This window comes from Myripristis murdjan, chromosome 16 (genome assembly GCF_902150065.1).
Source record: "Myripristis murdjan chromosome 16, fMyrMur1.1, whole genome shotgun sequence".
Taxonomy (NCBI): Eukaryota; Metazoa; Chordata; class Actinopteri; order Holocentriformes; family Holocentridae; genus Myripristis; species Myripristis murdjan.
Window position 1 is genome coordinate 32,011,982 of NC_043995.1, and position 144,179 is coordinate 32,156,160.

Here is a 144,179-nt window from a genome sequence, read left to right on the forward strand (position 1 = left end):
AAACCTGGAAAACATGCCCTCGACCAGCATGTCAGCAACAGTCTCTGCTTCCTGATCTGATATGGCGTACGCCTCAGGCCATTTTTTAAAGTAATCCATAGCGACCAGAACGTAACGGTTTCCTTTGTCTGTGCGCGGGAACGGACCCATTATGTCCACCGCTACTCTCTCCATCGGGGCCCCTACTGCAAGCTGCTAGAGCTGGGTGCGGGACTGATCTGGGGGACCTTTGTGCGCTGTGCAGAGGTCACAGCGGTGACAAAAGTCCTCAACATCCCTCCTGAGCTGACCCCAGTAGAAACTTTGCCGGAGCCGACGAAGGGTTTTGGAGACTCTAAAATGTCCCGATCCTGTCGTTCCGTGACAGGCTTTTAGCACTGGCTCTCTTAGGGCCCTGGGGACCACCACCTGCCACTTGTCCTCTCCTGTAGCTGGTTCCTTCCAGGCTCTCTGTAGCACTCCATCCTTTACTCGGAGCGCGGCAAACTTTCCAAACAGTCCTTTAGTGGCAGGTGAGCACCCAGCACTCCACTCACTGTCGCACTGGTTGGAGGTCAGCATCCTGCTCCTGCTGCACTCTCCATTCGGCTGCGTCGACGACCTGTGCTGCCCTGCAGGCAGGCCCATCTCCGCTGTGCATGAGGTCCCGCTCCTCCTCTCGGACCCCCCTTTTTCCTCAGTATCGGTAGCCGTCAGGAGCACAGGGGCACCGAGACATGGCATTAGGGTTAGCGTGGTGAGTCCCAGCCCTATACTCAACTCTGAAAGCATATGGTGCCAGTTCCTCCGGCCAGCGTGCTATCTGCCCCTCCAGGTCCTTGAAAGACATTAACCACTGGAGGGCTGCGTGGTCAGTTTGGGGCAGGCCGCACAGGTAATACTTGAAATAACTTATCACTCTCACAATGGCTAGGAGCTCTCTGCGTGTCACACAGTAGCGCCGTTCAGCTTTGTTGAAGGTTCTGCTGAAGTACGCCACCACTTTCTCCCCCTCTGGCCCCACCTGGCTCAACATGGCTCCCATCCCAACGTCGTTGGCATGTGTGATGCTGATGAATTGCAGGTTGTGGCTCAGGGGGGTGAGGATGGGAGACTCTGTGAGCAGGCTTTCAGTTGTCTCAAGAAAGCCCTGACAGTTTGAAGTCCAGGCAAAGTCACTGTCTTTCTACTGCAAGCGGAACAGGGGTGCAGCAATACATGAGAAGCCGCGTACAAACCGCCCGTAGTAGGAGGCCAGTCCGATGAAGCTCTTCAGTTCTCTCAGGTTGGTGGGGGTTGGCCAGTCCTTCACTGCCTGCACTCTCTCTTCCAGCTTGCTGATGCCCTCACCTCCGATCTTGTGCCCCAAGAACTCCAGCCCTGCGTTCCAAATCGCATACTTATACTTTTTACTTTTGGTATGTACTGCAGCTGCCCTTACAAAGTATGTAGTTTAGTATGAAATATGCATGCTAATTCTTTTTTTCCCCTACTAAATAGTATGGTAGTATGTGTATTGGAACGCAGAGCACCTCTCTTCTCATGAAGCAGCACTTATCGGGGTGGAACTTCAGACCCACTGCTGCTATCCCTGCCACAGCTCCTTCTGCTGTGCGGGGTCCAAATTGTGGCAGCTGCGCTTCCATACCTCTCTAACTACTTCCAGTCTGTCTCCGCCACCCACCATGGGTTGCTGGTCCAGGGCAGGAGAGCATACAAACTCTGGGGAATGGGGGATGGGGAACTGCGGTGCAGGGGGGGTGGCCTGGGGCTGGGGGTGTGACACATGATGCTCCTCTGTCACTCTCAAACTTGTATGGGGTGTAACTGTGGGGCCCCCAGGAAAGGCTAGTGTGTTCTTCCCCAGGTCTAACACACACCGTGCAGCATGCAGGAAGTCCAGGCCCAATATGCAGGGATCCTGCACTGCTGCAACACACATCCTTAAAGTTAACTGACAGTCCCCTCACCTGTATGGTCACTACCCTACACTACTCTTCCAAGCATAGGGGCCAACGCACCAGTCACTGTTCGCAGCTTCACCACAGTAGGCTCCAACTGCATCCCTGCTGGCACCATGTCGGGTCTCACCAGTGTTGCAGTGGAGCCAGTGTCGACCAGGGCTGAGCATGAAGCCCCCGCCAGGGTGATAGGGACGTGGCAAAAGAAGCTGCTCTGTAGTCTGGTGGTACGGCAGCGGATACTTCTGTATCTTTTGCCTGACGGCAGCAGGGTAAACAGGCTGTGGCTGGGGTGGGTGTTGTCTTTTAGGATCCTTTTGGCTCTGCGCAGGCACCTCACCTCCCCGATATCACTGATGCTTGGTAGATGGGTGCCAATGATGTTTTGGGCAGTTTTAATCACTCGTTGCAGAGTCTTCCTGTCCTGGGCCGTGCACATCCCATGCCAGTTTGTGATGTTTCCAGTCAGGATGCTTTCAATCGCTCCTTTGTAGAAGCTGACAAGAACTTGGCGTGGGAATTTTGCTTTCTTAAGTTTCCTTAAGAAATACAGCCGTTTCTGGGCTTTTTTAACCAGGGCAGAGATACGTTAAGTCCATGTTAGGTTCTCTGTTATGTTGATTCCCAGGAACTTAAAACTGCTCACTTGCTCCACCTCAGCTCCATTGATGTAGACAGGGTTGTGTCTTTGCCTCTTTTTTTCGAAAATCAACTATCAGCTCTTTGGTTTTGCTGACGCTGAGCAGAAGGTTGTTGTCTGTGCACCATTTTGCAAGATGGTTGATTTCCTCCCGATATGAAAACTCATCATTGTTGGAAATCCGGCCGATGATGGTGGTGTCATCTGCGAACTTCACAATAGAGTTCTCTCCATGTCGGGGGTTGCAGTCGTGGGTGTACAGCGTGAACAGGAGGGGGCTGAGCACACAGCCCTGGGGCGCTCCGGTGTTGAGCACTAGAGTGAAGGAGGAGAGACTGCCAATCCGAACTGACTGGGGTCTGTTTGTGAGGAAGTCCAGTATCCAGTTGCAGAGAGTGGTACTGATGCCCAGTGTTCAGTTTTCCAATCAGCTTCATGGGGGAGATTGTGTTGAAAGCTGAGCTAAAGTCAACAAACAGCATTCTGATGTAGGTGCTGCTTTTCTCCAGGTGAGTGAAGACTGAGTGGAGAGCAGTGGATATGGCATCCTCTGTGGATCTGTTGGTTCTGAATGCAAACTGCTGAGGGTCCAGACCCAGACTGGCAGGGATGTTGTTCTTTATGTGCTGGAGAACCAGTTTCTCAAAGCACTTCATCAGGATGGGGGTGAGTGCCACAGGGCGGTAGTCATTTAGATTAGACACTGCAGACTTTTTAGGCACAGGGATGATGGTGGCTGTCTTGAAGCAGGCGGGAACACTCTCCTGTGACAGTGATATGTTGAAAATGTCGGTAATGACATCTACTAGCTGGTTGGCACATGTTTTTAGTACACGGCCAGGGATGTTGTCAGGCCCAGCAGCTTTACTCATATTCACTTTCAGCAGGACTTTCCTCACATCCACTGTGGATACTGACAGTGGCCGGTCCTCTGGAGGCGGAGTAGACTTTACAGCTGATTCCTTGTTGACGAGGTCAAAGCGAGCATAAAATGTGTTTAGCTCGTCTGGTAACGTGGCCTCACACATGATGGGAGCGCTCCTGCTTTTGTAGCCTGTCACATTTTTGACCACCTGCCACAAGTCTTTGCTGTTGTTGGTGTTGAGGTCTCTCTCCAGTCTCTGCTGATGCCTTCGCTTTGCCTCCTTGATGCCAGCTTTCAGTTTTGCTCTGGCAGTGTTGTAGGCTTCTTTGTCACCTGACTTGAAGGCAGCTTTTTTGGCTCTACATAGAGCTCTCACCTCTCCATTCATCCAGGCTTTCTCATTAGGGAATGATTTAACTGTCCTTGTTTTTACCACATCATCAGCACATTTGCTGATGTATGATGTCACTGATGATGCGTATTCTTCAAGGTCAATATGGTTCTCCTGGGTAGCAGCATCTTTGAACATCTGCCAGTCCGTGCATTCAAAACAGTCCTGTAGAGCCGCTGCAGCTTCATCTGTCCACACTTTAACTGTTTTTACAGTTGGTTTGACCCTTTTTGTCAGCTGGATGTAGGTAGGCAGGAGAAGCAGGGAGATGTGGTCTGACTGGCCAAAATGAGGACGAGAGAGGGCTCTGTAGCTGCCAGGAACATTGGTGTAGACATGGTCCAGTGTGTTGTTTCCTCTGGTGGGGATGTGGACGTGCTGGTGGAATCTTGGCAGAACAGTTCTGAGGTCTGTTTGATTAAAATCCCCAGCAACAATAATAACAGCATCTGGCTGTTTTGCCATCTGGCTGCTGATGACCTCATACAATTCCTGGAGTGCATTTTTTGAATTTGCATCCGGTGGAATGTAAACAGCAGCAACAAACACACTGGTGAATTCTCTAGGCAGGTAATATGGCCGACATCTCAGCAGTAAAAATTCAATGTCAGGTGAACATTTTCCATCCACTCTGACTGCACCTGTGCACCAAGCATCATTGATGTACACACAGAGCCCGCATGGCTGAGATGAGATGCATGGCTCACCATGGCAACGGCGGCGCACATGCACCAATTAGATGGCTCACCAAACCCTACACTCTTCCATGAGTGGGGTCAAAAATGACCCCAATTGAAATTAATGGGTTTTACACTGTAAACTTCAAAAATGTCTTTCATTTTGGTTAAAGATAATGATTTTGATTGTATTTTAGTCAGCAAAAGAATTATTTCATGTTTGATGTCCATTTATCACTTTTAATAAACATTTTATCAAAAAACATATTTTAAATAGGTCAAAAAAAAGTAAACATCCCAAAATTATCCCTATTAGAAACAATGTGTTTAACGCAATATTTCTTCATTTTGGTTTTAAAATAATGATTCTTATTATAGTTTGGTCAACACAAGAATAATTTCATGTTTTACATGTTCATTAATCACAGGGCTACTCAACCCACGGCCCAGGGGCCACATGCAGCCCGTATGTCATTTTTATGCGGCCCGCCACTATCATATAATAAAAATATTATGATTCTATCTAATCTTTTTGGGAATAAAGCCTCATTTTGTTGTAACGTGATCATTTCATAATTAATCATTGCATTACAATCTTTTATTCAGTGAGGTTTGGCCTTGGATGGAAATGTAGCTGTTTTCTGTATGTTTCATTCATTTTTAGACTAGTCATGTAGCCTGTGACAAAATATTGTTTAAACGTCCAAAACAGGACAGACATGTTTAGCTTGTGGCCCTTGGACACAGCTGAATTCTGCTGAGTGGCCCCTGAGCCATCTTAAGTTGAGTAGCCCTGATTTATCACCTTTCATTTGATCAAACTATTGCTATCAATGCAGCTATCAAAACGTCAACATTTATTGTTTGTGTGTCCGTCTGTCTGTCTATTCACATTCACACGTATGTACACACACACGCAGTGCCGGCTTTACCTGTGTTGGCGCTCTAGACAAAATTACTCCCTTGCGCCCTTCCATGCCTACCCCCCCCCCCTGTCTGCTTCTCTCCTGTGTCTGGATTGCAGCTTTTGTCATTCTACACCTTCCCGTTGCTTCAGTGATGTAGGTTGGTAGGCGTGGGTTACCTTCAGTCATCATATATATATTCTGAGGTATAAAAATGATGATAATACTTACATGTATGTTGCTGTGTAAAAATAACCTTCAGGGTGGTGAGACTGCTGGCATTAGATGTGGGGATCAACACTAGATGTATACCTGACATTCACAGTTGATAAAAATCAAAGGTTCCTAGGGTTAACCCTTGAAATTCCATAGAAAATGCTAGGGGTCATTTTTGACCCCACGTATGGAAGAGTGGGGTATTGATACAAAAAATGCAATTACTTAAAAAATAAAACAATTAGATACAAATCCAAATGGCCTCATGTCAAAGATGACCTATTTGAGGAATACATGGAAGATTAAATGATAAAAATTTAAAATGACTAAGATATTGCAAAAAAAAAAAAAAAAAAAAAAAAAAAAAACACCTCCGGGGTCATTTTTGACCCCACGTATGCACCATAATGAAAATGATGATGTTGGCCATCTCCATCAATAGTTAATGCTAAAATAATACTTAAAATGGGGTCATTTGTCTCTGTATGATGTATAGTTAAAAAGTTATGTCGATTTTAGAATTCCGTTTTTCAGTTTTAGGAAATCCAGTGTGGCAGCCAATATAGCCAGAATAAACAGACATTGGACAATATTTCAAGTTGGGCTCTTCAATATTTGTTTACTAGACATCTTGGGGATTGTAAATATACCAAAGTTAATTAAAAAAATATCAATGGGGTACATGGGGGAGGAGTTTCTGTGATCCAATTTTGCTGAATTTTAACTTTTTTTTTTTGTTTATTTGAGTTTTTATGTACAATACATGACCCAATCATGGCAATCCCCATCTTTCTCAATTCCTCATGTCAAGACAAAAAGAAAATGGGGTCAGTTGTCTCTGTGTGATGTATGGTTCAGGAGCTATGTAGGTTTAAAGTTTTCATTTTTCGCAGTCAAAAATCCAGGATGGCCATAAAAGATGGCCCAAAAAATCATACATGGGACAGGAATTTGCGATGTTAACATCAAAAATCATTTACTAGACACCTCAAGGATTACAAAAAGCTAGGTTAGAAAAATATATCTTTCGGGTGCATGGGACCCCCACCTCCCTACCAGATTAATGGCACTACTATCGTTTGTTAAGCAGTGCTATGGATGCTGGGACAAAAGACAGCTTGAATCTGTTAGCCCTGCACCTGCTGGCTCTGTAGCATCTACCTAACGGCAGGAGTTCGTATTCATGATATAAAATGTGTGATGGGTCTTTCAGAAATCTGTGATGAACATTAGGCCCGTTTCCACCAAAAGGTTCCTGGTAGTATTTGGGGGGCAGGAGCTGCTACAGGAACGTCCTCTGGCTCGTCCCTCTCACCTGCCGTGTCTCCACTGAGAGGGCTTTTGTTGCTTTCTGTTGACAGCACTGAGAGGGATTTTGTTGCTTTCTGTTGACAGCACATCGCACCGTGAGTAAATCCAATCAGTGCCAAGTAAACCCCAAGCCGCTGCCCCACCCAGGAGTTTTTCGGGGACACTCAGGGCTTTTTTTTTAGCCCCTGTAAAAGTTCAGGAACCCTCTCCTTCGGGGTGGTTCCGGCGGTGGAGACACGCGACAGCGGCCCCGGCCCTGTAAAATTACCCCGAAGTGCCAGTGGTGGAAACGGGCCTATTGTGTTTCGGTTAGGTGCCTATGTATTTATTTGGCCGTATATGAAGCCGTTGCCATGTTCAGTGATGGGTCATAAGTTGTTGCAGCGATTTTTGGGTTGATACCGCTTGTTACACAGATTTGGTGCCAAATTTAACCGTTTTTGCCCGCTGGAGAATTGACTAAAACGGTGAAAAATCCTCCTAAATACCATTTTAAGACAGCAAGACATCGAGGAACACCACAGGAAAAATCATTCTTTAACTTGGTGTCAAGTACGTTCGACATTAAAGAATTGATTTCTGTAAGAATTGCATTTTTCGGTGATTGGATGGCGAGCGTTCTGTTGTGAAAACGTTTCCACCGGGGACTATTTTCCCTGGCGGAGGAGGAGGAGGAGGGAGCGTTTCAGTGTGAAAAAGTCCTGAAAACACAACAGTGCTGCTGCTTTTAGGAAAACTCATGTGGAGGACTTTATTCCGCTGATGGAAAACTGGAGTGAAGAAAGTGTGAAGGCTCTGAAAGTTCATGTTCATATCGTAGTGGAATGAATGGAAACCAGCGGCTGGAGGAAAGGGAGGAGGAGTGATGTGGCAGCTCTGAAACCCCACTGCTCGCTTTGAGAGGAAATCAGCAGGAACATTTTGCAGATTTTACAGGGACGGTGCGTCGAGGCCTTGCCCTGATGCAGCCTCTCTCACAAACCACTCTCCTTACCGTGCTTACATCCTCCTCGGAGTCGAAACAAAGGCGGCATCATCCCCCGCTCAGACGTGACTCGGAGCGACGGCGCTTTGCATGCAGCCGATAACAACCCAGCTGCAGCACGAGGCTCTGCCCTGCACTGAGCCTCGCCGCCGCAGCTCTCCCATCTGTCGCTTGAAATCCACGCAGCGTCAGCCTCCGACCGCCCGCCCTCTGGAGGCTGACCCTGCGGGGCGGGGGTGGGTGGGGGGTGTTTAGGGTATGGAGGGGGCGTTTCACATCATGGTCAAAGCAAATTAACCCAGCCTTCGTTGCATCGCCTTGTGAGATGCTGTGTTGTCCTCCTCCCCCCTGGATGATCTCTGTGTCTCTATATGATTCTGTGTGTTTTCCCTCGGGTCTCCGGCTGCCTCTCTGCTGCTGCTGCTGCTCTGCGTCTCTGCTTCATGCTCGCATCTGAAAGCATTTGAAACCCCAAGGGGAAAAGCTGTAATGCCGTACTGATTCCTGAGTCCAGTCTCCACACCGACAAGCTCGTCTCGGTTTTGCCTTGGATTCAGACACAACGATTTAGAATGTGTAGGATTTCCCCCCCAAAAAACAAGTATAGTCTTATAAAAAATAATAATCCTCTCCACCATGATTTGTGAGCCACTAGCAGTGTGTGTTGGCTTGTGTGTGTGTGTGTCTGCAGATAAGGCTGCATCTGTCAATCCTGAGAAACTTAAACATTCTTAATCTTTTACTCTTTACTCTTTTTTCTGTCTTCTGATCCCCATCAGCTTCCACAAAGCGGTCACTAATCTTCCTGAGGTCCCACACGAAAACAGCACCAATTAAAAACAAGCAATAATTAAAATGACACGTATCAGTAACACAAAAAGACAAAAGTAAAGCTGAGCAAATAAGAAAAAAAAAACTCTACAAATGAACCTGCAATGACAACAAAAATGAATGTCAAATACACAAAAACAAAAATCTGAGACAGAAAAACCACAATAATATCTATAAGAAAAATAAAAGGAAAATCTGCTTTGAGTCTGTCTGATATGGATGGAGAACGTGTTCCAAAGAGAAGAAGCTCTTATACAGAACAGATTCCATCGCACATGTATTTCCAAATACATGTTGGAATGACATGCACGCTGTGTACTGACTGTTAGGATTTAAATTAGATTAGATTAGATTAGGACTTGTCTCTGCCTCAGTCTGGACTTGGTCATCAGAGCTCTGTCCAGCCGCCTCAAACTCATTCTCACTTTGGAAAGAGACAGAAAATGTCGTTTGCTGCTGTTCTGCAGGGGAAATGGTGTGGATTATGTTGTGTATTTGTGATCTGTGTCACTGTTTGCTGTTCAGTTTTTCCACATTTAAATTCTTAATGCTTTCAACTGCACAAACTAATCCCCAAATTAAGTCAAATTGTACCGGGGTGAAGGGAGACACACAGAAAGTGTCTGGATGGTTTTTGCACTAAGAGTAAGTGGACGTTTCATTTTTGTATTTTGGGTGGACTGTTGCTTTAATTTTTTTTTCTTTTTCTTCAAACAAGGTAAAATAAAAATCTGTTTGTTTCCGGGGCTGATCAACTTGTCATTTCATTGATCCTGGTTTTCTGATTTGTCCTTCTCTGCCCTGTTTCAACACATTTAAACTTGTTCCCAGAAAAAGTCCTGAAACAGGTGAAAGTGCACTGGAAACACGTGGGATTATCTCATCCCATCGGCAGATTTTGTTTAAAGACAAACAGGATTTTATCACTGACGTTGACACTACATGGAGATTTCTTGCAGTGTGGCGGCTCCTTCTGGGACCTGGACTGACTGTGGCTAAGGCGACGTTGCCCACAGCCCTGTTGGGATGTTTTTGAACATTTCTTGAGCTCTTTGTAATCCCGACCATGTGACCTCCACCTCCTGAGGAAAGTGTGAAGCTTGTGCTGATCTGCTCTCTTGTTTGAAGTCTGACGTGACACCTGCAGGTCTGCCTGACATTTACAGAGTCTCACGTCCCTTTGGCCTTGAAACACGGAGTCGACAAGACAAACAGATGAGCCGGAAAGCTTTTTCTTTGAAGACCAAAGGCCGGGAGGGCAGAGAAGAAATCTGCTATCAGCCGGCATTGAGCACAGCACACCGGCTCCTACAGACACGACGCAGGAGACAAACCAGGACTAAGAGACTTGAAGCTCCTCGTGGTGCCACTGAGGCAGCATCTCTGGATCTTTACATAGCACGGATCTGCATCCTCTTTCCAACCTGCACTGAAGTTTGCTCAGGCTCATCTGCTGACAACAGCCGTGTTGGTGTCTTAAAGGAATTTTCCAAAATTGAAATCTCCCTCTCCCGACTTCCCCAGACTGAGACCAGATGTTGGACTCCATTCTCTCCTCTGTACGTCCAGTGGTTCAGTTCCTAATGGTAGCATTTCCTGTTAGCTTAGCATAAAGACTTGAGGTCTATGGGAGTCGTTAGCCTGGCTGTGTCACAGTGGTCTGCACACCGCTGAAGGTAGAGGAGGATCCACCACCAGTGGCGGTTCTGCCCATGTTGCCGCCCTGGGCGAAATTACTGCCTTGCGCCCTTCCTTGTTGCCCCCCCCAAATAAATTCCCTACCTATTCGTGCCCTTAAATGCCGACCGGTGTCGCGCCCACCCTGTCAGGTCTGCCGGATCTGACAGGTGAGCGGCGCACACAGACTGCCATATACCTTTCATTATAAATTAACTTTTGTTCATATGCGGCTACAGCAGCACAACGGACAATGACTGTGCAATGCGGCTATTCCCAATACATGTGTATTTGCTTAGACCCCAATATTAGACGAGGGTGTTTTTTCAGGGCATTTTCAATGGAAAAAATATCGTCTTATACAGGGACGGTTTTTGCTATAGGCAGTGTGGGCAACCGCCCAGGGCGCAATCTACTTGGGAGCGCACGAGAAAAAAAAAATCGCCAGTTTTCTAGACTACCGTATTGACCCGCAGTATGCCGCAGCACCATCAGGCGGCATCACGCGAGCGTGTGGCACCGGCCGGTACCACGCCCACCCGGTCAGGTCTGCTGGATCTGACAGGTGAGCGGCCTGATGCCAGCTGGTGCCGCGGCCGGCTCGCGTGATGCCGCCTGATGGTGCCGCGGGGGTGGGGGGGTTGGAGTAGTAACATGAAAGGGTGCAAGCCAGTAATTTCGCCTAGGGCGGCAACATAGGCAGAACCACCACTGGTCTTATATTCAGATGAATACGGTTATAGAAAACTGCTTTGCAGCGCTGATGATTTTTTTTGTTTGTTTGTTTTGTTTTTTTGTTTTTTGTTTTTTGGCGCTCGTGCCGCCCCCCACGTGACATGAAAAAATGCCGCCCCGGGCGGCTGCCCGGTTTGCCCGTGTCCACCACTAATTACCTTCTCCTCAAATCACTCTGTTTTGTGTTTTTTTTTTTTTTTTTTTATTCACATGTATTTCAAATCCACTGTGAGCACGCCAGCTTACATGTGAGGATGCATTTTGCCTCACTTCACTGAGGAGCAGAACTAAGTTCACAGACAAAAACAGACTGCAGAATGAAGAAAAGGTTGAAAATGGGGAGAAAAAAGAGATTAGAAACCAGAGTACAGCTGCTGACCAAACCTGAGGAGCTCTGGCTTTGTTTGTCGAAATGGGGTTCTGGGAAATGTAGGAAATCAATAACTACAGTACAACTAGTCGAGGCAGGATGAGGGGGAGTGGGTTGAGTAAAAAATAAAAAAAACAAAACAAAACAAAAAAAAACCACACACACACTTCTTGTGCCGTCCCTGGACATTTGGGGTCCTCAGGCAAAAAAAAAAATGAAATTAAATTAAAAAATAAAAATCATTTGGAACAGAACAGATCAGTGTGGGTCCAAAAGAGGAATAACCTGAAAGATTTTATTTCATCCTATGAATCAAATTCACTTCAGTTTGCTCAGAGCCCATCACCCAGGTGTGTGTGTGTGTGTGTGTGTGTGTGTGTGGTGTCTCATTTACCTTACGGAAACATGCAGCAGATTCATTTAAATTCAGTGTGAATTTTTCTCATACATCTGAGTTTCTGCTCCTGGGAGCTCCGTCAGCAAGAAAGAAAAAATAATAAAAAGACTCACTTTTCTTATTTGTCCCAAGAATTTATTACAGCGGATTGACTTTTGCTCTCAAGGGGAATCAGGAGGAAGCATTCAGGTCTCACCACTGCTGGTTACAGATCACTAGTTACTCTATTAGAGATGTAACAAAGTAATGTAACTATTTTAATGACCTCATCAAAGTAATCTAACTTGGTACACTTGATTACTTTTGATTACTTTTCTAACAGATGCTGTAAACTGGACAGTGAAGCTGAACGGCGGCGTGAACCTCAACTCAACACGGGCTGGCAAATGTTTACTCAGAGTTCCTCAATAGAACTTGAATAAAGATTAAAACATTTTGATTTTTTTTTTTTAACAAATCACAAACAGACTGTAGATCAGGCCTGACGCGGTCGGCTGATCTCAGGCCCCGCAGACAGACGCGCTTTGATGTGATTGGCGGACGGGAGAGAGGCGGGGCGAATTCAAACGAGGGAACCAATCAAAGCAGCAGGATTGGAGTGTTATATTCCACATTCTTTTTACCAAAAAGAATAAATTCATAACAAAACCCCCCTTTGTATCACCGGCATTTGGATTAGTTACTGTCATTTAATTAACCCTCTGGTGCATGGCGGTCACTACAGTGGACAGCTGTTTAAAAGTCATTTTCTCCTAAATGCAATGGTTTCTATGGTGGAATTGCATCTCAGCTGTTAGAATGCTCTCTGCTAGGGTTGTCCCGATCCGATCGTGTGATCGGAAATCGGGGCCGATCACATGACTGAAGACTCGATCGGGACTCGGACGTTATGTCCCGATCAGGTATCGGATAAATAATATATATACATATGTATATTTATTGTTATTATTTTTAATCACATTTTCAATATATGGGCTATTAGTGATAAAAAATAAATGAGAATAAAATACCAACGTTTACAGGCCGGGTCTGTCTGTGACAGACACCACTGACCAGCGCATGCGCGGAACACGGCAGCACGCAGCAGTTTGTTTTGAAGCTGAGGTGTGTGATATCAGAGAAACTCTAATACAGTAGACGGGCTCTGGTGATATGCTGCTACTATCACGGACGGAATCGCGGAATTAGCCAAATAAAACGGAAACCGACTCCAAAAGGCAGATAAACTTTCCAGCTACAGCAGCGCACTGACATAGATTGTGAAATAAAGCGAAGAGGTGCCACTCCGCTGTATTTTTCGCTGGCTAACAGCAGCATACTGGCTTAGCTTGTCTATTCAGAGAAGAGGTATCACTTTGGCTTATTTTTCGATCTATGTTATCACATGCATACTACTGCTCATTCATTGGTAGCTGAATTGTTAGGTCTGTTTGATAAGTAATTTACATTGTTAAAACAAATAATAATTTAACATATTGTTACAGCAAAAAGTACTCTGTCAACCCTCAGGTGAAATAATTACTGATACATCCTCCTATCATTTTTGTTCAATCATTAATAACATATCATTTCCTGGTTTTATAGAAGTATCGGATCGGGACTCGGTATCGGCAGATACTCAAAATCAAATGACTCGGACTCGGACTCGGGGGCAAAAAAACGTGATCGGGACATCCCTACTCTCTGCTGCTCCCCTCCATTGAGGTTTATACAGAGACTGTCAGTTCTTGTTACTCAAAACATATTAATACTAGTAGAATGACATGGTAATACCAGTCCTGCATCCTTAAAGAAGTATGGAGACTCACAAAAGTGTTCATGCCCTAAGAAGAGTAAAAACACACAAGAAAAAAATCTGGACTCAGGCTTTCATAATTCATGCATCAAAGGGTTAATTTTTTTTTTTCTCAGTATCTGTAATGGATTACATTTCTGACATGTAACTAGTCACCAGACTGAGGTGTTGCGATGTTTCTCCAGAGATGAAGAAAACCGGATTTCAAGCAAGTTGTTTGTCATGAAGCCAACCAGCCATCATTCTGCAGCTCGTGAGCTCGTCGGCTGGAAAAAGTAATAAAACTGACAGTTTCATTTGGGATTTACCAGTCACACACACACACACACACACACACACACACACACACACCAAAAATGAAGTTTCCCATCCTCACAGTGAAGATCTGAGTGCACACGGCCTGTTTTCTTCTTCTTCACAGCGCTGTCGGATGCTGTGAGGCCTGTGTTGCTAAATAAATTATAGCCTAAGCTTAAAGATTAATTGTCATCTGCATGTGCTTTTTCTCCTGGGTTAACGCCTCATGTATTAATACCTTTATGAAGAAAACTGCTGAAGTTAAAGTCACGCAGAGAAAGAGATTTACAGCTGCAGGAAATCAGTCACCAACGTCAGGCTCATCTGGAGTTCACCTGTGCCCTGTAGACGAGGGACGGGATTACACCCAGGCCTTATGTTATTTAGCCAAAAAATAAAAAATAAAAGAAAGTGCCAAAAATCTGAGGGCGCACGTTCCCCATCAGTTTGAATGGGCACGATGCCACAGCTCTATAACCTTTTTCAATATCGCAGTGAAAAAGGTCACACTCCACCGCTGTGCTGATAATACAGCGGTGGAGTGTGACAAACAGCTTCATCCTGCACCTGCAGCACACACACACACACACACACACACAGTGATGAACTCTTCAATCAGAGGGTGATTTTCCCCTCTCAGGTGTTTGATTTGATGATCGGAGGAGCCTGAGGAGCTGAAAACCACTTAGGAATTAACGAGGAAAAAAGGGAAAAAAAAAACATCTGCCAGGTGAATTTCAGAAGTTTGGTGGAGAATTAAATGAGTATTAAAGATGCCGCTGACTGAAACTGCTGTGCTGCATTTTCCTAAAAAATGTCTCATTCAAACTAATCCTCTCCAGCATGACTGTGAGCCACTAGCAGTGTGTGTTGGTGTGTGTGTGTGTGTGTGTGTGTTGGTGTGTGTGTGTTGTTGTGTCCTGCCCTCTACCTGGGTTTTCTCGTCTTGCTGAGCTTGTGAGTCTTCTGGGCGTCGGCCTTTGGGTAGCAGGTGTGGAGCTCCCAGCCAATCACAGCGCAGCATGGTGCCAGATTGACAGCACCATGTCCAATAGGAAGATACTAAAATTATGGACGAGTAAAAAAGGAAGCGCAGCGAGGAGAAATGGCGCTCGTTCCACAGCGAGAGTGAATCTGGGGTTGTTTTCACCCGCTGAGCACTGAGGGAGAGGAGGAGGACGACCATTTTCTTCTGTCGCCGTCCGAGGAAAAGAAAACGGCAAACCACAGCAGACAAACTCTACTCGTTCTGCCTGTAACGCTTCACTAAACGGCTTTAAAAAATGATTTTCTAAAAGGCCTTTGAGCTGAATAATTCTTTCTTTCCAATTCAAAACGATCTCATGATGTCCTGCCAGGTCCTGACCCACATCACCTGTACGTTTTCTGTGTGAGAGATGGAGGTCGCTGCCCCTGACGCTCTGACGGAGGAGACACACAGCCTTTTTTTTTCTTCTTTTTTTTTTTGACCCACAGCTCAGCTTTTAGAAACTCGTTCAGAAAAACCTTGGCGCTCCGCAGAGACTCACAGCCTCAGACTGAGCCACCTCTGGAGAGACAGGTCAAATCCCACTGGTCCTTTCTGTTTCCCCGAGAGGTCACCTGAGGTCAAACACACACACACACACACACACACACACACATGCGTCCCTCTGGAGGCCTGTTTCACCTCGAAACATCTCGCAGAGAAAAGGCTGTTGTCTCTGCTCTGAGCGATGAAAAGACAAAAGATGGCAAAGGTGTGTGAGGTGAGGGAGGTGAACCGAGCCGTCTCACTACTGCCATCTAGTGAAAGCAATGTAACACACACACACACACACACACTTATTGCGCGGCAGCCTGCTGCCTGCAGAGCAGCTGTGCTGATGAAATAAAAACTCCCGGCAGGCAAATTCAGCAGGAAACAAGAATCCAGCGGTGCATCTCCACTGAACAGGGTCACTTTGAACTCAGCACCAAACACACAGCGCTGACACTGCATATTAACTAGGTTTGGGTTTTGAGGCTGGTAACAACGCCTGTATTTTTGGCAATAGCAACATTTTGCGATATTTTGTGCTACGTATACGTGTTCAGATTTAACCATAAGATTACATCATTTTATTCTTCTTATGGTGGAAAACTCTTTAACACCCACTCGTAAGGAGCTAAAACTCAATTAAAAGCCATATTAATGGATCACCGTCAAAACCCACGCACTCTCCATTAAGACCCACATGGCCCACACTAAAACTCTCCATTAAAACCTGTATTAATCACAACTAAATGTCTCCATTAAAGCCGTTGCTTATGGAATTAAAAGTGATATCTCGGCCTAAGCCCTCTGTTAATACAACACCCACTTGACCTCTCAGCAAATGTTCCTCATTATCTGGCAGAGCAGCGTTCGCCGCCGCCGATGAGGCGAGGGCGGAGCCGCTCTCATCCTGTAACGAGAGACTTGAGCGTCTGCCTCCTCATTCGCTGAGGGAGAAACCGTCCGCGGACTGCGTCAGATTCGATTTTACACCCTTAAAACAGGACGATAAACACATTTCATTTGGTTTACAGTCACTTTTTATCTGCAGAATATGGAGTTCACTCCCCTACAGGCGGATATTAAGCAAATTAAACAGATTTTCTGAAGGGAAAAATGCGTTAAATGATGCTCCTTTGAAAATGTGATGGATTTGTATTGGAGGCGGTAGAGGGTAAACACACCAAACCCTTTTTTTTTGTTATTTTTCTATTTTTTCTTTCTTTTTTCACACATAGTAGATGTTGCTCACATGATGCTAACCTTTTAAATGTGACGAATGCACCGAAAACGATGCTTTTCTCCGAGAGTGAGTGAGTTTTTCTCTGATAACCGCAGACTGCAGATCAGAAAGCGACCCGGCGGCCGAGCCAGCTGCAGGTTTAATAAAGCCTCCAGCCCGGTTTAAGCCGCTGTGACAGCCGCACCATACTGTGGTGAGAAACATCGGACCCCGTGCTGCCGGCCACGACCCCTGGATTAGGGATTACCCACACACACACACACACACACACATGCATACATCACAACACGTGGGATTACGCTTTTGTTGTGCTGTGTTCGCTGCTGCCCAGGAAGAGCTGGAGCCAAATCTGCAGTGGGCTGGCCCATCACACACACACACACACACACACACACACACACACACACACACATAGTTCTTAAACACGTTGTGAAGGCATCAAGTTGCTGTGGTGTGAAGTGTAGAAGAGATCAACCTTCCTGAGCTGAAACTAACTAACTTTAAAGGGAAATGTTAGCCGGGGGGAAGTCAAACTCAATGGCAGGAGGCTAACGGCTAACGGTTAGGTTTTTTTTTTTTTTCAAAATCGGTGAACTGTGCCTCTCATGACTATAGAAGTGCCGGTCACGCTGGTGCTACAAAAAAAGTTCATCTCTAATTTGCTCCAATTCAGAATCATTCAATCTTGTGCCCAAAAAAAAAAAAAATAAAAGTCCAAAAAACCCAAGATGGAGGCAAAAATTATGGCTGTGCCACATCAACTACTTTTACTGAACTGAACGCTGTCTGTGGTAACAACAACAACAACAGCAATAAGAAGAAGAAATTATAGGTTAAAGATCAAAGTAGCTGAATTTTGATTTAAAGTGTGAGCCACTTAGACTCTGAGAAAACTGAAAAAAAAAAAAAGAAAAAAAAAAAAGACGTGGAGTAAGCACGTCGTTTGATGGCTGAGTGGTTCTTATTGTTCTCTCTGATGAATTACATAAATAACGTTCTTACTCCAGGTGTTTGTCTTTCATTGTCATGATGAGAGTTCACACAGCTTGTGGTGTTTTCACTCCGTCAAGCGAACAAAAGTCCTTTTGCCATAAATTCAACAGAAAGCAGGATGAGGAAGAAAATATCACTTCTTTGGTCTGTAGCGGTGGTATTCAACCTGGGGTCCCGGGTCTGCCAGGAGTCCTTGAGGAAGTTCCAGTGGGTACCCAGAAAATATGGGGAATATTTCAATTTGACTATTATTTCGTAGACCAGAAGTTAGCCCAGTGAGAGAGTGTGTGAGGAGGACTGCTCTGTTCATGGGTCAAGTTATTTACTCCCATCTTCAGGGTTAAAATCTTGTATTTTTTCTGTTTTATTTTCTCTGACAGTTTATATTCTGGCAGCAAAGTTCACAGCCTTGTGGTCAGAGCTGCTGGTATGAAAAGTGTCTCCCACTGAGGAAAATTTCTAATTAAAATGATTGTAATAATGTCTGATTAGCCTTTTCTGTGTTTCTGCTGAACCCGGATCATAACACTTCAAACAGAGTAAAAAAAAAAGATGCCACTTTTTTCTCTATAGGCTATAAATATTCATAAATTCACAACACTGATCAGTGTTTGAAACAAATGGGATCATCTCATCCATCCCACTGGCACGTTTTTTTTATTCTTGAAGAAGAAGCAGATTTGAACACTGAAGCCTCCAGTGACTGAGTGTCTTGTTAATCTGGATGGTTTTGCAGCCCAGTACTTTACAGATTATAAACCAGGATATATATTTGTGCAGTTCTCAGTCTACAGTGTGTTACAGAGCTTTGGTTCTCAACCTCTGTGGTGTCGAAGATGTCCAACCTGCTACACATCAGGACCTGAATTTGATAAGCTGTATAGTTTCAGCCTCGTCCATCTGATAAGATTTATTTATTCCAGTCTAGACAGGAGCGAACAGGAGGGGAGAAACCTTGCCTTTGGTTTGTATGCAGCAGAGCCTGCAGCGACGTCCCATCAGGCCCATCTGGTCAGTAAACTTCATTCTGAGGCCATAGAGAGCCCTGTGACCCCCTCCAAATCCATATTTTAATTAATAATCAAGGGACTTTCCAACGTGGCAGGAGGGATGCTCCTCAGTATTAGGAAGGAAAGACACACACACACACACACACACACACACACACACACACTGCTCAGTGCAAAAAAGGGGGAAAAAGGGAAACCAAGAACCGACTCAAACAAGAAGTCAGCAGAAAGAGCAACAAACAGGCTATCACACATTATTACAATCATTTTAATTAGAATTTTTTGTCAGTGGAAGCCAGTTTCTTTGCCAGCAGCTTTGGCTCCAAGGCTGCCTGGCGATAAGAGAAAATAAAAAAGAAAATTGGACTGGCCATGACACCATGCATTTAGTCACAAGATGAAAGCGGAATTGAATTTTTCTTATTATAGAACCCCAACGCAAAAGGGTTGGTAAATTAAAGATTTACTGCGCTGTGCTCGGTTTGAATGAGCTGGTAAAAACCGTGGAGAATCACAAAGGGAAGTCGGATCATGAGGAATAAATGATCAATGAAAGGAATCCGGTTGGAGGATAAATTCTCTCTGCGAGTTCCTCTGCAGGGAAACGCGGCTGCCGCTCGCTCCGCCGCAACACTATACGGGCCATACAGCAGCCTATAGGCTACATCACTGTCAGCATGAACAACTGAGGCTGAGGGGGCTTCATATAGGCGGAGGATCCTCTGTCATCACTTTCTCAGCCAATGGACAACCCGGTGTTGGAGACACTTAACCGGCTCTGTGCTCCAGACCGGAGCAGTGCGCAGCGCGGCGCACGGCGCACGGCTCCGTCCCCGCTCCCGGCGCTCACCTCGCGCGTCGGAAAGTGACTTCTGTGGGAATTTGATCTTTTTCTTTTAACTCAGTGTCTTTTTTTTTTCATCTTGTATCCCGACGAGTAGCTGGGATTATTAACTGGAGCGACTCAGCTGTGTGGATTTGCAGTGGAAATGCCCGGCGACTCGCAGCTGCATCTTGATGGAGCCAGTAAAAGTGAGTGGGCTGTAAATAACAAATATGCAGTATTAGGCTACTGAACCTGTAATGTTTTTGAATGCACTTTTGGAAGCTACAAAACTGAATTACTGGCAATTGGGGAGGGGAGGCTTACGAAATGAACGTTAAGGTGGGTTTCACAGCTGCAGGAATATGGATGTGGAAATTCTTGAGGAGCCGTGAAACTGGCAGCGCGTTTTCCCGTAGAAGCCCAACATCACCGACACCGGGATCAGCCTGATTTTAGAAACTGTGAAACAGGAGGATACAATCATATTATATCTAGGATACTTCATTTCCTAACGCGGATCTCCACATAAAAATGAGGAGACGCACCGGAGAGTCTGCTGGACTGTCCGAACCTGCGCGTCGGGGAAGTGGGAGGTTTTTTTTTGTTGTTGTTTGTTTGTCTATTAGGCCTACAGTATGTAAAACAAATAAATCTTGTTGCAATGGTGTTTTATATTCTTTGCGTTGGCATTTTATCCAATTTCTTGGCACCCCCGTGAAGCAGCTCCTGTAATTTAGCTGTGACAATAAAGCTGTAGGTTAATTTGAAATGTATAAAGGGGGAAAGGTGACTGCATGTGGATTATCATTTGGTTTGGTTTCATTTCCAAGCCTTAAGTTTCCTGATATTTGCCTGAAAAAACAAAACAAACAAACAAACAAACAAACAAACAAATGGATGAGACTGCTGAAGCCACATGAGCAGCAGCTGCTCGGGTGGCAGCGCAGAGAGAAGTGACTTTAAAGCGCCTGTTCTGTCCGCTGGGCGGCACCGGGCGGATTAAAGCTCCGTTTATTTACTACAACGTGAAGCTGCTGGCCGCCTGGTGACGTCACCACGCCTCCGCCGGCTCTCACGTGCGCTGCCTGAAGGTGCGTCCGGTGACGTCAGACAGTGAGGGACGTGTGCAGCCCACTTCATGACGTCACCCTCTCCCTGAGCGCACTAAGGAGACCGGAAGTGTGTGTCATGGCATGGTGCAGCTTGTGATCTGTTGTCTTCTGCATAATTTATCCTGATGTGGTGGAAAAACTAAAGAGACGCAGAGGAGAAAGAGGAGAATGTTTCTCCTAATTTCTCAGAGACTGTTTCCTTTATTTTATTATGTTTTTTGAGAAATATATTTATTGGATTGTTCAGAATTAACACAACATATACACTCATAAAGGTCAACACACACACTGACAAAAAAATGCATTCTTTCTTAACTGTGATGCTGAATAACGTCACATCATCTTTATTACGTTACCACATTCAAATTTTCAAGTTGTTTAATAAATTGTCAGCTTTTTTAAAGGTCTATATTTTCCCCTTGATGGCGTATGTCATTTAAAAAGACTTTTAAACCATTTTTTTTCTGACACCACAGTGTGTAGCCTGAAGTGAGCGTAAGATGGTTGCCTTTTTATTTGCACCTGACTCAGGTGGGAGTACAGCAGCAGTGGCTTTTATTAAGTTTCCTTCAGGATGTGATGAAAGCCAAAGCTGTGAGGCAGGAACAGCGGAACAAAACACTCGCTCCGTCCAGTACAGCTGGTGTCCTTGTGATGCTCGTGTTATTCTGATGATCAGAAAACCTGGAAAAAGGATCATTTCAGTGAAACGTCACAATGCAGCACATCCTCTGCACAGACAGAACACCAGGATACACAAACACACGGCTGAAACCCCAGAAATACAGCGAGAACAATAACAGTCATCAGCAAAGATCAACATCATGACGACTCTATAATAAAAAGGCTTATGTATAAAATAAAAAGGCTTTATTTATTTAACACTATAAGTTTTGGTCTCAGTAGTTGGGCCTAATTTCACTTCTTTAATACAGACAGTTGCAAAATAATAATATTATCATTACGAGACATAATTGATATATGTTTTGACCAAATAAGGTGTAATGTACGCAGGTTTGTGGTGATGTATTTCCCCCCAGTATTTAAACAAACAGATGGATGGAGACTAATACATACCCTCATTCAGTGCAGGGGATAAAAAAATAAATAAATAATAATAAAAAAAAAATAATAATTTTAGCCATTAATGTTAGCTGGGTGCTCGGTCTGTTCATCAAATTATAAGAAGCCACAGCTACAAACCCATAACACTGACTTTGGCGTTCCTTTGCACTTCTCGGTGTAGGAGGTCGGATTTATTCCAGTTCTTACTTAAGTGCAAATCTCTATATGTCGATGACACTGTAATGAGCTACACAGTGACCTTATTGTACTCTGTAGTATCTTTTTCAGTCTCCTTTGCTGTCAAACTGTTCCTATAATATTCCTTATGATCTTGTAATGTAATAATATTCCCTCTTCATTCGGTATTTGTTGGAATGCCAAAGTTCTTTTTAGAATATAACCTCATTGTAGGGAATCGTTGAAACCTCCTAACATCGTGGTATGTTTTTTTCTTTTAGGCTAAAATGTGAAGGCTGCATCACTTCATCCAGTGGCTGAGACCGGCATGCTGACCAACATGGAGGAGGGAGGTGAACCGGCACACTGCACCGTGTGCTGCTGCACCCGGGCCAACAAAATCCTCATGGTGCTCTTCATGGTGCTGCTTATCTTCGCCATCCTGTTTGGGAATTTAGTGACCCTCGCCGTGGTCCTGGGCACCAAGCACTTCCAGACGCCGCAGGGTTACCTGAAGGCGTCGCTGGCCGTTGCCGACCTGGCCGTGGGAATATTCGTGGTGCCGCTGTCTGTCTACGCTGAGGTGTCCCTCATGATGACAGACTCGGCACCGGAGTGGACACTGAACAACTCGCAAACGGCGAGTTTCCACCCGTGCAACATCATCGGCCCTATCTTCGCCGGTTGCACTTTTGTGTCCATCAGCACCATTTTCCTTCTGACCATCGAGCGGAGCATCGCCGTCCTGCGGCCGCTGCACAAGGACTCGGTCATCACACGCAGAAGGACCACTATCCTCATTGTCTTCTCCTGGGTGGGGAGTTTCTTCCTGGCCGTGGCTCCCATGGTTTTCAGCAGCGAGATTGCTCTGGAGTACAACTCCTGCAGCCGGATGTGTAATTACGCCCTAGGGAACATCAGCGAGTTCCCCAGCCAGGCCTGGAACATCCTCCTCCTGTTCCCTGCATTCGACTTCACCCTCCTTGGTGGCACCATGGTGATCAACATCATTTCTCTGTCGACCATCAGGCAGCACTCGAAGCGCAGAAAACACCTGGCGGAGAGCGAGTGCCAAAGTGCCATCAAACCCACGTTCTCCGACATCAAGGCGGCGAAGACCATCGGGACGTTGACGCTGGCCTTCACTGCGTCCTTTACGCCCATCGCCGTGTTCGTGGTGGGGAACGTCTTAGGGAACCACTGGTGCAATTTCTCATTTTTCGCATTTTGGATTTTGGCCACCAACAGTTGCTGGAATGTGATTATTTACAGCGTGAGGGATCAGAAGTTCAGGCTGCGGGCACACAAGCTCTTCATACCCTCCCTGAGAAAGAATGCCACCTAAAAAAAAAGGGTTCTGTTTTACTGAAACACCAGGGAATAAAGACAAAAGACAACATGAACAGGAGCGGATCACGTAGATGTTTGTTTGGTGCACGGACACTTTGCACTCACGTTATCGTCAGTCTCATCGTGAGACTTGTCTGCATGTCCCGTGGATTGCTCTTGTGAAATTATTAATTTTTACATCATTAAAAGCATGAAGCATTTTCATGTCACAGTTAGTGGATATGAAACGTTCCTCTTGTCTTACTCTGTATAAACGTAGGGCTACTTCAGTGTGTGGAACGGTTGTTAACCTTTGCAGGCCCTATTCTTGTCACCCGGGTGTGTTACGCTGATTAAAGAATGATGTGGACAAAATGTGTTTTCTGATTCAAAATACATTTATTGGATAATGCTGTATGAACGGATGGACGGCCACAAACCACAGTTCAGTCACATCAGCAGCTTTTTATAATAAATAACTCACAACTCATAAAGAACACAACTCAACAGAAAAGACTCAATCCTCATCTTTATATAAAAAAAAAAAATTGGTGAGAGACGCTGGGTTGAATATAGAAATATAATTTTTCCAATAAAAACATTACACTTTCCACATTATTGTACACATATACCAGGAATACTGACTGACATCATTAATATCCCTTCATTATTTATCAGCACACAGGACCTGAGGGAACTTTCTTAAACGTAGTTATAAGATGTTTAAATGAGGTCTGACAAATTTTATATTTACATTTAAATAAAAAAAAAAAAAAAAATCTGATGTCAGTTTGTTGATCCAGAATCATTGAACTGATGTTTAAATATATTTATGGATTTTCTATATTTATTTATTTATTTGCTATTTTTTGTGTAAATTGTACTGACATTTTTTCTGATAATTTTTTTTTTTACTGTTTTCCCCCATATTATAAATAAGAAACCTTAGCAAATTCTTTTGATTGAAACTAACAAACACACAGAAAAAGGGGATGAGCAAATTATGAAAGACCTGAGAGTACGCAAGAAATCAGTAAGACGTAGCAAGAAAATTCATAAAAAATGACCAGACAGTTAACAACAAAGTTAAAAAAATTTAACTATGCCAAAAGAATATTACAAAAAAAAAAAAAGAAAAAGAAATTAAGTGGATTTTGTTAAGAGGGTGAAATTATTTTTTTCAAAATAAAAGCCTACACACAGGCTCAGGGGTTATGAAGAAAACATTCAATTAAAAAAAAGAAAAAGAAAAAAACTAACTGTGGGGATTAAAAAAAAAAAAATCATAACAACAATAAAACAACAAATTTGCCACTTGATATGTCACATCACGTCAGTTCCGCCCACATCACTGCTGATTGGCTGAATCAAACCCATGATGCCTCCAGACGACCAACAGGAAGTTGTAGAAAAAAGACTGGAGGGAAACCGGTATTTCACTACATATTATATAATTTTTAAAATAATGAAAGGATGAATGACGTCAGGGGTGAGAGAGGAAGAGAGGAATGAAGAAAAGAGGAGTGATGAAAGAAAGACGCAAGAAAGAGAAAGAATCTGTGAAGAAAACAAATCAGACCTACAGAAACTGAAAATCAAAACATGAGAAGTTTCTGCGACAAAATGTAATTCTGCAGGCTGTATACACACACACACACACACACACACACACACACACACACACACACACACACACACACATCTGCAAACTGATGTGAAAGGGCAAGAGAGTGACTTAATTTCATGCACAAATGATTATTTTTAAATGTTTGAGAAAGAGAGAGAGAGAGAGAGAGAGAGAGAGAGAGAGAGAGAGAGAGACAAGGTGAAAGAGGAAGACGCAGCTGAAGTCACTGAGCATCATTTCATCCATAAAATCAAAAACATGATTTTTCTCCCCTCTGTTTCAGGGCATCGTCCAGCCGCTGGTTTCCATTCATCCCACGACGATATGAACATGAACTTTCAGAGCCTTCACACCTTCTTCACTCCAGTTTTCCATCAGCGGAATAAAGTCCTCCACATGTGTTTTCCTAAAAGCAGCAGCACTGTTGGCTTTTCAGGACTTTTTCACACTGAAACGCTCCCTCCTCCTCTTCCTCCTCCTCCTCCTCCTCCACCAGGGAAAATAGTCCCTAAGCAGGGAAACGTTTTGCTTTCCACAGCCAATCATCAGCTGTGTGGTTTCTGAATGTTGAGGACTTTGTTCGCTGCAGAAGCAGAACATTATAAGGCGGCTGCTTCAACTGACTTACGAGGAGGCAGATGACCTGTGAGTGTGTGTGTGTGTGTGTGTGTGTGTGTGTGTGTGTGGGTGTGCGTCAGTGGGGCCTGACAGAAACCAGAGCACACCTTGACTGGTTTGCAGAGTCCATGATGAAAGAGAAGACGCACCTCAACGCCAAACAATTTACACTGCTGCTGGAACTGCAATGCATAAAAACATACAGTTGGAAATAATAATAATTATGATAAATAAATACATACAGAAATAATACAGAAAGAAAAGAAATAAATAACCAAATAAATAAAACATAAATATAATTTTTATTTAATTTTTCTGTTATTTTCTATTTCTTTAAATCATTTTAGTATTTTCTTTTATGCACTCAAACATATAGTAGAATAAATAATAATAAAAGAAAAAGATATGCAAGTAAATGTATACAAACAATTAGTAGAATATACTACTACTATACCATACCATACCACTTTATTTATATAGCACATCTTAAAACAACAAGTTGAACCAAAGTGCTGTATATCTTAAAAGACAAAACAACATGAGACAAAACAACACAATAACAACAACAACAATCATAATCGTAATCATAAAGAAAATGAAGAACTTTTAATAATTAAATACATAATTAATTACCAATTCATTATTTTTATTGGTTTATTTTTTATTTAATTTATTATTATTATTATTATTATTTTATTATTTTCTATGTGTTTCATATTTAATCTGACTTCTTTCTTCATTCATTCATTCCTTGGCCATGCAGGTGACATGCCGGTGTGACTGACAGCCACTGAACCACAGCTGAGGTGAAAATGTTGATTATCGTCATTATCCATCAGGAAGCCCTGAAGTACAGAAGAGAAAAAGGACAGATGAAGAGCGAGGAGCTGCAGAGGAGATGAAAAACAAAGCTGTGCTCTTCCTGCTCCCGCTGAAAAACGCTTTCCTGCTCGTCTCCACGCTCACCGAGGAACCAGCCGCTGCTCGAGATAAACCAACAGTGATGATGATGATGATGATGATGATGATGATCACACCCTGAGGCTGTTTGGTTTGATGTGTTTGTTTTTGACTCCCTGGGCGCAGCAGGAGGGGCGGGGCCACCTGACACCTCCAGCAGCCAGCGAGTGAGGAGCAACGTTCTGGTTTCCCTGCAGCTACTAACTCCCGCTGAGGCTCCTCTGCTGCTGCTGTGAGTTTACAGTTTTTATTTCTTTCTCAGAATAATGAGAGCTGAATTACAGGTGAAGCACAGACCGACCTGTACGTCCGTTACAAGAAGGAAATGCAGCCGCTTCATTATTTAATCAACCAAAAAAACAGCCTCATCAACAAATCAGTCAGTCTGATTGGAAACTTTTCAATCAGGTCAAGTCGGTTAATTCATACAGATCCTGGTTTAATTAGAGCTTTAATGAAAGCAGCTTCCTGACAAAATGTGGAGCACAAACTCACTCTAAAGTAAGTCGTCAAAGTTTTGAATTATTCAGGGAGAAATTTCATGCATCCGGCAGCCTCATCATGAACAGCAAATCACAAAACAGAGAAAATAATCTCCTCCAGTCAGTTCTCATCACCACACACACACACACAGCCACCGATACACAGCAGGCAGCGAGCATTCATCTGCTTGATGTGACTTTATTATCAAGATCACAGGAGGAGATCAAGGAGGTATGAGATCAAACTTTATTAAAAAACAACAACAACAGACAAACAAAAAAGACTTTCTTACAGTGTGTCTTACAATGTGTAAATACATAAATGAAATTATTTTTAAAATGTCACTATGAGAGTATGTGCTTTCAAATAAATAAATAAATAAATGTAATTTTAAAAAAAATTAAAAAATAAAATAAAAAACAGGCAAATTTATGGACCAAAGTAGCTTTTCAAACTTAAAGTAGATTTTCAAACTTAAAATTAAATTAAATTAAATTAATCAAATATTTAAAAATCAGAAAGAAGAGTATTTTATTTGGGGTTTAAGTCCCTTTAAATGAGTTCATAACTTCCATCAGTCTGAAATGTAATTTGCTTTCACACCACAAAGCTTCATGTCCAAAACTCCTCACACTGAATATTAAGTCCAAAAAACCAACATCCCTGCTCAGACAGGCTGATGAAACTGTTTTGTAAGGTGTACTTCTCTCTCTCTCTCTCTCTCTCTCTCTCTCTGTGTGTGTGTGTGTATGTGTGTGTGTGTGTGCTTCTCTGACATCTTGACGTTGAACAGAGCGCAGAGGCAGACATCACCGCTTTGAACTCTTTGTTTTTTTAACCTCAGGTATGTGCACTGACAGTAGCCTCAGACTCTATTTCACAAATGTCAGGGGAAGTTTTTCATCATTCTGTTTTGTTAAAGCAGGAAGGGCAGGGCTGCCACCAGGGATTTTGGGGCCCGTGAAGCGATACCACTGGGGGCCCCACCCCCCCCAACCCTATAAAACAACAGAGATCGTACATCCAGAGCCCAGTCAGCCTCTTTAAAGCTTTAAAACAGTAGTTCTCTAACCTTTTCTCAAAAATATCCCCCTTTTGAAATATCCTTTTCAGCTTAATCCCCCCAACCAACGCAAAAAAAAAAGCTACAGACAATCAGTGCAGCTCCTTCAGTGTGAAACAACAACCTGATACTGAGCAGATTCTCTTGTTTGTGTTTCTGCTTCTTCTTCTCTTCTCGTTTCCAGCTGTATCGCTGCCACACTTCAACCACTAATTCATTTTCTGGATTTGTTTGGTCTCGTCTTCCCGCTCAGAGCGAACAAACGTCCTCGCTCGACGACCACGGCAGCAGATTTAAACCACAACACACACACATCTGACACCTTATACCACCAAAATATGCTTTATCAAACTTACACTGCAAAAACGCAAAATCTTACCAAGATTATTTGTCTTATTTCAAGTCAAAAATGTCTTATTTCTAGTCAAAATATCTCATTACACTTAAAATAAGACATGATCACCTCAGAAGTAACTTGTTTTTAGACAACTGTCTCTTGTTTCAAGTGAAAATTTGCTTGAAACAAGTGAAAATTTGCTTGTTTCATTGGCAAAATTTGCCAGTGGAAAAAGTGAAAATTCACTTGAAATAAGTGAAAATTAGCTAGAAACAAGAAACAAATTTTGCCAATGAAACAAGCAAATTTTCACTTGTTTCAAGCAAATTTTCACTTGAAACAAGAGACAATTGTCTAAAAACAAGTTACTTCTGAGGTGATCATGTCTTATTTTAAGTGTAATGAGATATTTTGACTAGTAATAAGACATTTTTGCCTTGAAATAAGACAAATAATCTTGGTAAGATTTAGAGTTTTTGCAGTGTACGTTAACATTTTTTCCCAGTTTGCTGGCTCATGGCTCTTCATGTTGAGATGAATCAAGGACAGCTGGACAATTTTTAGATTTTTGAAAACATTTTCTCATCGAAGAAGCTTCTTCAGCTCAAGAAACTTTATTGTCCTCGAGAGCACTTTGGTTCACAGCCATCAGTGAAAAGCATATACCGAACAAAGCAATAAATACAACAAATACCAACACAAATGACATATTTCAAGGGGTCTTTTGCAGCAGGATGACAGCAGGAATAAATGACCTTTGGAACCTATTATCTCTGCATCCTGAGTGAGTCACCACCCTGACGGCACCAACACAAATTCTGACCACGAGGGACAAATCAGCTGATGGACTGGGCTTTTTTCAGGGACCCGACCTTCTACCTTACTGCAGACGATCTTCTGCTTCATAGAAAGTGAGCCGTGCCAGCAGATACAAGAGAAGGTAAGAACGGATCGGATCCACGGATCAACCGCCTGATTGTCCAGGACAACCAGCGGGAAGACAGCGGGGTCCCTCCCAAAATCACATGAATGTTTCAGAAAGCTGTGGAGGTTCTCGAAGACGTTTTCACTCCTCATCCAAGAAGCTTCTCCACTTCTGGAGAACTTGCGGAACTGGAGGAATTCAAAGTGCCATCCACCCTGGAAGCAGCTGCACAAAAACATCACGGGGGGCAAAACGGGAGATTTTGGTTCTGCCTGTTTCTGGTGCGACTGCGGCCTGAACGCGACGGGGCGCTCGGCCCGAACGTGACGGGGCGCTCGGCCCGAACGTGACGGGGCGCTCGGCCGGTCTTACGTTGGAGGTGAATCTGCCGCTAGAACCCTCATGTTTTCCGTGCATGTTGTCCAAACAGAAAAGTGAAAATTATTTACACTGTTTCAGCCAGCACACACACAGCTAAACCAACACCGTGGGGGCTGGACTCTCAAAAAACAAAAATTTAAATTCATTCACTTGTTATTTTCCATCAGTCACCAGGCCGCCTGCCTTCCTGCTTTAACAGATGTTGTCTGTTTTGTTTGATGTTGATGTTGATGTTTGACACGGGGCCGGACACGAGGGTCTCCCAGGAAAATCCGAAACATGATCAGTTTAAAAAAATGCAACAGCAGCATACAATTATTTATGGAAATCGTGTCATTTTGGAATCGGTGGGGAACGACTGTGTTCTTCGAAAACGCTGAAGCCATCACACTTCACCTGCTCAGCGTCTGTTGTAAATATAAAGACCTTCATCAGGCATTAACACTGAGTTTTTTTATTCACTAAATTCAGATGGTTCAGTATGGAAACATTCACACCGTGCTGTCCAAACACAGTCTCTGCTGACTAAACTGAGCTCTTTCCACAGGCAGGTATTAGCCTTCAGTTTAAAAAAAACACCGAAAAACATCTCCTGTGCCTTCTGTTACAATAAAAACATTATTTTCTGGTGTGCAGCATTGATTGACTTTGAAAGCCGTGCAGCAGAGAAAGAACAGGAACAGCTCGCAGCCACAAATATCCTTTGTGTGTGTTTTGTTAAAACATCGCCTTGATTAAGCTTTTTGTTGTCGGGCTTCAGCAAACAGTGTTTTTGCTGTTTGGGTTTCAGCAGAGAGTCTCAATCTGCATCATGTTTATGAAAATTTAAACCTGCAGTGCAGAGGAGCCAGCACACAAACACACACACACACACACACACACACACGCACACACACACACACACAGTAGCAGTATGAGGCTGCTGCCGGCCCGATGGGACCCTGCCAAGCGCTTTTATGGCTCAATCAATCTACTTTATGCCGTTTTCCAAATCGTTGTCCTCCGTCTGCTTGACTGAGCCAGCCTGGAAAAATATGTAAATAAAACCTCGATGCCAAAAGGGACCGAGGCCGGCCGCTGATGTGAATGTGTGCCGTGTCATTACGTTGCGTTTGCTGCATAAGTGAGCCTGATGATTTTGATTTGATGTGATGATTTCATTCTGTCGTGTCCTTCTGTCACGTGGACGGAGCGGGACGGACACACTCTGATCTGGAAACGCTTCCTCCGACTTTTCAGACCACAGAAAGAGCGGACGCTGTGCTCGAAAGGAAAAGGTGACAACACTGTGAACTCCTGTGGAAAATCCATCTGGAAAATCCTCAGTTCCTCTGCGGCTGTGAGGCAACGGAGACGCCAGAGACGCCTCCTCACACTCCGCATTCTGTTCAGCAGGATTTTGAATCTTTAATTTAGTGTGTCACGCACACAAAACTTAAAAAAAAAAAATGTTTCTGTGGCTTCTCCAACAGCAGAAGAAAATATAGCCGACATCACAATTCATTTCTCTGCCCCACAATATCAATACTGCAACGCACTGAATTTTACCGTATCGTCCCGTCTTTCGTGCACTGCAAAAACGCAAAATCTTACCAAGATTATTTGTCTTATTTCAAGTCAAAAATGTCTTATTTCTAGTCAAAATATCTCATTACACTTAAAATAAGACATGATCACCTCAGAAGTAACTTGTTTTTAGACAATTTTCACTTGTTTCAAGTGAAAATTCACTTGAAACAAGTGAAAATTTTCTTGTTTCATTGGCAAAATTTGCCAGTGGAAAAAGTGAAAATTCACTTGAAATAAGTGAAAATTAGCTAGAAACAAGAAACAAATTTTGCCAATGAAACAAGCAAATTTTCACTTGAAACAAGAGACAATTGTCTAAAAACAAGTTCCTTCTGAGGTGATCATGTCTTATTTTAAGTGTAATGAGATATTTTGACTAGAAATAAGACAAATAATCTTGGTAAGATTCCAAAAACCGATCAAATCCAAAAACCGATCAATGACAGTGGCCCAGGGTGACAAAAATCAAAATGATGGCTTATATTTGCATGAAGACAATCGACTGCGATCAGCATGCTGACATTTGGAGCGTTGCAGTGAGTTAAACACACAAACACGTGCCTTCTCGCTCTTCCTCTTGACCTTTGACCCTCTTTATTCTGACCCTCCACATGTGAGGCTCAGTTTCCCATCGAGACGCATTTGAGCAGAAGGTCAGAGGTCACAGGCATCCGGCGGCGGTTTAACCCCCGGCCACATACAACAGCGCTCTCCTGACCCCGTCGTCACATCCGAGAAAAACCACGTCGATGCTCTGAGGGCTCGCGGGGGAAGCTCCTCCCACGCCGTGATGGAGCGACCTTCTCCTGGACGGTTTGACCGGCCGCTTAAAGTCACTCGACATCTTTACTATATGGATATATGTTTTATTTTTGTTTACTTCCGTATGTATTTTATGTCTGTTATATTTTGTTTATCATTCTTTGTTATTTAGGATGATAGTGTGTGACTGTATATGTTACATGTTCTTTAATTTGTTTTGTTTTTTATTAGGTTTTGCTTGCAAATCTTTTAATTGTATTGTATTTTTTATTTGACCCCAGGAAGAATAGTCACTACTGAGGCAGTGACTAATGGGGATCAACAATAAACAATAAACAATAAACTTGACACATCACTTAAGAGACTGTTGGGGCTTTCCTGTTTGCTCTTGGTTCAGTCCCTGCATCCCAGCTCTGCAGCAGAAAGCATCAAGTCATGTCCCGACACTGTTTTTATTCCTATCAAATTCTGCTGACTGAGGTGCCTCCAAAAACAAAGTCAACATAATCAAATTCTCTTGACCGAAACAGAGATTCTCTACGACAAAAAAAAAAAAAAAAAACTTTTCTAGATTAAAGTTTACAAGAAAAAACTTTGATATTCTCTGAGATTAAAGGGGTAAATTTATGAAGAAATTGATGAGACAAAAAATGAAAAATTCTGAGATTACAAAGTCAGAAATTTACAAGAAAAAAATGGGAAAACTTGTCCTCCTCCTGTGGGATCCAGTCAGAAAGAAATCCTGCTGGTCTGAGTCCAGAATCCCAATCTCCTCTGAATTTGAGTTTTTTTTTTTTTCTCATATTTTTGTGACTCTTTGTGACTTTTTAATCTCAGAATTTTGAGGGTTTTTTTTTTTTTTTTTTTTTCGATTTTTTAAAAAGCCCAAACTGTCACACAGCTGCACAGTTTGTGTGTAAATGTGAGTTACTGTAACTTAAATATATAAAATATGTGGCAAAGTCCCTGAATATTTGTTTGTTTGAACTTCATTTCAGATTCACGCCACCAAACGCACTGGGCTGCATTAACGTGTGTGAGTAACTCTAAGTGTAATTATGACTTTTCTCAAACAGAAAAAAAGAGTGCAGGCGAGGACAGAGCTCACGGCGCTGATGGGGCCGTAATGAAAAGCGTAAATAACAGCAGCTGTCAGATGTTGTATCTTAGCAACACAGTGATGTCAGCCGCCTGTCAGAAACCTTCTCACTGTACCTCGAGTGAAAATGCTGATGAAAGCGATGGAATCGGACTTACAACCAAACGTCCCCTGCCACTGAGTCTCTGAGTCTGATCAGATGCATGAAACTGTGTGTGTGTAGATTCAAGACTCAAACTGTGTGTGTGTGTGTGTGTGTTTGCACAAACCCAGAAACATGCACAGGAATTCCTTAGGTCAGATTTATAAAGCCGTCCGTACACGGGCTTCTGTTTTATAAATCTCAGTCCTTGTACAAGTGTTTTGCACGTGCACGAGCCTCGTGCGCACTCCCGCAATCGGCCACAAATGGAGGTCGACACCTAATGATCTCATTTCCATATGAATCCCTGCTGCCGCTCGTTCCGTTTTTCAGACATGGCGACTAAAAGCACAGCGAGCTCGGTTAACAGCGCTGTCATTCCACATTCATCATAATGAATATTAACTGATCACACAAGAGCCAGTACATCAAGCCACCCATCAGTCACATCTGGACTGTGTACGACACACTGCAACACACACATTCTCACTCATAAATATAAAAACCTGCGGCTCGGGTCGGGTGCAGACAAAAATATGAACTCTATCCAAACTCTGATGTGAATTCGGAGGCTTGCAAATCCATAACTGGCAGTCGAATCTCAACCAACAAGACCCGGCCGTAATCTGTTGGAAAATATTCTGAGATGGATCAAATACGGCTCACATCTACAGGAAAATGGTTCAGTGTTGGTGTTGACACTGCACCAAGACGGCGCTGTGTCTTTACACTGAAATGGGAAGTTAATAGTGGAGACAAACACTCAACAACGTGTTATAATAAAGTGCTACTAATTAAACAATAAGCCTCCAGTTCAGACCCGTCATTCAGAAATCCCAGCACCTTCTCTGACAGGTGCATTTTTAATCTATTGAGGAAACTCTGGTGCAGTCAGTCTCCTGCTGCTCACTGGAGCAGCTGAGGGGCTGAGGTCCTGCTCAAGGGCACAAAGGACAGTAGCTATTCACATTCACTTCACCCACCCAGACTAGAAATCCAAATATGTCCGGAGAGTTTTGGTTGATTTGACGAGTAAACGGCGGCTCAGGCGGATGGCGCTGAAGGGTGTTAATCAGATCTGCTCTCGATTTAACAGCCGTCTTTGCAGATTTTTGTCTTAACAGTTGAATAAACAAAGATAGGTAAATGAAGACAAACGAGTTGAGGACTCGCAATGACAACATGAAAGGAGAAGCCGGTCTCCTTGGCAACGGACGAAATCCAATTTATCAGTGGATTTTCTTCATTTCATCATCTTAGGACTTTCCATCAGTCACCAGTCTGGCTGACTTCATCGTCACATGGACAGTGTGTGTGTGTGTGTGTGTGTGTGTGTGTGTGTGTGTGTGTGTGTGTGTGTCACCAGATAGGTCAAACTGCAGTTAAACAACCACCGATTTTAATTCTGACATATTTCACATTTCAAAATAGTCCTCAAACATTTTCCTTCAGTCGATTTATTTAAAAAAACAACAGATTATTGGGTTTTTAAAATCAGGCAAAGAGCCACCTGTTCAACCTTCCGATCTCTGAAGTCTATCAACCGTTCTGATTATTTTCTGAGTGAAAATAATCCCACAACTGGACAATGATTATTCACACGTGGATTCCTGCAGATCACGGCCATGTCAGTTTGTGTTTCTGTCGGAGAAAAAAAAACTCTCAAGAAACAAGAGGCGCTATTCCATCTTTGGTGTCAGCGTGCGTCACTCTGACCTCGACTGATGAATGAAGAAAAGACATTCATTCAAAAGAAAAGACACACTGTGAACTTTCCCTACAAAGTAAAGGTTGAAGAGAGGAAACCACAGGCTGTAATATCAGTCACACCGACCGGCTGTCAGGTAACTCCGAGGGAACTTGCTCTCTGAATCGTTTAAATCCCGTTTTCTGTGTGAGTTGAGGATAAAATGTGAGATAATCCATCGCAGTGAAAATGGAGAAACGTTCTGTTTATCATCGGGGACATAATCCCTCAAAAACACTTCACCGCCACGTCCACAGCCTCTCACTTCTGCATTAATGTTGGACAGATTTGTCACATCATGAATAACACATGAACCTAGCAAAAGCACCCAATATGTATCTTTGTTTTTTACCTACGGCTTTGATTTATCTTATTTTGCATGTGACAGGTGTGCAGGCGAAAACCTCGTTCACGCAGAGGCACTGAGGCGAGCTTTAGGCGAGGCCGCTTTTCATGTTTTATAAAATGTTTCGAGTCCTCCCGCGGTGCTCAGCTGCAATACAAACATGGGCGAATGTGTATTTTAAAAAAAAACATTTAAAAAGTGGGGTTGGTGAAATATCTTTGTGTTACTTCCAGGGTGACTCGTCACCGAGCGGCAGACATGATCCTGCCGGCGTTTACACTCCGTTACACAACACTGAGCTGTGATGGCACAATCTGATTGGCCCAGAGTGCTGATATAACAGTACAACAGCACTCTGACAGCGCCCCCTGCTGTTGGTTTTGCTGTTAGTTGTGGCTCAGGAAGCTGCTCTCCAGGACGTTTTCGGGACAAGAGAGCAGCATGAGCGGAAACCACGGTGGAAACCTCCAGGCGGGCGAGCTCACGGCCGGTTTCCGTTCAGTTCAGCTGCCTGATCTCTGATGGAGGCACTAAAACTGATGACACAAGTAAATCATGATCTTTTGTGTCTGAGTAGCTTTTTTTTGATGAACGTCGTTGTTTATAAAACAAAAAAAAAAAAAAAAAAAGAAAATCAATACCGCGCGAGAGGGAGTGCTGTTACACTGAATATCAACACGACCGACTCACAGCTGTTTAAGTTCATTGCTTCATTGAACTTGGACCGAGGACCTGTCCACGTTTCAGCAGAGGTCAGAGGTCAGAGGTCACAGGCAGCCTGCAGCGGTTTAACCCCTCGACGCCTGGAGTGGCTCTTTCCTGACCCGATCGTCACATCTGAGAAAAACCACGTCGATGCTCTGTGACCTCGCGGGGGAAGTTCCTCCCACGTTGTTTCGGATGAAGCGAGGAGAGCCGCGTCCTCACGGTTTGACTGGCCGGTTAAAGTCACTTGACTTCAGTTCAGAGACACATAATAATAATAACAACAAACTTTTTCTCTGAAAGGATTTTTATTTGGGAACTTCTCAGTCCAGCGTTCTCTGCAGTCTATACGGCACAGATTATGTAAATACGGTACCGGCGGTGAATTCTTTAAGTGTGACTGAGCAGCAGCAGTGAAGACGGCTGGTCTGCGCTGTAACGAGCCGAGTCCCCGAGTCTCGTTGGCTGTGAGCGGACAGATCAGTGTTTTCCTGTCTTGTTGTGGGCGTTTCTGTCAGCTGCACAGGAACACATTCAGCACAGAGACGGGAATCTTCGACTCAGAGATCGGGAGTGGAAAGCTTTAATCTGGATGTAAACGCAGTTACTGAGGAAGCTCTGCAGACAGAAATGTCACAATCACCACATGCAACCCTACTCTCTTTTTTATCTTTTAAGCTAAGAAAAACTACTAGATATTAAAAAAATCAATCAGACATTGATTGAAGGGAATTCAAAAATAAGCGGGTAATTTTCCGAGAAAAAAACTCAGATTTTGCAAGATTAAAGTTGGAAATTAAAGAGAAAAAAACTTGAATATTGTCTGAGGTTAAAGTGGTAAATTTACAAGAAAAAAACTAATGAGATTTCCTAGTTACTAAATCCCATGACGTTCACTGACCAAAAAATAAAAGAAAAACTAGGTTTTTTCTCATAAATTTGTGACTTCATAATCTCATAATTTTAATTTTTTTTCTCATAAATTTTTTGAAATTCTATTTCATTTAATTTAATTTTATTTTTTTATGAATTTAACCACAGTTTATATTTCATAGAATATGACTTTTCCCTACAGTGGCACTAATGCCCCTTTTCCACTAGTACCTACTCAGCTCGACTCGGCTCGACTCTACTCGGTTTAAGAGCTTTTCCATTAGGTGGTAGTACCTGCTAGCAGGTCCCATTTTAGTACCTACTCAGCCGGGGTTCCAAGCGAGCTGAGTCGAGCTGAGTCGAGCTGAAAATGTGACGTAAACGCCGTGCAGGCAACTGATTGGACAGGGAATGACGAGAGCGACTCCTGCCCGAAAACAAAACCCGACATTTAAAAAAAAAAAAAAAAAAACGGCAACAGCGGCTGTGCGCATTGATCGTCAGTGAAGTTTGTCAAAGTCGGAAAATGGCAAGCAAACCGCGACCGCGGTCAAATAAAGACGTGGAGACTTTTCTGAGCTTGGTGGCGGCCCAAAGAATCCAGAGGGAGCTGGACGGTGCGCCGCTTTGCTATGACGACTCCACCCATGGTGAGTTGCTTCTCAATTGTAATGGAAAACCACCTAAACCGTGTCGAGGCGAGTAGAGTCGAGCCGAGTCGAGCCGAGTAGATACTAATGGAAAAGGGCCATAACATGCTGTCATACATGACTGACACAACACGGGGAAATATGCCGCTCCAGCATGTATTGTTGTCCTCTGTGTTCAGAGGTAATAGACGGCTGTGTTGACAAGTGTTTTGCAAGATGTTTCGCTGCTCCATTGGCCTTCCATTTAAATGCAAATTAGCCCAGGTGGTGTTGGTGCAGAGTTAAATTAAGGCGTGGTCGTCCCTCCTGACAGCAGGAGCTCACAGCTGTGATGGAGCGTCGCCCTGCAGACTGCGACTGTACCTCGGCGTTAACATGCAGCCTCCTGTGTCTGTGCCACGAGGTGCATGAAATAAATTCTCAGTATCAGAAGCGGGCCTGCGAAAATCCCGTCGGCGCTCGCTTATCTAACCAATTACACTGACGTCTGTGTCAATGCTCTGTTTGTTGAACCCCCGCGAAAATCCCCCGGCCCTCGTCAGGTGCAGTGTGTTTCAGAAGCTCCAATTATAATCTCTGCCTCTCTAAGCTACTTATCGGAGACTAAAACCTGGAAAACAAGAAGCCTGGAGGCGAGTTTAGGTTGTCGTAGTTGTGGAGGAACAGTTCCAAGTTGGCACGGTAAGAAAGGACGGGGCGAGGGAGTCAGCGGGCCAAAACCCAGAGCGAGCTGCTGGGAAAACCGGCAGCACGGCGTCAGTGTTTGGTGAAACGAGCTGCAGCGATCAATAATGTGCTGATAACGTGATCTGGGCGCCAAAACCGGGAAGATTACATCCATTTCACCAGGAGAGGGTGGTGTGACGCGTGCACACCCTTCTCACGTCTTTGTTACATGGAAATCAGGACAAAAAAATATCACAAAGGACCAGGATGACCAATATATTTATCGCCCCGGACATAAAAGCATCTTTTTCTTATCTTGTTTTTTTTTGGCTCTGTGCTCTGCCATGGCTTGCTGATATTCTGCTAGGATGCAGAAGTCATGACTTCAATCTCTGCATCTCATTGCCCATTTTACTTTTTTTTTAAAAAAAAGATATTACAAGCACAGAAAATACCACAATGGAAAAGTTTCCCAAATCTGAAAAGTCACTGTGAGGAATGGTTCTTCTTTTTTAATCTCCCTCTGTTTAATTGTGTCTTTTAAATCTTGTTTTATGTCTTCTTAAATTTTCTGTAAAGCACTTTGAGTTGCCTTGTGCTTGAAAGGTGCAATTAGAAGTATTTCCGTGTTGGAGCTCTGCCTGCTGGTTGGCTGGTTTACACTCTAACATGCAGCACATCTCATCTCAAAGCTTCTTCTGCAAAGTAACGAGTAACTCCAGCCGTCAGAGAAATGTAGTGCGGGAAAAAGTAGAAGATTTAAGTGTAAGTGTTTGGTCTCCAGGAAACTGACAGTAACTCTCAATTGTACTTAATTACCTCCCACCTCTGGGTTTCGGTCATACTTCAGTGAAAATAAATTTCTGAATTAAAAGTGTCTCCAGCTAATCCTGTTTTCGACAAACTGTGCGGGAAGTCGGCTGTTGCTAATACTTTGTGCCGGTGCGCCGTGAAATGATTTGGATCACCGTCAGAAATGTCATTCTTCCAGAATTTTATTCTTGTGAGGAGAGAAAAGCCTCTGGAAGCAGATTCAGATCATCTTGGGACACGAAATCTTTTGATGGTTTATGCGACGGCCCTCCGTGCTCTGTCAGTCTGTGTGTGTGTGTGTGTGTGTGTGTGTGTGTTTCCCCTGTAGGAGCCTGTAGGCAGACTTGGAGTGACACAGGGAAGTTTCTGACTTCCTGAGTGGGGAAAACTCCTCATGATCCGGCCTCCAACTTGTGATTTCTAGTGGGAAACTTGGAGTTTTCCCAGGCCAAGTCCACAGCCATCTGCACAAATCTAAAAACACATCTTTATTTCTATTTAAGCATTTTCGAAAAACGTTCTCCCAAGTGCATTAGCAAGAAAATTGTGTTGTGAGCTCCAGTGTTTTGATTGGTTCCTGCATCGAGAACCATGGGACAAGAAAGTGATTGGCTCTCAGATGACTGAGTCCGAAGGCTCTGTGCCGAAACGCTCAGAGGTTTTTCTCGTGTGATGTGAAGCCAAATCAACAGGTGAAACGGGAATATTTTGTCCTCCTAGACTTGAAAATGTGAGATGTGCCACCGTTTCACATTTTTTGCCCACTGGACTTTGGTTTGAGCCTTCCCTCCCGGCAGTGTAGCTCTGTGACGTCGAGTCCAGACAAAGTCGGCAACATGGAGACGTTCACCGTCAGCTGAAAATCCCCAGCACTGCAGTCAAGCTGCTTTTTGTGTATTTGAGCCTTCTGGGGTGTGTTCACTGGGTTTTTGCTGCAGTGTTTGAGTTGACTCTAAGATAAAGTCCATCTACCGTCACGTCTTTGTCTCATTTTTCTACATCAAGGAATCTAGTCTGAACTCTAAAAAACTCAGTCGACAACTTTTACCGCCACCACATTTTTACATTTCTACGCCTGGAGAGCGTCTGGTAACCGGTGAACGCCCTCGTCATCATTTTGCGCTCCGGTTTGCGCTGAAAAACTGTTGGCACTGCTGTCCCGGTGCACTTTGGAGCGGTTCATACTGTAAAACCCCTTTTTCTACAAATATCGTCTGACTTTTAGCTCAGTTTTCTGAAGTGCAGCAGCTCCATCTGCATCACGTGCTGTTCCTGCAGAGTGACACAGCACAGCGCCGAGCATCACTTTAAAAACATCCAACAGGCTGGAGAGATCACTGATGTAAAGGAGCCTCTGTTTACAATGTGCAGAGAGAAAGAGCTGCTGATGGGTGAACTTTTCATTTGCAGCCTGTAATCAGCGTTTACACAGTTTCTAGAAAACTGAACATCAGCCCGCGACCTGAACCCTCACAGCAGCCGAGAAAAAAACTACCAAAAACCCCAGAAGGAAAAAACAACAATGGTCTAAAATCGTCTCCATGCAACTTGCAAACTAGTTCGACATACTGTTTTGTAACTGGAAAACAAATGTATTTATTGATGTGCTTGTTTATGGTTTATTTGATAGCGACAGGTACAACAAACTGTGATAAGCTGAAGACAGATGGAAACATCATTGTGTTTCTATCTGATGCTAATTTGAAAATGAGACAGATTTGGATTGATTATAGAGAAAACTAAACTCCAAAAAATACTCCAAAAAGCAAAATTACACATAAAAGCTACTCAATCACAGCAATAAGAGACTCTGTAATTAGCTGTAATCTGCATGGTGGCAGCACTCCATATCACATTAGCTGTTTTTTTTTTGTTTTTTTTTTTTCTGTGTTGTACATTTTCAACTTAAAGCATGGAAATCTCAAGTTTTTTTTCTTGGAATATTAACCCCCACCACAGCTCTACAGTGGCCCTAATGCGCCATCATACCCTGATGATGATGATGATGATGATGATGTGTTGATCTTTAGGAAACAGAAACATGTCTCCTTTTGTTTCTTCAAACCATTTGGCACCATGTTACAGCTCTGCTCTGCTCTGTAGCGCCTCCCTGTGCTCGAGTAGATGCTGTGATTTAAAAAAAAAAAAAAAAAAAAAAAGTAAAAGAAAAACTATTTCTCAGAGTTTTTTCCAAATAAACTTTTGACTTTAAGCTTGTGAATTCTGTTTTTTCTTGGAATATTTCGCTCCTCTCTATAATTTTTTCCCCTGCACTGGCCCTGATGTGCCGTTGCAGCGTGTCGCCCAGTGATTACCAGCTGCACAGTTTTCCGCTCTGTGCCGTGTGATGTGACGCAGCAGCTCCACGTTCAGATCAGAGCCTCTGAACATGAGCGGCGGCTGCTGCTCCACGCGGCTCTGAAGCTGCCTTTGTGTTTTTAATATTAAACAGAGGCTGTGCTGAGCCCGACGTGTTGAATAATAGAGCACAAGCTGGACTGAAAACACGGAGGAGCGCCGGCTTCTCGCAGCGTTTCGATGTCTGAGAGACGGAGCCTCAGACCCATAAAGCCGTTCGGTCTGCAGCCTCGCCGCGGCCGCCGCTGCTGTCCTGCATATTTCATATTTCATTTTGGCTCGTCACCGCTGACAATAAATGATGAAGCTCTGACGGTGATGTGCACCTGCAAAGTGAAAAAAACAACACAAACTGAATTGTGATGTGACTCTCTTCCGCAGTAAACAGATAATCAGTTCAAAAACACGTGTGAAAGGCCAAGTTCACATTTCCAGCTGATTTGAGTCGTGAGTTTCTGTCGACATCAGACACAGATCTGATTTTTTTTTTTCTGAGCCGTGTGGGGAAAAAATCGGACTTTTTACTTTCATATGTCGTCTCAAAGGACCAGATACGACGGCGTATTAGGGCCATGGTAGGAGAAAAAAAAAAATGGAGGAATATTCAGAGGGAAAAAAACTCCAGAAAAGAATTTTCAAGATTGAAGTGGTAAATTTGCAGGAAAAACTCACCCCGTATGTATGAGAAAAAACTCAGAAAATAGTTTTTATCTTACTAAGTTGCAAAGTAGAATTTATTTGAGGTGATCAGCTGCAGGCCTGATACACAGCGAACTGCAGCACATGTGGAAAAAGAGCTAAAGAAAATGAAAGTTTTTTTTTTTTTTTGCATAAATTTTAATAAGCAAGTTAGTTAAATTTAGTTTAACTAACTTGCTTTTTAAAATTAGTTTAATTATTTTACATTATCATTTAACTTTTAGCAATGGCATAGCAATACTTACTAAGTTGCAAATCATATTTATTTTTTTGTTTAATTATTTTTCTATCGCCATAGTGAATCAAGATTTTAAAATAAAACTGAATACGAAAAATAAATTTCAAAATATATTAAAATTAAATGAAATTACATTAGCTCCAGTTTTGTTTCATTGGTTGTGTTTTTTTATTTTACTTTCATTTTTATAATTGTAACCTTATTTTTAAAATTATTTTTATTATTGTTTATTAAAATTTTATAAATTTACTTTATTTTGAGTTCATTATTAAATATTAAGCAATGTATGGGTGTTTTGCTGCCTTGCTAAATAGCACTTTGACAGAGGAAAAGGATCTAATTCACTTCCCACAGCTGTTCTGGGATTTGAACCAGCAACCTTCACGCTGCTTGAGACCAAACAGTCTGAGTGAAGAACACTGAGATTTCAAACTTATAGGAGGACAAGAGAGGAGGAAGATGAGGATGAAGAGAAGAGGAAGATGAGGATGAAGAGAAGAGAAAGATGAGGATGAAGAGAGGAGGAAGAGGAGGATGAAGAGAGGAGGAAGATGAGGATGAAGAGAGGAGGAAGAGGAGGATAAATTCATCACAGACACGAGAAGAAAAAAACAGACAAACTGACACGGTTGTGTTTTCCTTCATTAAACTTTTCGGATGTTTGATGTTTTTATTCTGTTTATTTCATTGGGTATTTGAATGCAGCACGTTGCGTTCGGTGGTTTCCTCGTTGCTGCAGGTTTTCAGTTCGGCTTCAGTTCCCGCCCGACTTGGGACGGGCACCGACACAAACCGGACACACCGAACGTTAAAATCCACAGCGGGACGGCCCGTGGCTCCTGTTGTCACGGTAACAGAGTCTTCAACCTGTTTTCAACTTTAATATCTTTAATCTTTAATTTACACCAGATAAAACACACACACACACACACACACACACACAGAGAGAGAGAGAAAAACATGACGCAGCTTCACTGAGACGCTCCGTCAAGCTGCTGGTGTCTCATGCAGCCTAGTTGTTTCTTTCTTCTTTAATTTTTAATTTTTTAATTTTTCATCAGAACCCTATGGGAGGAGGCTGCTCAAAAATCAGGAAGTGGCCCCAAAAAGTGCTGCTGCTTTTTTTTTTGTTTTGTTTTCCTCATTTGAAACAAGTTCCACTTTTCACAAAAACAGCCTCTGACGTCAACTGAACTGCCTTTTTTTTCCTCAAATCAGCTGACCAATCACAACGGCAGGAAAAGTTTTTTTTCCTCCGAGAAAAAAAAAGTTAGTAGTTGATAAAACAGCTTGTGCAGAAAAGGCTTTTCTGTCAGCACTGAAAAGGAAATAGCACTATTTATTTATTAAATTAAATGTGTTAAATTATTCATTTATTTAAAAAAAAGAAGTGAGTTTTGTCAGCTGGTGGGGTTGTGACCTGAGGAACATTTTTGACTTTCTTCTTCTTCTTCTTCTTCTTTTGACTCTTGTAATTTGCGAATATAAACCCTCTGGACGTGACGGTGAAATGACATTTTCATGAAAGTATGGAACAGTTTCAAAATTTAATATTCATCTTAATCTTTGACAAGTGGCACCAAAGCAGGACTGACGTTTCTGTTGCCGTGACAAACAGCCGAGCTGCGACCTCAGACGCCCGCGTGGCGTCGCTGGTGACGTCAGGAGAGGCCGGCGGGTTTGGTTTCAGCTTTGTGGTTCGAGTCTACGCTCCCTCGGCTTCGTCTACGTGCAAAACGCCGACAGACGACGCTTCTCTGAACTTCAGTCTGCCGCCGTCGGTCGTGCAGACGAACGGGAGCAGCTGGAGAAGTCGGGGAGTCTTGGTCTTGGTCTTCTCCGTCCTCAGTAGGTTTTCTTCCAGGAGCGCAGGTACAGCTGGATGGGCAGCAGGGGGTTCCTGTTCTGCAGGCTGGGGTGGAAAACGTCAAAATCTGCCCTCCTCACCCTCTGCAGGTAATCCTCCAGCACCACCTGCAGCAGACGACACCACAGAAGAAGACTGGGTCGTCAGTGAAAACAGCCAATCACATTAATAACCTCCTCGTCCTGCGGCTCTTATTGCCTTACCTTGGACTGCCATGCCTGAACTTTTAGAGACACAAATCTTTTTTTTTTTTTAATCTCTCCTCTCTAACCAAAGCTTCCCCTGCAGCGATGGAACAATAAACATGATTTTCACTTTTGATTAGTTGTGGATCGTGAAATGTTTGATTCGTGGTTGGAGGCTGGACTGTCACCACAGAAGAAAAGACTGAAAGTAGAAATCATCTCTAGTTGTAATGGACACAAATAAAAATCTACTGCTGTTTCTCTAATATCTTCTCTGTGCACTCACAGCCTATTAGCCCCAGCTGTCAGAAGGTATTATTAAACCATACATGTTTATTTTTTAATGCCACATTTATTCAGCGCCCAGTGGACATTATTAATACAAACATACAGTGATTTTGCATTTCAGTTTTTTTACTGCTACCTTACTTGAGCACAAGGAAACACTTGATCAGGCATTTGCTGACTTATCCCTTACACATGCTGCTTACAATAAACTCTTGAATTTGGCTTTTTCATAGAGGATCAAGTAATTAACTGTCAAACTTTTCTGTGCTAATGCACTTATGGTACAGTAACTTGATGTTTCATATATTATTTTTTGTTTGCTTGTTTTTCATTGGCATTCTTTTTTCCATATGAGATACCGCTGTCTATAAGTATTAGTTGTTTTATTTTTTTTTTCCAGTGCACTTCTACTTAAAGTGAATCACTTAGTGTTTATGCTTTAGTGCGCATTGTTTCCTACAGTGTATTGTGCATTGGTTTAGCGCCCTCTTGTGGTTATGCACAAAGCCTTAAATTGCAGGGCTGCTGTCTTATTCAGGTTGATGAGGTGTTTGACTGAGAGTCGACATGTGTTGCTCTGTTTAGCTGCTTTGCTCTCAGGTAATAAATCACATCGCTTCATTAAAAGACGGAGTGCCTTCGTTTCCTCCAGCGGGGCTGCCGGCATGACCTACTGATCAATATCAAGCACGACTTCCAGGATTTTCTCTCTAAACAAGCTGTGGACTGTTTGTTTTAATGGAGTTAGGTTTTGAAGGCTAAAATCCTTTCAATGTTGAGCCAAATTATTGCTTTCTTTTTATCAGCAGCCGGGGTGATGAGGCTGACGGGGGGACGACAGAGAGGCGTCCGCTGGCTGGCTGCACATTACCGCTGAGTGAATCAGTCAATTAAAATAAATTCAGGCCGGTGGCTGAACGTCCTTGACGAGGCCACAGGTACTGGGCTGTTTATGTGAGGTTCATTTTTGCTCTGCTGGTAGCAACAAATCTGGAAATCTACTGGGTGGAGTGTTTGAAGAACTGACTCATGCTCCTCATACCCCTTTTCCACCAAAGCGCTTCCAGGGCTGGTTCGGAGCCAGTGCCTGACTGAGCACCGGTTCTTTGTTTTTCCACCGCCCAAGCACCGGCCAAACTGGTTCCAAGCGAGGACCAACTCCGAGCAGGGGCTAAACAGGAGCCAGAGAAAGAACCGATGATGCGACCCACCACGTCATTGGTGGGCGGGGTTACAAAACGAAACAGGAACTGCGAACGCTATAAACGTTAAGCGATAAGCCCCGAGAAGCCGTGGGTTACAACGGCATGGAACGCGGCTCACCCAATCACATTTAAGGATGAGAAGCACCCGTTTTATAACTAAACATAGTTGTCATTCGTTCCGGCCACGAATACGACGGGTAGCCGGCAATAATTGTGTTTCTCCCCTCTGTATTGAAATGTAGGCTTGTAAAGACACGAGCAGTATTTGCATCACTAATAAATCCAGATCCTGCTCCACCCGGGGCCAGAAACTGTATCGGGAAAGCAGCGTCATATGCAACATCATCCCCGACTCACTGATCAGTTTCAGCTTCAGGACAGAGACAGAGACGCTGCAGCCACTGTACTGTATGAGTGTGCAATTTGATGTGTGTTGAAGTGATGAAGCTGCCGTGACAATGTAATTTCCTGCAAAGGATTAATAAAGTATCATTCATTCATTCATTCATGTTGGTTATTGTGATTCCAGGCGAGCGTCTTGTGCACCCACGTCATCATGTTTTCCTCTGACGTCATGACGTGGCTCTGACTTGGCTCCGCTTGGCTCTTGGCCGGTGGAAAAGCAAACCGGTTCTTTGTTGGAACCAGTTAAGCACCGGCTCTAGCACCAGCTCCAAACCAGCACCAGGTTCTTTTTGGTGGAAAAGGGGCATTAGAGGATGAACCCTCTCGGTTTGGGTGAACTCATGACCTCGGCTGTAGCGCCACCTGGGTTTATCTTAGCTGACGTGCTGCTGTCTGGCAGAAGAAATACCATCAGCCAAAAAGTCCAAAGGGAAATATGCCAAATACATAAAGTATAGATGTAAGGTTAATTGATTATTGATTGATTAATGTGTTCTGTAGCAGCAAGGGACACTTTGTGCTCTGTATTTCTAAGTCGACGTGCTGTGTCTGCCAGCCTCGACACAGTGAGTTGTTGTCAACTGAAGCTGCAGACTTTCAGCTACCAGGTGGGCTGAGTTTTGACTGAAGTGTGTCTGTCGCCTCTGTGGACCTTTCAGACGTTCAAGACTCACGTGAAGCCACCGCACCAAGTTTGAGGGGAAGGTCAGACAAAGCTGGGCGCACACCAACAATTCAAAATGTGACTTTTGCGACTTCAAGCACAGAGGGCGAACTTAATATCTGAAAACCCAGGTCACAAAATCCACGTCCAAATCGGCAAAAATCTCCTGGTTCTATATCTTCACTAAATCCATTCACTCCCTCAGATCAGCACTGAGTGATTTCCAAGCTCAAAGTGGATCCGGCTGCACGGGACTCCACTGTCAGAAACGCCTCGCGGTCCCACGCGGGTTCTCTGTTTGTCTGTTTGGGGCTGGGAGCGAGGGAAATGTGGGTGTTTATGTGCAGAACGTGAAGTTTCAGAGAAGCACTGAGTGAGTCTGACAGCTGCAGGCGGTGGGAGACGCTCAGAAGCTCCACTGCGTCAGATTTAATTCATTAACCAAACACATCTCATACCAAGGCTGTATATCTGGGAACGCCTCAACGTACACCTCTGATATTTCTTCTGTTTAGCTGGAATCAATGAACATCACCGGCCATAAACCCTGAGCACCAGTGTTAGGCTGACATGTCAGTGCTGATATATCAGAGTCTATTGGTTGCATTGGTATAAATTTGGAAAGCACCTCCATGCTCCTCAGAGGAAGAACTTTGTTTCGCTTCAGTGACCTTTCCTGTGCCGCTAACCTCAGACCGAAAAGTCTAAACCCCGATTTCCCTCTGCTCGCATTCGTGAGCCACTGGGGCTCCGACGGTGGACAGCCCACACCAATTACATGGTGTTTTGTTTTTCTGGAGCTCTGTTGTTTGTTGTTGCTCTGACTTGATTTCAGCCCGGCTGGGTAAAGTTTAAATCTCTTTGTTTTATAAAGAGCTGCAGTCCCTCAGGCGCCGCGCCGCATTTCCTGACATCGCATGCTTTGGCCAAACCTGCGATTCATCTGGAATTAAATTTTCAGGAGAGCGAGAAAGCATGTGTGGCCATGTGGGGTTTGTCACATGGATACACACACCGAGCGGGAGGACTATGACACACACACACACACAGGCATACAAATTGCTTGTGCTGAACCCCAGACACACGAGGGCAGTGCAGCGTGAAAATCATAATTTCACAGCCAGGAGAGGAGGAGGCCTTTCAGCATGCAGAGGAACACGCAGCGTTTCTCAGATCTGTATTTATAGCTCGTTCGGGCTGCGTCACGTTTCAGGTGGACCGGCCCGTCTCCGTCTCCACTTTTTAAAGACACTGCTGCTGTTTTTAAGGCGATCTCACCCGGTAAAAATCAGCATAATTTCCATGTCATGTCTTCCCAGTCGTTCTCGTTTGTTCAGTTTCAGGTGCGCTCAGGTGGAAACATAAGGTGACATAAGCGCTCCATGAGAATTTCAAAAAAAAGGTGGCATGCTCCGAAAGGTGACAATGATGATCGATGGTTGCACTTTGCATCACTCCTACTGCATCATAAAATTCACATGATGACATGTTTTCTATGTCCTGCACACACTTTGTACACATCGGTTATAAATAACAAAAATCTGTACTTAGAAATAATATAAAGCCATTAAAACACCAAAAATTTATATTTCTTTCCAATTTTAGGTCAATCAGTGAGATTTTATGGTGATTTGCCTATTTTTCCATAGTGGCGTAATAGGAATACTGGATGTATAAGTGGGGGTGGGTTGAGTTATGTTTTATTTAAAGGGCTATTTAGGTCGTCAACAAAGAAACAAAGTACCTGACAAATAAACTTTGGTAACAATTTTAGTTATAATAATTTTGTGTAGGTTTAAACTGCTGGGGTCAAATTGAGCCCAAACCTAAAAGATGTTAGTAAATTTGAACATAACAGGAGGGTTAACGTTCAACCAATGGGTCAGTCCAGATCGATGGATTGTTACTCTGCTAGTATTCAAATTCGGTACCTTTAGGGCGCCTTAAACGCCTCATAACTACAGATGACTAGACAAAGGAAGCGTCATTCAACACCAGCCAACCACCAAGGAAGCGTCGTTCGATACCACGTTGGTTCTGACGTGTCATTAACAACAAGGCGCCTCCACACGCCGCTCACCTGCTGTCATGACAACAGAATCACGAGTTTATAAAGCCGAGTTTATAAAACATTTGAGTCAAACCGCTAAAATAAGGAGGGGAATCAAGTAGAACTAAAACAGTGAAATAAGAAACAAATAATTTTAATAGATAGTTACACACTGTGCAGTTAATTTCTTCAACTTTTCCTGAATGAGTCTTGTTATCCAGCTCCTGATCCTGTGTGGTTTTTATGGATGTGAATAATATTTTTTGTCAAATCACAAAAACAGATTTTTAGAGCTGGAAGAAAAAAAAAATCCACCTCTGATTGTTGGAATCAGGTTGTTTTGAATCGACGTTTGCCCGATTTTCCACAAAATTTGGTGTGAAGTTGGTCAAGTGCCGAACTTTTAACACCCACTGGCCAAAAGGGGGCGTGTCAGTGGGCGTGGCCTACCACAGCATGTCATATAACATTCGAACAGATTGGCATAATGTGACAAACTTCCGACTCGAGGTTTGTCCTTGGCTAGGAAACAACAATTGAACTTCTCACACTGACTAGGACACGCCCATTTCACCTGAGACCACACCCACTTCATCACAGGCCACGCCTACTTATGTTTTACTTATGTGAAGAGGGTCTTGTGGGGTGTCCTCTGACTCGGCATGTAGCTGCCAACAAGATGGTGGATACATGGGCACGCCCCCTTCTGGTTGTACTCATTATTACAGCTTTTGGACGGACAGATATTAGCTCCTCTGACTTTTATTCATTCGTTTGTTTTTCTGTCCATCTCACACCATGTAAAATGAATGAAAAACTTTCCACCAACAAGTTTGTTTTTGTTTTTTTACATCCAGCTGTGCCCCATGATTGTGGGCACAACATGTTTACTTGTTGTTGACGTCCTGATGTATTTCTCCTATCGCCCAAACATCCATCTCAGCATCACGAGGAAACATTCAGTTATTTCTTATTTGTTGTGTTTTCAATACGTCTCGCTCGGCTTCCTGTCAATCAGCTGACAGCCGCAGGGAGAAACGGCGGTCTACTCCAGGAACTAATCCCTCAAAAACACACGGCGGTCGCACACGGGGCTTTGCACAGCCGGGGCTTTTCATTTAGCAGCTCGTTTCAGGCTAGCTTTGACACGGTAATGTTTGCTTTTTTAAAAAAAAAAAAAAAAAAAAAAAAAAAAAAAAAAAAAAGTGATGTTAAAAAAATATAACTTCATAAGGCCTGGAGGTGGAGAAGTAATGGCCTTCAAATACCACAGATGTTCTTCTTGAAGCAGGAATGTTGTGATATTGTGCATACTTCCACTGTCAGCAGCATCCTACACTCTGTAAGTGCTCACCCTTACATAACCACACTATTGACTGGAGACACACTCAGGAACGCCCAGATATTGGTATTTGAGGAGAGAAAATGACGAGTTTTGTAACATCCACTGTGTTAGTTATTTTTTCAGCTGCTCTTTAGTTTGTCTGACGTCACTCTTGAAGGTGATCTCCACTGCTGTGAGATGTTTTATCTGTTTTTAGCCTTGAAAAAAACAGAGATGTGCAGAGATGGGCAGCTTGATTTGCGTCATTTACTGCAAGAATTTAACATTCAAAATGACAGGAAGGACCTATTTGGGTGTAACAGAGCTTGGGGGACAGTAACCTGCTCCATCAAGGTGAACCATCACATTAAACTGGTCCCAGCATCCCAGTCATGTTGGATGTTTGATGACTTACCGTCTGCAGGAAGGCCGGCGTGGCGGCTGCCGGGACGCTCTTGCTGAACGATCGAGCCTGAAGGACACAGCAGAGCAAACAGGAATCAAATTACAAAAAAAACCCCACTAAAAACAATTTATTTTTACGATGGCGTACATAGGCCACTGTAAAAAGAAAAAAAAATTATGGAGCCGGAGGAGAGGGGGTTAATATTCCGAGAAAAAACGGTTAAAGTCGCAAATTTACGAGAAAAAACTCAGAAATATAAAATAAAAGAAGAGGAGAAATATAACTCGGAAGAAGTTTTTTCCCCATAAGTTTGTAAGGTTTTTTTCTCATGAATTTACGACTTTAATCTCAGATTTTTTTTCTGGAAATTTAACCTCTGAATTTAATTTTTTTGCACATAAATTTACCACTTTACTCTCAGAGAACATCTGAGTTTTTTTCTTGGAGTATCACCGCCGCTCCCAAAGCTCAGATATTTTTTTTCCTCTCTGCAGTGGCCCTACCACACTGTTGTATACTTTTCTGATTATTTATTGTTAATTACATGTTAAGCACTTTCTCTATTGAATGAGCCTCCCTATCTGATATATTATATTATATATATTTGATGGAAGTTCGGCAGTTCTCCAATGTTTTACATTAATAATTTCTTCTTGTGCTTTTTCATCTTCTTATTGCTATGTTGCAGCTTCGATAAAAACAGGAGCTCTTACAGGCTCTACTAAATGAAATATGACATTACCGGAAAAATTAAGGTGCAGTTCACGTAAGACACATCAAATATTTTCCCAGTCAGCCCCAGAGCCCCTACAGAAATAAACATCTACAAATTAGTTCTAAAAACATCAGTCTGCTAAAGCAGTGCAATACCAAACGTCAGTTCTGTTTTCTCAAGTTGAAGCAGAAATTATTTAACAAAGGATTTTAACTTTTTAGTTTAAATTGTTTATTGATTTTGCAATTATTAAAAAAAAAACATAAATTAACCATCCTTAGAAAGACAGGGAACGGCAACAACGGTGAGCAACAGGGACAAATCCACAAAATCATTATTATTGAGAGAGTTTATCAACACAATCATTACACAACATAAATAAATAAAATAACCTGACATAAATAAATTAATAAATTAAAAAAAAAAATCATGTCTATTCAAAACATCATTGAAATCAGAAAAAAATAACAGCATCCAACGCTAAACCCCTCTGGTGAGAGAAATAAAAATGCAAAGTCACAAATTCTTAATTAGCCTGGGTTAATTCAGCAAATGACGTGGCTCAGATTGCTACACAAACTGGCCGATGTGACACTGCCCTCAGTGCATGGAAATATAATTCTTGTAATTAGTTCCCCAAATCATCTGGTTATATAAGCTGGTCATTATGTAAGCGTGTTACGTACGTGCTGCAGGTGAACGTGGGCCTGGCTGGCGATGTCGTACACGACGTCTCGCACGTTCTGCTCTCGGCTGCCACGGATGAAATCCTCCTGGGAAGCTCCGTGCTGGTGACACACACACACACACACACACACACACACAGAGTTAATTTGTGATGTGCTTCAGGGTCACGGCTGTTGTCTTCAATTTAACAGCGAAGCCCCTCACTCAGGCTCAAGTGTTTTTGCTTTCAGCTCCACTTCTCGTCTTGAGAGCTCGGCTTCCTCTTGAACCCGCCGGAGAAAAACCCCCTCAGCCGCCTCGGGCTGCGTTCTGCTCCACCAGCGCTGAAGTGTGACACGCTGCCACCAGCTAAATCGCCTCTGCGCTGATGAAGAAGCAGCTCGCGGCGCCTGAGTGCAGTGGTACGGTTTCTCTCTCATGAAACCCATTGATCTTTTCAGTGAAGTGGGAACACTGTAAGATATTTAAATTTATTCTGCCTCCGTCTTTGTTGCACCGCAGTGACGTTTCTGCACTGAACCTGTCAGAGATCACCTGCCATATAAATATACACACATATAAATATCCACTAAGTGTCCACCTGTACAATCTAATGCAGTTCAGTGCAACAGCTCTGCCATAAATTCTGCCTTAAGGAAGTTTCAGATAATGTTCAGACATTGTGCAGAATGCGTAAATTTAATTCTGTGTTTATTATTAAGGTCGTAGTTTGCAGAGCTCCGACACTGGACTACACTGCAGTGAGAGGTGTTTCCAATTTTTTGTCCTCCCAATTTATTACACATGAGGAGGGACAGAATAATGGAAACAGCTGAAAAATACTGAAAAACTATTGGTTATTCCTTATGTTACTAATTAAAGTAAGGTGTTTTAACTTGTGGAGCCAAATTCAGGTGATCTATCTGTTATCTATCTAATCAAACATTATGGCAGGAATTGAATTTTCTGCTGATGGAGTTATAGACTCTGTAGGTGGCGCTCTTTTATTTAACTGTGTCCCAAATCAGGGGCCGAGGGGTTTGAAGGATGCAGGCGACAGAGGTTTGTCCCTCAGAGGAGTGATGGTTGGACCTTACAGCGGGAGAATGGGATGTCCTACTGAATAAATCATTTTCTCACCACCCCTAACTACCCTCTTCTTCTTTTTCCAAACTGGAAAAGTAGAGCACATCACTTCCTGTGTAGTGCTATTGGATTATAGAAGATTATAGCATTTATTTATATGAAAGTGTTATGAATTATCATTTTTAAAAGATTGCTAGAAATCATTCCTTGGGAGGACACTGGCTTCTGAACTCGTATTCCCTTTTCTAACACATTTCCTAGTGTTTTAAGTCATTTTTTTTTTTTACAGAAATTATATTGTAAATCCTGTTTGGACTCGTGTATTGCCTGAGGGATCAACAAGAGCCACCACCACCTCCTTTTATCCTTGACTAAGTGTATCTCACATGCACACGCTGCCTGGTGTAAATTAGTCAATTTGAGGGCAAAAGGAAACACAAAACCAGAGCTAAGGGTTTTCAGAGCATGCAGAGGAAGTCAGAGTCTGATATCACTGAGGAACTTTGTGAATTTGTTTACGACAAAGTTAGTTTTCACTCACAGAAAAACTGTCAAACTGACCCACAGCCAGCTCATGGAAAAACATCTCCTGTATGCAAAAGGCTTGGGAGAAATCTTTCATTTTGGTGCGTTTTTCATGTTTTTAAGATGTCAGCACTGTTATCATCTGTTTCTAATGGAAGCACCATCAGATTCAATTTGGCCTGAGGAAATAAAATAATTGGCTAATTATTCTGATCGTCTAGGAATGGAAGGAGAAATCGCCAGAGGGTTCTTTAATCTGACCAAGATCCACCTAAAACCTAAAATCTACCAAGAAACCAGCCAATCAGCTGTCCAGGTGTCAGCTCACCTGCTGGACCGATCAAAAAAAAAAGGAAAGTTGACTGGAGACCCGCTCTCCTTAAAGGGACATTTCATCCAAAACAAAACAAAACAAAAACAAACAAAAAAATCCAGCCATCCAGATATAATTTCTGAGTGATTTGGTGAGGAGGTTTCCAGTTCCAGTCCCCGTCACCTCGTCAGCCTGAGGCTCAACCCATCAAAACAGGAGCTTCTCAAGGGGATTATTTTCTGTAAAAGAACCCCAGCGAGCCGCATCAATCTGCGACGAGCTCCACAAACGTGAACCGATCCAAGTCAAGAAACTATCTGCATGAAAAAATTCCACTTGAGGTTAAAAGGGATTTTTTACATTTCTTAAATTAGCATATTTCGGGTGAACTGTTTCCCCCCTGAACCCCTGAAATCCTTAAAAAATTAAAAAAAAAAAAAAAAAAAAAAAAAAAAAAAAATCCTGTCCTTGTGGTGGTGGACTGGTGAAGGTGTCTTGTTAAATGAAAAATAAAATAATAATAAAATAAATTGTAATAAACATATAAAAAATTTAATTAATAATAACAAAATAAAATATGATACAAAATAAAATAAAATAACATGAGCTCTTATTTCACCCCCAACATCATGCATTATCAGTCAAATGTCACAGAAATAGTTCAAGTTTTGACCTGCACACCTTCCTACAGGTTAATTATGATTTTTAAAACAACAACAACAACAACAAAAGGAATTTGACTCCACTGCTGCTAATTGGCTTGAACATCAAACAGCTGGCCTGAGGACTCTGTTTTCAGCTGGACAACAGGCTGCGGTGCCCTCTAGTGGCAGCTCGGTGCAGGTGACCTGAGGTGAACGGGCTCAGCTGAAGATTTTGAGGGCAAAGCTCGCGTGCTTCAGCGGCCTGAACACATGAGCCAGCACTTCTCTGCCATGCTCTCTGTGTGGGACAGATGGCCCGAGCCAACGCTGCAAGTTTTATCCACACAAGGCATGTTTGTTTCTCTGCAGTGTGTGTGTGTGTGGGTGTGTGTGTGTGTTTCAGGCAGGAGGTTCTCTGGTTCGCCATATGGTGCTGTGTAACTGTGGCTCACTGGTTCTGTGCTGGATGATCATCCCACTGCTGGTTCAACAACAACAGCATCATTATCCGACACCGAGTCCAAACTGAACCGTGACTCATCACAACGTGCGGCAGTGTTTGTGTGCAATAACTTAGAAAAAAAAAAAAGCTTATGAAGATGAAAACTAAAAAATTACCAGACCAAACAAAATTAGATGGTAATGTAGCGTAAAGGTTGCCGCTCTGACCCGTTTCTGTATCTGTTCCAGCAGTGGTGACACTTCATTGTCTGAACCGTTTAGAAAAACAAGGCCAAAGTAAATGAATGAAGCAAATCCCCCGCAGGGCAAATCAGTATAAAAAAAAAAAAAAAAAAAAAAAAAAAAAAAAGAGTGTTAACGGTAACTGTAACATCTTTCAGTGTTATTTTGATTTTTTTTCTCCCCTGAAATCTGGCCCGGGATCTCGGTCGGTGTCGATGTTTGACCCAGATTATCTGGTACTGTGACGGGTTTCCAGGTCCAATCTTGACACCTCCCGACAGGTAATTTTCAAACATGTTTGATATTTAAGATTCAAAATCTGGATGATTACAAGAGACAGAGAGACAGAGAAAGAGAGAGAGACGGAGAGAGAGAGAGTGAGTGAGTGAGAGAGAGAGCTGGTGAGAAGGTGCATTGCTCCCTCTGGCACGATCATCTTACTCACATTCTGTGTGTGATGCACCATTATTTTCAAATCTTGCAGAGTGTGCATGTTTGAGATTAGAGAGAAGAACATCTGTGAGGTTTCCCCTTGTGTGTGTGATGCAACCCGATTTAAAGCTCAGTTTTTCAGGGTTTTAAGAAAAAGAGACGTCTGCCAGAGTTTGTTGTGTGTGTGTGTGTGTGTGTGTGTGTGTGTGTGTGTGTGTGTGTGTGTGTGAGACATGAGGGAGGTTTCTCTCTGAACACAGCTGGTCTGTAATCAAGGACCTTTCCTTGAAAAAATAAGAGTGCCTTTATGGTTTTGTGTTCAGCCCATGATTAAAAACGGATTATATTAGGAAAAGTTTGAGCATCTTACCTTCTACTGAAAAGAATCGCTTTTTTTTTTTTTTTTTTTTTTAAATCGTGTTCTGTCTACAAAACTTGCCAATAAAATAAAGACATTTTTTTTTTTTTTTTAAGTGGGTGTTTTAAGGAGCTTCAGTCCCACCTAAAGGATTTTCTTTAGTCTGGGTTTTAATGGAGAGTTTTCGTGTCCTATGGTGGTGTAAATGCAATTTCTAAGGCTTTTGTACTCCAGTAAGAATCAAATCAGAGGGGAAAACACTGGAGACTTTTATTTTCTGGATTTTTTTTTCAGGGCTAGCAGGAGGCGGCGGCAGCAGTGACCAACCAGCCTGAGAGCTTGCTTTGTCTCCGAGGTGAACAAGACAAGCATTCCTCCTCTGGACAAAGACGAGTTTTAGTGTCCCGTGAAGGTCTACATGCTGCTGCCACCCCGCGAGGGCGTAATCCTGGTGAAAACCCTGAATTTTGTAATTTCTTGGACTTCTTTGCAAAACAAAACAAATTTAAAGTCACTGAACAACAGCAGGAAACATCAACTGTCAGCAGCTTCAACCAAAAAAAAAACAAAAAAAAAAAAAATTCAATTAAAGATTCAATTTGCTTAAAGTGAGCACAGGTGAGTGGCTCACCAGCATGCAGACGTCCATGGGCAGGTAGACTTTCCTCCTGCTGCTGTGATACGGCGTCGCTCTCAGACACGTCACGATTCCCTGAGCTTTACCGATGTGACTCGCTGCGTGGTCTGCATGGACGTCCTTCAGACCTGGACACACACACACACACACACACACACACACACACACACTTTAATCCCTTTTCAGACTCTACTGTTGAAGACTGGCAGTGCTCCAGTCATAAAAATACTAGGAACTGCCCTTTAGCCCTGACTGCCACATGCATCACCATAACCTCAACTGAATTTAATCCAAAACTCAACCCTAAACACACACACTGACTCTAAACTCACCCTCTTAGAGCAGTAAGAACTGTCAAAACGTCCTCACTTCAGCAGATTTTTTTTGTATCTTTCTCCGTTTGAGGGGACATTTCATCCTCACAAGTACAGAAATTCAAGAAAACACAGAGTTCAACACACTCGTCCTCACCTAAACACTCCAGCAGGAGGTATATTAACGAGGACTGGCTGTTTTCTGAGTAGGCCTCCAGCTCCTGAAGGTTCCTGTACGCTCGGTCGTCCAGATCCTTCTCCTGGTGAGACACACAGAGGACAACTCACTGATCTGCTGGTGGAAAACAAATGAAGAAACTCCAGCGGTCACCATCCTGCTGTTGTACCACGTCTCATCGGAAGATTATAAAAAAAAAAAAAAAAAAAGAATAGAGACGGCCTGATTTAAACATTTTGGATGACTGCTGGATTTCCAAATTATAGCTGTATTGACATTTCACTGAGCTTAGTCGTATAGATTATGCTGACGCTCCAAACCAACCCAACAACAACGACAAAAATATATATATCTGTGAAAAATTCTGTTTTGTGATGGATCGGGGCGGTCATGCTCATTTGTGTCAGTCTGATTTTGTGCAACACATCACTGTCGCCCACATGTTAACTGTAAAAATGTGATTCTGTGTAGATTTTTGCTGCTAACAGCTGATTAGAAATCATCAGTTCTCAGTTACATGGGAAGAAAAAATAAGAATCAGGACAAAATCAGCTGCAGTGTGAACAAACCCTCAGGTTTCTGCTGCTGTGAACGGACTCAAGAAAGGCTGAGAAACGTGACAGTGACTTTACTCGGGCTCGGTGTGACAGGCTGGATGTGATGTCAAAAAAAAAAGTCCTGTCTTACTCTCTCTGCGATCATCCTCAGCAGCCACCTCTTGGTCAGGGAGTGTTTCCTCACCGCCTGCAAGACAGCGTTCAGACGGTTAACCCCTTCAACTAGTGTCCATTAGTCAATTCAATATTCCTCAGCAAAACAACAAGACACCTTACAGCTGAGAAAACCGATGCCTGATTAAACGACTGCTGACAGTAAATAACTAACTGTTAAAGGAGTGAGACGTCTCTCTGCTAACTAAAGAGCTTTGTTCAGGAGTTTTTATTTGATGCTCCTGAATAAACATGCAACATTTTGACACTAAACCTCTCATGTGATGTAATGTGAGGATGGTATGATACTGTGTGTTTATGTAACTATGATATCTGACGCACGATGTGGCCTTCACAGTTTGATACAGCCTTGATAGTGTTCATTTTTCTGCCCGACGATACACACACTGTCACATGTTTGCACTGCGATTTCCTGACACTGACCCTCCACAGCTCGCCGCTGACCGGCTGCAGCGGCGGGTCGTCTCTGAAGATTTCCTCCACGGCCGTCTTCCAGAACTGCATTCGCATCAGCCCAATGGTCTTCTGGGAAACGGAGTCCTTCACCTGGCGGAGAGACGAGAGAGACGCGAGGTAAGAACTCTGCCGAGGTTTCTCTGAGAGGGTTTGTGTCAGACAGGCGACGGAGAAGTGTGCAGCGCCGTTTTTGAAGACGAGCTTGACCTCTGACCTCCAGATGTGTGAATGAAAATGGGTTCTCTCCCCTTTGCAGACACGCCCACCTTCTGCTAATCCCATGCAGTTTGGGCCCCAAAGCCTGCAGTCCACATGTGTTCTTGTGGCCTGTTGTAAAATGGTGTGTGTGTGCAGACTGGGGCCTAAACAGTCTTGGAGCTGCATCAGTTGCTTTGACTGGAAAGCTGAGACTCTTGTGGATTCAATGAGCCACATTTGATTCCTGTGTGATGATGTTGGCCCCCATAGCAGCCATTTCACTGCAGGCAGAGACTTTTGTCCAACTGGACGTCGCTGGAGAAAATGACCTCTAGTGACCTCTAGGAGAATCACAGCCTCATCAAACTTTACAGACACAAACTAGAGGAGGATTGAAAAAACAAAAATCGCAATAAAAACTAATATTGACATGCAAAACTTGTAGAACTGCAATATTATAAAGTATTATAAAGTTCGGAATAGTACTGAAAAACTTTGAAAATAAGCTTATTGCCCCAGCCCTGCTGAAAAGGGATGCAAATACAGATGATAATGATTTTTATTAGCATAAAAAGTCAAAGTATTGGCAGTTGTAGCAATGGTACTACTAGGAGCAGTCGCAGTGGTAGTAGAAATAACAGTAGTAGTAGTAACAGTATAAGTAGCAGCATTAGCAGTAGTGGTATTAGTAGTAATAGTAGTAGTAGCAGAAGCAGCAGTCCCAGTATAAACAGCAGTCCTGGCAGTAGTTGTTGTAGTAGTAGCAGCAACACAGGTAGTGGTAGTACTTGCACACCCAGCCAGCATGGGCTTACAAGACGAGAGCAATGACCAATAACAAACTGAGAGCGAAAGAACAAATACAACACACCTCCATGCATGTCAAATAATGTCCAAACCAAACACAAAGACACGCCCGCTCCTCAGACGTCACAGCTCTGGAACGTAACTTCAGCACATCTGAGGCACGGACTGCACCTTTCACTCTTTGAAACATGAAGCGCCCTCACACGCTGCTGATTTAACGTTTAGCACAAAGTGAGCTGCATGAAACACTTTGTGCTCAAGTCTGCATTCATCAGTCAGGGAAGAGAAACCAGAACATTCTGCAGACATTTTTAAAGAAAGAAAAGCTTAAATCTGAAACTGTGATATAATGACAACAGATGAAAAGGTGTGTTTCATTTTCAGCCTCTCCCAGGTCACACAGGTGACACTTCCTATCCCCCCCTGGGACTGAATGAAGGTAGTAATGGTAGTAGTAGTAGCAGTAGTAGTAGAAGTAGTAGTAGTAGTAGTAGCAGAAGTAGCAGGCCCAGTATAAATCCCAGTCTTAGCAGTAGTAGCAGAGTGTTAGTTTTAGCTGTCCTACTGCGTCCCACCTGACTGCAGAATACCTGCCTGAGCCAGCTCCACGTTGAAGGCTCTCAGGGCCAGAGAGGAGCGCCGCGCCTCCTCTGGGAGGAGCAGGGAGCACACGAAGCCATCATAGTCTCTGGACCTGAGGAGACACAGAGGAGGAGACAGGAGGAGGAGACAGAGGACAGACAGACAGCTGGATCTCACTGATCAGACAACAGGCAACATAATGTGAACACAACTTCAGTTTAACCCTAAAAAAAAAAAAAAAATCACGCTAGTGCACATCCAGCCTCTTGAAAAAACTCTCAATAATATTCCTGAGTCTGTACTAGTGAAGTGAAGTAGCTCTATCAGCTGACTACTACTAAGCACTTCAACTGATATAAAATTAAATCTAATTTTGATGATGGTGTTTGATCATCTGTCCAGTAAAAATACCAAACATTTGCTGGTTACAGATTAAACAAAATGCTAAGATGTGTGATCTGCGTTCCATGTTGCCAAACTGTCAAATGAAACTTAAGGAGGAAATATGAAGACATCACTTTGGGCTCCGTTAACTTACGATGGAGATTTATCATCGCTGACAATCTGATAGATGAAATGAATAACTGATTATTTGCAAAATGACACTAATCAAACCAAACTCCGTTCAAAAAACCTGGAAGTTTAGCGTCGCCTTGTTTATGGACAGGAGATTCTCCATAAAATATAATTTAAACACCTCGTCTGACTCTGCGGAAGCCAAAACTTCAACTCGGCTGACAGAACACGATGTTTTAACCACTTTTTTCCCCCCCAAAATAAAATCTCCTCTTTCAACCCTGATTCACCCTTCAGTACTAACTTCAGTGATGCAACGTTACCTAAGTGGAAAACACTCCAAAACATGACATTTTAAGGAAATAATTAATTGTCTCTTGATGGATTTATGACGCCTGCACATAAATATAGAGCGAATATCAGATTTATCTTAATTTTGTGGATTTTTTTTTTTTTTTTTTAGATGATGTGTGCTGACTGTGCTGACTGTAGTTGTTGCAGGGATTAAGGGACTAATTTCTTCCAGTAAAATAAACCAGTCGAGTGGCATCCTGCTGTAGCCGATCTAAAGGCTGGGAAATACTTTATCTAAGGCTAGTTAGTCAGTTGGTGAGTTAGTTGGTGGGTTGGTGAGTTAGTTGGTGGGTTGGTGGTGCGGCTCCCACCTGACCAGCTCCATGCAGTACTTCTCGTCGTGCTGCGGCTCTGCTGTGGAGCTGCCGGCGGCTCTGCGGACGCAGCCGGAGCTCGGTAATATCTTCCTTTGAAACGCATGAAGCAGCGACGTTTTGGAGGTGAAAAGTCCATGTTTGGCACTAAAACCCGATGCCATACCCTTCAACTTTCACCCTTACCTTGCGCCACGCCGATAAAGTTCCCTCCTGGTCGACTCTTGGTTCCGCCTCGCTTGGTTCCTCCTCTTCTTCTTCTCTCGGCTTACTGGCGGATTGCAAACAACTTCAAGCGCCTCCCGCCACCTACTGTACAAGCGTGTGTAACATCAAGATTCAAGATTCAAGCTTCAAGAGGCTTTATTGTCAATTCTGGAGTTATGTGCCAGACTACGACGGCGTACTGGGGCCACTGAAGAAAAAAAAAAAAAAAAAAAAAATACTCGGAGCATGGGGGGTGCGGTGTGTGTGTGTGTGTGTGTGTGTGTGTGTGTGTGTGGGGGGGGGGGGGGGGGGGGGGGGGGGGGATATTCTGAGAAAAAACTCAGAATTTCCGAGATTAAATTCACAAATTTGCGAGAAAAAAACTCGGAAATTCTGAGATTATAAAGTCACAAATTTGCCAGAAAAAAAACTCACAAATTTGCGAGAAAAAACTCGGAAATTCTGAGATTATAAAGTCGCAAATTTGAGAGAAAAAAGTCGGAAATTCTGAGATTATAAACTCACAAATTTGCCAGAAAAAAACTCGAAAATTCTGACTTTATAAAGTCGCAAATTTACAAGAAAAAAACTCGGAAAATATATATACTTTTATGCTTATATTTACAAGGAAATCCTGGTGATTTTAGCAGATTTTACATCTGCGTGAAATTCAGATGGCAGAGCTGCCAACTCTCACGCATTGGCCGTGAGACTCACGCATTTGATTGGCTTCACACCCTAATGTAAGCAGCAATATCCTTGCATCTGTCCATTGCGTTGTAGTTCCTGATACACAAAAGCGATCACCTCATCCAAATCAGTGTGTTGTTTTCTTCTGAATAGGCCCAAGTCACGGCAATGTCTCTTCAAAGTCCGGATGCCGATGATAATATTGTGATTCTGGGCTAAAATCACCAGGATTTCCTTGTTACTAAAGCCGATTGCAAAGTATATTTTGATAAGGTCATCAACTGCAGGCATGATATACAGCAAGCAACAGTGTAGGCTATTCAGTGTGTGGTTGATCCAACCTTGCAAAGGGAATCATAAAAGTCGTAGCCAGACATACAGAGAATCCAAAAAACAAAAACAAAAAACGCTTCATTCTGACCTTATCCATGGTGCAAACAGTGCAAAAAAAGTTAAATATAAAAAAACAATTAAATAGTGACTTTAAAGCACGGAGCACGGAGACTCTGGTACCTTCTCCCTGATGGTAGTGGGTCATGTCGTTTCACTCTACTTCTTCAATCCTACCCGCCAACCTAGGTGTCACAAACTAGGTATGAAAAAAACATTTTTGTCAACTGAAATAAAAACAACGGCTCGGCTTTAGAGAATTAACAAAAACGAACCAAAACGACGCTGTGTTCTTACAAGACTAAGTCAAAGGAAATAAAACAAATATACAGGAAAATTGTGTTTAGTTTGAGTGTATGTCAGTTTGTCAGCAAGCATGAGTTTGCGTTGGTGCTGATGCTTATTGAGACTGCGATGTCGACATGACTGGGAATCAGCTATAAATATATGATAAATCAGTGATATCAGCATTACATGCAGTGTAAGTAAATACAGCATCGGAGGTCATGTGGTCTCAGTGTATTAAATTCAGCTGGTATGCATTTTAAAGACACTGTTTACCCTTGTTATAAACTTTTATCAAAGTTGCTGTTTTTCTATAAGGATGGTAAATATGCCTTTTTGTTATACTGAATCAGAATCTATTTTGCACTTGTTTGAGTGCTCATATTAATTCATCCCCAAATTATATGCTACGTTAAAAGGTTTTTTCTTTGGTGAAAGTACATTAGTAATTGGTTGCAAAGGGTTAAAAGGCTTGGAAATGACACGGCAGCCCTGGTGGACCAGAGTCCTTCCCAGGGGGAGGCAAGGCAAGCCAAATTTATCTGTATAGCACATTTCATACACAATGCAATTCAAAGTGCTTTACATAAGAGTGCAAGAAGCATTAAAACAGAAATTAAAAACACAAAATGTAAAAACGACAGAAAGCATTAAAACAGGAACTAAAACAATATGTAAAAATAATGCAAACAAATAGAATAGATAAAACAAGAGAATAAAAGTTACAGTGCAGTATGAGATATTGATCCAAGATTTAATAAAAGACAGTAGCAAATAGAAAAGTCTTCAGTCTTGATTTGAAAGAGCTGAGAGTTGGAGCAGATCTGCAGTTTTCTGGGAGTTTGTTCCAGATACGAGGAGCATAAAAACTAAAAAAGCTGCTTCTCCATGTTCAGTTTTGTCTCTGGGGACAGAAAGCAGTAATATGATGCACTTTTTTGGTCTTGGCGAGGACTCGAGCAGCAGCGTTCTGAATCAGCTGCAGCTCTCTGAAGGACTTTTTGAGGGAGACCTGTAAAGACACTGTTACAGTAGTCCAGTCTGCTGAAGATAAGTGCATGGATTCGTTTTTCCAGATCCTGCTGTGACATAAGTCCTTTAATCTTTGATATATTTTTCAGGTGATAGTAGGCAGACTTTGTGATTGTTGGAGGTCACAACCTGCTTTATGGTTGGATCACGGCTACATTTGTACATGTTTTGACCTGCATCTGTTTTTTTTTTTTGTCTGTCTTACTGATTACTAACACCTTCATCTAGTCTTGCACCCTTTTGTCCACACACACACACACACACACAGCAGGTTCGTCTCTGAGTGGGTAAAGAGGATGAGGTTGTGTCACGCATAAATGCAAGACTTCTGAAAGTTGTGTCGATAACAGAACCGTGTAAAAATATTTGTTTTCAGTGAATCTCTCAGTGCCCTGCGATGCATTGGCGACCTGTCCAGGGTGTTTCCTTGCCCTCCGCCCAATGAGCGCTGGGATAGGCTCCAGCAACCCCCCACGACCCTTGTGAGGATAAGCGGTTTAGAAGATGAATGAATGAATCTCTCAGTTGCACTAATATTGTTCGTGTGAAGCAATCATTTTGAGTCGGTCTCTGAGTCGTGTAAAATCATGGACGTGCAGGAGCTTGGCTGTTCACCATCAGAAGGGTAATTCTCAGTGCCGGTTACACTCTCTCTCTCTCTTTCTCTCTCTCTGTCTCTGAAAAATGTGGAATTAGGTGCAGTTCACTGACTCATCTGGAAAGAGCAGCAGCTTCAGTCCTTCCTTCTCTCACGTACAGGCCTAAGAGTCTGGCTGGCTCCGCTCTGCGATCCAGCCAAAAACAGCACCGGGTGGCCGTCAGGTAAGATATGGTCAGACAAGGTAAGTCAGGTAAGGTGACCTGGAGTAGAAAGTCCACATTCACAAACTGTACTCACCTGCAGGCAGTTGGAGTCTGTAACACACCTGTCACCTGGAATGTGGCAGGAATGTGGAGCTCCAGAAGAAAACCGGGCCGACGCACAGAGAGGACATCCAGTCCCCACGAGGAGCGGACTGACACCACGGACCCGGGGCTTTCTGGCTGTGAGACGACAGAGCTGACGCCGCCACCGAGCTGCTGTTGCCATGGCAACGTCCCCAGCAAAGTGCCACTTGGCGCTGGTCGTGCTTTGGCTCTGGGTTTGGCATTCAGAGACCACACAAGTAAGGTAAGATTGGTTTTCTATATCAGCTAGCTCATGCCCAACGCCAAGGTAGTCTTACTGACTATATTTGCTCATGGTGCATACTCTGTAGTTTTTGATAATTATTTTTTATTTTTAAATCCACAATCTTACTATTGTATATTTTTGCTGAAGTATTGCACTTAACACGAAGCTGAAGTTGGCTTCCGATTTGCAGTTTTTTGATTTGTAATTTAAGTGGAAACGTAAGGAAAAATATTTCTTGACTGATTCTCTGTATGTGGATCAAAAACTGCTAAAATTACACTCATCAAATCTTTACTAGATTAACAGTAAGAGCCTGAAGCCTCTTTGAAACCAGATGGATTTCTCATCCTTGCTGGGAATTTCAACCACGCTGACCTAAAGTCAGTCTTACCAAAACTACACCTGCACACTGATTTTCCAACAAAGGAAGTAATACACTGGACCTTATCTGCATGAATCAAAAAGGAGCACACAAGGCTGCCGTCCCTCTGCTCAACCGACTCAACAACGTCTTGTCATGCTTTGAAGCACTAAACCACAAGCCTACACAGAAGACACCACACCCCTCCGAACGCCACAAAATTATGACTAACCAATCAAGCCTTGCAGGCATTGGTTAGACAGCACACCCGGTCGTGTGTTGAAAGACTGTGCAGACGAGCTGAGGGATGTCCTCATGGAGATCTTCTACACCTCCTCCTACCACCACCATCATCCTGCCGTAGTGCCTACCACCCCGTCACCACTTCACGCTTTGAGAAACAAGTCATGCACCACAGAAACCCCATCCCTCCTCCCATCCTGGACCCCTCTCAGTTTGCACATCATGCCCACCCGCCTGGACATGAAAGGCTGTTATGTGAGCATGCTGTGTATAGATTTCAGTTTTACATTCAACACCATCCTCCCTCAGCAGCTGGCATGCTCAGTCCTGTGCTCTTCGCCCTGCTGACCCACAACTGTGCACCAAACCACGGCTCCAACCACCTCATCATATTTGCTGATGACACGACTCTGGTGGGTCTCATCACCAACACTGACGAATCAAAATACAGGAACGAGGCGACCTGACTGGCCACATGGTGCAAAGAAAGCAATCCTTCCCTGAATGTAAGGAAAACAACAGGGATATTGACTTCCAGAGAGCTTACACCCGACACCACCTGCTGACCACCAGCGGTACTGCTGTGGAGCGGGTGAGCAGCACCAAATTTGTGGGTGTGCACATCACGAGGACCTGATAACACTGGCATCGCTGGCCAAGAACCTCCTCTGGAAGCTGAAAAACAGCAGAAGTCCCGGCAACAACAATGTGCTCCCTCTACTGCGGCATCACCGAGGAGCTTCCTGACCTGCTGCATCGTGATGCTTAGGTTGGGAGCTGCACGGCCTCCAGCTACAAGACCCTACAGGCCAAAGTGACCATGGCTGGGAAGCTCGCTGGTGCGAGCTATACATATACATATGTATATATATATATATATATATATATATATATGTATTGTTAGGCCTAAATAAAGGGTTCAGTTTTAAAAAAAATGGAATTTTTTATATATATACACTACTCACAAAAAGTTAGGGATATTTGGCTTTTGGGTGAAATTTATGGAAAATGTAAAATGTTCATGCTACAGTGATATTATATCATGAAAGTAGGGCATTTAAGTAGAAGCATGCACTGGTGATTTCCTCATCTCAAACAATTTCTTGAAACAAAAGCCAACAACAGTGGTGGATATACCACAACAAAAAATGTCAGTGTCAATAACTTGTCATGTGCCCTTGAGCATCAATTACAGCTTGACAACGACGTCTCATGCTGTTCACAAGTCGACTTATTGTCTGCTGAGGCATGGCATCCCACTCTTCTTGAAGGGCGGCCCTCAGGACATTGAGGTTCTGGGGTACAGAGCTCCGAGCCTCTACACGGCGACTCAGCTGATCCCATAGGTTTTCTATGGGATTCAGGTCTGAGAAAGTGCAGGCCACTCCATCTGAGGTACCCCAGTCTCCAGCAGCCGTTCCCTAATGATACGACCTCCATGAGCTGGAGCATCAAACACCTGATGTGAATTTTGCCGTTAAACTCCTTGTTAGAGAACAGCAACTTGTGCAAAAAGTACTGAAACATTGAACAGTTGGACATGTGCATTCAAAAGTTTACAGAAGGTCACATTAAGTTCACCTGTAAAGGTTAGAATGCATTTTAGGTTCATCCTGAAATTTCACCCGAAAGCCGAATATCCCTAACTTTTTGGGAGTAGTGTATATATATATATATATATATAAATTTAAAAAATATGTTATTACATGACCTTTCTGGTGTATGATATATGATATGTACTTGAAGTGCCAATGGTATGGTCCAGGGTGAACAGGGGAAGTGTTCAAAGGTATACAACAGTATTTTGGTCAAGTATTGATTAAACTGAAAACGAAAAACGGAATTGAAAATGTGTATCATATATGATACAAATGGCTTTATAGGGTTAAATTAAAAACATTTAAATTATTAGTACTTTTTTAGTATTTCTTTTTATTGCGGTGTTTTCAAACTGATCTGTCTCGTGTTTGTATGCTCTCTCTCTCTCTCTCTCTCTCTCTCTCTCTCTCTCTCTCTCTCTCTCTCTTTAATGGCCAGCTCCTGATTTTGAGTGAGACAAACTGCATATTGATGCAAGAGTTTAGCTGGACAGTAACTCTACATTAGTTTCAGTGTTAAAAAGGCTGGCTTGAGTGCAAAGTAGGTGTGAGCCTTGATCCTCGGGCTGTGAATTTGTTGGCAGGCGGCTGTGAGAAAGAATTTCCTGTTGAGCGTAATAAACTGCTAAAGGGCTCCTGCAAATGTCTGGAAATCTGGAAGCTGAAAAGAGCAGTGGGCAACGCACAGTTACTAAGGGAAAGGCGACTTCATAAATCATCAACCAAAATCTTTAAATAACACCAAAAGAAATTTACAGTTTGCCAGTCAGTTACTGGGCCTGCCATGACTGAATTACCAATGTGGTCACTGTGATTTTGCATTATTAAAAAAAAAAATGCAAGAAATTTGGTGAGAGAGAACATCAGGGTTCACTAAGAACATGTATGATTCTGAGAGCAGTTTGAAAGTTTGGTTCAAAATCATCACACTCCTTTTGTGTTTGACCTTTTCCTGTGCAGAGCCTCTGAGGACGACGACCTCCTGCTGCCGTACGCCAGCAGCCACGGCCCCTCCCACTCCCACCGCCACGTCCGGGACTGCCAGCCCGTCGCCCACGGCAACGTCACCCATGAGACCTGGCCCGCCAGCAACCACACGGGGCTGCCGGCGGCCGAGTCCTCGGTGTTTGTGTCGGACGTCGCGGGCGGCTCCAGAAAGGTGTACGGTCAGTGATGGAGCTGGAAACAACACACACACACGAATGCAGTTTATACGTCCCGCACAGGAAGCAGGCAGCAGTTTGTCTCGGTGCAGAGACATTTTGACAGATAAAGTGCCGCCTGTGAGCTCGGACACACACACCTGCTGCTGCTGACCTTAGATCACCCTTTGCAGGAGGTGATGCTAAGCAAAGCTGTGATACCTAAAAAAAACAAGAACAACATCATTTGCCTACATTAATTCTGAATTAATGTCCTCATTCAGCATGTGAAATAACTGAACCAATGCAGTCGTACAGTAGGACCTCATATGAAATGCGTACAATTTTAATTTTTAGGCAGTCCAGCTGGTAAACCTTATTTTGGATTAGTTTTGGGTATCATGATGCATGAAGCTGCAGGCAGTTCAACCCATGTAGTTTCCAAACAATTAAGCATCCAAAGTGTGTTTGTGAACTAAAATGATCTTCTTATATTGCAGAGAGTTTGGCATGTTGCCTTGATTATAAGATGAAGGGATAATAGATGAATAATGTTGCAATGTCATAATCTTAAACTAAACTGAGAGACTTTGATTCCTGAAAAATAAGGGTTTCTAAAGTGAACTGACAACCACATTTGCCTTATTGCCAAGCTTAAGTGATCCATTTATCAATAAGTTGAACGAAAGAAGATTAATAGATTAAATTGTTGGTATCTGATAAATTATTTTATCCATTTTAATCTTCTCTCTCTCTCTTCATGTCTTTATAAAATTAATATTTTGAGTTTTTTGGCTCAAACTCAGGAAGACATCACTTTGGACTCTGATCACTTCCCATGAGACTTTGGCTTTAATTTCACACTTTTTACACTTGAATGATTCATCAACCTCTCTAACAAACGGCTGATAGATTTGTCTGCGGTGCAGTCTGTGTATCTGATTGATTGATTGATTTGATTTATTGGTCCCCGAGGGGAAATTCGTCTTCACTGACTGTACATGACAAGAGAATTTCACGTCACAAACGTGCAACAACATATCTCTGCAGTTTCAGTGATGTCCACAGATCCAGTTGCAGATGTTGGACCTGCAGCTGCGATGGTTCAGTCAGGTGTCATCAAGCCGTCCTGACACCTGTCCCCGTGTGTCCGCAGGTCACATGACAGTGGTCCACGACCCCCTGAGGACGGTGTCGGTGCTGGAGCCGGGCGGGCCGGGCGGCTGTGGGATGAACTACAGGGCTCTGGTGGAGGAGACGGCCCGGGCCGCCGGCTGCCTGTACGCCCAGAACGCCGGCTTCTTCAACACCAGGAGCGGCGAGTGTCTGGGCAACGTGGTGAGCGACGGCAGGGTGGTGAGGGACAGCGGGGGGGTGCAGAACGCCCAGTTTGGCATCAGGAGGGACGGCACGCTGGTGTTCGGGTAAGGCAAGGCGGGTTCACCTGCACAGCACCTTTAACGTCCCCATGAAATGACCTCACATGACCTCCACTTCCTGTAAAACAGAGCATCTTAAACAGTGACATCATCCTGCACGACTCCAAAGACTCTTTGAAACCACCTTTGAGATTTTTGAATCCTTTTGGTGATTGGTGAAAACAGAGAAAACCGAGATCAAAAACTGCTGGACTTAGACTCATCAGATGTGGACTAGATTAACAATAAGAGCTCAAAGACTCTTTAAATCCCTGCGTCTGATTTGTGAAACCTTATTTTCTGTTTGTGAAGACAGAGAAAAGGTTGATTTCTCTGTTTTATCTCTATACATAAACTTGCTTCACCTGAGCTAGATGAACAAGAAAAGCCTAAACTCTAATTTATCTATTTGTGAAAATACAGAAAAGTCTGATTGTGGTAAAACCATCTTTTTTGAGATACATGTAACATTGACAATATGTAGATAATTGCTTACCACACTTGGCATTCTGGTGTGTTGTGGCTTTGTGAAAGCTAAATGGACGGCATTTTATAACGCTTTTCTAATCTACCGCCCATTCCTCATGCCTCATATTGACACGCACATTCCTGATTATTCATGGATTCAGTGTCTTGCTCAACGACACTTTGACGAGCTGGGGATTGAACCATAATCCACCTCCTGAACCATGCCGAGCCACTGTATGTGGGTGTTGCAAGGGTAATACAACATCCACACCAGTAACATTAGTAAAGCATGCTTTTAAAAATCAGCAGTGCTTGTATATATGCACTAATTTCATGTTATTTCAAGTTATTTCTACATTATTTTGTTTTTCTTAATTTGTATTTTAATTATTTCTCAAACGTTCTGTTCAGAAATTAAAATCATTTTGGTCATAGTCTAAAAAAAAGGATGTGAATAAAATGTGAAAGCTCTTAATTGACAGGACTGAGGTCTTGGCCTCTGCTGTCACCTTTTTTTTTCAATGCATGGAATCCAATGGGAAGCAGCCTAAAAACTCCTGCCACCAGAAATTATTTGAAACTCGGTTGAAACAAGTGAAAACTTTTCAGAAAAACATGAGCAGCTATTTAATTTTTTTTTTTTTTTTTTTTTTTAATCAGCTGACCATCATGACAAGGAGATTTAAATACAGGACTGTGTTTTTGGCTGCAGAGTTCAAACCTCATCATCATCATCATCATCATCCTCAGCTGTGTTTTGCCCCTCTGTATATCAGGCCAACCCGCTGCTTTTAGCGGCGTTTCTCCCCCTCAGAGAGAGAAGACAGAGGCAGGCAGCTGAGAGGAAAACGCCTGAAGCGGAGCAGGAGCGACATGAGCGTCAGCCTCCAGTCGTCTGAGCCGCTTTACAGGCTGAACCAGCCGAGCCGCTCCCCTGTAATACCAGCACACCTGCAGCAAATCAGCAAGGAAATGATTCGCTGCCAAATATTAAATAAATCACTAACTATTTTGATAATCGATTGATCGTTATGAATCATTTTTAAGAAGATTTCCAAATTTTCAGATTCCAGCTTCTAAAATATCAATATTTTCTGGTTTCTTTAGTCCTTTATGAAAGTAAATTAAATCTCTTTGGAGTGTGGTTGGTTGGGACTAAACAGGCATCCTAGCTGATCACAGTGTCATTTTTTTTTCTTTTTTCCAACAAAACAATACAAACAAGCAAAGTAATGTTTATGCTGAGATAATCCTTTCAATTAAAAAAAAAAATAACCATGTTAACTGTGTTTTTCTGGAGCCAGAAAGTGTTTGCTGAACCATGGTTATATTGCTTCAGGGGAAAATTAAAGTAAACTCAGCAGGATAGCAATCATTAAACAAGACACAATTATTATAAAGTTAAGATGAAGCTAAAACAAGAGGACAAAAGACACAAAAACACAGTAGAGACAGACGAATGATGAAATATAAAGACGGCAAAGGAAATAGAAAGACGGCAAAAAAGTCAGCAAAAATATAGAAAATGTAAATATGGATAAATAGATGACATCACATTAAAGCGAGTCTGTTAAATGGGTTTTAAGAGGTGATCTGATGGAAGACGCTGATCCTGCGAGTCTCAGGGTTTGCAGATGTGATGTGTGTGTCGTGATGTGTGTGTGTCTCAGGTATCTGTCGCAGGAGGACGTTTTGGACCAGTCCAACCCGTTCGTCCAGCTCATCAGCGGCGTGGTGTGGCTGCTGCGGGACGGCCAGGTCTACATCAATCAGAGCATGGAGGCCGAGTGCGACAAGACCAATGAGATGGGTACGTTTTAGGTTCATCTGCATCATCTGGAGACCAAAGCAGCAGCGAGACGGGATGCAGAGGCAAAGCAGGACAAAGCAGCGCAGACACAAGTTATGAATAAATTCAGCCACAGCTGTTTTTAGCTCAGCTGGGCTCATGCATCATTTAATCCCTTAAAAATATGTTCTTAGATCTCAGACATCATCTCGTTACCCCACACGCCCCGACGAAACTGCAGCACTCGACAACCTGCAGCATTTTTCTCTCAGTGCATGCAAGCCATCAGCCATGTGATCAAACCCAGAAATTATTCATTGACAGTTAATGACAAACAGACTGTTAATTTGAATAATCACGACAACCAGTGTTCATATCTAGACACACACTATTGTCAAGGCTTGCCATGTCGAGGATGACCAATTCCAAAAAGCGAGGCACTCCTATTTGAGACAGATTATTTTAATTGAAGACTGAAGGTAAAACTCTTCTTTTTATTCTACTTTCTCGTCCTCAGCTGATTCAAAATGCAGCTGCTGGACTTGCACAAAGAAAAAAGACAGTGCATCACTCCGGTCCTGGCTCACTTGCAGTGATTACCAACGAAACACAGAATTCAATTTAAAAGTTCAGTATTGGTTTTTAAGGCCCTACATGGATTAGCTCCACAATACATGACCAATCTGCTAATTCCATAATCCGCCCAAAGGTCATCCTCACTACAGCTCCTCACATCCTTTTTCTGTTGCTGCTCCCAGGCTCTGAAACAACCTCCCATCCCAGATTAAGTTCCATACGTCCCAGATTGAGTCCTGTCTGTCCCAGATTAGGTCCCGTCCCACCACTGACACTTTTAAATCAAACTTAAAGACACATTTTTTTCCCTCTTGCTTTTAGTTCAGTCTGAGGTCGCCCCATGTCAAGTTCAGTCTCAGTTTATCTCTAACATAATCTCACTGAGTCTTAGTCTCTTAGTCTCACTTAGTCTCGGCTTTTATGTATTACTCTTTTAATCCTGTAAATTTGTGCTGTAAACACCTCTGCCGTGATCGTAAAGCACTTGGGGTCTCACTCCTGTGGTTTTTAAATTTGTGTCAGAAATCAATAAAAGTGACTTGACCTCTACTCTGACAGAGGGATTCCACTATTTTGTGAACGTGCTGTCGGCCAGGACGGCGGTGGGCCACGACGCCGAGGGCAGGCTCGTTCTGTTCCACAGTGACGGACAGACCAAAGAGAGAGGGTAAGAGACAGAAAGAGGACACAAACAAGAGCCTGTCATATTTTAGACGTTTACCGCGTACCCCTGTCCAGGTGAACTGAAGCAGGTACAGCACAGGTGATGGCATAGCATGTTTTTTTTCCTGTTTTTTGATGAGTTGTGTGGTTGCTCTCCTTTGTGTCAGAAAACAGTGGGGGTGATATTTATTTTTGGTAAAAAGCTGATATGTAGAAAATAACATTCATCCTATTACTTTGCATCTTTTTGCCAAGCAGGAACGTCTTCTTTTGGCAGATTCCCAGACAAACACACTGGGACAAATTTGAGTGTAACACCATAAAGGGCAGGAGCGTAAACTCACTTTAAACTCACTCTTCAGCTTTATTGTCCTGTTTAAAACATTTGTTAGAAAAGAAGTCAAAAATAATCAAATATAATAAGTAGCATTACTTTGATGAAGTCATTAATATAGTTACATTATTACTTATCACATCTTTAACAAGTCGTCTGTAACATGTTTGCACTGCTTGCATCAAACATTTAAGCGACAGGCTTGTTCAGCAGTAAAACTCGACCCGGACGAACCTCAGGCAGGAAACTTCTGGAGGTTCAGGAACCAAAGCCCCTGTGGTGAAACAGGCCCTGGGTCCACTGGGATCCTGGCTCTTGCAAGGATTGAACCAGCAACCTTTACTGCAGGATATTAATAATTATTAATTATTAATTATTAATAATTATAATTGACTGGTTTCCTCTCCTGCTCTTGCTGTTTTCTGTCTGTGCAGTATGAATCTGTGGGAGGTGGCAGAGTTCCTGAAGGAGCACGGCGTGATTAATGCTGTCAATCTGGACGGAGGCGGGTCTTCCACCTTTGTAATCAACGGCTCATTGGCCAGCTACCCCCCCGATCGCTGGTGAGCCAATTAAACACAAAGAGGGACTTTGAATCCCACTCTGGGTTTGTGGGTTAAGGGTTATTGGGCCTGATCTTCCACCTGCTGCAAAGCAGCGCCAAGCACAACACAAGTGTCTCTGCTAGTTTCCAACGAGAGCGATGCTGTTAATCTCATCTCCTTATTGACGCCCCTCTCCCCTGCTTCCTCCCCAGTAAACCAGACGATAGGTGGCGCTGTGCCCGGCCCGTCTCCACCGTCCTGTGCGTCCACCCGCGGCGCTGCCAGCCGGCGGACTGCAGCGGGCACGGCGAGTGTGTGGACGGGCGCTGCCGGTGCCAGGCGGGCTGGCGGGGCGATGCCTGCGACGCCCTGCTGTGCCAACACACCTGTGGAGCCCACGGCGTCTGCACAGTCAGTGAGTGACGAGGCGGCGAAGAGGGACTCGGGGGGAGGGTGTGTGTGTCAGGACAAACTGTGAGGGTGAACAGGGTTCGACCCAAAAGGGCGTCTGAGGCAAACAAATTTGACATTTTAGTAGAAAAGTGGCGCTACAGGAAAGGTCATAAGGTCAAGCAGAGCCGTCAGTTGTATTCATGTTGATATTCTGGCAGCAGCAGCTGACTGCTGGATCACAACAGCTACAGAAACCTCTCATGTTTTCTTATCACACAGTCAATAATAACTGGATGCAAATATTTCAGTATATATATATATTTTGCTTTAAAAAGATGTTTTTTTTTTCCACCCTTTCCCTCCAAAACATCTCCGGAGCCAGATGAGACGCGCTTATGGGCCTAATTTCTTTTGAATGCTTTGGTCTTTGCCGTTGTAGTGACTTTACAATACTATGAAAAGATGGGTTTTTTTTTCTTTTTATCTCTGACATCTCTGTGCCAGAAGGAAGAGACTGACAAGATTCATCCTCAGTGGAGCATGAATGTGCTCAGTCCAGCTGTTAGACTCTGATTATGTTGTCCTGAAATAAAGAGTGGAACAGAGCGGCCATCAAAGCCTACAGAGAGAGAGAGAGAGAGAGAGAGAGAGAGAGAGACAGAGAGACAGAGAAAAAGAGTGAAAGGTGCAGTACAGTCTTTTGTCCATCGGGGGCAGTGATGAGCACTTGAACTATGTTTTGTAATGTTGACATTGTAAATGAGGACTAAACCTCAGTGACTGACAAGAGAAAATAAATGAACAGTTTGATTAACCTGCTGAACAGAGCAGGATGTGTGTCGGTCAGTGGGACTAAACCCTATAACCTGATAACCTGATCAGTCCGTTTGATTCCAGTGACACTGAAACCATAACCGGCTGCTGTGTGTCGTCTTTGTCGCAGACGGCTGTGTGTGTGACGCCGGATGGAGAGGAAGAAGCTGCGACAAACGTAATCATTCTTTAAACCGGTCCTTTCTTTTCTTTCTTTCTTTCTTTCTTTCTTTCTTTCTTTCTTTCTTTCTTTCTTTCTTCTCGGCAAATAGGCTGCTTTCTCTGATTTACTGGCAAGACGAGAAAGAGTCCTGTGCTGATGAAGCAAGAGAGGATATATCAGGTGAAATAATACCAGTCTGTGTGTGTGTGTGTGTGTGTGTGTGTGTGTCTCAGTGTGTCCTCTGGGTTTCTACGGGCGGTCCTGTGCTGAGGAGTGTCAGTGTGAAGATCAGTGTCCATGTGACCCCATAACAGGAAGCTGCACCACTAACGGCTTGATATTACGCACAGGTATATGTATGCATGTGCACACACACACACACACACACACACACTCACACAAGCACACACCAGACTGCCCACATGTAATATGCAGCACACACACATTCATATATAGATAGATATAGATACGATTAGGCCCCTTCCTGAGAGTGTGTAAAGATTTTGAAGGCACGAGGTCTCAGTGTTTTCATTGTGCCGGTGTGTGTTGTCATGGCAACATGTTGTGTTGTTGTTCGGCCTGCAGCTGGACGCTGTCTGAGCAGACGGATGTTTCCGACATGGAGACGCGACGAGGCGCACAGAGACAGGACCCACCTGACAGAGTGAGTGTCAAAGGTCGAATCAGACGACCTCTGCATCTTCACCTAACACACACACACACGCGCGCACACACACACACACACACACACGCATGAGCGCCTTTGAACATTAAAGGGGCATCAAACTGCTGAAGGAACCTCAGGACAAGAGAACAGCAGCTTCATCATTTATTCAAATTCACTTTATACAAGCTCAAGTTTTTATTCTGCTGAATATTCATGAGTATGATAATACAAGTTGAATATATTAATGTTATTGGTCCAAGGTTACCAAGGTTACAAGGAACACAACAATAACGACTGCAGTCTGGACACCTCATGTGTTTGTGTACAGGTCAAAGGTCAACATTACTGTAACCTGTCTGTTGATAGAGCAGCAAGTTGTCGCTCCGCTTCCCCAGTCAATCAGCTGTCATGCGTTCCTGTAGCGACCTCTGCTGGTGACCTGTAGGCATTACACCAGCATGGACAGAAGCTCCTCTTCCTCTTCCACTCCTCCTCTGCCTCACCGAGTCGCCCGCCGGCCTCCTGCTGAGTCACTGAGTCACGCTCATTTTGTGATACGGGGCAAGAAAAAAAAGTGTGTACTGCCCCTTTAAGCCCGAACTCCCAGACCATCAATAATCCAAGCGACCACAAGTAAAATAATAATAGTAACCTTTACGTTACGTCATTTTGAAAAGCAAAGTTACACAGTCCTTCACAAACGAGGCCAAACTCAATCACAAAAATGTATTTTTTATTACAGTCAGGTTTTTTGTTTTTTTTATTAATTGATTAACCATTTGTCTAAAAAGTGTGAATAAAGCCAAAGTCAGATGGGAAGTGATCAAAGTAATGCCTTCAAATGTCTTCCTTAATCTGACCAGCAACCAAAAAAAAAAAAAAAAAAAAAAACAACTAAATTGCTGATTTTATGAAGATATGAGCGGAGAAAAAGAGGAGAATATGAGCATCTTAATGAAGCTGGAATCAGAAAATGTTTGGTTTTTACCAAATAAATGACTAAAACAGTGATCAGTCATTAAATTATGATTGTTTAATTTCTTGACTGGTGGACAAATCATTTCAGCTCTAAACTCACATCAGTTTGATAGCATTTAATATAACACCTACCAGGGCTGGGACGACATGTTTGTCTCCTGATTCCATGCTATCACGATACTTGGGTGCTGATTCTGTAAGTATTGTGATTCAATATTACGATTTATTGCGATTTTAGTTTTCTGAATCCTGAATCCTCCACCCATTTTCATTCACACATCTGGAGGTCAAAGGTCAAGGGACCACGCTGGAAACAGACATGTAAAAAATAGAGTCCCAATACTAAAGTGAACCCGTCTGTGTCTCCCTGCAGGCGGACGTGGCTGATCATCACCGTCACCTTGGCCTCCCTGCTGCTGATCAAGGTGGTGGGTCAGCTGATCCGCTCGTATCGGAGGTCGGCCAACGAGCGGCTTCTCCTCTCCTACCAGGTTTCCTCCAAATCCCAGGATGGTGTCTGCCCCTGCTGAGCAGCTGAGCAGCAGCTGAGGCGAGAACCGTGAACCTCGAGCCAGGAAACAAACCCAGCCAAACCAAACCTCCTCCTCCAAACAGATTTTTACAGAGCTTCTCGTCAAACTTCATGGGAACACCGAACTCCTCCAGCACCGAGGAAAGACGAGCTCAAACACTTGCTCGATGAAACTTGATGGGAGGGACGGCGGATCTCGTGGAAGGGGAGGTCACATGACCGCTGGCCTGGGGAGCTCAGGTGCTCAGGCCCTGCAGCGTGCACAGGTGTGTGGACCGAGCAGCGACGCAGGTGAACTGAGGCTCCTGAGCTCATTCACTGTTTGCACTGCAGCTGTCTCCTTTATTTTATTAGACAGTCCAAGTCCTATGTTATGTTGCCATTGTAGCCTGAGAAGTGATGTAATCCCATGAGTTCATTTTTTTTTTCTTTTTATTGTTTGATGTGATCCAGAGTTGTTTACTACTGTTTTTATTTACGATGTGGAAGATTTGAGTCAATGTATAGTTTCTTTTTATTGTAGAGAATGACACCGCCCTGCTTCACTGTGACTGAAACGCCAAAGAAAAGATAATAAATGCTGTAAAATATAACCTGCTAATCGCTTCTCCTTCTGTGCTCATGAACATTAAGTCACGTCCTGCAGAACAGCGGCATGACGTCCAAACGGATGATCAGATTTCCACTAAAGTTGGTGGGAAGTTTTGGTCGCAGGCTGAGGAGGGAGGGGCTAACCTCTTGCACCGCTTGGCCAAAAGGGGGCGTCACAAAAAGGCTCATAAGTTCTGCATGGGTTTCAGTTCAGCTCCGGGCCTCCAGCCTTCCTCGCCACACGTTTATGTCAAATATCCTGATAGCAATATGATATACAATATGACTGTGGGTTCACACTTATTTGTAATTTTATTGTAGCAACAGTGAAAATTAAGCATTCTTCCAAAAATAAATAAATAAATAAATAAAAATCAGCATACTAACACCAACTGTAAGTAGAAAATGCAGTTCACAAAGCATTTTGACCTACCCTGAATTTGATATTATCCATGTTGTTTTCTTTTGAGATATACACAGATAATGTTATGATAATCAAATATTGTTCAGCCGTATTTCAAACCCAAATGCTTTATTTATTTATTTATTTTATAAATTTGTGTAAAATCAAACCATAAATTTGTTTTTTGAGTGAAAAATAGTGGTTATTCACCAAATCTCTGTTTATCTGATTGCATAACTGAAGTTTGGGTGAATCACTGCAAACTTCTTTATTTTAACTCTTTTTTCTTTCGTTTTTTTTTTTTTTTTTTTTTTTTTTTTTTTTAAATAAATGCACAAAACCGGACTTGTTTAGGCATGTTTGATAATGCTTGAAATCTTATCTGTTTGTCATGATGGGAAACTCAATAAATAAAGGCCCAACAGATTTCTACTTTCAGCTCCGAGTTACATTTAAATAGGTTTTGAATGTTTAGATAGATAGATAGATAGATAGATAGACAGATAGATAGATAGATAGATAGACTGTATTGATCCCAACCAGGGAAATTCTGCAGCTGCTGCAACAGGCTGCCACCTCGTGCGGCGCCAATGCGCCAATCAATCAATTAAGATCCTTCAAGAGTCACACAAAGTCATAAAAAACAAAATCTGCTGACTGAAAACACGATTTTCCCATAAAATGTCTCAGATCTTATATTCCCACATCCTCTCACACATCAGATTTACTGTGAAATGACTTTAAAACAGATGAGCTGTGAGGAGTCATGAGGCGCGGTCATATGACAGAAGCCACCGTGTCAAGCTGCCTCTGTTTAGGCACATGACCGGAAGTTACAATGTTGCCTTCAGAATTAAGTGTGAAATACATGGATATTTGCAAATATGAGGCTTTGCATGACTGACTTTGATTTAAAAAAAAAAAAAAGACATTTTGAAGGAAATGTTGAGTCATATGTATTTTGTTATAATACACTTTAGATTCCTCCCCTTTCTTTACTTTCACTTAAAAAATAATTCCTGACGTCCTAATTTTCATTTTCAATGAAAAACCTATTGCAGTGATGGTGATGTGATTTTTTTTGCTGGTGTCTCTACTAAGCAAATGTGATTTCTCACATCTGCAGGCCAGGAAATCTCTGTAGCACCACAATACTTACAGCTTATTTTTGTCATACATTTCACATTTATTTAAAAAAAAAAAAAAAAATCACTGCTGTTCCTACGATTTGGACATTGGTCATACTGCAGTTTTGATAATATTTCAATTAACTGTTCAGCCCTGCATGACAGTCAGTTTGATTAAGGTATCAGTTCATCTCAGTATGCCACTATATGTGTGTACATTAGGCCTATATAAAGGCTGTCTATATCTGTCTGTCTATCAATCAATCTATCTATCTATCTATCTATCTATCTATCTATCTATCTATTATGGGTACAAAAATGAACTGTAAAAAAATGAACCATTCAACACACAACACACCGTACAAAGTGCAGTCTCACACACACATCCACTGTACATGAGAGCCATCTAACCTGAAAAATACTGAAAATATGTTTATGTTTGTTTTAAATGGTCTACATAGACTTTGACCATTGAAAGAGTATTTGCTGAATTCATCTTGTTCTCCCAGATCTCTTCATGAAAAAACATTGCAAATTAGACGAAATACAGAGAATATTGGAAACGGTAGTATTTTTTTAAGATAAGATAAGATAAGATATTCCTTTATTAGTCCCACAGTTGGGAAATTTCAAGCATTACAGCAGCAAAGTGGATAGCAAAATATGAAGCATAATTTACATTATAAACAGTAGCCTATAAACAGATAATAAATAGCAAAAAGCAACATAAACACTATAAACAAGGAATATAGGGAAAAAAATAGAAATATGAACAATTTAAACAACAGAAGAAAATAACTAAACCTGTGGAACAACCCGCTCTGACAGAGGTTCAGAGTTAGCGTGAAACCATGAGACCAAGTGACAGAACCCGACGCCCGGTACTGGGATTCAGGAATTGCTTTCTCCTTGATGTACAAAACCATAGACATAATATATTATATTATGTCGTATATTATGTCTATGGTACAAAACAATATACAAAAAAAAAATATAGACTGAACCCATACCTGTCAACATTTGAGTAGTAAAATCCGGGAGATTTTTGTGGCACGGAACGGAGCGATCACACCAGTCTGACTCAGACTGGGAATGGGCGGCTCGCCCCGGGGTATTATTATTATTTTTAATAAATGCAGGTTAAATACGGGAAATTTACGGGAAAATACTAATGCGGGAGGGGGCCGGGAAAGGAGGGTAAAATACGGGAAAATCCCGGCCAAAACGGGATACTTAACAGGTACTGAACCGTTACACACCTATCTATCGGCCTGTCCATCTCATAGGCTGGCGGGGTTTTACTTTGAAAGGCCAGCCGGAAGCGGAGCGCCCGGTGCGGGGCAGCTTGGCGGTGCGGGGCGCTGCGGGGGGGCGGGGAGTGTGGCGGCCCCTCACTTGTGGTCTGGCTCCGTGGTGACCGTCCTCTTATGGCAGCTCCGTCGGGGAAACGCCAGCTTGTGTGGGTCGTGCTGCGGCTCTGGGTCTGGCTGTCGGACGCCGGAAACAGCCGGTAGGGACGAGCTCTTTAATTTAGTGTTTATTGTCGGCTAACGGCGGCTAACCCAGCTAGCCGCCAGGCGCCAGGCGAACTCTGCTAGCTAACTGTTTGGAGAAGTCCGCTTCCTGAACAGTCACGGGGTGGATTCAGCACGAAACAAGACAGTAATGTGTGGTATTTTTTATTAGTTTATCAGTGTTTTAGTGTCTGTCCCAGTGTCTAGTGTCAGCGCTGCGGTTCATGCTAACTTTCCAGCTGTTCCTACATTCACATCCTTATCAGGCGGGTCAGAGTCCGCCGGCTGGCTGAGCTCCTCCTCACCTGAACACCAGCCGCTTCCGTCCGTAAACTGAGTTTTTATGGAGGTAAAAACATCAAATCACACCGAGTACAGGCTCGTCTCAGCCCTGTCAGCCCTGTGTGTGAGCCTGTAGCCGTCCCGTCCTGCTCGACGGTCTCACTTTCACAATCTGAACAGGAACTGCTGTGTGCTGAGAGGCGCTGCTGCAGTGACGCGCTGCGGCCACACCGGGGCGCTGTGGAGGCGTGGAGCAGCCGGTGTTTACAGTCTGATCCGCTGTGTGTGTGTGTGTGTGTGTGTGTGTGTGTGTGTGTGTGTGTGAGAGAGAGAGAGAGAGAGAGAGAGATCATATCATCATTCACCAATGTAAAGCCAGTTTAGGCTGTTTTGACTGCAACCAAAGTGTTGGCTTTTCCAAGGAATCCTTTTTTTTTTTTTTTTTTTTTTTTTCCCCAAGAAAATATAATAGGGTAGCAGGAAAAAATAACAGTTCTGCCGTATGTGCAGGACACAGAGAGGATCGAAATACTGTTTGTGTCGGTGGAGGCATACAAACACGATACAGATCAGTTTGAAAACACTGCAATAAAAAGAAATACTAAAAAAGTACTAATAATTTAAATGTTTTTAATATAACCCTCTAAAGCCATTTGTATCATATGATACACATTTTCAATTCCGTTTTTTCGTTTTCAGTTTAATCAATACTTGACCACACACACATTGAGCCAGGCGTGTGAGTTCAGATGCTGGGTGACATGGACAAAATCAAATATCATGATGTCTTAGACCAAATCCTTTGGTATCGGTACTGTGTTGAAATTGAAACGATGACTACTGGTGCTTTCACAAAATATTTAATACATATATATATTTTTTTTCAATAGTAAGTTTTTCTTTGCTGTGATGCAGCCTTTAAAACCATGAAAACACATCATTAATGCCATATCTCGATATTACAATACCCTAAATCCCAGATGATATTGAGTTTCATGTCAGGATATTGAATAGATATCGGTATATGCGATATATGTCTTCTTGTCACATCACTCGTTACTCCTGATCAAGGTGGTAAAATGTTTCTGTACCACATTTTGTGAAATCAGGATACAGTAGAAACAGAGATAGAGCAGGGAGTGTGTGTGTGTGTGTGTATGTGTTTTTTTTGTTTTTTTTTCCTGGCTAAATGCGGCCTGTGAGAAACCGCAGCCCTGATCGGTGGAAAACACATTCCTTCCCGTGATGCAACACAGATTTGACTGAGTGACCTACAGTGGGTGTGTTGAAACGCAGCCTATTACACCGAGCCAGAGCAGCAAGCCCGACCTTGCACCGGAGTTATTTATCCACCCAAACGCTGAAAACATTTTGGATTTCTGGAACGCCCTCAGCAGCTAGAAATCAAGTTTTTTTTTAATGCTCTTTCAGTGCAGTGGAAAAGTGTTTTTTCTTACTTTTTGGAGTGTGAACCAGCCAAGTGTTTGGTGTCTCGCTCTGCTTCAGGATTGTTGGACACACCAGGTCTTGTGGGAATCAAACTTGCAACCTTTCAGCCACGAGACCCTCTGTCTGTGCTGTGGGCCCCTGCTGTCCCGGTGTTATCTGTTTACAACAGATAAACACGGAGGAACTGAGAAGAATGCATGTTAAATGATAAACCACTCAGGAATGTATTTTCAGTGACAAACACACACACCAGCATTTGATTTTGTGTTTATTAGTGCTGGTACCGATGATTATTTTCAATGTTTAATCAGTCAGCCTTTTGTATTTAAGTGTATAAAGTGTTAAAAACAAAACCAGGGTGTGATGGGAAGTGATCAGTTCCCAGTTAGTCTGACAAGCAGCCAAAAAAACAAAAGTATAAGGATAATTTCATAATGAAACAAACAGAGTCTCAGTCTCAGTGAAGCCAGCGGTTCATAGTTTTCCTCGAGAAAATACTTGAGCAATTTATTACCAAAATTATGATCAATTTTATGTCAGTCTGATAGATTAATTGACTTAATATTTTAACCGTAGATAGAAACTGGTTTGCAGCATCGTCACAAAGGCATTTCATGACCTCATCGCAGAGGCCCCAATAGACAATCAATAGTTAATTAATTATACACATCACCTGTTTAAAAACTTAACTCTGTATCTTCTTTTAAATCACTCCTCAAGACTTACTTTCCCCAGAAGGATTTCTTAAGGCAATCTGTTGTTTCTTATCCATCTTTTACTGCTAATGTTTTTTTTTTTTATTGCACGCTTTGTTTCACCTGGTCCTTTATTCTACATCTTATTCAGATTTTTTTTTATGCTCTTATTGTGAAGGTGTGTATCAGAAATGCTCTTTGTAACTACATTTTGAAAAGTCTTACACAAGTTTGTGATTATTTTTATTATTTATAATATCGTCATCCAGACGGCAGCAGTTCATATGAGGAGGTGAGAGGATGCCTGTTGTTTTGGAGGCTATTCGTGGTGCTGTGGCCCCTAACAGTTTGCTGGCTGTTGTTACCGGCTGTTTCTGCGTCTCCGTGCTGTTTCCATCAGTGTGTCCTGAGCCGCTGTGTGACAAAACCTTTCTGTGTCATCTTGACCTTTTCCTTATGCAGAGCCTCTGTGAGCGACGACCTCCTGCTGCCGTACGCCAGCGGCCACGGCCCCTCCCACTCCCACCGCCACGTCCGGGACTGCCAGCCCGTCGTCCACGGCAACGTCACCCATGAGACCTGGCCCGCCAGCAACCACACGGGGCTGCCGGCGGCCGAGTCCTCGGTGTTTGTGTGGGACGTCGCGGGCGGCTCCAGAAAGGTGTACGGTCAGTGATGCAGCTGGAAACAACACACACACACAAAGTCAATTTAGAAGTCACAGACATTAAAGGAAAGATCCGCTAAGTTTCAATCCCCAAAACTGAAACTGGATCTTGTTCTGATGAGTTTTGATGTGTCGATATCAGCTACAGGTTATTTCATCATTTTCAGATTCATTTATCATCAGACGACCTACAGGTTTTTAGCTATTTAAAATCTATTTTTTTTTTCTAATCTATTTTTGTGCAATTATTAAAGTGAACATCAGTATGCTGTATTGCTAGGGACCTTCAGAAATCAGATTTCGGATTTAAAGACATGTTTTTGGTCAGCATGCTAAACAAAATATCCCATCACGTCAAGGTGAAAGCACATTGACACATTTTTGCAGATTTATTGGAAATTAAATGCTGAATAATCTCATTCAAACGAGGACTCAGCTCGCTGACTGAACACTTTCAGGTCTTCTTGGATTTGGAACGGCATCCAGATTTTGGGATATTATCTCGTTGCATCTAATATCCAGATTTTCCCAAACTTGGTTGAGTTGAAATCAAAGCATCTATGTGTTGCTGATGAGTGTCATGTGTTTCTTCAGGTGTTGACTCACTCTTAAATTGTCACCACAAATGAGGTTAATAATACATGAAATATTTATGTTATGTTAAAACAGGTAAAAAATAAAACTTTAACATTAAGGGTTACTGTTTGTGAATCAGTGACAGCAAGTCCAGCTGTAATTGATTTTGAATTCAGGCTGTAACCATCACATGTAATAAGTCTAGAGGGTTCAATACACTCTGAATATGTTAATGTCCTGTGTATTTCTGTCTTTCAGTTGTTAGATTTTTGATGTTACTGGCGACTGTTAAATCGTCATCCTGTCCCCGTGTGTCCGCAGGTCACATGACGGTGGTCCACGACCCCCTGAGGACGGTGTCGGTGCTGGAGCCGGGCGGGCCGGGCGGCTGTGGGATGAACTACAGGGCTCTGGTGGAGGAGACGGCCCGGGCCGCCGGCTGCCTGTACGCCCAGAACGCCGGCTTCTTCAACACCAGGAGCGGAGGGTGTCTGGGCAACGTGGTGAGCGACGGCAGGGTGGTGAGGGACAGTGGGGGTGTGCAGAACGCCCAGTTTGGCATCAGGAGGGACGGCACGCTGGTGTTCGGGTAAGAGATTGAACCAGGGCTGCAGCTAACCAGCATTTCATTCTCTGTGAGTCTGTCAATTGTTTTTTTGACTGAGCAGTTTAACCCTCTGAACCCCAAGCAGTTTTTGGATGTTTTCTGCTCCCTTCACATTTTGGCTCACTGTGGGCTTGTTTTTCACTGCAACTACAAGTGCTGCACCTCTATGGAAACAGCACAGCTGTGGCTATCACCTGAAGCCATTCAAAAATGTCTTTCACACAGTATGAAAGAGTTATAGTGCCATAAATAGTAAAAAAATTAAAAAAGGCAAACTGATTTTTTTGATAATTTATTTTACAAAAATCGAGAAACATTGGCATAAATGTACAGAACATTTTTTCAGGTGCCCACAAGTGTCACTGATCCAGGAAAAAAAAGTAGGGCTTCACATGATTTATTTCCTGAAATATTAACATTTTTCCAACCTGTATAAACTTAGGCGTTTTTACTGTCTTGCGCCCTTCCATGTTACTACTGCTGCCTACACACTGAAATTCAGAGAATTTTTGTCACGCGACTGTTGGGCTCACCTGAATCAATCAAGATGTCTCAGATCCGCTGAAGACCGCAGAATTTTCTGTTTTTTGAATGATCTGGATTGAGTGAACGACTATTTTTTGGCGAATTGTTGAATGAAGCATGTATACTAAAATGATTCGAATGAAAAATCACTCTTTTAGGCTTATTTTCGTCCTTTTTTCTACCGCTAAACGAAAGTCGGACATGTTGCATTCCGACGAAAAAATAGGTTTTTAAAGCTTCCAGCTATGATAAACGATTGAATTTTGGCGATTTTTAAAAAAAATTCATGTCTTTCTATCCCGCCAGCGGGTTTGGGGTTCAGGGGGTTAATCTTTTAGCGTATAAAGAGTGAAAATTAATGATGGGAAGTTACCAGAGCCCAAAACGATTGTCCAAATGTCCTCCTTAGTCTGAAAAAAAAAAAAAAGTCTGGATTTTGTATTGTTTTTTTCTAGATTTAGATTAGATTAGATCTTTATGTTTATGGTCTAATCGATGCATGAACTAAATGCTTCAGCAACACTGTGAAAAATGCAGGAAGGTAAGATAATAGTGCAGATAAATTGAAAGGATTCCTCTGACATGAAACTTGAGTTGTTGGCCAGGGATTCTGCACAGTACCCATCTGAAATACCATTTCCTCTAAAAACTAACACAAACAAACAGCCACTGTTAGGTAGTCATGGCCATGGCCAAGCATGACAAAACAAAAGGAAAGTGGTGCATAAAACCAAGAAAGTCTGATGGTAAAAAAATCCCACGAAAGCAGCAGGAGCAGTTTCTAAGCAGCAGACAAATGTATTTTTGATACAGCACGGCCGGCCATTCGTCACCGGAGTAATTTATCAGCAGGGTCGCATTGTGTCTGTGAAAAATAAGACGTGTGGCTGAAACCCCATGTTGTATAAACACAAAGCGCTATCAGCCGTCTTCCTCCGCCTCCCTGCTCCTTTTGTCTCTGTTATGTCAACTCTGTTCACGTTTCTCTCTCACGCCACCGGCCTCCGCTCACGTTCCACTGGCAAGTTCAGCCACATTTTCTCTGGACTGACGGGATCTTTAAATCTCAAAACATCTCAAAGCATCAGGTGTTGAGTTCATGTCAGTCCAATGTGACTCACTGCAGGTAAAACCCAAGGGAGCTTCTTTTTAGGCTGCTTAAATTCACACAGCAGCGTAAATATATAGATTTGAAAATGACCTGCTGTCTGTTTACCAGTCTGTAAGCACAATATCTCAAGAAATGACAAACTCATTCGGCTGAAACTTGGTTGACACATAACACTTGTCCTCAGAAACAGCTGATTGCATTTTAGATCAGGTTTATAGATTTCTGCTGTCATAGTGTTTTTTTTTTGTTTGTTTTTTAGCCATAAGTTTTATGCTGTGTTCATGTGCTCGTGGTAAAGTCCGAGGTTTGACACTTCCAAATCGACCGTTGTGTTGCATTCAGGTGCTGTTTCGTCTGCAGATAAAGCCCGGAAAATAAGCCACATCAAATACAAAGTGTGTCGGGGACGGCAGGCTTGAGTTTAAAGGGATATTCAGTTTATACTAACACACACACACACACACACACACACACACATGCACACTGCCACCCGTCCCTCCCCATGAAGCTTACATGACATTACACTGCTCCCTGTGCTCAGGCATAGTAAGTCAAGGAAAACAGCACATGCACAAGTACACACACACACACACACACTACACACACATGTATTTTCAGGCAGGTCACTCTTGCATAACATCATGACGAGTAAATTGTGAAAAACAGCACTTACAGCCACGTGCACAAGCCTTCACATATATACACACATACCTACACATCCAGGGATAGGAGTACTTGTGTAATACCACGACATGCCCACCCCTTTACTCACCACACTCACTCACACACACACACACACATACACACACACAAAATATTTTATCTCTAATCCTCAGGGGGGGAAAAATCAGTTTTATTTATTTGTTTGTCACCTGAATTTAGGAATACCAGGAATTTTATATGAGGCAAGAGCATGTGACACTTAAAATTAAAAATGAATAACACTTTCAGTGCATCTCTCACTCACACACACACACACACACGCCAACCAGAGACTGAACCAGTTACAACCAGTTGTTGAGATAAACAGTCCTTTGTAGTTAATTGTGTGTCTTAAATTTGAATCAGACCCATTTAAAGAATGTAAAATATCAAGAAGATATCAGAGCTGTTGTAGGGAGAAAACCTCGTGGCTCCAGTAAGGTTGGGACGATCCCCTTATCTGTTGATTCTATACTGTCACGATACTTGGGTGCTGATTCAATATGTTTTGCGATTGGTACATATTGTGATTCTGCGATTTATGTTTTTTGAATCCTCCTCTAGTTTGTGTCTGTAAAGTTTGATGAGGCTGTGATTCTCCTAGAGGTCACTAGAGGTCATTTTCTCCAGCGACGTCCAGTTTGACAAAATGCTCTGCCTGCAGTGAAATGGCTGCTATGGGGGCCAACATCATCACACAGGAATCAAATCTGTTTCCTGCAGACGATACCTGCCAGATCGACTTTCTAGTCCAAATAGGAAAATAACAAGAAAAGAGACATTTAATTTTTTCCAAAAATAGGTAAAAAAAAAAAAATGGGTTGCTCTTTTTTAGCTTGTCATAATCTCCTTTGTTGGCGTTGCTAAAAGCATTACTGTGATATAAGGCTGAGCAATTATATCGATGCTGCGATATATATCGATATTTTGTTTCCACAGAAAGTATCGATTTTTCAGCCGTGAGTATCGATGCATTAAGCCCCATTCAAATCCCCCGTGTTCGTCTGGCGCTCTGCTCGCTGCCCATTTCGCCCGTTCGCGTTGCAGGAGAGCGACTAGGTCAGCCAGCCGCTAGTGTCCATGTAGAGCATTTCTAGCAAGTTACCCGTCTAGATCCTCTCTTCACACAGACGCAGACGTCTTTCTCTCCCTGTTTACGCATTCAGAGCTAAGAGATTCAGGAGAGAGGCGGCGAATATAAATCCAGCACCTTCAATCCATGTCAGTGAGCTACAGCAGCACACTGACATAGATTGTCTATTCAGAGAAGAGGTATCACTTCGGCTTATTTTTCAATCTATGTTATCACATGCATACCACTGCTCATTCATTGGTAGCTGAGTTGTTAGGTCTGTTTGATAAATAATTTACATTTTTAAAATAATAATAATAATAATTTAACATATTGTTATATTATTGGAGTCAAGCCAAACTAATTTTCTCATCACATCTTTGATTCATTTTGTCCAGCATTTGCAAACTGTAGACTCTCTGTCCAGTCAGAGCCATATATTGTGTAATTGATCGATGCTTTCAGTTTTCAGTTCAGTTAATTCAATCCAAGTTAATGGAACACTCACAAGATGTCACCAAAATCACTCTGTCCCTTTAAAATCTTTCAGAAAATGATGTAAGTGTATTGAATCGTATCAAATCATATCGAATCGTATTGTTGGCCGAATATCGTGAAATATATCGTATCGTGAGCTGAATATCGTGTATCGTATCGTGAGATTAGTGTATCGCTACAGCCCTACTGTGGTAGCTGTTTTGCTATGGAGGTGAATGGAGAGGTCTACACAGATCCAGTGTTGTGGATCAGCCTCACACCAGAGGACAGGCTTGCTCTGAGGAAATTTCCCACCGTGACTCAGGTGATGTTATAGGGTCAAAAATAACCCGGGAGATCAGTGGAGGCCGTGTTGAGTAACTGAATCCACTGTGTGTTGCTGGGTTTTCTGCCAGCGGATCAGCAGCAGCAGCAGCCGGAGCTGTCAGCAACCACGCTGGCAGGTGAACACACACCGAGAACACACACACACACACACACACACACACACACACACACACACAGTGATGAGATGAGGAGTAATCGCTTTGGTGAAATCTGAAGGTGTCAGGGCCCTGCAACCTCCTGCTGGGTCCATCACTGCATTTAAGTGTTTTTATGTCTCTGTATGTACAGTTTGGTGTGTGTGTGTGTGTGTGTGTGTGTGTGTGTGTGTGTGTGTGTGTGTGTGTGTGTGTGTGTGTGTGTGTGTGTTGTTTTGCAGCAAATTCCCCTGTAGGCACAATGAAGTTTAGATTTTTGAACAGCATAGATATGTTGATGCCGTCTTCCAAAATGAGATATTTTTTTTTAGTTTATTCAGAGTGATTATATGAACAGGTTCAGGTATAAGCATCCATTTATTTATTATTTTTATTTATTTATTTATTCTACTCTTTGCATTGCTCACACCACACTCCTCCTCTGTGTCTTTCTCCTCCTCTCACCTCATCACCCCGTCGTCTCTCAGAGCTCATAGAAAATTAATGGACTCACGCTGGCTAATTGGATGAGTCATTTGCGGTGAAGACTCGGTTTCTCTCTCTCACGTGTCGGGTCATATTCAAAAAGAGAGCATATTTGATAAAGTGATGCATCTCAAACTGATCGACAAGCGTAATTACAAACACAGTAGAAAGTACAAAAGTAAGTACAAAACACGGTGACAGTGTTGTGATTCAGAATTTCGTCTGTATACTCAGAGGTGATTAGTGAAGACGTTAAACTTGGATTTGGTCTGAGTGGTTAAATCTAAAATTAGTGGATTTTTTTAAACTTCACGTTGTTTTTTCAGGGCAGTTTCAGGAAACACAACAACTCCCAGTGTTCTTGTTTTGTGGAAAGTAAACAGCCCTTTTCTTGTTATTTTCAGATATAAACTGGACTGTATATCTGGCAGGGAGTTTGTTAGATTATTTTCACAAATTATTTAGTTATTATTTTATTCTGGGAGCTGTTTTGCTGTGGAAGTGAATGGAGAGATGCAAACCCAGTGTTGTGGATCAGCAGCTAATGAGGACATTTCACCGCCATGTGGACCCAGATCACAGCCAGGGAACCAGACAACACACACACACACACACACACACACACACACACACACACACACACTACACACACAAGTGCAGTTTCGCTTTAACGCATTGGATATGGGTCACAGTTTTAATAAGCTATTAAAGGCTGCATGACTTTCAAACACTGAAATAATGCAATATATGGTGTATTTTCTGGTGCCTGGTCGTGTTTTTCATTCAGTTCAGTTTAAATCTAAGCTATGTTTATTTGGGAAACATACACATTGTCCTTATAAACTGAAAACAAAATCATGAACAATAAATATCGCACCTTTTTAATCAATGCAGTCATGATTATTTTTTGACAGTAAAGTGGCGCAGGAAGTAGGATCGCTCAGCTGCACTATCACTTCAGTTTGTGGGGTAACTCTTTGAAACAGCTGTGGCGATTAAAAATGTGCAGTAACATTAAAAAATTCAAATGCACCTAAAAACAATTATGAATGGACAAATATACAATAGAGGAGCTCAAAAAGTTGAAAAAAAGTGACTGTTTTTTCCGTTCTATTTGTGTTGTCTCCAGTATTTATGATATATATATTTACAGAGAGTTTTTGTTTTATTTTTTATTTTATTATTTATTTTTTAATTGAGTGATATGATATTCTAGGGAAGGGGCAGGACCAGATCCGCTTTTTTTCTCTTCCTTTTCAAACACATCAGGTGTGTTTTCAGCATGTCGACTGTTTGATGTTTTGTATAGTGAGATATTTTTTGTATCTTACATTTGGTTTGATCTATTTGTTGGATTTGTTCGAGGAAAATAAAGATGAAAAACGTCGTGTCGGTGCCGTCTCCCAGGTATCTGTCGGAGGACGACGTGCAGGACAAGACCAACCCGTTCGTCCAGCTGGTGAGCGGCGTGGTGTGGCTGCTGAGGGACGGCCAGGTCTACATCAACGAGAGCATCGAGGCCGAGTGTGACAAGACCCAGGAGACAGGTACATCCACACGCACACACACACACACACACACACACACACACACAAACACACAGAGTTGTACATAGGGATATGAATCACCAGAAGCCCCACGATACGATATTATCATGATGCTTGAGTCACAATATGATAGTTTTGCATATATTGCATATAATATGAACATTTTGCAATATGTGGACTATTGTGCTAACATGTATTGGAATAAATTGCAATTTATTACCTTTTTTCAACTGCAAATTATCGTTATGTTCCCAAGTGAAAACTTTTATGTAATAAGATCAAGTTTTGCATTCTGTTCATCTCACTGCAGTTATTTTTATTGTAGCACAACAGGACAAACTGATCCATTCTGTCATAAACAACTGTCAGAAATTTTGTATTGATCCGTGCAGACTGGGGCCTAAACAGTCTTGGAGCTGCATCAGTTGGCTTTGACTGGAAAGCTGAGAGTCTTGTGGATTCAATGAGCCACATTTGATTCCTGTGTGATGATGTTGGCCCCCATAGCAGCCGTTTCACTGCAGGCAGAGACTTTTGTCAAACTGGACGTCGAAAATGACCTCTAGGAGAATCACAGCCTCATCAAACTTTACAGACACAAACCGGAGGATTTCAGAAAACTAAAGTCCTAATATCAAACTGCAAGACTTAAGAATCGCAATACATATTGAATCCGACCCAAGTATTGTGATAGTATGGAATTGGGAGATAAACATATCGTCCCAGACGTATTGGGATTGACTGTCTCTCAGGACCTGAAGTGGGAGAATAAAGACGGCGCAGCAGAGGATGTTGCTCCTCCACCAGCTGAGGAAGTTCAAGCTGCTGCAGGAGCTGATGATTTGCTTTCACTCAGCCGTCATCCCGTGCTCTGTCTGTCCCTGTGTCTCCTCTGCACCTCTGTCCCTGTCTGGTTTGGCTCAGCCACCAAGCAGGACAGCAGCAGGCCGCCACAGATTATCAGCCCACCTGCCCACTCTGCAGGACCTTGAGCACCTGCAGAGCCCGGAAACAGGCAGGCAGAATCATCACAGACCCCCCCCACACACACAGGACACACTGTGTTTGAACTCTGCCTGCCTTCTGGCAAACACTGCAGAGCAATGTGCACCAAAACCACCAGACACAGGAACAGCTTTTTCCCAAAGGCCGTCTTCACATGACGGTGCAATAATGGGCACTTGATGTGTAATCATGTGACCAGCCCCCATGCTCTTATGTCATGTTATTACAGATAATTATCTGCCCCAGTCCAGGGAAACAGACTGTGACTCTGACTCTGTTAAACTTCACTGTATAACTTTCCTCCTGTGGCGGCTCCTTTCCTGGCTCTTCTTACTCTTGGTCATCTGTAATCTTGGTCAGTTACAGTAAAAACTGAGGCGTTTTCTTTTGTGGCACTCAAGCATCGACTAAATCACCATCATACACTACTCACAAAAAGTTAGGGATATTTGGCTTTTGGGTGAAATTTATGGAAAATGAAAAATGTTCACGCTACAGTGATATTATATCATGAAAGTAGGGCATTTAAGTAGAAGCATACACTGGTGATTTCCTCATCTCAAACAGTTTCTTGAAACAAAAGCCAACAACAGTGGTGGATATACCACAACAAAAAATGTCAGTGTCAATAACTTGTCATGTGCCCTTGAGCATCAATTACAGCTTGACAACGACGTCTCATGCTGTTCACAAGTCGACTTATTGTCTGCTGAGGCATGGCATCCCACTCTTCTTGAAGAGCAGCCCTCAGGACATTGAGGTTCTGGGGTACAGAGCTCCGAGCCTCTACACGGCGTCTCAGCTGATCCCATAGGTTTTCTATGGGATGCAGGTCTGGAGAAAGTGCAGGCCACTCCATCTGAGGTACCCCAGTCTCCAGCAGCCGTTCCCTAATGATACGACCTCGATGAGCTGCAGCATCAAACACCTGATGTGAATTTTGCCGTTAAACTCCTTGTTAGAGAACAGCAACTTGTGCAAAAAGTACTGAAACACTGAACAGTTGGACATGTGCATTCAAAAGTTTACAGAAGGTCACATTAAGTTCACCTGTAAAGGTTATAATGCATTTTAGCTTCATCCTGAAATTTCACCCGAAAGCCAAATATCCCTAACTTTTTGTGAGTAGTGTATAATAGTACCAACATCAATAGTAATTATGAACAGTAGCTATGTGACCAAGCTGCTGTGAAACAGAAGGATCAAAGGTATTTAACAGCCCCTGATTCATGTGAACTCTGGCTCTGTAACCTGGCGTTGCGTAACGCCCGGCGTCCCCGAACGAGACGTCAGTGTGATCAGAGCAGATCCAGGACCAGATCGGCTGACCTCAGAGGTGACAGGAGGTAACAAGTGTGAGAAACTTCACATCAGCAGTAATTAAGAGTAACCGTAGCCCAGAGTCCTGCCGCAGTGTTTGTGTAACTCTGAAACCTGACCATGACCTGACGCGACTCCGTCACGCGGCCACGACATGGAGCTGCTCAGGTCTGCGCTGACACACAAACCGATGTGGATGGAAACACAAACAAACTGAAAAATAAATGGGTGTTCACAGGTTATCTCTTCCTGCTGGACAGAGGGTCAAACCTGAGGCTTTTGGTGACTCCATGACCAGCAGGCCCAGATCTGAATAAGTTTATTCATCAGGATAAACCCCGTGAGATGAACCATGTCGTTTTCAAGGGGGTCCTAACATCCAATACAAGTCAAAACTCAAAGACCAAAACAAAGACTTTTAAAGTAACCGAAAAGACCAAAGAAAACAGTTCAACAGAAACAACTAAGACAGTCAACATACAAACATCAGCAGGATGAGTGTGTTAGTGAGTACAGCCACTAGATGGCCATTGAGAGGCACTGAGATGGGAATCGGCCTTCGAAATAACGAGCTCTTTTTAGTGATGGACACTGCTCACAGTCTGTTTTGGCCAAATTTGAAAAAAGAAGAAGAAGAAGAAGTGATGACTCCATAACAACTTTTTATATCCATGTTGATGACACATTTATTTTTTTTCTGAAAAGTTAAACTTGTTTCAGCTGCAAACAAAAACAAAAATAAAACAAAAACAGGCTTTTTGGACATCTTTTTAAGAGTGTGTGCTGTCTGAGCGTTTAGCAGCTACTATAGGATTCCATGTAAATGTAGTTGCAGGCTGCTAAAAAAACGGTATGTAGTGTATGAACACATATGAATGAGTCTCTCAGAACTGCTGTGTCATTATTTGCATAATGCTGAAAGCTGACTAGGCTTTGCATAAACACATGATAACGATCGTTCTCCTTTTCTGGCATGCTGTTCATTATTTTTGAGCCTTTAGCTGATCACTACATGTGGGCTTCAGTTTGAAGAGTGCAGATGGAAATAAAACCCAGAACTGCTGGACCTGATACGCTACATCCACACGACTGTAGTTCCTCTGAAGTCTTCCCATGTGAAGGACCACAAAACTTTACGTAGTTGGATTAAACAAGCCTCCCATAGATCTTAAATTTTAATCTTTTTTTTTAATTCTCACAGGTACATTCCGCCATTTTGTGGACGTGGTGTCGGCCCGGACGGCGGTGGGCCACGACGCCGAGGGGAAACTGATCCTGTTCCACATCGACGGAAAGACGGACCAAAGAGGGTGAGAGAAGGAGAAGAAGAGAACAAATTTGCACAATTAATAAGCACAATTTTGAGATTCTGCCGCTTTACTTGAGTATTTCCATTTAAGGAGACTTTCCGCTTTTGCTTCTTGTGCTTTTTAACTGCACTACATTTATCTGACGGCTGCAGTTGCTAGTTCCTTTGCAGAAGAAGCTTTCCCATGCAAAACATCAGACGTGCTGCTGTTAGAGTGTAAACCAGCCAACAGGATATGGAGCAGAAATTTAACTCTCTGAAAGGAGCCATTCTTCACAATGACTTTTACTTTTCACATTAAAGTACATTTTACCGAGAAAATTGCTGTACCTTCAGTGAAGGGACATTTTTAATGCAGAATTTTTACTTTCAGTGGAGAATTTTTCCATTTTGATATTGATACTTAGTTGAATTACAAATTTTGCTATGCTTGCTGATCCTCATGCTGGATTTAGCTGCAAACGTGATCTAGGAGACAGTCAACATGGAGCCGTTAACAAATAAGGCAGAGAGAGACAGAGAGACGTGTTTACAGTGAGAAAAAGGCGCGACGCTGTTTGGAGTAAAAATGGGAAGATATAAACGATGGAAGCAGGAGGTTAAACAGAGAAAGGAGGGGGAGAAAAACAACTGTGAAGGTGAACGTGATGAATGGGGTTGCAGAAAGGGGGAGCGGGAGGGACGCCTTAATAACGCTGTAAGGCTCGCCAGCCCCCACCAATCAATTGTATTGATCTGCTTCTCGTCACAGTGAACCTGCTGACCCCTGCAGATTAATGAGTTTGTGTTAAAGATCTGCCTTTGGCAAAAACAATAAAGGGGACGTGTCTGGATGTGTCCCCTGTATATCTCCACTCAATATCAGGCTCAATAAATCCTTCAGGAGTCGGTTTGACCGTCGTTATCGGGCCGAGCAGTGACCTTCTGTCCTGCATGACCGGCAGCAGCGAGGACCAGCTCTTAACCAGGCGTCTGGCAGATTAAAGCTGCAGGTCGTTTCTCCCTGACATGGTGGCTTTTGTCTTGATCCGTCAATCACATTCTGACACAACTTAAAGCGATACTGCACCCATAATGGAAGATATTTGTATTAAGTTTTCACTGTGTGCTGCCTTTATCTCTGACGAGGAAGGTTTTACTTTTATTTTTAGTATTGCAAAGGAGTACATTTGCACCTTAATGAAAATGTAACAGAGTTTATTAACAAACAGTTTCCTAAATGTTTATATTGCGTGCATGCACTAAGGTACACAGGCTTTTATTGTGAAGCAGCTGCAGGAAATCCTACGAGTTTGCATGCGAGTAAAAAGAGGTCGTTTTAAACAACCACATACAGTATTTGGGGCTTTCCTGTCCGCAGACTGGTGGTCAGTGTTAAGTGTCTGAACTGTAAACTTGAGGTAACGTCACCACTTCACATTCTGCTGTCGTTTAATAATCACAGCTGTTTTGTGTTTGCACAGGGTGTTTTGCGCACGTTGCGTGTAAATTATCTTTCCAGTGCACACATTTCCATTTTTAGGGGCAAATGGGAGTGAAATACCGGCACTGGATAATCCAAAAACACCAGCCATCTTTGATCCAATAAAAAAACTGGCTCTGTTACTGTTGTCTTGCACAATTTTACAACTGCAATAAGCTATCAGAATTGTGTTCAGAAAGTTCACACTCATCATGCTGAATAATCCAAGTCTCAGGTATTTAGTCGTATGCTCGGCATGTTTCAAACACACACACTCAAATCTCGCTGCAAAGACTCCTCCACCAAATCCTCTCATGTACGCTCATGAAGCACGTGCGTGTGTGTGTGTGTGTGGGTGTGTTTCACTGGAGGAGTGGCTTGGACAGACGTTCTTGTGCGTGCACGCCACATGACGCTGCATGACAGTGCATGTGAATAATTGAAATTATTAAAATTACAGAGTTTTTCCCCAGCGGATCAGAGATGGCTGGCAGGTTTGGAATACGAGTTTACCACGAAAGCTCGAGAGTAAAGCTTTCGTCATCAGGGACTGGAGGCAGCCCACGGTGACTGCTTGATACAAATATATAATCCATGATGGGTGAAATGTCCCTTTAAAGGCACCCAGTGCAGTTTGTGACCACAAGGTGTGCTGTAGTGCTCAGTGGGGAAAGTAGATCCCCGTTTCATTTACATCACATGCACCTCCAGCAGCCGTGAGCACGGGGTCGGCATATTAACCACATGATGCAAACAGTAAAACGCAAACTATCCCAGATAAGGCGCTGCAGTTGTGTTTTGAGGTAGGAAATGCGTTTAACATTCATTTGTCTTCCAATAGTATTATAATGTGATTATATGGTGACTTTGGGATATTGTGATGCACAGTTTTCCTCTCTAAACTGATGACACCAAGATTTTTTTTTTATGTAAAACTGACAGAATTAGGCCTGAAACATTTTAAAGTGAAGGTTTTGGTTAACATCGTTTCACATTTGATTTTGGATTCTTACGTTGTGGTATGTTGTACATCAGTAGTGAAAAAAAATCTTCATGAACAACATGACACTGATTTGAAGCCCAACTACTTCAACAAATCCAGACAAATCCGTACTGCCTTGTTACAGTTAGGATAGGTTACAGGGACTGTAATCTCTCTCTCTCTCTCTCTCTCACACACACACACACACATGCACACACTCGCACACACACACCACCAACAAAATCTCCTGGCAGGATGACAGGTCACCAGAACGCCGTCCAGTGTCTGAGCTCCATGTGAGTCCATGTGACTTGTGTTTACGAGCCCTGTTTGGCCTGTAACTGGGCAGTGTGAACTGAAACGACCCAAACACAAAAATGCACCGGAGTCAACATTTCCACTGTTTCTGGGCCAAGGAGATGAACTGAAGGTGTGATCACGCCCTGGGAAAGAAGAAAGAGGATTTAAAAATACACAGCTGCAGTCAGATCTCAGAAGAGTCAAGTCGCTGAAAATGAGACGAAATGAAAAACTGTTGCTTTGAGATTTTATTTGCTGATTTGTTTTGTGTTTGTTGTAGGACACAGTTATCCTAGTTTTTATAAATACCTGCAGGTTTACAGGTTAATTAAGTAATGTAACTCTCAGTGTCTCACAGTGAGGTCAGCAGGAGCGTTAGCTTCAGCTCCTACATCACCAACATGACAGACAGCCAGTAGTAAGGAGGTCAAAGGTCAGAGGTCACTGAGCCCTGGCAGTGTTTCCGTGACTCGAGGGTAATCCTGTGAGAGAGAAAAATGCATTGTGAGTCTACCACAAAAGAGAATTTAGTCTCGGTACAAAAGCTGGGAGAGAGAAGCAGGTGTAATCTCTCATAGATCAGTGTGTTTCAAACATCAGATTATAATCTTCCACCATGATCCGTGATCAGTGAAGGGATTATGTTTTAATCTCCATGTGATCTCTGATCCTCTTCTCCTGTTTTGGATGAAATTTGGGGGGAATGATGGATTTTTACATTTTGAATACAAATCTGATTGTCCCACCACAGCGCCACCAGCAGGACAAAGAGTCGCCAAGCTTCACGCAGCAGCGTCTCACACACCAAACATCACACATTTAAAAAAAATAAATAAATAAAATACACACAAGTTGACTTGGAGCAGTCATGGGGAATGCTCTGGGCGCTGATGAGCTGTTACAAAATAAAATAATCAGGTGAGCATGCAGGTACTTGTGAAGTGTAGCTAACTCACTAGCAGTGCTGCAACTCTTTGTTAATGCCTGATGCTAATAAAAACCATTTCACAGCAGAGAGGACAAAATCCAACAAAAAGAGAGAGCAGATATTTATATTTAATTTACTGAATATGTAATACTTCATTGTTTCGGATGGGGATCTGGGCGTGTCGTGTTGTCTTTCCACTTTTTTCCCACCTCTTATTTTGAATGGTTGCCTGTTTTGTTGTTGTGTCTCTCAGTATGAATCTGTGGGAGGTGGCCGAGTCCCTGAAGAAGTACGGCGTGATTAACGCCATCAATCTGGACGGAGGCGGGTCTTCCACCTACGTGAACAACGGCTCATTGGCCAGCTACCCCTCCGACCCCTGGTGAGCCAATCAAACGCAAAGTGTGTCTGTGTGTACTGTGTTACCAAGGCAAACTACTCTGCACATGAAGAAAATGATAATAATGTGTCATAACCTTTACATATAGAGCGCCTTTTGGGTCATTCTACAGAAATGTTCACTTTTGGAAAGGCAAGATGTCATAAAATTGATTTTCTTTTTTAACATTTTAACCTATACCATATTATTCTATAACTTATTAACTTTCTGAATACACATAAATGACAGCTTGATGGCTTTTTATTTTTTTTGTGCATTTATTTAAAGATTGCATGTACCGTATTTTTATCACTGGTGTTACCTTACTTCTTTGGCATTTTTAAAGGCTTTAATTAAATATTATTTCTCAGTCTCTTCGGCAAATGTAGTCAGAGTCACAGAAGAATAATGACAAAACAACCAGAGATGAGAATATCTCTTTATTAATTTTAATCAGCTTTGTTAAAAGTGTGACTGAATGAAATTTGTTCATTTGCGCAACCATGTATTTGCTATAACAATGAAAATATTTGAAAAACAGTTGTAAACAAGTAATGATGCAATCCTTTAAATCTTAATGCTTAAGTATGGCAAAATTCAATTGATGTAAAATTATTATTATGTTAAATGTGACACATTTTAGTGTCACATTTAACATAATAATCACAGTAACACCAGTGACACAATGAAACACCAGTGACATTGATAAGGCCGAAGATACTGGCTCTACCATCACTGGTGTTACTGATGGTAACACCAGTGATGGTAACACCAGTGACATTTTTCATGAAAAATGCATTTAACAAAATGACTGCTACAGGGAATCAGACCACATGTTGTCAATCACAGTATACTCACTAAATTATGTTATTTAATACATTTGAATTGCACTTTTTTACATTTCCCTCACAATAAAATGGGTCATACCAGTGACTTCAACCAAAAGCTTCACATGAAATCATTAGATAAATGAGAAATCTTTTGATAACTGAAGAGAGACAGTGGACATACCATGGGGCTTTCTCCATAGATCTTCAGGAAAGAGATAAGAGGAAGTCAAGTGACGTCATCAGTGTGATGTTTATTTCAAAATAAGAGACTTTTGTTAGATGGTAACACCAGTGACATGATTCCAGGGGACCACACTTTAATTATATTTTTTTTAAATAATCATTTAGCATTTTGATTTTTTATGTCATTCACATAAAATATTTTATATTTATGTAGACATTATTGCATTTTAAATGGTAGAAAAACAACTTTTTGGCCTTAAAATATGGCACTTGGCCTCTATACATGACCATAGGGACGAGCACTTCTGTGGAGCTTGGGATTCGATATAATTGATTAAAAAACAAATAATGCCGAATTGATGGCTTAAGAAGGTATAATTTATCAAATGACATATTGTTTTATTTGAAAACATAAATAAAAGTGTAACCCTAAAGTGTTTTTCAAGTGTTACACTTCTGTAAAGATGAGGGACAGGAAAATTTCCGTAGAATGACCCTTTTAAAAACAAATTTACAAAGCGTTTCACCATCGAGCGACAAAAGACAAATCAATAAAACACAAAGATCAGAGCAGTGAACTGAAACTATGATAAAATAAATGTGATAATAAACTGAAAAATCAATGGATCCAACCCACAACAACATAAAAAAAACATGAAAACTGATTGATCTGGTCGATAATTTGCACAATAGTACCATTTGTTTGTCTGTAATGTTTAGTATTTCAGACATCGCTGATCAGATTGTGACAAAAATTGATGGTAGTGATGATGATGATGATGATGATACATTTCACCAAATCATTTTATTCATTCGTTTATAAGTCAGACACCGCAGACTGGGAATAACTGGCTGACGTCCTCGTTACAAATACGTTTTTTTTCCACCACTGTTGCTAAAATAAATTCTTACATGTTTTTACACTGCAAAAACTCAATCTTACCAAGATTATTTGTCTTATTTCAAGTAAAAAATGTCTTATTACTAGTCAAAATATCTCATTACACTTAAAATAAGACATGATCACCTCAGAAGTAACTTGTTTTTAGACAATTGTCTCTTGTTTCAAGTGAAAATTTGCTTGTTTCATTGGCAAAATTTGTTTCTTGTTTCTAGCTAATTTTCACTTATTTCAAGTGAATTTTCACTTTTTCCACTGGCAAATTTTGCCAATGAAACAAGCAAATTTTCACTTGTTTCAAGTGAATTTTCACTTGAAACAAGTGAAAATTATCTAAAAACAATTTAGTTCTGAGGTGATCATGTCTTATTTTAAGTGTAATGAGATATTTTGACTAGAAATAAGACATTTTTGACTTGAAATAAGACAAATAATCTTGGTAAGATTTTGCGTTTTTGCAGTGTACTTGATAAATGACTAAAACGATTCATCAAAATTATAATTGATTAATTTTCTTTGTCTTGTGATGGACTGGCGAACCTGTCCAGGACGTTCCCCTGCTTTCTGCCCTGCGAGCGCGGGGTTTGGCTGCAGCACCTCACGACCATAATTAGGAAAAGTAGCTTGGAAAATGAATGAATGAATGAATAAATGTATTTTCTGTTGGTCTGCTAATCAGTCAATTGACATTATACTTGCCTCCTGAAATTAATTTGCCAAATAGGGCAAATCTGCATAATCTCAGTTTGTGGAGTTTGGACGCCTCACCCTGCAAAGTCTATTGTTTTGCAGCTTTAAAGCGATTCCCATCTCCATTTCGTCTTCTTCCTGCCCTCCCCAGTAAACCAGACGATAGGTGGTTCTGTGCCCGGCCCGTCTCCACCGTCCTGTGCGTCCACCCGCGGCGCTGCCAGCCGGCGGACTGCAGCGGGCACGGCGAGTGTGTGGACGGGCGCTGCCGGTGCCAGGCGGGCTGGCGGGGCGCTGCCTGCGACGCCCTGCTGTGCCAACACGCCTGCAGCAACCACAGCGTGTGCACCGCCGGTGAGTGTGGAGCGGTGACATCCTTACACCGCAGAGATGTTCAAAATTCACATTACACACACATGGAAATCAACTGTGTGTGTTGTGTTTATCAGCTCTGAGTTGTGACTCTAACCCGCGTCCTCAGTCTTTATTTATATCGACTGCAGCTAATAGATTATTGTCGACGTCTCTTAACTGATAGATTATGTTTTCAGTTAATTTTCATTTTTTTTTTTTTTTTTTTTTTTTTTAAAGCAAACTCAAGACCTACCTTTTTAGTATGGCTTTTAATTAAATGTTATTTTAGGATTTTTTTTAATTTTATTTATCATTTTCGACCTTTTAGTCTGGTTTTTAACTGAATTTTATTTATTTCATTATTTACTTGTCTGTTTATTTATTTTACCTTTTTAGACTGGTTTTCAATTGAATTTTATTTATTTGATTATTTCACCATTTTAGTCTTGCCTTCAATAGAATTGTATTTATTTTATTTACTTTTATTTATTTATTTTTATTGATATTTACTGAATTTTAAATTTTAATATGGATTATCTTCTCTCTAGTGTTTCCTCACTTCGAAGTGGCGAGTGTAGGATAGCGTTTCCTCAGTGTTTTTTTTTTTTTTTAATTCCTTAGTGTTTTTAAATTTGTGTGTGTGCGTGTGTGTGTGCGTATGTGTGTATTTATGTGTGGGAGAAGGGGGGGATATATCCTGTGTCTATTGTTTGTTGTATTGTTTTTATGTGTTGCATTGTTTTTATTGTTTTTATGTGTTTTTATGTAAAGCACTTTGGGCTGCTCCTTTTGCATGAAAAGTGCTCTATAAATAAAGTTTTGATTTGATTGATTGATTAATCAATCAGTCATTTAGTAGTGGAAAATAAAGCCAAGTCAGATGGGAGGTGATGAGAGCACAAAGTGATGTCTGAGTTGGAGCAGAAGCAAAAAAAAACAAAAATGAATGGAGAAAAGGAAGACAGTCTGAGTGTGTTAGTGAAGCTGGAATCAGACCGTTTGGCGTTTTTACTTGATAAATGAGGGAATCGATTATCAGAATTATAATAGATTAACTGACTTACTTTAAAGTTAGTTGTATTTGTTATTTTGCTGCTGTGATGTGTGTTAATGTTAACGATGTTACAGTTTGGCTTCATCCTGCATTTAGAAAACTGTGTGTGTGTGTGTGTCTGTGTTGCAGATGGCTGTGTGTGCGATGCTGGATGGAGAGGAAGGAACTGCAGCCAAGGTAATCAGTAGCCTCATCTGGTCATCCACACACACACACACACACACACACACACACACACACACACACATTCTGTCTCTTTCCATCTTCTGTGTTTCTCGGGCAGCAGATCTTTGCAGCCTGTAATTTATTGAACAATGCCTTTTTGCTGAACAAGTCCCGCAGTTAAAATCGCGGTCTTTGCCGGTCAAAGTGTGTGTACTCTGAACCCATTGTTGTGTCTGAGATAAAAACGTGCCTGACACACCACCGAACTCGCCCTCGTTCACCTCTGTAGACGTTTAAAGCCCCTCCAGCGCTCCGCTCCGCTCCGCGCCGCAGTGCAGATCCAGCCCACAAACACCCGCAGCTCACTGTGTAATGTTTACATTATGAGCATTTAGCCTGAAGAATGGGCTTCATTCCCTGGATCGCCAACAAAGAAATCACTTCAGAGCCACGTCGCGAGGTAGAAGGAGGTTTTGGGAGCAGTTCAAGTCGAGGAGGAAGACGTGGGACAAAGGAAAAAGACTCAGCAGGAAGAGTTTGACCCTGAGGTCTTATCGATGAATAACACGGACGGTTTCCTCACACCTCAACTTTCAAGAGAATTTTATTGGAAGTGCATCATCACAAGCCCCCACACACTTAAAAAAAACAAAAAAAAAACAAATGTAATGAATAATCAAAACAGTGCATATAGAAGGAATAAGATAGAATACAAATAAATTAGAATGAAGCAATGCAAAAGCCATAAAACAGTAGATTCTTAACTTCAGGCTGGTCTTAATATTCTACCAAACAAACATGTAAGATAAGATAAGATAAGATAAGATATTCCTTTATTCCTTTATTAGTCCCACGGTGGGGAAATTTCACAATTTACAAATTTCACATGTTACAGGGTTATTTCTCTCTGTTTGGATGGTGGGAGTAATGAAATATGGCGTTAAATTCTCAGATGTGTTAGACACTGTGGCCGACTTCACGTTGACTTCAGCTTGTTGCAAGTAGGACTGCAATTAATGAGTATTTTTTCAATTTAGTATTTTTTTTTTTTTTTTTATATTCAAGTAATCATTTTGTGTACAAAGAAAAATAAAAGCCAAAAATACATGAACGGAGAATAGGGAGACAATCTGAGTGAAGCTGGAGTCGGACAGCAGTTGGCGTTGTTAGGAATAAATGAAATTAATTTTACTTTTAATCAACTATTGCTTAATCCACTGCTTCAGCACTCGTAATCTCTGTATAAAAAAAATTAATCCGATCATGCTTTAGAGATCAAAAAAAAAAAAAAATCACTAAAAAAAACCTTTCTCCTCCAAAGTGTGCCTGCCGGGTTTCTATGGCGACGGCTGCAACCAGACCTGCGCCTGCGCCAATGGAGGAACATGTGACCCCGTCCACGGACGCTGCACCTGCCCGCCCGGTTTCCACGGCAACACCTGTGAACAAGGTAGTGCTGCGTGCTACCACAGAGCAACATTGTTTTTTGTTTGTTTGTTTTTTTGTGAAATGCAGTCACATGATGAATAGTGATGATTTAAAAACATTTTGGGTTTTGCTCTGTAATATTTCAGGATCCAGTGAGACGCTGTGGTTGGGATTATTCAGCTATATATTTAATTACTTTTTTATGTGATCAGCTAGGTGTGTGAAATTATTATTTAATGATGATGTAACGAGAAGCACTTAATGACTGTCAGGTATTTCTGGTTGTAGCTCTTACGGTGGCATATCTTAATTTCAGATTTACCTGGCTTAGTGTGGGCGGGGCTTTACCATTCCAGTGATTCTGCATGGTTACCGTAATATCTACAAAATGTGTGAACGTCACGTTTCTGCTTATCTGATGCTGCCACATCACTCCTCCTCCCTTTCCTCCAGCCGCTGGTTTCCATTCATTCCACTACGATATGAACATGAACTTTCAGAGCCTTCACACTTTCTTCACTCCAGTTTTCCATCAGCGGAATAAAGTCCTCCACATGAGTTTTCCTAAAAGCAGCAGCACTGTTGGCTTTTCAGGACTTTTTCACACTGAAACGCTCCCTCCTCCTCCTCCTCCTCCTCCGCCAGGGAAAATAGTCCCTAAGCGGGGAAACGTTTTGCTTCCCACAGCCAATCATCAGCTGTGTGGTTTCTGAATGTTGAGGACTTTGTTCGCCGCACAAGCAGAACCTCATAAGCAGAAACTCACATTTTGGTTTGATGTTGTGAACGCGGTCGTTCCCCTGCAGGGTTTTTGTTGTTGACGGTAAAATGTGGAGAAACTTTAGTAAACATTCAGAATCTGGTTTGGTTTTACTGTCTTTACTTTGAGAGAAGGTGCGAAGGAAACTTGAAGCAGCTAAACCGAATACAGTTGCCCTGTAGAAACTGACTAGGAGGCGTTAAGTCCACACACACACACACACACACACACACACACACACAGCCAAACTGGATCAATACAACACTGAAAAGAAGGAAGAGCAGTGTTAATAACAAAAATCCAGGTGTCTGAACATCACTGCTGCTTGCTTTGTTTTGTGTGTGTGTGCGTGTTTGTGTGTGTGTGTGTGTGTGTGTGCTTTCAGGGTAAACACACAGAAACTACATCAACAACACACACACAGAGTCCATATGACAGGACCTTATGTAAGAGCTGTGGTCTGCTCCCTGTCTCGTCTTTATTTCTGTCCTCTGGCGCTCATCTGGAGTCGCTTCAGTGGTTTTTCTCCTTAAAGGGGAATTCCGCCTATATTTACATTCTAGATAATCTGCAAACGTTTGCCTAACCTTCATGTTTCTCTGTCGTTTTACCGAATTTTTAGGCAGGATTACTCCCGTTAGAATACATGAGGATCCCATGAGGCCACTGAATTTTCAAACACATGCTTTATCTACAGCATGGAGGCCGCCATGTGCTGCTTTGTAGTAAATGTTGGACTAAAAATGTACCTTTTTACGTCGCCTCTTCCCTCTGTTACTAATAAAATGAGAAAATGAGCTCATGAGTTTGTCTCAGGTTATGAAGAGGGGACCTTTTGCTTTTTGCTCCTTGTTGTTTTCCTCCGTGGGATCGCTGCTTGTTGGGCTCTGGGGCTCAGGCTCATTTTATTTTTAGTCTGTGTGTGTGTGTGTGTGTGTGTGTGTGTGTGTGTGTGACTGTTAACAACTGTGTGAATGAAGGTGCAGAGCATTAGCCCTAATATCCTAATCCTGTGTTACATCACTTCCCTGTCTGCTTCCCCGGGCTTTAATAAACAGACTGAATCCACAGCTGGAGACTCAGAAACCGTCTGAATGAGCGTTTGGCTGAATGAACGACAGCGTCAGTGGCATCTTTCAGATCTCGTTTTTAAAACTTACTTTTCCCATAAATCCATAAAAAAAAAATTCCTTTGACTTTCTGTTCCTTTTTTCGGCCCTGTCTGTTATTTATTAATTCATTTCATTTGTTCATTCATCACCTGAGCATCAGGTTTAGATAGATAGATAGGATAGATAGATAGGTATACTTTATTGATCCCAAACTGGGAAATTCACACGTTACAGCAGCATCATCAATAAAAAACATAAAATAAAATTAAAATTAAAATTAAAAGTATATACAATAGAGACTAAATATATGAAATATATACACTAAAGACAATAAGGGCTAAGTATATACAATAAACTAACCTAAGAATATGAGGTGTTTAAGTGTTGAAATGTTAGATATACCGATGGCAATAATAAATATGAAAAATGAAATATACAGATAGTAGATGGTATGGCACAGGGTAAGCTTGAAACCACGGAACCGCTGATCTTCATGTTATACTCATTTTTCCTTTGTTTATTGTGAGGCGCTGTGTAACTTTATTTTGGAAACCTTTATAATCAGGGACGGAGGCCGAGTGCGCTGCGTTGTTTTACAACCCAAAGGCGGCGTGAAGGAGGCGGCAGCGGCATAACGTCCAGTTTTTCTCCTGTGGCCTTTGAGCAGCGTGGCCAGCTTGTTGCGTGTCGGTAGCTCGATGCCGATCATCGTCACGTCAGTGTGGCCTGACCACACTGCAAAAACTCAAAATCTTACCAAGATTATTTGTCTTATTTCAAGTCAAAAATGTCTTATTCCTAGTCAAAATATCTCATTACACTTAAAATAAGACATGATCACCTCAGAAGTAACTTGTTTTTAGACAATTGTCTCTTGTTTCAAGTGAAAATTTGCTTGTTTCATTGGCAAAATTTGTTTCTTGTTTCTGGCTAATTTTCACTTATTTCAAGTGAATTTTCACTTTTTCCACTGGCAAATTTTGCCAATGAAACAAGCAAATTGTCTAAAAACAATTTACTTCTGAGGTGATCATGTCTTATTTTAAGTGTAATGAGATATTTTGACTAGAAATAAGACAAATAATCTTGGTAAGATTTTGTGTTCTTGCAGTGCAATCAAAATTTGAGGGTGGGGGGTTGTTTTAGGTCAGTTAATCCCATTCAATTCAAATTCATTCTCTCTCTCTCTCCCTCTCTCTCTCTCTCTCTCTCTCTCTCTCTCTCTCTCTCTCTCTCTCAGTGTGTCCTCTGGGTTTCTACGGTCTCTCCTGTGCTCACGAGTGTCAGTGTGACCATCGCTGCCCATGTGACCCGGTAACAGGAAGCTGTAATGCCTCGTTTCAGGGAGAGACCAACTACACCTTACACAGAGGTACGCACACACACACACACTCACACACACACACACACACACACACACACACACACACACACACACACACACACACACACAAAGTAGAGAATGTCTTTGCCGGGGTTCAAGTTTGTGTCTGCAAGCATCAGGTCTGCCACGGTGCCCTCGAGCAAGACGCTGATCCTCCGCCAGCAACCTCTGACCTCTGACCCGTGATACACACACTCACTCACACACACACACACACACACACACTAAACATAAACACACAGGCTGATAAGAGCAGCCTTCACCCAGTGACCTCCACCTCACTGTTAATCATTTCCAGGCTTCATCTCAGTGACGGAGCCTTTCAGCTGCTTTGTCATCGTTTATGTTTCAACACACACACACACACACACACACACACACATGGAACAGGTCCATACAGGGGATTTCCACACAGGGCATATGTATCTGAAATACCCATATGTGCCACACATTTGAATTTGGCACCAGGGCTGCACAGTTTCTGGCCAAGTGCGACGTCCAAATATCTAAATCATCGTCATAAAATAAATTATTACGGTGCGACAGAGACGCCCCGGCCTACAAACTGTGTCTTCCACATGTAAGAAAACCTGCTTGTTCAGCACAGACCTCAGTGAAACTGTTTTCAAAAACAAACAAACAAAAAAATCATTCCTAAAATAGTGAATCATATTGCAGTTGCAGTATCTGTAAAATGAATCATGATATTATTGTTGAAAACATGTCATTCAGCTCTATTTGGCACATCTATGGATATCAGTATAATATTTATAACAAATACACGTCCTTCCCATTGTTGTCATAAATACAGATGGATAAGTTACATATGCATGATATGTTGAACACATTAATCAGCACATCCAGAGGTGGGTATGTTTGGTTAATATTTTTATATGTTTGGATCATATTTGACTGCAGATGTAAATGTAAACGTGTGATACAGGGCTGTGTGTGTTCCTGTCACATGAATCTGTGTGATGAATTCAAGTCAAATGTTAATTTTTGAAGCTGAAATCATGACGTAAGGTTACAGCTGATTAAAAACTCAGCCTCAGGTGTGATCCACTGTGTGTGTGTGTGTGTGTGTGTGTGTGTGTGTGTGTGTGTGTGTGTGTGTGTGAGTTAGCTGCAGTCTGAACGGGCTGTCGGCTCTGACACACACACTGATCATCTGAAACCGTCTCACTGCCCACCAGCCCCACTTCCTCTTCCTCTGTCTGCTCTCACATTCACACACACTGACCTTATTCTGGTGTGTGTGTGTGTGTGTGTGTGTGTGTGTGTGTGTGATTGTAAATTCACTCTGACGCTCCATCAGAGCGTGGCGGGGCACAGAGTTGTTTTGAATTTTTTGAACAGGAAATCGGTCAGAGTGTAAAGGCTCCTTTATGCTCAGCGTTAAATAAAGACGCAGCCTTCAGTCGCTCTCTGCGTTCACGCGTTCACTTCCTCCGACTTTGTGCAGGATTTCAGAAACTTTATGGAGACGCATGAAACGGAGCAGCACCGCTAAAAACTGTGGGGGCAGCAAGACACGAAGAAGAAATTTAAAAAAGTGATAATATTAGAGAAAAGAATAGTGCGTCCTCCTGTGGTGATGCATTTAATGACCTCACAGACCGCTGCCTCCCTGTGGTGATGTGTTTACTGACCTCACAGACCGCCACCCGCCCTGTGGTGATGTGTTTACTGACCTCACAGACCGCCGCCCCCCTGTGGTGATGCGTTTAATGACCTCACAGACCGCCGCCCCCCCTGTGGTGATGCGTTTAATGACCTCACAGACCGCCGCCCCCCGGTGGTGATGTGTTTAGTGACCTCACAGACCGCCACCCTCCTGTGGTGATGCGTTTAGTGACCTCACAGACCGCCGCCCCCCTGTGGTGATGCGTTTAATGACCTCACAGACCGCCGCCCCCCTGTGGTGACGTGTTTAATGACCTCACAGACCGCCGCCCCCCTGTGGTGACGCGTTTAATGACCTTACAGACCGCCGCCCCCCTGTGGTGATGTGTTTAGTGACCTCACAGACTGCTGCCCCCCTGTGGTGATGCGTTTAGTGACCTCACAGACCGCCGCCCCCCTGTGGTGATGTGTTTAATGACCTCACAGACCGCCACCCCCCTGTGGTGATGCGTTTAGTGACCTCACAGACTGCTGCCCCCCTGTGGTGATGCGTTTAACGACCTCACAGACCGCCACCCGCCCTGTGGTGATGTGTTTAGTGACCTCACAGACCGCCACCCTCCTGTGGTGATGCGTTTAGTGACCTCACAGACCGCCGCCTCCCTGTGGTGATGCGTTTAACGACCTCACAGACCGCCACCCGCCCTGTGGTGATGTGTTTAATGACCTCACAGACCGCCGCCCCCCTGTGGTGATGCGTTTAATGACCTCACAGACCGCTGCCCCCCTGTGGTGATGTGTTTAGTGACCTCACAGACCGCTGCCCCCCTGTGGTGATGTGTTTAGTGACCTCACAGACCGCCACCCCCCTGTGGTGATGCGTTTAATGACCTCACAGACCGCTGCCCCCCTGTGGTGATGTGTTTAGGGACCTCACGGACCGCCGCCCCCCTGTGGTGATGTGTTTAGTGACCTCACACACACCGCCACCCCCCTGTGGTGATCTTATTACGCCCTCCTTCACCGTCGCCATGTTTGTTGCTGTGCCTGGAAGCGTGTGGGCAGATTTTCACGACAGGCTTAGCACGGCCAACAGAATTCACGGGAACAATATTATCGCGATATCCACAGGAAATTGCAAAAATCATAATAATACTGATAATAATGCTATTGGTCAAATTCATCTTGGACTTTGTTTATTGTGCATTTAGTCTCTTTTTTTTTTTTTTTTTTTTTTTGCAAATGAGCTACACTCATTTAGGTCACACATCAGTCATTTGTCTCAGTTAAACTCTGACTGGTTTGACTGTCGCCGAGCAGACAACAAGGCCTTCCTGTCTGCTTATCAGCTCAGTACAGACACAGCGCTCAGTTTAATGAGTCAAAAAGAAACACACACCGGCAGCAGCTCTCATAACAAAGTGTCAACACAGATATACATGAATATGGAGAAATAGACTGGGCTGTATGGCTGTAACTTCAGAATCATGTAACCCTGTAGGCATTTTTGAGAAAAAGCACTTTATCTGTTGTTTCTGTATGATTTTTTAGTGCTGAATCCATTTCTGCCGCATGCCAAGCTGTAAAAGTTACCGTTTAGTCATAATTATTGATTAATTAGCATGATTATTGATTAGTCGCCCAAAGTTAGAAATGGCTATCAGTTTCCTATTTGTCAATATTCTATATATGATTGTTTGGTATCATTGTAAAAGAGTAAAGGTGATTTTAATGGTAAACTTGAGCAGATGTATGATTGTTCATCATTTCCTTCACGATTCCCTCGTTTTTAGCATGAAAATCACAGTTGAAGCTTTACACTGTAACACAGTTTTCACTGCTGTACACTGTCTGCAACATCAAACCCTTCAGCCTCTGGAAGAGATTCTAGGTCTGTGTGTGTGCGTGTGTGTGTGTGTGTGTGTGTGTGTGTGTGTGTGTGTGTGTGTGTTACCATCTTTAGGACATGTCTGGAGTGTGTTTACAACCACCAGGAACATGTCAGCTGGTTCATTTGCACGATTGACCTCTGTCTCTCTCGTGTGCGCACACACACACACACACACACACACACACACACACACACACACACACACACACATTGCATTGCTGCCTGACTGACTGTCCTGTCTCATTAAAGCAAGTCTTCCATGGCAGCAGGGAGTTTTCTGTGTGTGTGTGTGTGTGTGTGTGTGTGTGTGTGTGTGTGCGGAGGAATGGGTGTGTGATGATAGCAGCTTCTCTCTGTCAGCTCGACAGAAATAGGAACCTGCTCTAAATGTTGTGTGTGTGTGTGTGTGTGTGTGTGTGTGTGTGTGAGACAGCTCATGCGTGAGAGAGACAGAGCGAGCATCTGTTTACATTTGTCAGACTGTGACCTGTGTGAGAAAGTGTGTATGAGTTACTGTGCAACTGTGAGTGTGTTTGTGAGAAACACTGTGTGTGTGTGTGTGCGTGCGTCAGTAATTTTGTGTGTGTGTGTGTGTGTGCATTTAGCAACTGTTTGAGTATTTGCAAAGAGCGTCTCAGTCACGTTTCTGTATGAACTCGCTGAGACGACTGGAAATTGGAGTCACATGAACATAAAACAACATTATTGTTATGATGCAGCAGAGAGGCGTTTAAGGCCACTGGGTACTACAGCACTTTTACTTGTGAGTGTGTGTGTGTGTGTGTGTGTGTGTGTGTGTGTGCAGGTAAATGTCACAACAGAAGGTATCATTTAGTGCATTTACAGCAGCAGCAAAGACGATCTGTAAACACTGACAACATAAAATCCCATATTCTTCAGTATAAATTTGTGTAATAGCTTCAAACAGTGAGTTTATTGTGATTTTAGTTTTTTGAATCCTCCTCTAGTCTCTGTGTGTAAAGTTTCCTGAGGCTGTGATTCTCCTAGAGGTCACTAGAGGTCATTTTCTCCAGCGACGTCCAGTTTGACAAAAGTCTGTGCCTGCAGTGAAATGGCTGCTATGGGGGCCAACATCATCACACAGGAATCAAATGTGGCTCATTGAATCCACAAGAGTCTCAGCTTTCCAGTCAAAGCCAACTGATGCAGCTCCAAGACTGTTTAGGCCCCAGTCTGCACACACACACCATTTTACAACAGGCCACAAGAACACATGTGGACTGCAGGCTTTGGGGCCCAAACTGCATGGGATTAGCAGAAGGTGGGCATGTCTGCAAAGGGGAGAGCCGTGGCTGCCCAGAGAACCCATTTTCATTCACACAGCTGGAGGTCAGAGGTCAAGGGACTTCACTGGAGACATCAGTGCCAGTTTGTCCCCTCAACATTTGGAGCTGATATTGAGTCGCCTTGCCGACAATCTAGCATGACATGTTTGTTAGCAGCAGATTCCTCAGCTTTTCTAGTTTCATATGGTCGGGTGTGTTTCCACCCTTTGTGTTGAAAACGTGAAAGCGCTGTTGGCTTTTGCTCGTCTGCCAAACACTTCCACATGTGGCTTTTGTAATTTGCTCTTTCCAAATGTTTTTTGTTAGTTAACGTGTGAGGAGGAGCAGGAGGAGCACCGCTCGCCGTCGGTGTGCAGCTTCTCATAAATAGATAGATAGATAGATAGATAGATAGATAGATAGATAGATAGATAGATATACTTTATTGATCCCAACCAGGGAAATTCTGGTGTTCCAGCAGCAACAGTAGAAACATACAATAAAGTTAAATAAAAAAGAATAAAGGCTAAATATATACAATAAAGACTATAAAGACTAAAAACTAAAATATACAATAAGGGCTAACCTAAGAAAAAGAGATATGACGTGAAATATACAGATGGTAATGAATATGACAATATACAGATGGAATTGAAGTACATACATGATTGTATAGATTGTATAGATAAGGAGAGTTAGCATGAAACCACGAAACCAAGAACCAAGTGGCAGAACCCGACGCCCGGTACTGGGATTCAGGAACTAACCGACTTGATTCGGCCTCTTAAGGAATCACCACTTCCCCTCCAGTCTGAAAAACAGTGTGAATGTATATTAACACAGGATGTAATATATAGATAATAAATAATAAATAAACAGTTAAGGTGCTGGGTAATGGAGTGCTAAAAACAGAACTATACAGCAGACAGTTGCAAGTCTCTGCCTGACAGATGTGATTTGTTGTATAGTGTGAAATAAATAAATGCAAATGATTCTGCCGATACTTTACAAAAACTAAAAACCAGTGCTGTTAGTTTTCTTGAAATTTGGCATCGACGTGGTATTGGTCATATCGATTCCTGTGACATCCCTTTACACGCACACACCAGTCCAGGACTCAGGTTATTGTGAGTAACCGGGTTATGGCAGTGTTTGTTTGTTTGTTTGTTTGTTTGTTTGTTTGTTTATCATGGTTCAGTTCCACTGTCCTGTAACTTTGTGACTGTCATGTTGCTCCTCTCCCCACAGCTGGACACTGTCTGGCCCGCCAGATGTTTACAGAGTGGAGAGAAGAGGAGGAGGCTCACCGAGGCCAGCCTCACCTAGCAGAGTAAGTGTCAAAGGTCAAGTCAGACGACCCCCCCGTGACCCTCCCTGCCCGCGCGTCAGCTCAGTAAATCCTCTCCCACAGAGATATCGACACTCAGCACCTCAGGCAGTGAGCTGATACTCTTATCCCGACCAGCTTACAAGATCTGACTTCAGCTTTGCACATCACCAGCGTTACACTGATAGTAAGGAGGTCAAAGGTCATAGCACTGATTATATATTCATGTGAGTTTAGTGAGGTGCTCAGAGAGGCTGTCCTGAATACCGGTTTTATGGCCTCGAAGCTCCAGTTAGAAACATTTATGACTATTTGAAGCTTCAGTAAATTTTCTGTCTGTCTTTATTTTTTAAATCAAACTTCCCTCTGTTTCAGTTGATGCAGCCACACAATCAGCTGATCGTAACACTGCTTTGTTGTCAAGTTGTGCTTCAGAATCTGAAAACAGAAAATCTAGCGATGTGTCTAGTATTGTTACCGTCATACTGTCGTACACACACACACACACACACACACACACGCACTTTCTCTCTCTCTCTGTCCGTAGCTGCCCACTAGAGCTAAAAACAGTTTGTAAGTGATTTAGAGTGATAGGACAGCTTCCTTTGGCATATCTCTGCTTTTTGAGGTCATCTGTCCTCTTCACAAATTTCAAAGTGATTTCAGTCGCTACATTTTTAAAATTCATTTATTTATTACTTATTATTTATTTTTATTTCCTTATTTATTTATTTTTGGTATTGCTAACAGTTAGTCTGTGACATATAACACTGCGGCATCGGACGTTTCACCTGAAGTGAGAGCCGTTTCGAAAAACAGCCTTTTCTGAGAACAGCAGAATAATGTTGGCACATAAACTACTTGAGAATATTCTCTGGGAGTTTCGGGAGGGGAATTAGAGCGTTCGATCACCGATTTCGGCGTTGATTGCGACGGTAATGACTGAAGCTTGAGGTGAGGAAAAGAAAAGCCAAGCAGGAGAGGAAGAAGTGAGTATTTGTCTTGAGCTGACATTGTCTCTTACACGTAGAAAAAGTGGAAACCGTCCACCAGCTGCCGCCCAAACGCTGGTCCTCTCTGCCTGTGGCTGATAAGTGTGTCTGCCCTGCCAGCTCGTCTCCTCGGCAGATAAACACACATCGTTCACGCGGTCTGTTATCTGTCACCGCGGCCTGAAAAGACTGAATGTCCTGCTCAGCCTGCAGTCCATCGGCTCATTAAAACAAATTCTAACAAGAGTTGGGTACGGCCCGAAAAATTTGCATACCTTTGTTTATGCCGGGACGTCCTACTGCGGCCAGAGTTGTTTCCAGAGCGGCCCTGTTTACACGGCTTTAAAAAAAGAAGCAAAAGGAGAAAGAAAGCTGATGGTGTGATTTTTCAAGCCTGTACCGAACAAACATGTTTTCGTACATATGGAAACTACAGTTTGTACAACCAGGGCATCTCTGTAGCACCATAATACTTTATATAATACAATGTTTGGTCAGACATTTTACCTTTACCAAAAAACTGCAGCTCCTATGATTTTGATGTTTTACTTACTTTGATTAACTGCTCAGCCCTAGATTATTAAGCCCCTTAGTTAAAAGCAGTGCAAACACAATGAAAACCAGAAAAAATACACATTGATTATTATAAACTGATTATTATTACAAATGACAAATGATATAGGGGCGTTTGCAGGATGCAGACAAACACACACACACAGCTCGCCAAGTCTCAGCTGAGCCTCGTGTCACAGTTTGATATGAGAAAATTGAAGGTATAATCATATCTTAGCGTTTTGGCATGACTTGTGCAAACACAGCAGCTCTGTCCTCCGCTGTGTGTGACAGCGTCCAATTAGAGTCTGCAAAGAGAAAGAGAAAAAGAAAAGAGAAAAGAGAAAGAGAAGAGAATCGACCCGGAGGTGCAGATCTGCGTTCTGCCGGCGCCTCTGCCTCTCCTTCACATGTAAACAAGGCTGAGACTGGAGGACGGGATGCATTCATTAGCCTCCTTACCTTTCACATGCAAGTTAGGGATTGTTAGTTGTTGCTATGGTTTCTGGCATGCGCTTTGTGATGGCAAGAGGCTCTCCAGTCACAGATGGAAGAAAGTACAGGGTTTTTTTTGTTTTGTTTTGTTTTTTTTGTTTTTGTTTTTTTGCCCCCTCTCCCTTAACCCTTATTCAACCAGGCAAGTTAGCTGAGATCGCATATTTATTTCCTCAGTCGTCCAGGAGGAGTGTCTGTGCAGGATGGAAGGGTTACACACAAACATACACCCATTCCGGGGAACGACTGAGGAATATTGGTATTTGGGAATAGTTTTGTTAATTCCCTTACCCCGTTCTGAGCTTTACGACCCGTCTGAGGATTAACACTGACTACTCTAACATCTACAGCCACTCCCTTTCTTCTTTAACTTCTTCATCTAATTCCTCCCAACTGTGGTTCTTTTCTTGCTGGCCCCCCTTCACCGTGCTTCCATGAGTCTCCTCTCTTTGAATTCCCTCCTTCATTGATTCATTATAAGCCCCGTCGAGGCAGAATTAGTTTTTTTAGGACATTGTGCATGACGTACTTGTCAACACAGGACATCTAGGAATATTAATGTCCAGTTTTCACGGGATAAAAGATCTGGTGTAATCAGTCTCCAAAATCACAAAGATGGCAGGGCCTTCTCCTTTTCATAAGTGACGCTGACGTGCTTGACCGATAACACATGCAGCGTGACGGCAAGAGCGGAGTGAAGTCCAAAATGGACTAAATTTCAAACTGTGGGTTTGATCACAGCTTGGTGTCAGAAAAATAACAGTCCAATATTTGAATAAAATACACTAGGCAAAAAAAGTTCTGCACCGCTTTTTCAGTCTATAATTTCTCCCCTTTATTTATACCCAATAGTGTTGTATCTTATACCGTTGTAAAGCCTGATTCATCCTCTTTCCAATGAGATACAACTTGTAAGGATCCTGCATTTCTGGAATGAGTGACGCCGGTAATTGTGTGGGAAGCAACCAATTTTTTTTTGACAAAATCCCTTGCAATATTTTTTCAGTTGATCATTTCTCCCATTTAACAATACCGATTGGTGTTGTCTTTTATACCGTTAGAAAGCCTCATTAGTCCCCTTTTCAATGAAAAGTAAGTTGTAAGGATTGTCAATTGATTGGTATGACCAACATGGCTAAACATGTCCCCTAGCCCCCTTTTTGAGGGGGGCAAAATGCAGGATCCTTACAAGTTGTATCTCATTGGAAAGAAGACGAATCAGGCTTTACAACAGTATAAGATACAACACTATTGGGTATAAATAAAGGGGAGAAATTATAGATTGAAAAAGCGGTGCAGAACTTTTTTTGCCTAGTGTATTTACCAACCGTCCAAGAGATGTCGGTTTAGACGGCTCTAGCTGTGAGTATTTTACAGCAGGTAAAGCAGGCCAGAGGTTTTACAGACAAGCTTGGACAGTCTGTAAAAATTACTGAACGCGACTAAAATTACAGGTGTGCACCAGGTAATGATAAAAGTACCTCGCCTTTCAGGACCGACCATCCCAGACACTCTGCATGTTCAGGGTCATGTTCACAAATTGTGTAAACTTCATTTTCCTGCTGATCTTTCCCCAAAGCAAGCAGTGGTATTTTAGATTCATTCATTCATTCATGCTCCATTCATTCCACTGCGATTCACTCCAGTTTTCCATCACTGGCATAAAGTCCTCCACATGAGTTTTCCTAAAAACAGCAGCACTGTTGTGTTTTCCACAGCCAGTTATCAGCTGTGTGGTTTCTGAATGTTGAGGACTTTGTTCGCCGCACAAGCAGAACATTATAAGGCGGCAGTTTCATCCAGAAACTCACATTTTGCCGTTGTGAAATCTTTAGTTCCCTGCATAATTTGTTATATGGTTTGATTTACATGTAAAATGTTGGGGAATTGTAGTTTAACACCTTTTGTTAAACTGTAGTTGAATATTTTTGCACTTGGAGTCCACATTTGTCCAATCTTTCAATTTGGAAACAGTTGCTTCTTAGAACGGTTTATACTTATTGAAACCAAGGGATACAGCTATCGTGCATGAAGAAAAAACAGCTGAGCTTTTCAAATGTCAAGGTAACAGTGGGACCGGCTGTCCCTCTCCTGTCCTTTCACTTCAGTCCATCCTCCCATGTTATCTGAGCTCCATGCCTTCTTATCTTTGCACCATGAGAACAACTGACACAAATCTTTTGCCTTTTGCTCTGACGTCCTCTGTGAGTGTGGTCATGCTTAGCAAATCCTAAAATGAATGTCCTAAAATAAATACAGAATACAATACAAATAAATCCTGAAACAATTAAAATCTAAACAGACCTAAACCTTCTTTTCTCAGGACCACGTGGCTGACGATCACGGTCACCCTGGCCTTTTTGCTGTTGATCAGCGTGGTGGGTCACCTGATGCTGCTGTGTCGCGGCTCGCCCGTGTTGGCCCACTTCCCTGAGCGTCGTGAATACTCCTACGTCCCGCTGACCGACATCAACGGAGACGCGGCGAACACGGGAGCCGACAGCAAAAGGTCACAAAGCAGGAAAGGAGATTTTGACTTGGACGACTCGGACTCTCAGGATGAAGTCTGGTCTCAGCCTCGCTCAGGGAGGCCGTCGTAGCAGACGGAGGCACGGACTGAGGACTGAGGACTGCGGGCGAAGAATCTCCGCCAGCGGAACATGAAAAACCGCCGGGTCATGTGACAGACTCCTTAGAAAGGACAACCAGCAGCAACTTGCAGATTTATTCCTGCTGCAAACAGCAGCTGATCTAAGCGCCTACAATCTAAGACGGTTTGATTCGAGGTCCCTTTACTTCTGATCATCATGTCTTGTAAAATTGTGTTTGCACCTGCTGAATGAATTAGGAGCACAAATTACATCATTTCTACTCTGCCATCAGTCTTGTGATGGGGTTTCATCGGCTGTCCCCGAGGTGTTTTCATAAGAACCGTTTGGCAGCTAGTCAGGTGTCCTGTTTACCTCTGAACCTCTCGATGACAGGAAGTCCTTTTTAAGGTGGATGCAAACCGAGAAGAGGCGTCTGAGCTTTATAGTGTTTATGACCTCAGTGTCTCCATTCCAGCTCTGCCAATACCAAATGTGGAAGATGAGGTTTTCAGATTGCAGCCGTGTAAACAGACGAGGATCGAACTTTGAACTCTAACCAGGGAAGTCCTGGTGTCCAAAACAATCAAACCCTACCATGGTTACAGAGTTTTTATCAGACAAATTGACGCAAGAATCGAGGCTTTTACACGGTTTCTTATCATGCACTGAGCTCCGTGCTCTCACCGTTTGAATATGAGGGGTTAAGGTGCAGGCTGCCCGCTTTAGTTTTGTAAGCATTAAAGAAGTGCATATCTTTTTCTCTGTGGTCCTCCATTTGAACACAGATTTCAATTTTCTTGCCATTTTGTATGTATCGCCAAGAACTTTTTCTGTGCAATGCAATGATTCTTAACTGTGCAATTTGTAAAAGTGCAACTGATAAAAAAAAAAAAAAGTACCCTTGATGCCTCATTGTCAAGTTCTTTTATTCAGATTTTATACATGTCGGTGTGTCTCAGTGACATTAACCAGTCCTGGGTTCTGATGTAACTGACCCTTTGTTTTGTTAAAGTCACAGTGATGCAGCATTTTGAGAGCACCTTGCTTCCTTAATTTGATGTATTTCCTGTTGAAACCGGATCCTGGGACGAGACATAAAGCAGAATTGGATAGTTCAGAAATGCAAACCAGCGGGAAATCGGTCGGGGAGCAAAAGGCAGGGCCGGGGGGGCAGGACTGTTCAAAAATCTGATGGGTTTATTGGTCGGATAATGGGATTATTGACAAAAATTAAAAAGATTACCTTGGATATCGTCCAAATATGCTTTGAAGCTCACTGTAGGCCAGTTTTTTCTACTTTGTGAGGAACAAACAATTCCAACAGCACTGCTTTGCTTGAAAGTCATAAAAGTTTATTGCAGTTTCATTGTGCCAGTGATTTTATAGCTATTGATCGATCCTATGATGACTTCTCCATGCTCTCTCGTCACTTCGGAGATTGTCTCCTCATCCCTGTGTCTTTAAACGCTCCCTATGTCGTTGCAGCTTCTCAAGGTATGTGGAAACAGATATATAGATATCTTGACTTTGTCAAGTTAAAACTACGTCACAGTGGCAAGTGACTGGTTAGCACGTCCCTCAGCGGCCTCACATTGCAGTAAATCTCTGCAGCCTTTTCTTCACTGACGAAAAACTGCTGATGTTTTTCAGTGTCTTTCTCCCACTGCAGCCTGATTTTAACGCAGCTTTTCACTCCTGTTACAGCTCGACCCGATCACCTTCATGCTCAGATTACGGCTCCGAGAGGGTCGGGTTCTCCGCTTAGGTGGATAAATCAACCTGTAATATTTCTGTGGTATTCCTGTAGTAACTCTAGAGTGTGTTTAATCGTGCCGCAGCACAAAATTTAAGAAAGGGGGCCACTTCAGAATTTTATATGGGAGAAAAAACCACCTGCATGTTGTCAATACATATTTTAGAGACCCCCGAAATGTCTTGCATCATGTTTGCTCGTGTTTTGTTAAGGGGAGTTTTTACAGCCGAGCTGAACTTCACTTTGCATTTAACCAATCAGTTCAGCTGCTGGCCAGGAGAGTTTTCCTGCTGGAAAAGGGACGGTCCGGTCGGTGTCGGGGCGTCGGGCTGGACCAGAGCTGAAGACAGAGGACGGCAGGTGAGTGGGCGGTCCTTCAGTCCATCCTGGGTCACATGTCTGTTTACACCTGTACTGCCATGTGGACAAAAGCGTCCCAGTACTCGGTGGGTCTGTCTCAATGGAAGGGCTAGTTGACTACTAGGTCGCAGCCCATGGTGCCCACGTAGGAGGCGTCCGACGTAGATATCAAGTTTACCGGAACTAAAAGTTTAGTGAACTGGGACGGTGTAGCCTGCGGAGGATTCCTACGTCATTATTATCGAGGCTTCCTGAAGCGCATTCAAGTGATGCAGCGTAAAATGTCGAAGTAGGTTTGGGAGGTGTGTCGGTGAACACCTGTGCATGAAACAAAACGATAAGCAGCTCCAACGCTCTCAAGATGGACAACATGGATTCTGTAGTTTTATGTATTTTATTTTATTTTGTCTTCGTGAAGATGCAGAAAATTAAGATAATTGTTACACCTCACAAACTGCAACAGACAATCCCAATTAAAGTAATTGTACACATGGCTACACTGTAACGTACCTGATACACTGATGGTTGCTATGGAAACATCCTGCAAAATGCCTATCGAACTCATCTAACTAAAGTTGCATTTACAGGTGTTGTTTGGATACAGTTAACAGCTAAACTGAATCTATGGTAGTAATTATAGGCATGAAAACTTATCAAAACGTCATGATATAAACATGAAGACGGTCTAAAACATGCTTCATAATTCCAGCAATGGTGGCTGATCCAGAAATTCAACTGGACCGAAAGGTACCCTGGGAAGTCGGCTGTGATGTCGGCCGTGAAGCATCGTGGAGGTGTTTCCTGCAAATTAGTCAAAAACAGGCTGGATCTGTTGGCGTTTGCAGGACCCTGCGCGGTAAAAATGACCTGGGACAGCACTTGTCGCGCCGCTGTGATGTAAGCAGCCTACAAATACGACCTGGGCAGCTACAGCCTTTGAATTGGGACAGAGCCTGAATGCGTCCTGATCGATCAGGTCTTGAAAAGCATTGAGGACACGTCGCCGCTGTTTCCACCTGAGCTGATCGTGTCACTCGGGGCGGATGTTAAAACCAGGTGGAAACAGGGTCACAGTTTCAGTTTGCCCACACGCAAACAGCGATGAGTCTTCAGTCTGTGGTGGAGTGTGTCACACCGGCCTACATCGTGCCGCAACTGTTTTGCAATAACACATCGAATGGGTTTATTTCCATTTGCCACATCATTGGTTAGGTTTGAGCTGTGCAGTCGGGTAAAAACTCAACTCCAGTTTATTAATCTGGCACCTTTCATACTGACACGCAGCCCAGAGTGCTTCACACAACAGACCAACAATATTTAAACAATAAAACTGTTAAAAATAGATGAAATAAAAATAAAAACAGGGTTAAAAAAAAAAAGGAAAATTGATTATGATTTAATAGTAAAAACGACTAGCTGTAACATTCCTCCAAATTTAAAGACAGATTACAAAGAGGTCCTTAATTTCCTTTTAAACACAGTTTAGGACTTGCTAAAAAACAGAAATTTGCAAACAACATTATGCCTAAAAAATTCAAAATAAAAATAAAGTCAATTTTGTTAAGACAATACGTGTCAAGATAAAAGTCTGCACACGGGTTCCTGGGTTTCAGAGGGTGAAAAGGAAAATAACCATCTTTTTCTCTTTGATTGAAAATCACAATTTTGCAGTTACAAGTTTGTTATTTTAATTTTCTGACCTCCCTGCAGGCGCGGCTCAGTTGTTTTGTGACGCTCTCAAACAGCCTCTCTGACATGAAGCTCAGCTCCGGTTGAGGTTTCACCCTCCAGGTCGCCGCGCCTGCAGATTCATTTCTGTCGACTGGCGGTTCTCCGGAGCCTTCGGGTGACCTCTGACCTCTGACCCCAGCCGGCGAACGCCAACAAATCTCTCTGTTACGACCGAGAGTGAAAGCCACGCTCGGTCATCGCTTTACTCTGCACTCAACGGGACTTTTCTCTTCAGCTGTCCAAAATATTAAAATGGCTGTTGTTGTCATTCAGATTTCAGAGAGGATTCATCGATTTGTGGACCAGAAGAGAAAAGCTGTCAGGAGAGGGAGTGTGGGCACATTTCCAGCCGTCTGTTCAGCATCATGGCGGAGGTTCGGGGTCTGCTATCCAGCGTGCCGGGGGATCCAAGCCCCTCGTCTTTGGAACAGCCGTTTTCTTTAAGTTTAATCTGTAGAGTTTTGTCCAATTAATGAATTCAATATTGAACTGAATGCATCTTGATTTTAAAGCTCTTCCACACGCAGCAAAATTTCCTCGTTTACAAGTCGCACAGTTGCAACTCCAGGGGTCAAATCTTGCTTTTCTCCAAACAATTTGAAAAAAAATCTGCCAGTGGGATTAGATAATCCCTCGTGTTTCCCACACTAATCGACTGGAGTCCAGAATTTTCCTTGAATCCAGTGTCTTTTTCTGGATCCTGGTGGCTGATCTGTCCCCGTTCCAACACGTTTATACTCGTTTCCTGAAAAATTCCTGAAGCGCGTGAAGCCGCGCCGGAAACACGTGGGATTAACTGATCGTTTATTGACGTTTATTAGTTTACAATGACGCGCGCACGGAGGTGATTCACCGGGCAGGGCTCACTGGTTTTCCTTTTGTTGTTTCCCAGAGCGGCTGTGAGAACGACTGATGCAATATTTGTAAATGTTTGGTATTTTACTCGCGGCTCCTGACGAAAACACTCAACGTCCTGCAGGTGAAAACAGCCTGCAGCTCACGTGTCTGAGCCTCAGGTGTGTGTGTGTGTGCACGGCTGTTTCACTGTCTACATTCTCACACACACACACCACCATCGAGTCAGCCTTAACCTTCTTACACCAGTTGCCATGTAAACTCCTAAGGCCTTAGATTGTCTTAGTCAGTGAGGCTGATAATAATCAGATTAACGTGCAGATTTCGGATCAGTCCTCGCTCCAGGAGTGTAAACACGGCTTGGATCTCAGTCGGTTTTCAGCAGCAGGGAGTCGGCCTCAAAACTTTTAACAGATTTTGGGTGGGCGTGGCTCACCTGGTCGAGAGCGGCCGACCTCAAATGACCTCAGATCAGCATCTCGATTAATTAAACGGTTTGCCTCGATTACGATTAATGAACGATTTTTCCCCCCATAGTTCACTGACCTGATTTGTACTGTAAATATATTTTTACATCTCTTGTCTTTGTGATTTTACAATAATTCTCTCTGTTTTCGAGCCGTGCTCTGTTCACACTCGCTAACGTGATCGTGCTCCAGGTGCTGAAACAGATCGCTGCACTGCAAAAACTCAAAATCTTACCAAGATTATTTGTCTTATTTCAAGTCAAAAATGTCTTATTTCTAGTCAAAATATCTCATTACACTTAAAATAAGACATGATCACCTCAGAAGTAACTTGTTTTTAGACAATTGTCTCTTGTTTCAAGTGAAAATTTGCTTGTTTCATTGGCAAAATTTGTTTCTTGTTTCTAGCTAATTTTCACTTATTTCAAGTGAATTTTCACTTTTTCCACTGGCAAATTTTGCCAATGAAACAAGCAAATTTTCTAAATTTGAAAATTGTCTAAAAACAATTTACTTCTGAGGTGATCATGTCTTATTTTAAGTGTAATGAGATATTTTGACTAGAAATAAGACATTTTTGACTTGAAATAAGACAAATAATCTTGGTAAGATTTTTAGTTTTTGCAGTGTGGTGTTGCGTTTAGTTGCGCAAACTGTTTTTTCCGCAGCGTTTGCGGTTTACATTTGACTTGTTTTTGTTCGCCGTCGTCTTCACTGAAGCCAGGATGTGTCCAGACGACGGACACGCCGTTTTTCTTCACTCAGTCGGCTCGGCGTTTCCGGACCCGACGGGGCGGAGTCACGTGAGCACACACACACGGCAGTGCAGCTTTCAGGGGACAAATAAATAATTGAAATTACCAACATGAGTCCTCAGGCCGCGTTCAAACTGGATCAGGGATTGCGGCACCGAGTGCAGGTTTGTGCCGCGGTGTGGGCGTGTCACCATACAGCCTGTCTGCCTGTCTGTCTGTCTGCCTGTCTGTCTGTCTGTCTGTCTGTCTGTCTGTCTGCCTGTCTGTCTGCCTGTCTGTCCTGTCTGTCTGCCTGTCTGTCTGTCTGTCTGCCTGTCTGTCCTGTCCCGCAGCCAAAACACACCACGGCCATGAAAATGAATGAGATTCCTTTCATTTTTGCTGCAGTGTCTGATCGTGTCTGAATGCTGTTGGCTGCACGTCGTCCTCTCTCTCTGCCCTGCCTCTCCTGTCTGTCTCTTAAGAAAAAAAAAAAAAAAAAAAAAAAAAAAATCAACAAATGTTAATGCACATTTTCTGCAGCAGGAATCAGATAAACCGAGCTCGGAGCCTGACTGCTGATCAGGTGGCAGCTTCTCAACCTCAGCAAGTTAATTCACCGCCTCCGGGCCGGCTTCCCTCGCAGCGCTCTTTAAACGGCCACAGCTGGTCCAAATGAAGAGCTGAGTAATAGCAGTGACATTTTTCTATTATGTAATTTCATTATTCTGCTCAGAAGCGAGCAGAGAGCCTGTTCTGCAAAAACACCTGAAAACAGAAAGGCAGCAGAAACAATGCAAGTGGCTGTTTTTGAACTGATGAATGAGTCTCAGGTTGAATTTTTCCTTTTCTCACGCGCTTGTTTGAACGTGTGCACGTGTGGAAAAGGTCACAGGACGCTCACCTCTATTTTTCACTACAATAACAACAAACCCAGCAGCGTCAGAGTGCACAGAAATACCTCCAAACTTTCCTTTATTTGTCTCGCATGTTGAGATGATAAAGGCTTTTGGACTTGCATCACATATTTATGAGCAAAATAACACAACTTTCTAAATCCAGCGTGTAGAAATAATCTGCTGTGTGTTTGAAACAGGCAGGAAGGCACTGATTGTACTTTGTCTTTGTTTTGTTTTGTTTTTCCACAGATAAACTCCGTCGTCGTGTCGTCGTGTCGTCGCGGGGCAGATTGGATGACTTATGGCGGTCATTAGCCACGGAGGCAGCGCCGCGCGGCTCGGTACAGAGTGTTCAGTAATCCTGTTTGTACTGACCATCTGTGGACGCGGAGAACATCTTCTAATGCTGCGGCTGCTGGCCACGCTAATGATAATTTAATTATACGGCACTTTGTCTGAAAACACAAGCAAGACTCACAGTTTCGTAGCCGAGTGGAAATGAAAACAAGGTTAAAATGGAAATGGGAATTAATCAAAAAAAAAAAAAAAAAACTGGATTATGGACAACATGACACAGAAAAGACATTTACAACGGGACTAGAATAGAAATAAAAACATTTATTATAGTAAAGGGACAATTTAAGATAAGCAGAATAGATCAGAGGAAAAATTTTTTTATAAATGCCAGCCGGTTTTTATTTTTCTTCCAATACACTACAAAAATACACAAATTATAGATAGATAGATAGATAGATATACTTTATTGATCCCAACCAGGGAAATTCTCGTGTTACAGCAGCATCAGTAGAAACATATAATAAAGTTAAATAAAATAGAATAAAGACTAAATATATACAATAAAGACTATAAAAACTAATATACAATATACTGTATGCTCAGAGAAAACAGTTTCCATGTAAATGCACATTGAATACTCAAGAATGTTGTCAGTAATAGATTACTTTACAGTTTGACCTCACAGTTCAACGACAGGAGAAAAGCATCCAGTCAAAGGTTTATTTTTTTTTCAATAATTAATAAATCTGTGTCTGCCTGAGCTGCATGTTTCTGATCGACGTTCTCGCTGATTCATGAACGAGCCGACCGCACGCAGCCCGCGAGCAGACGTTTCATGACTCAGCAGAAAAAACCTGCTGATCGGACAAGACCCACCAGGAGAAGAACGCTACTTCCTGTAACTTCCTCCTTTTGTAGGCTCTTCTTCTGTGGTGTTCAGGCTGGTCAAGAGCACGTGAACATGAAACGGCTGAACGCAGGTGTCCCTCTACCCAGAATGCCCTTTTGGTTTGGGGCTGAACCTGATCTGAACGCGCTGACAGCGAACGCACCGTGGATCTGTCCTCGCGTTCTGCGGTCAGGAACGGTTGGACGGGATTATTTAGTCCGTCCTGGTGTTTCTGGACTAACGTGCGGCTCAGAGCAGCCGTCAGGTTCCCCTGCAGCGACTCCACAGGACAGAAACTCAGGAATAAACCAGGATAATTATGATTTTTTTTTTTTTTTTTTTGCTCCAAACACTGAAGAACCCGAGCTGTCATGCAGTTTCATGAGGAAATTACCAGCTGAAGTTTCAAAAAGGCAGATTAAGTTGCTCTCTGTCGCGCAGTGGATGTCTTGTTTTGCAGTGAAAACATCCACAAGCAGCCAAAGTCTTTATTTGTGTGTGTGTGTGTGTGTGTGTGTGTGTGTGTGTGTGTGTTCGGTGACTCACGTTCTTCATGTGTTTGCCCAAAGTGATTTCGCTGACAGAGAGAGGAAGTGGGCCGCTGGATGACCTCACCACTGTTATGAACTGGCTTTATGAGGTGAGCTTGGTGCTGAAGCCCGGGCCTCCCAGGTGACTGACGGGACGGGGCAGCCAATGACCCGCCGCCTCACCCGGCTTGGTCCCGCCCCCTTCCACCCCGGCCTGTCCTGTCCCGCTCAGCTGATGCAACCCGGCAGAAGGATGTCACTCTGCTGCGGGACGTCAGCGTGGGACGGCTTGTCTTCTCACCTTTTTAACAAAACATGATGTTATTTAAAGGACAGGAGGCCACATAACCCACCGGTTTCATATTTAGTAATCGACACTGAGACGGCGGCCTACATGACCATATAAGGAGTTACTCCATATTACTCATATTACTCCATATTACTCATATTACTCCATATTACTCATGTTGGCTGGGAACGCTTATGTAATAATGACGGCAATAATGTTTTTCATTCTTGTGGCTACAAAGTCCCTCATAAAGACATAAAGCTAAAAAAAACAAAAAAACAAAAAAAACAAAAACATATCATGTGATTCTAATTATAACCCCACACATGTTTATCTTTGAGTTTTTCCTCCCTTTTTATTGCTTTTATTGCTTCCATACTTTGTTTTATCTGCTGCGCTCTGCTTCTCCGCACTGGAGCCTCTGCAGTCTGGAACTTAAATGTGAGAAATTAAATGTTGAACTTCAGAAAAATTGTATTTTTCTCCACAAACAAACACAAATCCTTTATTTCCAGACTATTTTTTTTTTCTCTTTCTCTGTGATATCACCGTTCTCACACACACAGCTCATTAAACCACCTCACCACTCGCGCTGCATTGATCCTCCAGGTGTTGCGCGTGTTTCTGTGTGTGTGTGTGTGTGTGTGTGTGTGTGTGTGTGTGTGTGTGTGTGTGTGTGTGTGTGTGTGTGTGTGTGTGTGTGTGTGTGTGTGTGTGTGATGAGGTCCAGATGTCACAGGGTTACAAACATGAGGAGAATCCTGCAGAGTCAGGAACGCTTTGACATGTTTCACCTCTTTAAGGGGCTGATTCAGCGCGAGGACAAGCCATTAGGGGTTCAGATTAGGATTAGGATTAGATTTGGGAGAGGTTAAGGTTCACATGTCGGGGAAGTTAGCAGAAAGAGTGAAAGGAAAAGGACCCCTCAGCTCCATTTACAGCCTTTAACAACCCCAATCTGGGATTAAATTATGATGAGATGCAGTTTACTTGCCCTCATCCTGCCTCGTCTGCCTCGATTTAAGATTACGTTTATTTCCCAGGATGCCTTTCAGCGTCCTGTGGCGGATGTGCTTGCTTTTCAGTTTTTCGCCATTTCAAATTTCTTGAACATTTTCTTGCATTTTTACACAAATAATTCAAGTCACGGTGCACCGACCTGTTGATGTGGATAAATGGCAGTGTTGTACTTACATTTACACTTAGCTACATGCTAACTCGCTAGCCCTCAGTGGGGGCGGCTCATTGGTCCAAAGGTCCTTTATTCTGAAACCCCAAGAGTCCAGAAAATGTCCCGTTGGACTGGAAGCCCATTAGTCCTGCAGCCTTTTAACTGAAAACAAATGTCATTATTCCTGAACCCCATTTGTCCGAAAAATGCATCTACAATGTGAATGTATTAAAGTTAGCTTAACATGCTATTGGGAAAAAAAAAAAAAAAAAATCAAATCATGCTTTATACACATTAAAAACAAAATTCCTGTCCTAATTAAATTGCATTATTAGCAAACATCACAAGTAACAACGTTAAATTAAAAATCATATTTCTGTTTGTATAGAAATACTGGGGGGAAAACACTATAGCAGTGGTTCTCAAATGGTGCACCCCTAGTGGTATGTTGGAGTACTGCAGGGTTCTGCCTGAAATGTTAAATGTCAAGTTAAAAAATATCAGTTGTTCGTAATCGTGTAAATAATTAGCCTGTGCTCTAATAAGTTAAGATAGAACTTTATTCATCTCCGAAGAGAAATTCAAGTGTCCAGCAGCTCATAAATAACAACAACCATACCCACAGTCCTACACACAGTCAGATAGTATTAAACTAGCTTTAAAATAATGCATATAAATAGAATAAAAATATTAGTAAGTAAGTTTAAAATACCGTAAATAGAGTTAAATAAGTCCATTGTACAAGCAGGGATGTGGCAGAGGCATCATGTGTGACTCAGGAGCTGGTACAGAGTTAGAGTTAGGGTTAGGGCTGATTGCCAGTTAAATAAAAACTGTAACAGTAAGTTTGATAAACCACATTTTATTTTATTTATCTTATTTATATTTTCGCTCCGGGTTTCCTGAAGGTGTCAGATCCTGAGAGGAGAAGGAGATCTGGGCCGTGCTGACGTGGTCAGAGGGGATTTCTGCCTTCAGGTCAGGAGATAGATGCCAGCCGAGGATCCTCAGGAGCACAGCAATAAATATGGGAGTGTGTGTGTGTGTGTGTGTGTGTGTGTGTGTGTGTGTGTGTGAGTGCGAGGCTGAGCACGCTCTGTTCACATGCCTGCCGAGGCTGTCACGGCACCGAGGTCAGTGTTACACACAGCCCCGCCCACATTCCTGCCACATGTTTACGTCCTGATCTACAGAGCACATACCTGACCCGCACGCACACACACACACACACACACTGCTGACAAGAGGCCTACAGACTGAGGGAGATAAGAGAGAGAGGAACGAATGCCTCCACCTCAGGAACGTCCTCCTCTAAACCTTTAAGTTGACACACATGAGCAGCAGATGGACCGCTCGGGGGCACAAATGAAATCTGCTCCACGGGCCAAACCCCGGAGAGAGATCGATGCCACCACATTAAAACACACACGAGAGGCCGACAGGAGAGCTTCACTGCCTCTGGTGGTTTCTACTTTGTGTGACCAGATTTTCATTGCCCCCTCCCCCCCAATTTGTTTTCGTTAGGAGGAGACATTACATAACAACGTCAAGTCACTGAGATATTGCGCTGACATTTCATAACACAGCTACATCCACTCACTCAGGTAATCAATGTTCATAAATAAATACCAAGAAATACCAAAGTAAATTAGGTGAATAGTACAGAAAGGAAGCCTCAGCCTCTGAATTTAAAGACAGGGGTTGCTTGCTGTGTGTCAATGTGTGTGTGTGTGTGTGTGTGTGTGTGTCTTTCTAGCCTTTTTTTTCTGTTTGGTCACTCATGAAAAGTTTCAAACCTGCGTCGTTCATCAGCGTGAGGAGGCACATGAGGAAATTAAATCATATATTTGATTAAACCAAAACACACAAGGCTGTTTCTCATCTTGTCTTAATGAACTTTATAGATCATTTTCGGAGTGACATGAATTTCATTTTCCCTAAATATCCCTAAATGATAAACTGATAAAGTCCTGACTCTGATGCGTACAGACTACACTCTCTGTATTTATGAGACTCTGACCAGTGAGCTGATTTATTTTTATTTAACCAGGAAAGCCACCGAGGTGTCAGATTGGCTCTCTTGACCTACCCGGGTAAAAAAAGGAGAAATAAATATACATAAGAGGAGCCCAGCCAAGAAAAGCCAAATCAGTTACAAACATTAATGTCATGCAAACACAAAGTAAGTGAAGGAGAATCCACAACAAGGTGATCCTGTTAGAAATAAAACAAAAAAAAAAAATGGCATGACTGAGTGTTTCAGCATGATCACTGCAAGGAGAGAAAGGGTGTGTGTATGTGTGTGTGTGTGTGTGTGTGTGTGTGTGAGACAAAGGTCGTGACTCACACAGTTGTACCTGTGACGTCAGCAACTCCCCCTGTTACCCAGAATCCACTGAGGTTTCATCATGTTAGTGTGTCATGAAGCTCGGGGCAACACACTCGCCTACATTTTGGATTCATTACGTTTGATTTTACTGATTGTATATTATTTGTCTCTGTATTTTCCCCCTTCCTTGATTTTTTTTTTGTCTTGATTTTCATATTTATGCAGATCTGAGCTGTAAGTTGGTGTTGATGTAAGCTATACTTACTGTTTCTTCCATTTGATGGTTATTTTCTCTGTCATTTTCTGCTGGATTTGTTACTACGAATCAGTCGGGGGGAAAAAAACATTATCTAAGATGAACTTGAGGCCTGGTTTCACTGTTCGACACAGGCAGTCGGACAGGCAGGCAGCAACAGCCGGTCAGATCCTGTGAGGAGAACCAGGTAGAAGAAGTGGGAATTAGGAGACAGGGTTATGTACACAGAGCGGCACAGACACATTGGGATTTCAAAGGTTTAATAGTGAGGGAGGTGTCACAGGTGAGAAGGCAAGTGGACCCAAACGCACACCAGGGAGGCAAAACGCTGAAGATGTTGAAGTGAGGAAAGTCGGCTGGTTTAGAGGAAATCAAAGGAAGGAGCAGGAGGGGATTCCACAGTCAGCCAGATAAAAAAAAAAAAGATGATTTCATATCCTGGTGATAGTGATTTTAATCTGTATAACAAAGGTTGAATGTTCAGTTTAGGATACTGATCCACTCACCCCTGTAGACGGTCGCTGATAATGGACAAAAATTCAGAAGATATTCAGTGGCATTTTTAAAAGTTTGTTTTATAGAGAATCAAACCAAAGACGACATTTAACTGGCAAAGAATTCGCTCAAAACTGAATTTAAATACAAACTGAACTGATGAGGAAATCAGAAACAGGCGGGTTGGCAGGGGAACAGGCAGGGAGCTGATTGGCTGGGAGAGGGCGAACGAACAGGTAAAGGTGCCTACAGGCTGTGAGGTTTCAACGATCTTATACGTCTTATCTTATACATCAACATAGAAGAAAGCGTCATCGGCGTACGTGATCACTCTGCACCGCTGCAGTGGTAAACAGTGAAGCTCAGCATCAATGGAGCCTTGCAGCAGTGATGTTAATGTATTAATATGAATTATCAGAATTTTGTCAGAGGCTATCTCTGGTCACAAGACCATGACGGCCAACTTTGAGCCTCTCTCTCAGTGCAGCGTGGGACCGCCATGTTTGAAGCCACGACCAAAGATATTGCCACATTTTGTCCACGTTGGCTGTCTTTCATCTGGAACCGAACGAAAACTCAAACAGAATGACAGGAGGAAGGAAACTGATTTATTTGACCGATGATTCGTTCTTTAGGGTCTCATCAATGTCGGCATGTGATAAAACCAGAAGCAGCCGCCAGTTTTAAATGATCCGCCCTTTGACCGGGCGAGAACAGTCATGGGTTAGTTACTAAAAACAAGTCAAAATAATTACCAGTATTGTCAAGCATGTGGTTTCCTTTGGTTATTTTTTGGAAGAGAACCGTTCTCAACCGAAGTTTTAAATCTATAAAGTTCTCTGTTGTTGATAGGTTTTAATTTTCATAACCATGAGTCAGCATTTCTGGGACAATGGGCAATTTTTCCCCCCATGCCAAACCCTTTAAAACCACCAACATTATCAGTCTCATCTTTCATTCAAAAACAGTGTAAACCGACAGTGGTTTCCCCAGAGGTGCTGGCAGGTGTGTGTTTTTACACACCTCATTACACGTTTAACATTTTTAACACTTCCAGTTTTCAAGTCTAAATTAAAAACACACCTTCTCTCTCTGGTTTTTCTGGTTTAGATTTCAGTTTTATCATTGTATCCAGTATTAATGACTTCATCTGCTCCAACTTGCACCTAATTAAATGTTACAGAGGGACTTTAAGGATTTTATTCTCGTTTTAATGGCTTTTATCTGATGTTGCACAGCTTGTTTTAATTTGAATGTCTTATGTTTGTGCTGTATAAATAAACTGACTTATGATTTATTTAGCTGCATGTTTTCCTGTAGAAGCAGAGCAAGTGGACGCAGTCACCTGAGGATACGAGGCGGTTTGAGGCCAGCCTGCCAGTGTGAGAAAGGTTTCAGTGAGACGGAGCAGCCGGCCTCTCTTTTCAAACTTTGTGTGGAGTGTTTTCACAGCCGAGGCTCTTAAACACACATCACACACTTTCTCAGGGCCTTTGACACGACGCGGGCCTCCCTCCGCCGCCGCCGCTGCCGCTCCTGTTTCTGCAACCAGCAACTCGCCTTGAATCCCAGGTATCAGAACAAAGAGCGAGCACTAAAACATCACAGACACTCCCTGTTTTCATGAAGCACACACACACGAGGTGAATCCAGGTAAACCTGTATTGATTTCCCTCATTAACCGAGGCCACACAAAAGAGGAGGTGCAGGAGAAGAGAAACAGGAGAACAAAAAAAGAGAAAAAATGTCAACAAGGTGACTAAATACAAACTTATTTATACAAGATTGCCTGCAGGTAGTGTTGAAAAACAGGTCATCACACGGAGCCTTTATTTAACCAGCTTATCACTGACACATTTCTGCCGACATGCCCTCACCGGTTTAGAGGTCGATGTCAACTGGGATTAAAACACCAAAGAAAAAAAAAGGCAGAGATGGATTTATAATGTGGATTATACGGCAAGAGGCCACAGCATATCAAACTTGCGCACACACACAAAAAAATTAGAAACATAAGCAACGTTTTTAAGAAGTAACAAACAAAAATCAGAATACTTTATTGATCCCTGAGGGGAGATTGGGTAATGATTGGGATAATAAACTGGCATAATGATATTCTGTGCTTTCTATAAATAAACAGCCGGTGGTTTTCAAACCTTTTTCATGAGGAGACGCCCAAATGACTTTAATTACGCTATAAACTGCCAATTAACCCTACAGTGACCCTGATGAAGAGATAATCTGCTTTGTGTTGAGTGTTAAAAAGTTGAGATTTCATATTTGAAAAAGGTTCACAGAGGTGAGACTGAAACGTGATGTTAACATAATCGCTCATACATGAGTTTCTAGTGAATAAAACTTCCTCTAGAGAAGTGAAACTGTTCCTCATTTCGCTGAGGACCCCCGGGCGGCCCCTGCACCGCACGTTGAACACCACTGCTGTTGTCCACTGTCCATGTTCTTTGTGCTTGAAGTGACATCCTGTTTTCTGTGTCAGGACATGTTGTGAAACTCTATCACTCCTTCTTCTTCTTCTTCTTCTTCTTCTTGATAACGCAGACACACTCCTGGCGTCTCGTGACCCTGGAGCACAGCGGCAGCAGAGGCTCAGATCCTGCAAAAACATCAGCAGAAGAAGAAACCCGCGCGTGCACGCCGTGGACTCGGCCCGGCGCTCCTCATCATATATGACCTGCAGGCTGTTGTGCAACCGCCGCAGTGAACATTAGCCAGATTATGTAAGGCGGCAGCGTCACGCACAAATTGTTTTTTACTCCTCAGAGTGCTGATGAAGGTCGCCCATTATGTCGGCAAGTAGGACAGTGTGTCCAGTACACACACACACACACACACACACACAGGGCTGAACACCTTGCTGCCTCATTATGTTTGTCACACCTGCTAACAGGGCTCAGGTGATGACGGCTGTAATATCAGTTAACACAGATGATAATATGATAATATATAATTACACTCTGTTTGTGTAAAATGAGCTGAATATTAATTAGAGTCCACTTCCTCATCCTGCAGGCTTAGAAAACACACAGAAATATGACTTTTTGATTGCATCTGCTGTATAATATACTGCTACTAACCAGCAGTGGTGCAAAGAGTACTACAAATACTTACTAAAGTAGAAGTACTGCCACTCTGCTGGTATTTGACTGCAGTAGAAGTAGTGAGGGACGAAACTCAAGCAAAAAATGGACTGAAGTAAAAGTCAAATCACTGACTTTAAACATACTCACAAATAACACAAAAAACTACTTAGTTATAGTAAAATGAGTAAATGTAATTAGCAAATATTGCATTTCTGATGGAGCATGGTGCATTCACTGCCCAAAAAAAAAAAAAAAAATCTCCATGTTATCAAGTCATTCAGTCTCATCTTCAGTGTTCAAATCTTGTTTTCCTTCCAACAATTTAAAAAAATCTGCCAGTGGGATGAGATAATCCCACTTATTTCCAACACTAATCAACTTGATTTAAGACTCTTTTTCTTGATCCCAGAGGCTGAGAATCAAACTGATATTTTTTTTTTTTGTTGTTGTTGTTTTGCTGAGTGTCATCAGAAGTTGTTTCTGGGTGAAGAAAACAGCGGTGATGTAACTCTGTGTGGAAAAGGGAAGGGAGCGGTGAAGGTCGTCTTATCAGCGCCGTGGTGTCGGGAGCGGCCTTGTTGTTTTGGGAGTGGAAAATCCAAGAGGTAACGTGTCGTTCCTTTCTCTGACGGGACGTTTCCAAGCGTCTGACTCACTGCTTTGTTTTTTTTTTTTTTTTGGGCGGCAGCAAAACATTCGGCTTCCAGGAAGTGCACGACCCTCGCTGTGAACTTAAACATGGACTGTAACATTTGTGTAACTCTTGTGTAACACTGTACCACAGGGTTGGGGGTTCAATTCCCTGTGCAGCTCCTTCAGAAGAGAATACATCGAATCCCCCTCTGCCTCTCTGCGCCTGCACGTCCTCCCCTGTGATTGGTCGAGGCTTAATAAAACATTAATCGATCAGATGTAACGGTGTTTACCTGCGGCGACCTCAGCCTCCTGAAAACAGGAAGTGGCCCTAATGTTTTTCAGTCAGCTCAGAGCAGCAGAGCGAAGCGGGGTCAAAGGTCAAGCGTCAGAGCGGTGAGCACTCTCATCGCTGTGAGGATCTTTGTGTTGAAAAGCATTGAAGTGAATTAAAAATTAAAACGGTCGTCCTCCTCCCCTCTGTCCAAGGACTTAAACAAGATAACACACACACACACACACACACACACACACACACACACACACACACACACACACACAAACCATGAAGAGGTGCAGGAGCAGGACAGGTGATGTTTTAAAAGTGTCATAAAGTCAATAAAAACGTGGTTAAAAAACTTTAAGGTGAATATTTCTGCTCCAGCAAAAACAAAAAGATCGTGACAAACATTTCAGAGGAAAAAATGACAGGTTTTCCACAAACTGTGACTCAGTCGGTCCTGAATGAATCACCGACAGACTTTTATCTTGAAGGAAAAGTGGGACTCGCTCACCTCATCCGTTTTTTTCTCACTCCATTTTTTTAAAATACTGAGAATTTTTTTTTTTCATTCAGACGTGCAGAGGCCTGAGATCCTGAGATCCTGTGCTGAAAGTGACTTTTCAAATCGACCTTTGGTTTTTGGTTTTTGAATTGAGTTGATCTCCTGTTTGATCTGTTGAGTTTATTTCTAATTTTCTGTGTTGTAAGAAATAAATAACCTTCAACTGTATACATGAGTGTACGGCGGCATATTGGGGCCAAAAACTATGGCGCCAGAGGAGGTGGGGTAATAGTCTGAGAAAAAAAAAAAAAAAAAACGCTCAAAATTTCTGAAATCAAAATGGTAAATTTACAAGAAAATGTATAAGAAAAATCCTCAAAAATTCATAGCTGATAAAGTCACAAATTTATGAGAAAAAAACTCGGAAAAATATATATTTTTTTACTTTTTGGTCTCGAGTTTGCTGGCGCTTGCCATGTAAATTTGTTATTTCTTTCTCATAAATTTATCACTTTACTCTCAGAGAACATCAGATTTTTTTTTTTTTTGTGAATTTACTAATTTAATCTTGGAGTTTTTTTCTCGTAATATTACCAGCCTCCCTCTCCCGTCTCTGTAATTTTTTTGGCCCTGATGCGCCGTCAGGTGACACGAACGCCGAGTCTTTCCATTGCATACGATGCTCCCATACACACTCTCTGCTAAATACACACTTGACAGATGTGTATTCCCTCAGTTTCAGTGCTGTGTCACTGTCCTGTGTGTGTGTGTGTGTGTGTGTGTGTGTGTGTGTGTGTCACCGTGTTTGGCTATGGAGGCGCTGAGGTCATCATGGCGTGACAGTGTGTTGGGTGATGACCTCATCATGCAGCCTCCCCCGTCCCGCCCAGGAGAAGCGACAGGAGCTGGGCTGCGATTCAGAGACAAAAATGAGCAAAATCTACAAAACATCACACACACACACACACACACACACACACACTTGCTGTTGTCCTGAAATGCACTGATGATGTGAATCCAGGTAGAGGCCATTATCTCTCTCAGTAAATCTCCTCCTGTCACAAAGGAGGAGACGCCGAGGAGGAGGAGAAGGAGGACGACTCAGAAGTGTTTTAAATGTGGATTGTTGGAAAAGATGAATATCTAATCAACAAGGTGAAAAAAAAATCTGCCAGTGGGATGAGAGCATCAGCTTATTTCCAGTGCAGTTTTCATTTTCATTTTCTTGATCCCAGAGTTGCTGATCTGCCTCTTTCTGCCGTATTTCAACAGATTTAGTCTTGTCCCCAGAAAAACACAAGTGAAGCTGCACCGGAGACAAGTGGGATTATCTCATCCCACGGGCAGGAAAAAACAAAAAAAAAAAAAAAACAAGATTTGAAGATTCTGAAGACAATAGTAGGCTAAATGGTTTCGGCTTTACTTTTCTCATGATTTGTTCTGAGTGTCGGGGCGTTTTGCCGCTGACTCTTCACGTGCGATGCTGCGTTCTCCTAATCTGTAACAAGACGAGACAGGAGGCTGCAGGCTGACGGGCGCTGGCACACACTCTGCATACCTCTGTGTGTGTGTGTGTGTGTGTGTGTGTGTGTGTGTGTGTGTGTGTGTGCCCTGTAAAGTACGCAGCATCAGATACACCGTGCACCAGACAAAACCCCCAGCTGAGCTCAAAGCAGCTGGTTTACCTGCAAGAAGTGAAAGGATCCTGCCAGTAGGATGAGATAATCCCACTCGTTTCCAGTGCAGGTTCACTTGTTTCAGGGATTTTTTTTTTTTCTGGGAACAAGAATAAATGTGTTGAAACAAGGCAGATCAGCCACTAGAGTCAAGAAAATGACACTTGATTCAAGAAAATTCTGGAAACAGGTTGATTGGTGCTGGAAGGAGGTGGGATTATCTCATCCCACTGGCAGATTTTTCTTGACTCAATCTGACTGCGAGTTTTTTTTTTTTTCCTGGTAAATTTGTGACTTTATAATCTCAGAATTTTCAAGTTTTTTTTTTTTCATAAATATTAGTTTTTTCCTCATACATTTATAACTTTAATCTCAGAAATTCTGGCTTTTTTCATCTGAATATCACCCCCAGCCCCTAATGGTCCTAGTACGCCGCTGTAGTATTCTCAGTGAAAGTTAAATTCTTGCTGCATTACCCTGTAAGAAGTACTTTAATGCTGTAGCTCGAACTGCTCCATATCCTGTTGGCTGGTTTATTTGATGTTTTGCATGGAAAAGCTGCTTCTGCAAAGGAACTAGGAACTCCAGCCGTCGGATAAATGCAGTTCAGCAGAAAGTAGAAGTGTTGAACGCCACCGTACACATTTTACACGTTACAGTGAATGCATCACAGAGCACATACAGATTACATCCTAACACACAAACTGAGGGTTTGAGCAGGACTCTGGTTTCCCTGCAGGCTCTTTGTCTCAAGCTGACGCCCTTTGCTCCAGATTATGAAGTGCAGAAGAGGAGGGGGGGTCTTTGGGCAGACCCTGCTGCCTAATTTACCCCCCTCTCCCCTCCCACACACACACACACACACACACACACACACACCCCTTCAGCGCAGAGGGGGTCGTCATGATTTGCTGGCTGAGGAAGCTCTTCATCTCTCATCTCACTGAAAGCCTCGTTGATATTCCCAATTAATCTCACAATCTGGCATCTTTCCTGATTTTTTTTGTTTTTTGTTTTTTTTTTGGAAGGGGAAGCAGGTTCATGATTCCTCCACACTGCATGCTGCATGTCAACACCTCTGCAGCTCCAGTTTGGGATGATTTTCATGCTTTCACTTCACTTTAAAACATAAATGCTCTGTGGCAGGTTGAGACAAAATCCTGCATCCCCTGGAAACTTCCAGAACCACCTGGATTAGGATTAGGATGAAAAAAATGGTGAAAAATCCCCAAAACAAAGTTGTTTTTATAAGATCCTGAAAAGTGACAGTGGAAATACTTCTCCCTTCCTGCAGCCACAACCAGATAAATTATTGCTTAAGTGTTTTGAATGAACTTGTTAAATATAAACTGAAGAAAACAGCAATAAAAGTCAGCATGAGCAAAGATTTATTGTGAAAGCGTCCACAGTATTTTGCATGTAACTGCGGGTGTTTTATGACATTATGCAAACTTCAAGGCCACTTCACACCAAACCTCACATCTACAGGCTGCTTGTGTAATGACACAACAGGAAGCAGTTCGGGCCGAGCCGGAAGTCGCGCGGAACTCAGATATTTGTCTGTTTTTTCTTTTTTTTTTTTCTAAAATAAAAGCAGGGCTCCGTCCACTCCCAAACCCGGAGCGCTTTGCCCAGTCATGTCCTTTTCCGGGGAGGAGGAGTCACGTGGGTTGGTGACAGGCCGTCAGAGCCCAGCTCGCCCTCTGATTGGCTGCGACGGGCTAGGACCCGTCCCTCCCATAGGCTGTCCTCGGTGACGCCACGGCGATCAGCTGTTGGAGCTCCACAACAATAACAAAAGGAGCAGTTGGGACCGAGGAAGCGACTGAGGAAACTGAAAGGCTCACTGTGACTCCCCGATGTACAGCCCCCGACTCTTTTACATTTTTCTTTTGTAAAGTTTATAGTTTTTTTTTGTTTTATTTCTTCTGCGAAGAAACGCCACGTTTTTCTATTTTCCGGAAAGAAAACAGTCTACCTCAAGCGTTACGGATCTTTGTGTCGTGAAACGTTTACATCCTTTGCTTTGCCGCAGGTGAGTGTCGCCTCTTTGTTTTCTCAGCGACAGCAGCAGCTCAGCATTCTGTGTTTTACCGCACAGCCCGCCGTGTGAGCGGCTCGGCTCACGGCTCCCACAGGAACAAAGGGGCTGATGAGAGGAGAAGTGGAGTGAGGCGGTGTTTTATAAGCAACAATAGGCTGGATTCGTTATTCCTCCTCCTGCTCTCTGCTCCCTGGATGTCGCTCCTGCAGCTCGGCCGCCTCAGATCCTCCTGCAGCTTCTTCCCTGCGACCAGAATAGCGCCGCGGGGCATTTTGGCGACACATTACATGATATTAGTCGGTGTTATGAGAGCTGGAAGTTGCCCAGCAGCCTGTGCGGTCCGCCCTGCGGGTGTAGGGTTACAGCCTCCTCCCCTTCCTCTGCATCAGCGGCCCGTCGCGTCGCCTGCAGGCCGCCGCTCCTCTCTCACCGCCGGACTGCCTCCTCTCTCTCTCTTTTTGTTTTCTTCAAGCGGCTGACTTTATATCTCAGCCACTCTGCTGCTGCTGCTGCTGCTTAATAACAGGGAAGGGCGAGTGACCTTCACACAACACCAAGTAAACAGCAAACATCACCAGGAACAAAGGGGAAGGCAGGAATCATCTGTATTTTCCATAAAGGCGTCAATTCGTGCGTTTTCCCTTTGTCTTTGTCACAATTAATCTCTGATTTCCACATGACACAGCTTCATTAGAGCTGAAATGGCCGTATACGCAACATCATGTTAATTATAAACTGGGTGAAGTGGGTTGAGCGGTGTTTTTCCTACACGCAGCCTGTATTCCCAGTAAATTATAGGCTAAGCGATGCTGACCAGCAGCCGGATATCTCTCAGCCTGTTTAGGAAAATGCACACCAGACTGGATGATGTAATGTTGCGGTGTGTTAATCAGCGACTCATTTAAACCCGATAAATCATCGATACATTAGAGGGGAAAAAAACGGCACAGGGCGTGTTTTCCTTTGTGTTGGTGGTTCTAGAAATGACAGGAGTGCTTTTTCTCTGAAATGTAGGGTTGTGTTTAGGTGGGTGTCGGCGGGTGGAGGAGGGCGGCTGGTCGCTTGAGGAGGAACAGGTGCAGCAGATTATCAGCCGGCTGCCGCTGCCGCGACGCACGGAGATAAAACCTTTTCTGTCCGCCTCCCGTCACAGCTGCTCCCTCTGCTTACTGTCCGCGGAGGTGCAGCTCCGCTTTGTTCTCCGCTCTCCCGCTGGCTGCTTCCAAAACAGAGCTTTTACACGCCCCGGGTGTGGAAGCGAGAAATACGAGCCGGCCCGAGGGCACTTAAACGCACCGCAGCCCAGCCAAGAATCTGATGAAACCCGGTTGTGCGTTCAGGCGCCGCAGGGAATGTCGGACGTTCGGCGATTCCAGGTTGTGGCTGCTGATGTCGCGGTCATGTCATATCAGATTTCTCGTTAATAGGGGCTGCGTAAAAATGCTCACGACTGCCTCCTAGTGGAAAATATCAGCAGGACATGTAGGAGTTTTTTTTTTTTTTTTTTTTTTTTTAAATCCTGTTTCCCAACTGGTGTGATGAATTATGGAAGTGTGTCAAAACAGGCAGCAAGTGGCAGGAAATCCAGCGAGGTCAGAAGTCCAAGCTGTTGAAAAATAATTTAAAAAAAATAATTTTTAAAATCATAAATTATATTCATGCTGATACGATACGATACGATACGATACGACTTTAATTGATACATTCATCTATGTTGACACAAAGTGAGCAAAATCTGATTTTAAATTCATAAATTAACTTGGTTGTTGGGGTTTCGTTGAGTTAATCAACACTGTAGCACTGAGACACTGTCCTGTCCAGTTTCTTCTGATAGCACCTGAATGCAGCACGAAAGGTGCTGCATTCACTTGCTTCTCTGTGTGAAAATCAAACCCCGAACCTCCATAATGAACGAACTGTCCCTCGGCTCAACAAACTTTATCTGTCAGCCGTGATCACTGACTGTAAACATGAAAGTCTTTTTCCTGCTGGAGCCTGAAGCAAACAGGTCAAAGGTCATCAGCGTGCAGTGGTTCTGTTTTTTTCCATCTTCATCCTCTGACCCAGTGTCACCTGTGGAATTTCTCAGTAGGAAGTTCCTTTTTCCTACATTTTCAGTCGCTCCAGCTCCACTCCTGATTGGCTGAGAACAAGCTAAGAAACATCTGGTTAACACACACCTGTGAGCTCATAGACAGGTAGTTTAAATGTTATTGCTGTGCTAATAAAACACCCCTCTGAGCAGACTGATGTCTGGTTTGGATAGATAGATAGATAGATAGATAGATAGATTTACTTTATTGACCCCAAACTGGGAAATTCTTATGTTAAATCTTTCTGTTATAATAATTTACATAAACACACCACAGTAATATCTGGTTTAAATATGAACAGTGTCATGTTGTGATACATGTCGCCGAGCTTCCATGACCAGGAAGCCGTTAGATTAATTGTTAATGTGTTACTTTGAGGTCAGTGGTTGTGTAGGTTGCCTAGCAACCGCCTAATGTAGCTCCCGAGGGCCTTAATTGATTAGCTGAAGAAATACTTAAAGTGATTACTGTAATAACTGATTAAAGTTGAAAGATGACAAACTGCATTTAAGGCTCAAAGAATGATTGTAATGATATCATAAAGCTGGTTTTTAGTAGCAGTAATGTCTCAGTATCGCCCCCCAGCTGCGTCACAGTGAACTGCGCTTGCCAAAATGTTTTGAGTAAACATCAGAACTGAACTTTATTCTGCATCACATTCTCCGTCGTTTTTCATTTGATCAGTCGAGGCTGGCAGGGAGTGGGATCAGCTGCAGCTCTCTCTCTGTGTGTGTGTGTGTGTGTGTGTGTGTGTGTGTTTCTGTGTTTCCTGCTGAAAGCCACACACACTCGGCAGTTTCTCCATCAGCTGCAGCGCCGAGGGAACACAGCTGCCGTCTGTCTGACAGACAGGAAATCAATCCTCCCTCTGTCCCACTGCCTCATATACGAGGTCGCGACCCCTCTGTCAAAACACCGACCGGTTTCAGAGCCACGATGAGCCGGAGCATCACACAGTCTAATGAGTGTGTGTGTGTGTGTGTGTGTGTGTGTGTGTGTGTGTGTCAGGCTCTGTCACATGGCCTCAGTGCTGCTCTGGTGATCAGACTCTATTTTCATCGGAGCTTTTATGAGCGATGTTGATCATTTACAACCTTGAACGCAGCTCCGGCCTCAGACAGTGAAGAGGTCAAACAAGACGCTTTACTTTGTGATCCGGGCCGGTCTGGAGGAGCAGCTGTCGTGTTTTCAACAGCGGATAACACGGATCAACACATACAGAAACCACAAAACACAGCTAAGCCCAGTATCCACATCGCAGGAGCTGCAGTTTCTTTTTTGTAAAGATAAAATGTTTGACAGAAAAGCTTTAGAAATGAAGGATTGTGGGGCTGCGGAGACGCCTGGCTTACAAATCTCATTCTCTTTGTTTGGTTCAGACCCCGGGAGAAACACACACCATCGTCCGTTTAATGGCATTTTAAGTGAAAATGAAAATTACAAT

General features: G+C 42.9%; 5 protein-coding genes and 1 long non-coding RNA gene across 10 annotated transcripts in view; 4 read left to right on the forward strand and 2 right to left on the reverse strand.

The window, feature by feature from the left end:
• The first annotated feature begins 2,056 nt into the window (after window positions 1–2,056).
• LOC115374332 (beta-2 adrenergic receptor) lies at window positions 2,057–23,649 on the forward strand. Its single transcript, XM_030073188.1, has 2 exons — window positions 2,057–2,156; window positions 22,289–23,649. Exons 1-2 carry the CDS (start codon window positions 2,057–2,059, stop codon window positions 23,317–23,319), a joined length of 1,131 nt encoding a protein of 376 aa, XP_029929048.1. The 3' UTR covers window positions 23,320–23,649.
• A 19,772-nt stretch (window positions 23,650–43,421) lies between these two features.
• Window positions 43,422–61,546, reverse strand: ndufaf6 (NADH:ubiquinone oxidoreductase complex assembly factor 6). 3 transcript variants are annotated; one of them, XM_030072053.1, is made up of 9 exons: window positions 61,455–61,546; window positions 60,097–60,196; window positions 58,465–58,587; window positions 57,998–58,054; window positions 57,290–57,392; window positions 56,813–56,946; window positions 52,160–52,261; window positions 50,768–50,824; window positions 43,422–44,338 (listed from the first exon to the last, which is right to left on the reverse strand). In XM_030072053.1, exons 3-9 carry the CDS (start codon window positions 58,549–58,551, stop codon window positions 44,210–44,212), a joined length of 669 nt encoding a protein of 222 aa, XP_029927913.1. In that variant the 5' UTR covers window positions 58,552–58,587; window positions 60,097–60,196; window positions 61,455–61,546; the 3' UTR covers window positions 43,422–44,209. The 3 variants fall into 3 exon arrangements, with proteins under 3 accessions (XP_029927913.1, XP_029927911.1, XP_029927912.1); XM_030072051.1 differs by having other exon boundaries at window positions 61,266–61,490; XM_030072052.1 differs by lacking the exon at window positions 61,455–61,546 and having other exon boundaries at window positions 60,093–60,196.
• Window positions 45,169–45,699, reverse strand: LOC115373576 (uncharacterized). Its single transcript, XR_003929552.1, has 2 exons — window positions 45,399–45,699; window positions 45,169–45,361 (listed from the first exon to the last, which is right to left on the reverse strand). It is a non-coding gene; the product is annotated as an uncharacterized LOC115373576 (long non-coding RNA).
• Window positions 61,547–64,821: 3,275 nt separating the features above from the next.
• Window positions 64,822–77,727, forward strand: LOC115374333 (N-acetylglucosamine-1-phosphodiester alpha-N-acetylglucosaminidase-like). The gene is made up of 12 exons (XM_030073190.1): window positions 64,822–65,038; window positions 65,703–65,811; window positions 68,209–68,414; window positions 69,547–69,814; window positions 71,947–72,086; window positions 73,200–73,308; window positions 74,073–74,201; window positions 74,396–74,598; window positions 75,520–75,567; window positions 75,786–75,902; window positions 76,138–76,216; window positions 77,571–77,727. The coding sequence occupies exons 1-12, from the start codon at window positions 64,822–64,824 to the stop codon at window positions 77,725–77,727; spliced, it is 1,782 nt and encodes a 593-aa protein (XP_029929050.1).
• Window positions 77,728–81,207: 3,480 nt separating this feature from the next.
• LOC115373573 (N-acetylglucosamine-1-phosphodiester alpha-N-acetylglucosaminidase-like) lies at window positions 81,208–120,253 on the forward strand. Of its 3 annotated transcripts, none has more exons than XM_030072048.1 (12): window positions 81,208–81,360; window positions 84,253–84,458; window positions 85,355–85,622; window positions 91,903–92,042; window positions 95,569–95,677; window positions 99,602–99,730; window positions 102,483–102,685; window positions 103,869–103,916; window positions 105,226–105,354; window positions 108,445–108,576; window positions 114,640–114,721; window positions 119,081–120,253. In XM_030072048.1, the coding sequence occupies exons 1-12, from the start codon at window positions 81,278–81,280 to the stop codon at window positions 119,355–119,357; spliced, it is 1,806 nt and encodes a 601-aa protein (XP_029927908.1). In that variant the 5' UTR covers window positions 81,208–81,277; the 3' UTR covers window positions 119,358–120,253. The 3 variants fall into 3 exon arrangements, with proteins under 3 accessions (XP_029927908.1, XP_029927909.1, XP_029927910.1); XM_030072049.1 differs by lacking the exon at window positions 81,208–81,360 and adding an exon at window positions 81,395–81,512; XM_030072050.1 differs by lacking the exon at window positions 81,208–81,360 and adding an exon at window positions 81,422–81,517.
• Window positions 120,254–140,411: 20,158 nt separating this feature from the next.
• Window positions 140,412–144,179, forward strand: part of tp53inp1 (tumor protein p53 inducible nuclear protein 1) — a 17,509-nt gene continuing 13,741 nt past the window's right edge. Inside the window, exon 1 of the mRNA XM_030072269.1 lies at window positions 140,412–140,633. The gene's annotated coding sequence lies outside the window, so the exon portion shown is untranslated. The remainder of the gene's footprint in view (window positions 140,634–144,179) is intronic.

What these genes read in the sequence shown, in the direction of transcription:
- LOC115374332 (XM_030073188.1), top strand. Translation starts at nt 2,057, where the DNA reads ATGTCGGGTCTCACCAGTGTTGCAGTGGAGCCAGTGTCGACCAGGGCT. An exon ending in GTGGCAAAAGAAGCTGCTCT is followed by an intron (nt 2,157 to 22,288) that starts GTAGTCTGGTGG and finishes CACTTCATCCAG; the next exon opens with TGGCTGAGACCGGCATGCTG.
- LOC115373573 (XM_030072048.1), top strand. Translation starts at nt 81,278, where the DNA reads ATGGCAGCTCCGTCGGGGAAACGCCAGCTTGTGTGGGTCGTGCTGCGG. An exon ending in TGACAAGACCCAGGAGACAG is followed by an intron (nt 92,043 to 95,568) that starts GTACATCCACAC and finishes TAATTCTCACAG; the next exon opens with GTACATTCCGCCATTTTGTG. An exon ending in GGAAAGACGGACCAAAGAGG is followed by an intron (nt 95,678 to 99,601) that starts GTGAGAGAAGGA and finishes TGTGTCTCTCAG; the next exon opens with TATGAATCTGTGGGAGGTGG.
- ndufaf6 (XM_030072051.1), bottom strand. Translation starts at nt 61,432, where the DNA reads ATGGCATCGGGTTTTAGTGCCAAACATGGACTTTTCACCTCCAAAACG. An exon ending in TACTGCATGGAGCTGGTCAG is followed by an intron (nt 60,197 to 61,265) that starts GTGGGAGCCGCA and finishes GTGTCTCCTCAG; the next exon opens with GTCCAGAGACTATGATGGCT. An exon ending in CCCACGTTCACCTGCAGCAC is followed by an intron (nt 50,825 to 52,159) that starts GTACGTAACACG and finishes TGTGTCCTTCAG; the next exon opens with GCTCGATCGTTCAGCAAGAG.
- LOC115374333 (XM_030073190.1), top strand. Translation starts at nt 64,822, where the DNA reads ATGTGGAGCTCCAGAAGAAAACCGGGCCGACGCACAGAGAGGACATCC. An exon ending in CCACGGCGTCTGCACAGTCA is followed by an intron (nt 74,599 to 75,519) that starts GTGAGTGACGAG and finishes TCTTTGTCGCAG; the next exon opens with ACGGCTGTGTGTGTGACGCC. An exon ending in CGGCTTGATATTACGCACAG is followed by an intron (nt 75,903 to 76,137) that starts GTATATGTATGC and finishes TTCGGCCTGCAG; the next exon opens with CTGGACGCTGTCTGAGCAGA.